The 144,179-nt window shown below is 42.0% G+C and overlaps 2 protein-coding genes across 2 annotated transcripts; both read left to right on the top strand.

The window, feature by feature from the left end:
* Window positions 1–37,949: 37,949 nt before the first annotated feature.
* SLC26A9 (solute carrier family 26 member 9) lies at window positions 37,950–63,469 on the top strand. Its single transcript, XM_044003151.1, is given in 29 exon segments — window positions 37,950–38,074; window positions 42,290–42,443; window positions 42,878–42,914; window positions 42,917–42,985; window positions 43,960–44,016; window positions 44,019–44,134; window positions 45,505–45,553; window positions 45,556–45,667; window positions 46,679–46,833; window positions 47,306–47,313; window positions 47,871–47,910; window positions 47,913–47,952; window positions 48,756–48,814; window positions 48,817–48,902; window positions 50,726–50,804; window positions 50,807–50,838; window positions 51,202–51,285; window positions 51,838–51,930; window positions 52,871–52,977; window positions 53,930–53,999; window positions 54,124–54,216; window positions 54,490–54,539; window positions 54,541–54,601; window positions 55,087–55,368; window positions 56,788–56,818; window positions 56,821–56,841; window positions 57,991–58,136; window positions 61,215–61,286; window positions 63,374–63,469. Coding segments are annotated over 29 exon segments (2,376 nt in total). The 3' UTR covers window positions 63,422–63,469.
* Window positions 63,470–78,645: 15,176 nt separating this feature from the next.
* On the top strand, window positions 78,646–128,018 carry PM20D1 (peptidase M20 domain containing 1). The gene is made up of 13 exons (XM_043963705.1): window positions 78,646–78,928; window positions 95,270–95,356; window positions 103,775–104,007; window positions 104,331–104,417; window positions 104,778–104,911; window positions 106,568–106,687; window positions 107,455–107,530; window positions 108,031–108,092; window positions 108,362–108,440; window positions 111,693–111,764; window positions 119,875–120,043; window positions 123,465–123,564; window positions 125,539–128,018. The coding sequence occupies exons 1-13, from the start codon at window positions 78,703–78,705 to the stop codon at window positions 125,666–125,668; spliced, it is 1,575 nt and encodes a 524-aa protein (XP_043819640.1). The 5' UTR covers window positions 78,646–78,702; the 3' UTR covers window positions 125,669–128,018.
* Window positions 128,019–144,179: the final 16,161 nt, after the last annotated feature.

Here is a 144,179-nt window from a genome sequence, read left to right as displayed (position 1 = left end):
GGAAGCAGGCCAGGTCTTCTTGGAAACTATGTGATGATCAGTTTGACATAGAAGACAGTGGAGCTCATAATGTACCTCCATCCTCTGGTACCCCAAGAAAAATGGACAGCAAACAAAAATTAGAAACGTCAATACTCCACCAGCTAGCAATGCTTCAGCACAGACAATGCTGATTTCTAAAGTAGGTGAAGTAAATTCTATAGGTCCCAAAACATAATCGTAGGTGCATGTTATTACTCATAATCGCCTGGACATAACATGGATTCACAGATTTTTTTAGAATAGCATTTTAGTAGATTTTATGAACACTCATGACCCTCCTATTAGATAAAATGAAAAGCTCTCAAAATACAGAGATCTAGTAGAAGAAATCAAAATCATATGGAAACAGGAAGAAATATTTATTATCCCCATCATCCTGCCTGCTAAAAAAACTTGTTCCAAAGTTACTCTGACTGAGTCTCTAGATGAACCTGAATCCCAATAGTTTTATTCAATTACAAAAAACAAAAAAACAAAAACAAAAACATTTTATTTACCTGATTGATGGTTCTCTGAAATTAAACATAAATAATTACAGCAGGAGAGTGGCTTATCACAGAATCATTTCTATCATAAGTTTCATAAAAAAAAAATGAGAAGAGCAGGGCAGCTGGGTGGTGCAGTGGATAAAGCACTGGCCCTGGATTCAGAAGGACTTGAGTTCAAATCTAGCCTCAGACACTTGACACTTAATAGTTGTGTGACCCTGGGCAAGTCACTTAACCCTCATTGCCCTGCCCCCCCAAAAAGATGAGAATGATAAAATAATAATAGCTACTGACATTCATATGTGGCTTAATGTTAGCAAAGCTCTTTACACTGGCATTCCATATGATGTTTTCAACAATCCTGTAAGGTTGATTTCATTATTATCTCTTTGAACCCAAGTCTTCCTGTAGCCAAATCTAGCCCTCCAAGGTGCTACACCAAGAAGGCAGTCTCCACACAGTAGCCTCTCCTATGCCAATATTAAGTTTCTTCATCCCAAACCGCTTCTGTTCCATTCCTTATGGGATTTATGAGTGATTTTCCTATAGTAATATGTCTGTGCTTTCCTATCACTCAGCCAGCTCTCCACCTTCATGGATGAACATAGAGACAGTGTGGTGCCAGAGAGATCACTAAGATAAACCCCAAAGCGGGACCAGACCTAGCAAATCAATGCAGGACCTTGAACAGGTAAGTTCTCTTCTCCCATCCCTGGAGACCAACAGGGCCACCAACACTCCTGGATAGTCCTTGGCATGCTACCCAAAGCTCTGGGCACAGAACAGGAATGGGTTTCTCCAAAGAGTGATGGAGCATGTGTATAATAGCTTATGGGAAGAATCTACACTACTTACACTCATGAAGTAGAGAGGGAGTAACAGTAGACTAAATTCCTGGATACTGTTTCTCCCTTGTGGTTGATATCCCTGGAAATGTGTAAGGCTGCTAACCCTGACTTGGTAAATTATGGCTTCTCACTGAAGCAATCAGAACAAGGGCTCCTTAAGTTTGAGGAATTAAAAAATTAAGAAGATACTGGATCTATTTCTCCTACTTATTGCAATTCCTTCATTTGGTGGCAAATGGCTCTCCAAATAAAGGATTATGTGGTAATTGATTCCACACTAGAAAAGGGAAAAGGAAGTCCACATACAAGATTTAAGTGTCTTCGAAAGATATGGATAAAAGAATGTTCTGTACAGCTAACCAAGGCCTCAGGAGGGTTGGAGGTGGAAGCAGGCTGCTCCAGTCCTCCAAACTCATGCCCAAAATGGAGTAGTGTTATGGTAGCCCCCAAGTTGACTTCTCAGCTTTCCCTTTTTATAAGAAAGATACTGTCTCTGACATTTGTTAGAGATGCTCCTTCCTTGGGAGGTGGTGTGTGGGAGGTCTCAGGATGGTGATTGGCAGAGCAAGGCATTTACTTCTCCCTCCACTTCCATATCTCTGTGCTTTGGCATCTTCAGGGCAGTAGTTGGTTGAGCGAGTGAAAGTGGAATGTTACCTGATTAATTCAAGATCAGCTAAGAAGTGGGATATGGACAGTGGCATCCATGATGCCTAGAGTTATGGAGCCATCTGGACCCAGAAGGACAGATGAAAAGACTGAAGGGTATGAAGAAAGTATGTGTGTGCATGTGTATGTTTGTGCATGGATGTTTTCTACGAAGTTATTATTAGACAAAGAAGGACCCCCCCCCCATCTGGTTTTTTGAGTTTTGGTTTTTGTTTTTTTTTGCGGGGCAAGGAGGGTTAAGTGACTTGCCCAGGGTCACACAACTAGTATCAAGTGTCTGAGGCCAGATTTGAATTCAGGTCCTTCTGAATCCAGGGCCGGTGCTTTATCCACTGCGCCACCTAGCTGCCCCCCACCAATCTGGTTTTAAAGATGAAAACAAAAGATCAAGAGACAAATAATATGGGACACATGCCCGTTAGTTGGCAAATGCCAGGTGAATGGCCTTAGGTTTTCTCTCAAGTGAGGAATCAAAGGCCTCTGGAGGAATTTTGCTGGATTCTCCATGTGCAAAGCTAACTTAGCTTCCATAAGGGAGGGGGAATAAAATTCCCACATAAAAATGTTCCTTAAAATTGGAAATCTTATCTAAAAAAAGTTGAAAACTAAAAAAATAAAATAAAATTTTTAAAAATGTCCCTTAAAAGGAGATAAAGGCCTTAATTAATATAGCTCTACATACTTATGTGTATACATGTATATGTCCTATAGTAAGCGGTATTAATCTATTTACATTCTTCAGAGTAAGAAAGAGTAGCCCTTGAAGTTACAAAATTCTAAGATGTTGTTGTTCATCCTTCTTTCTCAAATGGGACCATGACATTGGGGTGATGTCATGACTTGCAGTAAGTTGGATTTAAGTGAGGGAAGGCTGTGCAGTCATCAACCTCACTCTTTCCTCCAGAGCCATCTGGGTCCAGTGACAAGATACACATCAGGATGACTGGAGATGGCCCTGGATGTTTCAAGGCAATTGGGGTTAAGTGACTTGCCCAGGGTCACACAACTAGTAAGTGTCTGAGATGAGATTTAAACTCAGATCCTCCCAAATTCAGCACCAGTTCTCTATCCACTGCACCACCTAGCTGTCCCTCTAAGATATAAAACCACATGTGTATACATATAATAATTTTTAAAAGGTACAGAACTACAGAGACTGGACAATACAGAAAGCATTATAGAAGTCAAAAGTTCTGTTGTCCCTGCCAAATTCAGGCATACCTTTAAATTGCCCTTGTGGTTGAGATTACACACACACACACACACGCACACACACACACACACAATCTCTCTGTCTCTCTCTGTCTCTCTCTGTCTGTTTCTTTGTCTCTGTCTCTGTCTCTCTCTCTCTCTCTCTTTCCTCACATCCTCTCTGTATGGTAGAGCCCAGAGCTGGCCTTAGATGCAAGCACAATTGTTGGTTGTAATTTTAGAAACACCAGAAATGTCTCCCAACTCCTAAAAATTGCTCTCTCACTGATGCCTGAATTTCTACGATTAGAGAGTGATTCCTTTGGGATCATCTCTGCTATCAACTTACAAAATATAGATTACTCTGGGAAGGGTAACAAGCTGCATCTCTAGTACTTTAGAACTAATTTATTTATCCAATGTTCTTCTCTGGTGTAAGAAAAGACCAAGACTACAGTGTTCACTGAGCACTTGGGAAGGGAGGTTTATGAAGGGAAAGGGGAAGGTTCAGAAAGGGGAAATTGAGGTAAAGAGAGGGCACTGCGTAGTAGGATATTTTACCCACCACATAACGTCACTTAGGCCATCCCTGATTGTGTGATACTGCCAACCCAACGTCTGCCTCTTCTTCCTTTCCCCATTCCTTGCCATCCTCCTGTGGCTGTAGAGAGAACTTCCAAAGGAAAATGCCCAGAAGAAGTTTCTAAACATGTACTGAATCAACAGAAAAGGAGATCAGATATGTCAGTTGGGCTATTTTAAAGCGTTCTTTTGAAGGAAGCCCATAAATTTTACAGTGTCATAGAAATACAAACTGTTGTTTTCATCATTAGTATTATTTATTTTGGTCAGAAAAAGGTAACCAAAAAAATTGAAAAAAGAAAAAAGAAAAAAAAAGGTAACGATATGTGTAATATATTTATTACAAGGACTTTGAGGTTTTTTTCCCTCTTTCCAATGGGGGAGGTGAGGGAATTGAGATTAGGACAGCAAGTGGTTAATTGTGGGAATTGAGTGAACCACACTCACTCCATCTTGTGACTCAGTTCTGGAGTTAGCTCAGTTCCTTTTCTATTCAATTATGGGTGTAGTCCAATTTCTGTCATGTGAGAAAACTTCATTCAACTGTGGGAATTGGGAGAAAACCTTATTGTATTGACTGGACCTAGGCCTGCATGGCTGGGAAGCAGAATTACCTCTACCTGCTGTTTAGAGACTCTTGGCTAAGGCTAGGTTATGCTGACCAAAAACCCAGTCAGATACAAAGACTGATGCAAGGAGTTTTCTCACAATTATACATCTCAAGCCGCCCGTAAGTCTTATCTGAAAACTGGCCCTGTTCTGATCAATCAGTTCTTGTTTCTCTGTTCCTTTGATTATTTACAGACACTGTGGGGACTGGGACCCCTCCTTTTCTGATTTCAGGGAATTGTACCTGCCAACTTTCCCTCCCAATTTGGAAAGTTCCTAATCTTTCATCCAGTTAGAAATCAGATTTCCTAATGTTGCATTGTTTCCTTTTAATTAATTGGCCTTATTTGGTTAGGTTTTTTTAACGTGTAAAAAACTCTGTCTCCCCCTGTATTCAGGGTTCAGCTTTGACCTGAGGAAGGGTCCCGGTCCCAGTTTGTTAGGCAATTGTCATGCATTGTGTAATAAATTAATGTGCTTGGAAGATCGAACCTTTGTTTCCTCGGTCATTTCATCTTTCACTCACCACAGAGATGAGGGATAAGAGGGTTAGGCAGTTAGGCCCTTGCAATGTTCCTACATCTCATCTTTCTTAGGTCCAGGTCTCCACAGCACTTCCAGGCCATCTCCAGCCTTCACATCTTTTCCTTTCATGCATTGTCCAGGGTTGGCCTTGAATGCAAGTGGAATTGTTGGTTGTGGATGTAAGAGTCATCACACAAGCTCCTTCATGGCAGGGTCTGTCTAACTTGCTTTCATTTATCTCTCCAGAGGTTAGCCAGGGGCCTGGCACATAAGGACTTGATGAATATTTCATCTCTCTCTCTAAAATGTCTGATTCCCAGCTTCTTTGTTGTGATGAGCTGTGAGGGTTGTTGTTGTTGTTCAGTCGTTTTAGTCTTGTCTGACTCTTCATGAGGTTTTCTTGGCAAAGAGACTGGAGGAGTTTGCCATTTCCTCCTCCAGCTCATTTTACAGATGAGGAAACTGAGGCTGAAAGATGAAATTTTCCCAAGTCATAGAGAGAGTAAGTGTCTGAGGATTCAAACCTACGTTTTCCTGCTCTTGGGGCTCTATCCATTACCCCACCTACTTTATTCTTGGTTGCTTATATCGAGAATCAGATGTCTCTCCTGCATTGACTGGGGAGTGGGGATATGAGAAGGGCCAATAAGGAGAAGCTGCCTATGGCTCCCAGGCTGAAACATAAGGAAAAGCCAGGACACCAGCCAGTGAGTGCCCATGACTTGCCAGGGGTAGTTTCTAATCACTGATGGGTCTAATCTCCCGGCTGGCCTTTATCCTCCCTGATGGAGCGACCCACCCAATCTCCGTGCTAGCTGAGGCTTGACCTCAGAAGTCCCACTTTCTCTTTGTATCAATAGCAGTGTTCCTGCAAAAGCCCAGTATGGCTACTAAGTCCTAATTCCAGGAGTTGCTGGAAGCAAGTGATAAGTCTATGTCTTATTATCACCACTTAATAAAGACTTCATAAATATTTGCTTAAAATAAATGAGTCAACACATGTATAACCTACATCGAATTGCTTGCCGTCTCAATGTGTGTGGGGTGGGGTGAAGAAGGAAGGGAGAGAATTGGGAACTCAAAAGTTTTTTAAATGAATGTTAAAAATTGTTTTTACATCTAATTTGGGGGAAATAAATTACTAAAAAAATTTTTTTAAATTAAAAACAAAATAAATGAGTCACAGGCTTCTTCTAGGAGATGGAGCTTACCTTACCATGTAGGCCTTTCCTCCTGCTTCTCTTCCTCACTAGCTACGTGACCTTGGGTAAGTCTTATCATCTCTCAGGACCTCGTTTCCTTTGCCCGTAAAATAAGAGCATTGGACAAGAGGATCTTTAAGGACCCTTTCAGCTGGATGACTGATAAAAATCACTTATTTCAGGGGCTCTTAAGCTGGAATCCATGAAGTTGTTTGTTTAATATTTCGATAACTGTATTTCAACATAATGGATTTCCTTTGAAATCTTATTTTCTTTTATTCACTTAAAATGTTGTTCTGAAAAAGTGTTCACAGGCTTCATCAGAGGAAAAAAAGGTCCATCACATGAAAGGGTAAAGAAATCCCATCCAGTCCAATCCTTTCCTTTTATAGATAAGGAAAGTCAAATTTTAGGGAAATGACTGGCCCAAGGACCTACAAAAGGGGCAGCTAGGTGGCACAGTGATAAAGCACCAGCCCTGAATTTAGGAGGACCTGAGTTCAAATCTGGCCTCAGACATTTGATATTTACTAGCTGTGTGACCCTGGGCAAGTCACTTAACCCTCATTGCCCCGTCCCCCCCCCCAAAAAAAATCCAAGGACCTACAAAAATTGTTTTCCACTTAGATCTTGAGCCAGCAGGAATTTTACAGCTTTCTCATCAAATCATTGAGATTTGGAGTCAGAGGGGTCATGTTCAATTCCTGTCTCTGACCCTTTACTAATCACGTTAGCCTAGGGAAGTCCCTTTGCCTCTCTGCTTCAGTTTCTAACTCTGTGAAATAAAGAAATGGGTCATTTTAAGGATCCTTCCAGTTCTAGATCTATGATCCTCTGACCTGGATTAGATAATCTCTGAACTAAGGACCCTTCCAGGCCTCAATCTATAGTCTATTTCATCTCCATACTGATCCATACTGATTGTATTACAGCTGAATAGCTATTTTATACTTAATTCACCTAAGAAACAAATCCCACAGTTTCCCTTTCAATCAACAATCATTTATTAATGCTTACTATGTACCAGGCACTTTGCTAACTTATATTTCCTTTGGCCACTGGTCAAATATCACTCTTCACTAGGAAGTCCTTGTGTCTAACAGTCAGTCACCAAATCCCAGAGATGGAAAGGACATTAGATGTCATCTAGTCCACCCCATACTTTAAGAAGAGGCTCCTCTAGACATGCCCAACAACTCTCTATCCAACATTCATTTTGAGACCTCCAGTAAGAGGAAATCCCACTGTCTCCCAAGGCAGACTATTCTTCTTTTGTTGTTGTTGTTGTTATCTAGTCATTTCAGTTGTGTTGACTCTTTGTGACCCTGTTTGGGGTTTTCTTGGCAGAGATACTGGAGTGGTTTGCCATTCCCTTCTCCAGCTCATTTAACATATGAGGAAACAGAGGCAAATAAGGTGAAGTGACTTGCCCAGGGTCACACAGCTAGTAAGTGTCTGAGGCTGGATTTGAACTCAGGAAGATGAGTCTTCTGACTACAGGCCTGGCCGGCTATCCACTGTACCACTTAGCTGCCCCAAAACTCTAATCAGCTCTAATTGCTAGGAAGTCATTCCTTATATTAAACTGAAATTCACCTCTATATAATATTCCACTTCTTTATACCAGGTCTGCCCTATAGTATCAAATATAGCCAGTCTAATGAATCCTTCTTCCCTCATGCCATGTTTCTCTTTGTTTATTTTTTTTGTGTGGGGGGCAATGAGGGTTGAGTGACTTGCTCAGGGTCACACAGCTAGTAAGTGTCAAGTGTCTGAGGTCAGATTTGAACTCAGGTCCTCCTGAATCCAAGGCTGGTACTTTATCCACTGTGCCACCTAGCTGCCCCTGTTTCTTTAGAAGATAATATAACATGAGGTCCTTGAGGCCTTCTGTGACTGACCATGTTACCAAATACATTGAGAACACTTGTGCCAGGTGCAGAGCATTGTGTTTGTGTTACTGGTGGGGCTGCAAGATTGGGGGCCTCCAGGTCAAGCAAACCTTTCTTCCCCAACTGGCCATGTTATTCTGAACTCCACCCAGGCTTCTGGTGTGGCTAAAACTAGCCACTATCAACCAAGGTCAATGAATTCAAGTTCAACCCCAGCCTGCATTTGTTGAGAATCTCCCCACCCCCCAACCCCATTTGCTCTTCTCTAGAGAAAATGCATGGATGAAACCAAGGCATCCCCACATATCTTCAAAGACAAGCCCTTCTCCATGGGGAAGTGTGTTGGAACTCAAAGAATATTGGAGTCAAGAAACTTGAATCCCACTGTGGGCTCTGCATTGGTACAAGGAATTTCCTCACTCATTGTTTTCTATGCTAATGAGATCACAAGTTCAATTTTTTTTTTTAATGTGGGAAAGAGAAAATTCAAATCCAGGCCTTCTTAAACCCAGCATTCTTTCTACTATATCCCCCTGACTTCCCATCTCTGGAATTCTCCTTTCTGTGCTCTGAGCTGATTATGTAAGAAGGAAATGTATTTACACATTTAGAAGTAACCTTAGTTGTATTAGGGGTGGGGTATGTTATCTCAAAGCACCCAGCTGGATAACACCTAGCAGGATAAGTAATACAGTAGTCATATTATCACCAAGGCCATAGAAGCTAGATAGGATGTGTATGATACAGAAATACACAATTAGACTATGAACTACGGCACTTCTACTGCCCCCTCCACAGAATGACAGTCCTTATATACCCTTTCTCAATGAATTGGGCATGAAACTAATTAAAAACAGAAACAGAAAAAAAGACAAATTAAAAATCTCCAATTAAATACCAAAATAGAAATGCAGAAAATCAAAGGAGATATTAATAAAATTAAAGGTTGCAGGATATAAAATAAACCCACATAAAACATCAGCATTTCTATATACTACCAATAAACCCAGTAGGAAGAGATAGAAAGGGAAATTCCATTTAAAATAATGATAGACAATATAAAATACTTGAGAGTCTACCTGCCAAGACTAACCCAGGAACTATATGAACATAATTACAAAACACTTTTCACAGAAATAAATACAAATTTAAACAATTCTACCTAAGTTAATTTACTTATTCACTGCAATACCAATCAAATTAACAAAGAATTATTTTGTAGAGCTGGAAAAAAATAGTAACAAGATCCATCTGGAAGAACAAAAGGTCAAGAATATCAAGGAAATAGACTAAAAAATGTAAAGGAAGGCAGCCTAGCAATACCAGATTTCGAAGTACATTGCAAAACAGTAATCATCAAAATAATCTGGTAATGGCTAAGAAATAGAACAGTGGATCAGTGGACTAGATTAGGTATGCAGTATTAATACACACTAGTAAATGACCATGGTAATCTAATGTTTGATAACCCCCCAAATGTAAGCTTTTGGAATAAGAATTCAACATTTGACAAAAATTGTTGAAAAAACTGGAAAGCAGTTTGGAAGAAACTAGGCATAGACCAACATCTCATACCATATACCTAGATAAAGTCAAAATGGGTGCATGATTTTGACATAATAGGTGATATCATAAGCAAATTAGGGGATCATGGGAAAATATACCTGTCAGATCTATGGATGAAGGAAGAGTTTATGACCAAACAAGAGATAGAATCATGGGAAGTAAAATAAATAATTTTGATTACATGAAATTAAAAAGATTTTACACATTTAACTAATACAACCAAAATTAAAAGAAAAACAGGAAACTGGGGCAGGGGGATGTTTACAGCAAGTCTCTCTGATAAAGACTTCATTTCTCAAAGATATAGAGAACTAATGTATAAATTAGTTATATAAATTGGAGAATTTTTTTATAAAAATAAGAGCCATTCCCTGATTGATAAATGGTCAAAAATATGGACAGACAGTTTTCAGAAGAAATCAAAGCTATCAATAGTCACATAAAAAAAAAATGCTCTAAATCATTCTTGAGTAGAGAAATGCAAATTAAAACAACTCTGAAGTACCACCTCACACCTATCACGTTGGCTAAGATGAGAAAAAAGGAAAATGACAAATTTTTGGAAGGGATATGGAAAAATTGGGACAATGATGCACTGTTGGTAGAGTTACAAACTAATCTAACCATTCTGAGAGCAATTTATAACTATGCCCAAAGGGCCATGAAACTGTGCATACCCTTTGGCCCAGCAATACTCTAGGTCTGTATGCCAAAGAAATCAAAGAAAAAGGAAAAGGACCAATATGTACAAAAATATTTATAGCAGCTCTTTTTGTGGTGGCAAAGAATTAGAAAGCAAGGGGATGCCCATCAGCTAGGGGCAAGTTGTGGTACATGATTGTGATGTAATACTGTTGTGCTCCAAGAAATGACAGACGAGATGCCTGCATCAAAATGTGGGAATACTTACATGAACTGATGCAAAGTGAATGGAGCAGAACCAAAGAGAATAATTTCTATAACAAAAACATTGTAAATACAAACAACTTGGAAAATTTTGAGAACTCTCATCAATGCAATAACTGACCACAATTCCAGAAAATTCATGATGCTACTCACCTCTTGACACAGGAGTGATAGATTCGGGGAACAAATTGAGATGTGTTGTTTTTTTACGGCCAATGCAGCAATTTGTTTTGCTCGATTATGTGTCCTTGTTATTTGTGTGTGTGGGGGGGGTTGTTTCTTTATTTTACAGTTGAGGGGAGAGAGGAGGTCTGGAGGAAAGAAGGCATATTTTCATTTGTTTAAAAAATAGCTTTTGAAAAAATAAGCATCAGATTTAGTCAGAGGCCCTGGATTCAAATCCTGACTCTACCACTATTCGACATTAGTTGAGCATGTTACTGAGTCTGTGGTTTCAGTTTTTCTCATCTGTCAAATGAAGGACTGGCCTAGATGATATTTCAGCTTCCTTCAAGTTCTTGCCCTATGATTCAAGAATTGTTAAGGGGTCCAATCATCACACAGCACTGCAAACCCTGGCATCCTGCCCTTCCTCTGGAAATGTTTGCAGCAGGAATCCTACCCAATGCACCAAAAGGGTGAGATTAAATAAAAAATTCAAGCCGCTCTCTGGGGAACAAAGCGCCTTCTGTGTCCAGCGCAGGCTGGAGCTGGGCTTCAAAGATCTAACAGGAACAATCCTCATTGAATTGTCCCTTAAGACTCTAGGGAGCTCCTGAGTATTGTGCTCTGACCCTGGTGCCCCCTTTCTGTGTTGGATGAAAGTGAACCCCAAATACACGCTCCTATCACCAATTACCCAGGTCATTAGGTTTCTAAAATTGTTTTCTGAGCTTTAGACTCAGAGTTGCTCTGTCTGCATCAATACAATACAATACAATCAGCTTTGTGGATAGAGTGTTGGGCCTAGAGTCAGGAAGACCTGATTCAAATCCAGCCTTAACCACTTAATAAACCCTGGGCAAGTCACTTAACTTCAGTCTGCCTCAGTTTCTTCAACTGTAAAATGAGGATCTCTCAGGGTTATTGTGAGGATGAAATTACATAGGATTCTTTTTTGTGGGGGGGGGGGACAATGAGGGTTAAGTGACTTGCCCAGGGTCACACAGCTAGGTGAGGAAGAAATGAACTAATATTTATAAAGCTCTTAGCACAATGCCTGGCACCTAAAAGGAACTTAATAAAAACTCATTCCCCTTCCCTTGTATGCCCCAGCAGGGAGATCCACTGACCAACTTCTAGGAGTTCAGAGAAATGTCTCTGGTGGAGGTGTCCATTGGACTAGACCCCCCCCCCCCAACCTGCTGTCCCACTCTACAACCCTCATGTGTTGCTGTCCTACTAATACCTTTTTATTCAACATTTTCTGCTGTGAGAAGCAACAGGGCAGCATGGGGGAAAACCAACCAACACACCCACCCTGGATTTGGAATCAGAGTCCCTGCTCTGCTTCTTACTAGGTGGGTAACCTTAAGCAAGCTGACCTCTCTGGGCTTCCGTTTTCTCCCTGGAAAAATAAAAGGGTTAGAATAGATCAAAGCTTCTTAAACTGTGGGTGTAGACCTCATATGGGGTCACTTAAGTGAACGTGGAGGTCACAAAAAATAACAACAGCAAAAGGTTATGTAGACCTATTTTATACACCTATGTACCTGGGGTAGTATAAACATTTTTCAGGTGAAAAGGGGTCATGGGTGGAAAAAGGTTAAGAAGCCCTGACCTGGATGGTCTTTAAGGCCCATTCTAATTCCAAATCCCATGGTCCCACCTAGAGAACCCCACAGACTTCTCGCTCCCTCCTTTGAGGCTCTGTCTTCTGAGCCACAAAGTAGGAAATAAAGACCCAGGTGGGCAGAAGGCCAGGGAACTGAGTCAGAGAAGAGGTTAGCAGGCCTTACCACAAGCAGTCCATCTTGCCCGCTGTCCATCCCCACTCTCTTTCTGTAGGCTGTAGCAGGGTCCAAGGAGGGCCAAGGTGTTTGAGGGCTGGGAGTGACAGTGGTCTTAATGCTGTGAGGGCCCTGCAAAGGACACAGAAACAGCAGGTTGGAACCAGGGTTGGGATCTGGGGTTGGGACAGCAACGAGACAGAGGATACAGAAAGGGAAAGTTTTGGATTGGGTGGGGAAAATTAAGAAAAACTGAAACCATAAATTTGTACCTGCCTTGACACTGTATCTTGTAGGGTGGTGATGGTGATGACCACCATCATCATCGTCGTTGTCGTCCCAATAATAAAGGTTGGGCTTTTTATCATCTTAAGAGTTATAAAGCATTTTACACATATTGTCTGATTTGATCCTCACCATAATGTGTGAGGTTAAGTGCTTTTATAAGCTCCATTTTTACAGGTGAGAAAACCTGAAGCTCTTGGAAGGGAAGTGATTTGCCCATGGTCATACAGCTGGTAAAAGTCTAAGGCAAAAAAAATTAAAAACAAACAAACAAAATTTTAAAAGAAATAAAAGAAAAATAAATTTAAAAATATAGAAAAAGAAAAAAGTCTAAGGCAAGATTCAAACTCAGATGTCCCTGACTCCAGTACTCCATGCACTACATCATCTGTTCAGGAGATGGGATAAGGCTGAGGCTGGATTAGAATCATGCAAGGGAGGTGCAATGAGATCCTGGAGCTCTGAGCCATAACCCTAGGAGAAAAACCCCTCTCCTTCCTCTCCTGCCCTGAGCCCAGCTTCTCATCCTGATCCCAGTGTCTCACTCTGAGCAGGACTCTGTCTTATCCCAAGAGGTTGCAGGCTCACAGTTATGATTCTGACCTTGAAGCAGATAGTTTAGTTACTATAGTAAGAGATCCATGAATCTCTGTAGCGGAGGGCACTCATCCCAGATGGTAGAGACAAGCCATGCACAAACCAGATCCATGGGTTGGTACCTCACCGAATCTGTCCCAGTGATTGGGGGCTGAGCCATGGACTGGGAGAGGGGAGAAAGCCTGAAGCATCAACCATCCCCTAGATGTCCCAGGTCTCCCCTACTTTCTTTGTAAGAGGTGGGGGGGAAGCTTCCTCTCTTTTTCCGCCCCAGCCCTGTCCTCTTCCAAAGCACACATACACCGTCCATTCTGATCCTTACAGGGACACATTAGCTGTTCTACTTCTGAACTCCTTCCAGAGTGGACTGGCTCAGAGTCCACACCAAGTAAGAGAATTGCTATGTCCAGAGAGGGCCGTGGCTGGTGGGGGGAGGATCAGGTTTAGATAATGCTAGTGAGTTTTCTCCCTGCTGAGTATGCTTGGGAGAAGAGGCCTTACAAAGCACTTTTCTGGTCCCCTGGGCAGAGCGCCAACACTGAGAGGTGGGGGGTGGAGCAGGAGCAGTCAATAATAGAGATTCAGTTCAGCACGTTTGCAAAGAGCTCCCATGCCCCACACTTAGCAAGCCAAGTGTAAGAAGGATCATAGAAAGACTCTTAAAGGCAATCTAGCCCAACCCCCTCATTTTACAGGTAAGGAAAGTGCGTCCCATAGAAATCAAGTGACTTGCCCAGGGTCACAAAGGAAGCCTCAGATGTAGGATTTAAGGCCAATCTCCAAAGTCAAATCCTCTCTCCATTACAACAAGCTAGTGCTGAAAAATGGTTGGACGTGAAATGGAGGCTCCTCAACCCTCTGTAGGCAGCAAGAAGTCAGAAAAATTCATACGGGGACAAATGAAGAATCAAAGATATATATTTTAAAGCGTCTATTGCTTGGTCAGTGCTATGCTAGGCCCTATGGGCTACACACAGATATGTGCAACATGTCCTTACCTTTGGGGAGCTAATAGTCTATTAGAGGAAGCAGACTGGAGACAAATAAGGGTACCTTTAAGTACTAAGATAGGTATTCAGACTCACATCTTTTGAAAGTCCAAGAAAAGAGGAATAGAAGGTTTAGTAAGGACTAAAATGGCCAAGTAGGATATACAAGTGCATGCATGAGAGCATGAGAGTACATACACACATACACACACACATACACACATCCCTACCTCAAGCCACCAGACCAAGTGCTCAAGGGAGCAAGTAGATATCCTTACCACCTACCCACACCAACCCTGATTTTGTGCACCATGTCCGGCACCTTCCTGGTCATGAAGAAAGTCAGATTCAACCCGTAGGAAAATTTCTCAAGATTCAGAAGATCTGATTCTGTTTCACCTGCCTAATGTTCAACATGACCCCCTGACGACCGGAGTATCTTTAAGTACAATTCTTTTGAACCTGCAAAATTAGCTTGGTTCCTATAGTCAAATGTGATTTAAAAACAACTTCAAAAGTTCTCCTAATCCAATTTTCATAAGGAGATTTTTGGTGAAATGTAACGTGAGTTATGACTATTCAAAGGAAAGACGAGTTTGAAGCTAGCACAAAAGCTTAACTGTATGACAACATGCCAAATTAATCATACGAATTTCTATTTTTGTCAGACCGTCTCATTGCCCCTTCTGAATTTTCATGATTTCTGTTTTGTACACTGGCAAGAACACAACAACTAAAAGTATTCAATTGAAAAACAAATAAATAAATGATTGAGTGGTCAGGAAAACTTTGGAGAAAAGATGGGACTTGACCTTGTCCCTGAAAAAATGGATAGGATTTAGAATGGCAGCATCAAGAGGCAGGGAGAAGAGGGAGCTTGCCAAGCCTTGGATGTTTTTTGAGGAGAATGAAATGTGGGGTAGGGAGATAGGCAGACAGCATCTTGCTTATTCCAGAAAGCTGAGAAAGAAATGTGTATGACTTAAGGTCATACAGTAAGTCAACAGCCGGGACAGAATTAAATGTATACCTTTTACGTACTCCAGACCACGTAAGAGTAGTGTGGACCATGGAAGCTGTACTAGATTATAGCTAAGGATCAGAGAATAAGGCTAAAGAGCACCTAGGGTACTCCTATGGGCCTTTCTCATCGCACCCCCTTAGAAATGGGAGACTCAGATCTCTCCTTTTTCCCATAAAGTCCCTTCTGTACCCTAGTTTATTTTCCAATAAAACTCAGGACACCAAAATCAGGATCTGAGCAAGGAGGAAAACAATCATATTAATAACCTGCAACTAACCGACTCCCCCACCATGTCCCCCATTCTTGACATTTTCTGGTCAAGGTACACTGTTACATGGCACCCACACCCATTCCACCAAATACTGCGTTCTGAGCAGAATCGTATTTCCTTTTTCTAGAGATCGCATGTACCCACATACCTCATGTCTTCTTGGTGCCATGCCCCACCTTTCTGGACCCCCTTCCACCACGTGATCCCAGAACTGGGCAAAGACAAGAAACCGCATGATCCGTGGCACGTCCCTACCTCTAAGAAGCAATGTTTGGCCCAGGGGAAAAAGAATTCAACAATAAACCTTTCTCAAATATCTACTATGTATAAGGCATAGGGCATACAAAGATGAGAATGGCAAAGTTCCTGCCCTAAAGGTGCTTGCAATCTAATAAAGAGGAGATGAGACATACACAATTAGGTAAAACACGAGGTAAGTGTATTGGGTGCAAGGGGAATAGCTAGATAACATGTTATGGGAAAATCTAAGTCATAATATTAAGACTAGGGAATGATGAGTCACTTGCTCTCTCACTTCCAGAGAGGAACTCTTCCAGGTCATTATAGTACTAAAGGGATGTCAATATTGTTCTGATCAGGATAGTTTCCTAGGGACTAAAAATATGCATATGCTCTACATTTTCCTGAGAATTCTGGGCCCCACTCTCCTGGACCCCTTTGCTTTACACATACCCAGAATAGTGAGATAGCCACACAGATTGGAAAAGAATAACTCTAATGTCCAACACCTGAATTCCAGTTTCCGGCTTGGCCATGTCTCTAGGCATTAGAGTTTTTTCAGCTGTAAAATGATGGGATTAGACTAGATGAACTCTAAGCTCTTGACAATTTAGGGGTAGTACAAGACAATCTTTAAGCACTAAACTACAGGATTCAGACTCTCAATTCTTAGGAGTCAGGAAAGTGTGTGTGAGGGTACATGGATAAGGGAGTTTTAATGAAGGCTAAAATGATCAGGAGAGGCCTCCAGAGGGGGGCAGCTAGGTTGTCACAGTGGAATAAAGCACCAGCTCTGGATTCAGGAGGACCCGAGTTCAAATCTGGCTTCAGACACTTGACACTTACTAGCTGTGTGACTCTGGGCAAGTCACTTAACCCTCATTGCCCACCAAAAAAAAAAAAAAAAAAAAGGAGAGTCTCCAGAGAGAAGGTGACTTATTCTTGCCCCTGAAAGGATGGGTTGGATTTTAAAAGGTGAAGTCTTTGCTGGGAAAGTGGGAGAGGGAGACCCTCTGAGTCTTGAAAGCTCCAAGATGTCTGACCATGGGGAAGTCACTTAATTGTTCTATGTCTGTTCATCACCTGTAAGATGGAGATTCACGGTATTGGCCCCATCTCATTTAGAAGATTGCTGGGAGGAAAGTGTTTTTGGAACCTCAGTGTGATTATAGGGGTGTTCATTAGGATGATTTCCCACCTGGTTGCTCTTCTGGACTTTCATGATTCCAGAAACTCATTCTGTAAGATTAAATCACCTCTGAAACTCTCACCTCCTCAAATCATTTCCCTTTCTGGCTGCAGGATTTCATCATGACCCCAGGCTGGGTACCCTCCCACTTTTTAGCTTCTTTTTACCTTTCTTGCTATCCCCAACACTTAGCACAGTGCCTGTCATATAGTAGGTGCTCAATAAATGTTATCCAAATTCTGACTGATTATTAACTGGGTGAAAGAGAGCATTAACTTGGGCAACCAAGTGCATTTCTGGGGAACAGGGTTTTATTCAATTCAACACAAGCATTTCTTAAGTGTTTGCTCCAAATCCACTTCTATGTATGTATATAGTTGTTTGAAGGTTGTCTTCCCTTTAGAATGCAAACTTCTTGAGGGCAAGAACAGGGTCTTTGCCTTTTTATCTTTGGTGCTTAACAGTGTATGGCTCATAGTAAGTGCTTGTTGTCTATTGACTGACTATGTGCCTTAGGGATCCTTAATGACTGTGGCAAGCCCTAAGTTGTTTTAATATTTTATCCTGATGCAAAATATGTTGCAAACATCTCCCTTTGGACAACTATCTTTTTCCAGTGCCCCACTGCATAGCATCACAGTGCCCAGGGTGTAGAAAGACAAGAAAAAAACTGGACCCACAACAGATGTCCTACCTATGCCCTCCAGTAGGGCATAGCTTCCTTGTGCTTTCAAACAAACGTGAGGGCTGAAGGAGCCAACCGCCACAATTGGCCCTGCTTTACCCACTCTGATCTTCCTCTACCCAGGACTGTAGCAGAAAGCCCACAGCTGGGGCCCCAAGTGCCTGAGCCTCAGGGTTGAACGGGGAGTTTGCCTGAGTTAGATACCTCGGTAGGCTCTTCACAACAGGTCATTCAGGACAGGCTGCTATGCCCTCCTGAAACCCACACCCCAGGGCCAGTTGTGTTCTGTTGCCACAGGGCAGAGTGGCAGAGGCCACAATGTCTCAGCCCTGAAGGTTGTTGCCCAAGTCACCAGGCTGCTTAGCCTGAGACCATGAATCTGCCCATGCCCACACCCTTGGCATGGGCCCCAGACAAAGGCACATGCAGGAAGCAAATAGTAATGGTCAAGCCAGAAGGCCCCAGGGGAGACAGGAAAGTGGCAGGTTAATCATCTTCTTGGCTATATGTCCCTTAGTTTTCTCAACGCTCTGATTCAATTTCCCCATGGGTACTCAAGTCTGTGAGCAGAAATGTGTCAGCAGGTTTACTTGGAAATGACATGACTTCATCTCTGTAATCTGCAGAATCCTGAAACACACAGTCAGGGTTTGGGGTGAGAGGGTTTCAGGGGGAGTATTAGAGGTGGAAAAGAGCTTTAGAGATCAACCAGGTAGATCATTTTATATATGAAGAAACTCGGGCCAGGTAAGGACAACTGACATTTACATAGCCTTGCAAAGTTGGCAATCACATTGATACACATTATCTCATTTAATCTTACAGACCACCCTATGAGGTTGAGGCTGCAGGTATTATTAACCCCATTTTACAGATTGAGAAGTTGAGGCTCAGAGAAGATACCTGGACCGATCTATGATTATACAGCTAATTAGAAGAAGAGCTGGAATTTGAACCTCAGTCCTCTGACTCCAGACCAACCTGTAACTCTAAGTATGTTGAATTCCTAAGTCACCCTTTCTCTTCTCTATTTGGTCACTCCCCAAATTTTTGGTGGTTGTCATATTCTCCAGGGATTCATTTTGTGCAATGGAAAAAATGCTGACTTTGGAGCCAGAGGACATACATCCAAATCCCAGCTATGTGTTTTACTTAAGATCTGTGTGATCTTGGACAAGTCACTTACTTGACTCAGTTTCCCTCATCTATAAAAGGAAGAGCTCGGACTCAGCGATCTTCAAAGTCCCTTCCAGCCCTCAAATTATGAGCCTGTGATTTCTAAGGTCCCCTTTGAGTCTATGGCTGACTCTGTTACTCCCCATCCTTTCCCCTTTAAAGGTGCTGTGAGGAATAAGCTTCGTTACTTTTCCAGACCGATATGAACAAACACTTTGACTCTGATGCTCCCTGTGATGAGCAGAGGCTGTCTCTTTGAAGACAGCTATTCTCTGTTGTGGGCATGAGGCTCTCAGTTCAAATCTAAAATGTGGCAGGTAAGTTTTTCATTTTAGGAAGCAGTGAGGCATGGAAAAAAGGCTAGATCTGGGATCTGAGGGCCCATTAACTAACTTCCATTTACTAATTCTGTGACCTTGAGGGAAGTCAACAAATCTAACTGTTAGTTTTTTCATCTATAAAATGAGAGCTTGGATTAGATCAGAGACGTCAAACACTGGGCCAGTAGACTACATAGGGCCTTCATGAGTATCATTGGGAAATATTTAATGACAAATAAAAATACAATAAAATATAGATAATATTAATATGTGGTTTTCTAAGTCAATGTGCAGCCCTCAGGGATCTTATCTACGGTATAGTGGACCCACCCCCTTTTCTATTTGGACTAAATGACACCTAAAATTCCTTCTACCTCTAAATCTTTGATCTTATGGAACCCTGTGGAGAATTGGGAGCCAATGTTCTAAAATCTGCCTCACCTAGCTGGAGATCAGAGGACAGGAGTCTACCACCACTGAGGCCCCTTGGGGTGAAAGAGGTTTGGCTGGATAGGTGACAAAGAATAATGAGAGACAAGAAAAAACCCAGGATGTAAAAAGAAAGCCTAGGAAGAACCTACAGAGGAAAAGCACCTGGAAGTAATTCGGAAGGGTAAAGTAAAAGCATCTGGGGTGTATGGTTTCATGGCTCCTCGGCAAACATGAGCACACACAGTAGCATTCCAGGGCCTTTTCTGGGTTTGGGAGAAGGGGGATTAACCAAACAGGACCTTATCAGGGCATGAGGCAGGAAGAACACTCTCTGTTTCTTGTCTCTGTGTCTCCATCTCTTCCTCTCTGTTCATTACTCTGTCTCTAGCTATCTGTCTATCTGCCTCTCTCTTGCTATCTCTGGACAGAGAAGAAGAAGAAGAAGAAGAAGAAGAAGAAGAAGAAGAAGAAGAAGAAGAAGAAGAAGAAGAAGAAGAAGAAGAAGAAGAAGAAGAAGAAGAAGAAGAAGAAATTAAATAGCACCTTTTTTTAGACCAGACTTGTGATTTCATTGGTAGAAGGAATGCAGCAGCTCCTGTCCTGTAATTTATACTCTTAGAACATTTTCCTGAGCCCCTGAGAATTTAAGTGATCGACCCATGGTTCACACAGTCAGTATGTATCTAATATCAAACCGATCCTACTTCTTTCTCCCTGACTCCTAACCACATCTCTAACCACTACACACTTTAAAGCTTTGCAAAGAGCTTTACATACATTATTGCATTTGATCTCCACAACAACTTGTAAGATTGGAACTATTGGCATCATTATCTCCATTTTCTAGATGATTTAAACCAAGGCTGACATTAAGTTAAATGACTTGCCCATAGTCACCCAGTAAATAATGTCAGATAGGCTTCCTGGTTCAGAACTCTCTGGGCATCCGTTGCCTGGATGGATAGTGAAAATGGCAGATAAAATCAGTTGCTTCATCATACTTACTGAGTGCATGCCATGCAGGAGGAAACATGCTGGTCTGAAGGGGATACAAAGAAAAGTAAGAAAGCCCCTACCCTCAAAAACAGGCACCTAGGTGGCACAGTGGATAGAGTGCAGTCCTGGAGTAGGAAGGCTCATCCCTCCTGAGTTCAAATCTGGCCTCAGACACTTACTAGTTGTGTGACCCTGGGCAAGTTACTTCACCCTATTTGCCTCAGTTTCTTCATCTGTAAAATGAGCTGAAGAAGGAAATAACAAGCCAAGAGAACCCCAAATGGGATCACAAAGAGTCAGACACTACTGAAACGACTGAACAACACCACTACTCAAAGAGTTTAGGGTTCAGTGAAAAGGATAAGATACACATATAGAATTTTTTAAATGACTATGATAAAAATTAAATGGTGGGGGCAGCTAGATGGCACAGTGGATAAAGCACTGGCTTGGAATTCAGAAGGACCTGAGTTTCAAATCCAGCCTCAGACACTTGACGCTTAACTAGCTATGTGACCTTGGGCAAGTCACTTAACCTCTCATTGCCCTGAAAAAAAAAAAAAAGAAAAAAATTAAATGGTGCTCAGCTATCAGAAAGGTGCAAAGTGCTAAAGAAAAAGCGCTAGCTTTGGAGTAAGAGGACTAAGGTTCAAACCCCACCTGTGATGCTTACTGCCTGTACAAGAAATCACTTAACCTCCTCCTCATGTGTAAGACAAGGGATTGGACGAAGTGGCTTCTGAGGTTCCTTCCAGCTCTGGATCTATGATCCTAATATTAGGATTGGGGGATGAAAATCAGGTCAACATGACCAGGGAATTTCACCTCTGGTTTTTACTTCTCTGATTTCTCATTCTCCTCCTCCTTCCACCCTACATGTGGATTATCTCTATCCTTGACCATCTTTTCCTTCTAAATCTGTCCTTTGGTGATCTAATTCATACCCCATGGCCTCAATTATCACCACTAGAAACAGTTGTTGCTGTTCAGTTGTTTCAGTTGTGTTCAACTCTTTGTGATCTTGTTGGGGTTTTCTGGACAAAGATACTGGAGAGGTTTGCCATTTCCTTCTCCACCTCATTTACAGATGAGGAAACTAAGACAAACAGGGTTTAAATGACCTGTCAGGATCACACAGCTAGTAAGGGCCTGAGGCTGGATTTAAAGATTTGAAGATGAATCTTCCTGACTCAGGTCAGGCTCTCTATCCAGTGTACCCCCTAACTGCCCCCTCTTTACAGATCACCCCCAAACTGTTATTTTAAGTTCCAATTTCTCCCTCACACTCCAGTCTCATATATTCAGCTCCTTGCTGGACAGAATTAAATAGCTCTGAATGTCCTGCCAAACTCAATTTATTCTAACAAATTCTTTTCCCTTCAAACAAACAACTTCCTCTCCTAACTTCCCGGTGTGTGTTGACCTTTCTACATACCTAATCAATTCTAATTCATAATTATTTGTCTACATGTTTCTTCCCCCATCTACAGATTGTAAATTTCCTTGAGAGCAGTAAATGTGTTCTTTTTTTATCTTTGTATCCTCAGTGTCTTATTGTTAGTCATTTTCAGTTGAATCCAACTCTTTGTGAACACTTTCGGGTTTTCTTGGCAAGAATACTAGAGTAGCTTACCACTTCCTCCTCTAGCTCATTTTATAAATGAAGAACTGAGGCAAACAGGGTTAAGTGATTTGCCCAGGATCACACAGCTAGTAAGTATGTGAGGCCAGATTTGAACTCAGAAGATGAGTCTTCTGACTCCAGGCCTGAAGCTCAGTCCAGTGGATCATCTAGCTGCTGCCCCGTGTCTAAGACACAAGCTTAATAAATGTATACATATTTTTTGTTTTTTGGTGAGGCAATTGGGGTTAAGTAATTTGCCCAGGGTCACATAGCTAGTAAGTGTTGTGTCTGAGGTTGGATTTGAACTCAGGTCCTCATGAATCCAGGGCAGGTGCTCTATCCACTGTGCCACCTAGCTGTCCCCTTAATAAATGTATATTGAAACCAAATGAATTGAATAGGACCAAGGACAGAGCCCTTCAGACTCCACTAATTACCTCCTTCCAGATCCATGCCTTTTAGGTGCTGTCATTCAATCCATTAACCACCTATCCAGTCTCCATTTTATTTTACAAAGATAGTATTAAGCAACAAGCAAATTTTATTAAGCATTTAATATGGTCCAGACACTTAGCTTGTCTCTGGGAACAAAAACACAAAAGTGAGACAATCTTTCCTAAAGGAGTTTACATTCTACTGGGAGAAGACAACACGTTCACAGAAGTGATTTCTGGGATGAGGTATTAACAGCTGGAATTTTAGACAAGACCTCTTGAAAAAAATGGCACTTAAACTGAGTTTTGAAGGTGTTCTAAGAGGCAGAAGGAGAAGAGAAAGAAACTTTTAGACATGAGATACAACTTGTGCAAAGGAATGAGGTGGGAGATGGAGAGTTATATATCAGAGGCAGCAAGATAATCTGGCTGGGAAGGAGAGTACATGAAAGGGAGTAATGTATTGTGAACTTGGAAAAGGAAGGCTGGAAGTCACATAATCATACATGTGAAGTGTTTTAAAGGCCAAATAAAAGATTTTTACTTGATCCTAAATGCACTAGGGAGCCACTGATGTTTATTGAGCTGGTAGCACCACAATAGGACTGTAAGATAGGAATTTCACTTTGACAGCTGAGTGGAAGATGTGCTAGAGAAGAGATAAGTTGGATCAGAGAAGTGTCAAGTTCTTTGCTGAATAAATATATTCTACATCTTTTGGCATCTTCCTGATGGATCAGTCTTATGTTCCTGTAAAAAAAAAAAAGATGATGCCAAGTTAAGCCTGAGGTGTCTTTACTCCACATCTATTTTAGTAAGCTTCCTCTCCCTCTTCAGTTCTTCACCTCTACCATAACCTGACTTTAGTATCTAAATTCTCCAATGGATGACATTCCTTCCACCATAACTTGGTAGGGATGCTAGGATCTTCCAGGTATCTATTTTCCATCTGCTTCTCCTTAAAACTCCTCCCTATGACCCCTACCCAGTAATCAGGCAGTGGGTGTTTTTTAATCATTAGGCTAAAAACTGTGTTTCTTAAATTAAAATCCATTATTAATAATATTTTCTCACACAGGACATTCATCAAGAGCCTGACCCCTTCCATCAACATCCAGTCTGCTTGTAAGGACAAGCTGGAAAAAAAGCAGTGCCTTGTCCTGTTGACTTGGGGACAGGAGACAAGCCTGGGATCTGAGCCTCAAACTTTGTGCCTCTTACCCAAGAAGCAGGGACAGCATCATCTGTACCCTTCCTCCCCTCCCACCTGTACCCCCAAACATACATGTACCTTCCTCTAGAGTCTTCTAAAGCTCCAAATTAGAGACTTAATATAATATATATTATATAATTAAACTTAATATATGATAACTCACAGCTTGCTGGTTTAATGGATAGAGTGCTCAGTGAGGAATCAGGAAGATTCAAATTCAAATCCTACCTCAATGCCTTACAGGGTCAGTTACTCTGGGCAATCAATTAATTTCTCTAGGCCTCAATTTTTGTATGAGGGGTCAGACTCAAAGGGTCCCTTTTAATGTTAAATCTATGATTCTATATAGCATATTAAGATTACATACACAATGTTTTTCTCACAGCTGTCTAAAGTAAGTAGTAATAGACAAGTCTAGCTACAGCAAGGAAAATATTTCAAGGGAAGAATCCATTCCCCTGACTAAAACCATGACTCAGAGGGGCATTAATTCCTAACCCCCTTGCAGGAACTACTGAGTCCAGAGGCATCAGGTTAGAAAATCAGCCTACCTCAAGAATATCCTACATAGAGTCATTCGTGTTTCTCTAAATCCTTAGGTCCCATGCTTTTTCTCACTATAATTTCATCTTTCATTTGAACTCTTCTAGGAAAATCAAGGGGGCAAGGGTAATAGAAAAATTAAGAACCAGATAGTCTCAGAGACTAGCTTCAGGCCCAAAGCAAAGTGGACCTGGAACCCAGGTCCCCACTCTCTTCAGTCCAGAATTCTCAGCTTAGCTCCAAAGCCTCGCCAGGGCTCTCTTGGGGCCTCTAGAGGTTTTTTTCCCCCTTTCTTCTGGATCCCTGGAAAACAGAGCAAACTCTCTTCCTTTGGCTCCCCCATCTTCAAAGCAGAAGATAGACACGAGAGAACACCCCCCCTTACACACACATACACCCACTGGCCTCAATGTGCCCCATTGTCCAACGAGGCCCTTCTGGCCTGGTGACCCTAGCCCACAGGGCAGGAGGGGGGGGCTCTCCAAGGAGCCTGCCTCAGTCACCCTCCCTCTCTTAGGCCTGCCGCCTTGGGGGAGCCTCCGGGGCGGGCCCCCCAGCTGAATGTGACCTATTGTCTCCAGGGTGGATTAGGAAGTGCCGGGCTCCCATCAAACAGGCCTTCTCCCCAGGTGAAACAACACAGGGTTGTTCACTTGGGACCTTCTCGGCTTATCTGCCTTTCCTATCTCCTCGGGCTGAGCTGTGGTGTTCTGTTCCCACTTCCTAAAAGCCAATCAGGTGCTGAGGTTGGCCCTCCAGGCCGGGGGCGAGGTTATTTATAAATCGCCTCCCTGGAATATTTGAGCAGAGCCCTTTCACACACCTCCTGGAACACCTCTCTGCTGCCTGGAACTCTGCCCCACTCTGCTCCCTCGCAGGTAAGCAGCCCCCATCTCAACCCAGCCCCATTTGATGAGGGGGGGGCATCCTCCAAGGGCCAGTAGAAAAGTCGCTGGGGTTGGGAGGGGGGACAGGATATCAAGCAATGGGGAGGGCAAGGGGACTGAGAAAGGCTGGGCATGGGCTGACAAACTGTGCCAACTTGAGCTCAGGTGGGAAAGATAGCAGTGGTTTGTAGTCATTGTCCCAGAGCCAGCTTCCCTATCTCCTCCCACCATTCTGAGGGGGTACTGTGCCCTTCTCTGGCAGTGCCCTCTATTATAATCAGCACTGGGGTCACTCTGCATAGGGCAGCAATGTACTTCATTGCTCTGGGACAAGGACCCCCTTTCTACACCTCTAGCTGGTGCTGTGCCTCTGTTTATATTGGATTATAGCCATTTGGACAAGGGGAGGGGGGAGGGGGGCTGAGTTTCCTATGAATTAAGACGGTTCCTAGTAGATAGTAGGTGGTTAATAAATGTTTGTTGACTGGCAGATTGGTTGATGGAGAGGCTAATGGAAAGAAAGTCCGAAGAGAAGCCAAGGGTTAACTTTCCCACCAATTTATTGAGTGATGCTGGACAAGGCATTTCCCTTCTGAGGGGAGACATTTCCTTTCCTCAGTTTCCTTCTCTGTAAAAGTATAAGGCGGTAGATATATGGAGCTAGAAAGGGCTTTAGAGGTCATCCAATCCAACTCTTTCATTTTCCAGATAAAGGAACTGAGGACCAGACATGAAGTGACTTGCCCAAGGTCACACAGATAGTAAAGGGCACAGCCTGGAAACAAACCCCCGTCCTATGACTCTCAAGTCCATTGTTCCAAGTTCAATGATCTTTCGACCGTACCAAACTACAGTAGAATGAGTTAGATGTTTTCTAAGATTCCTTTCTAGATCTGACATTCTAAGAGTCTGTGGTTCTAAGTGGAAAAAAGAGGTGATGCTCAGGGTAGAAGAATGCTAGGGGCTTCAATTGCCAGGGAGAAAGGAGAAAGCTACCAACTTCTTCTCTGAAAACTTCTTGGAGAGAAGGGAAAAGGAAAGGCAAAACTATTGGATGGTTCTCAGGGATTTCAGCCTCTGGAGCCTAAACTCCATTTCTTGCCTTTTTCTTGGGATCACTGGACCCAGAATCCGAAAGACTCGAGTTCAAATCCAGCCTCAGATACTTACTAGCTATGTGGGGCCCTGGGCAAGTCACCTAAACTGTCTACTTCAGTTTCTTCATCTGTAAAATGGGGGTGATAATAGCACCTACCTCTCGGGTTATTGTGAGGAATAAAACGAGATAATATCCGTCAAGTGATTTGTGAACCTTAAAGTATTGTTATTATTATTGTTGTTGTTAACCTCTGGCCAGACCAAATGAGCCCAGCACCCTTCCTCTCCAATCTCCTCCCCACCACCAAAACCTTTTCTCATTCAAGCAGATGGACTCAGACTCATGCAGATGATTTCTGAGAAGTCAGGACAGGCAAAGAAGTGTCCGATCCATTCCCCTCATTAGAAGGAGAAACCCAGAGGTCAACACATCAGCCAGTAGTCTACACAGTCAGGAATAGAATCCAAGGGCTCTAAATTCCAGTGGGGACCTCAGCAAGGCAGGATCTTCATAAGGGACAATGGCTTAAGGGTTTTCAAAAGCCAATGAAGGGAGGCTAGGTGGTGCAGTGGATAAATCACCGGCCCTGGATTCAGGAGTTCCTGAGTTCAAATCCAGCCTCAGACACTTGACACTTACTAGCTGTGTGACCCTGGGCAAGTCACTTAACCCCATTGCCCCATAAAAAAAAAGAGCCAATGAAGACTATGTAGTAGAAAGCAGACGTAGTCGAAAGAGCACAGAACTAAGAGAAATGAAGAGTCTTGGGTTCATATCCCAATTCTTCCCGAGACCAACCATATGACCTTGATCAAGTCATTTTCTGTCTCCTGAGCTTTTTCATAAATTGGAGAATAAGATAGTTGGACTGCATACACTGTCTCTTCTAGATATTTGAACAGAGATTGGCAGTGACTATTGTAGTGGGCTGCTCTTGGCTGCACTCACTGACCCATTGATTAGAAGCTAGAGAGGCAAGCCCTTTGAGGTCAGGGGGTTAACAACCAGGAACTAGCGAGCGCCTTGAAGAATGGCATATCCAAATAAGCAAGGCTTCCCTCCCTCCTTGAATCCCAAGGTAATGACAGACACTTCCTTTGCTAAAGTACTGAGCGCTGTTCCCGAAACCTATCCCTGAACTATCCAGATACCCCCATTGGGATGGCCAGGAATAGGACTTCAATGTTCCCTGTCATCAGGACTGCTACTATTTGCTCCCAGCAGACTCCAATTCCTATTCTCCTTTCTGAGAGAAAGAGGTCTCCAGCAACGGGTCCATATCCCAGGGAATGGGCAGTTTTTGTCCTTTGACCCTTTCTGGGGCTGGGAGACTATTTCTGAGGCCATCTATATCCCTGACTCCAGGTGGGACTAGCTTTCAACCAAGACAGTTGAGACCCTTGTTCACAAAATTCTTCAGGAGAAAAAATGCAGAATGAGATTTTTTTGGATTAGCCAATGCAGAAATTTGTTTTCCTTGACTATTCACATTTGTTTCTAGGGTTTTTTGGTTCTTTCTTTCCAGTGTAGGGGGTGGGTACAGCAAAGAGAAAAATAAATAAATTTCTGTTCATGGAAAGAAACAACGAAAGTCTTCAGGAAAGAAGGTTCAACCAGCATCTCCTTTGATCTCAGTTTGGAAAAGTTGGGGTAGAGTGAGGTGGGGGTGAGAGAAAGATGGGAAAGAAGGAATAATCCTTGGAATTCTGTAGGTATAAAGGAGCAACCTCTAGGAATTCAACAAGGGGCAACAGTCAGAAAGCCATGATGAGGAGACAAAAGGAGGCAGGAGAAATCATTAGTAAAATTCCATGGGCAACCTTTACCATCTTCCTCATCCTGAGAACTTTATCTCAAATCAATCCCTCACCCTAAATCTCCCCTGTCCCAGCCTGGTTCTGATTAGCTGGATCTCCTCAGTCCCTCAGACTACAGAGGAGTCCTCCAGCAGCCAGGGCCAAAGGCAAACCTATAAGGGACCTTTCCTCTTCCCAGAACATAGCGATTGTTAGAGGATAAAGGTGATAAGAAGAAAAACCCAGCTGCCTGGAATCTGAGTGGGCAGGGGGTGAGGGCGCAGATTCCATTGTGAGTCTCAGATCTGTCCTCCATAACGGATTCTCTACAGCCCATAAGGGTGCCTGGCTCATCTCCCATTCTGCCTGTGTATCTTCCAAGCAGATCAGATCCTTTCCTCACTGATCCTGGATACTGGGGGAGAGGCTTGGGCGAGGTAGGGGAGGTGGACAGCTCTTTCCAAGTTACACATAAGGTGGAAGGAGGGGAGGGGACAGAGGTTGGATAGCTTGTCCAAGGTCACACCACAAGTCACACGGAGAGAGAGAGAGAGCCAAGAAGAAAACCTGGGCACCCTATCCCACTTCAGGCTACCTTCTACCTCAGTGCAAGCCAGACAAGCCCATAGCCATTCAAAGCTTCTAATGAGGTTCGCAGGTTCCTTAACAAGAACAAAAAGCCCAGTATATTTTCTACTCCACTAAAAACAACTCTTGGGGCAGCTAGGTGGTGCAATGGATAGAGCACCAGCCCTGGAGTCAGGAGGACCTGAGTTCAAATCCGGCCTTAGACACTTAACACTTACTAGCTGTGTGACCCTGGGCAAGTCACTTAACCCCAATTGCCTCACTAAAAAAACAAATTTTTAAAAAATTTTAAAAATAAATTTTTTTTAAAAAAAACAACTCTTTCTTTTTTAGTTCAGATGTGACTTCATGGGTATATGGAACTTCCAGTGTGAAAAGTCCCTCCACCCATACAAATGGCAATCTATCTGTAATTTACAATCTTAGAGAGTTGCCTTGGACATATCTGGCTAAGTGATTTGTCTGTGATCAAACTATTGCCTTGCCTCATTCCTATCAAACTGTGGTTTATAAAGATTAAGTGAGGGGCCAGCTAGGTGGTACAGTGGATAAAGAACTGGCCCTGGATTCAGGAGGACTTGAGTTCAAATCCAGTCTCAGACCCTTGCACGTACTAGCTGTGTGACCCTGGGCAAGTCACTTCACCCCAATTGCCTCACCAAAAAAAAATTTAAATAAAAAATAAAGGTTGAGCAGCTAGGTGGCACAGTGGATAGAGCACTGGCCCTGGATTCAGGAGGACCTGAGTTCAAATCCGGCCTCAGACACTTAAACAATTACTAGATGTGTGACCCTGGGCAAGTCACGTAACCCCAATTGCCTCACCAAAAAATAAATAAATAAAGATAAAGGTTAAGGACCTGACACTGTCACACAGTTTTATTGGTGTTAGGCATTCTAAGCTGGCCTCTTATCCATGGTACTACTAGTCCATAATGACCTTGGTTTCAAACCTCTCTTAGGTCTCAGTTCTCCTTATCTGCAAAAGGAGGGTGTTGGATTAAATGGCTCAAGGCTTTGGTTTGATCATGGGGAAAGTCATAAGTCCAAGGTGAGAAATGTGGACTTAACAGCTAAAGGGGATCTGGGTGAGGAAAAAGGCATCAGTGAAGAGGTGGTTAGTGAGGAAAGGAGCCATTCCACAGGGTCCCCCCACTCAATAAGAGCCATTTTCGCATTTACCCTTTGCCCGCTATCCAGTCTTCCCCCTGGTATCAGAAGGGACCTGGCAGTCTTGTCCAAATCCCAGGCCCCCTTCCCCTATCAAGCCTTGCAAGACCATTCTGATGTCCTCATCCCTGTGAGTGAAGGAGGGGGTGAGGGCATGGAGGACTATGTCCCCAGAGGCCCCCATTCCCTAGCCAGTGCTACAGTCCTTCAATTCTCCCTCCACTTCCCAGCTGAAATTCTCCCCCACATCCTTTGTTCCTTAACACCCACAGCCCTTGGAGAGCCTCAGTTTCATTCCCCAGGGCACGGGTGGGTGAGGGGAATCTCCCTTTGTTCCTGGTAGTGTCACATGGCACCTGCTATTCATTCTGGTGCTGGGGGACCTTATAGGGACGTGAGACTGTTGATCTGAGGCAGGACTCAATGATACACACCAATTGTAATAGAGCACTTGACTTTTTTTTTTCAGAGATCCTGACATCAGCCTTCCAGGCTGCATGTTTGTTTAACTAAGGATTGAGTTGTCACGTTCCCTACAGCTCTCTACCTCCCTTATTTCCTCCCTCCCAAGGTTCCCCACCCAACTGCTTGACTTTTTTAGGGACCCTATCCCAGAGGTCCATGTAGGAACCCTACACCCACCCTGAGAGGACCCTTTGTAAGACCTCATAACCCCCAAGAGACAACACCTTTCCCTCCTATCACAGCCTGAAATATCTCCCACCCCTTTCAAACACTGCTCTAGTATTGGAAGTATGACAGGCCACTTGGTCCTCGGGCAGGTCCAGAGTTGTGGGTTTGGAAGTCATAGATCCAGAGAGCCATGATTGGAGGAATGGGGATGGAATCCATACCTGGGCTCATCCAGGAAGTTGAACTCTTCTGTTGGGACAAAGATATGAACCATAGGAACACCTTCAGTCAGTTGGTCAAAAACATTTATTAAGCGCCTACAGTGTGCCTTCCTATGAAGGCAGCCTAGACCTCTGATTGCCAGCAGGAAGGATCATAGCACAGTAAGTCTGGAGTGGGAAAGGACTTAGTATGCTGTAGAATACAACCCCTTCACTTGCAAATGAGAAAGTAAAAGCCAAGAGGGATCAAGGAAAGAAGGAAGGAAGGAAGGAAGGGAGGGAGGAAGGAAGGAAGGGAGGGAGGGAGGGAGGAGGAAGGAAGGAAGGAAGGAAAGAAGGAAGGAAGGAAGGAAGGAAGGAAAAAAAGGAAATGAGTATCTATTATATACCTACTATGTGCCAGATACTGTGCTGAATAGCTTTAAAATATTATATCACTTGATCATCACAAAAATTCTGAGAAGTAAATGCCCCATTTTACACTTGAGGAACTGAGGCAGAGGTTAAGTGACTTGCCCAGGTCACATGTGTGTCTGAAGCCAGAGTTGAACTCAGGTCTTCCTGACTCCAGGCCCAGCACTCCATACACTATACCACCAGCTGCCCTAGATGTTAAATGTTTTGCTGAAGGTTACATAGCTAAGAAAGACCAAAGTGGGGATTTGAACCCAGGTCTTGTGACTGCAAATCCAGTCTGCCTTCTACCTTACCACTCCATTCCACATCATCTTCCGTCACTTCCTTTTGCAAAACTGGGGAATGTAAAAGGGCTTCAGATCCTTCTCTCCCATACCACCCAATTCAAGAGTTTGAATTTCGGCAAATTATGTGTGGCAGGGTATGGGGCCATGTTTTTCAGTCCTCTTAAAGCTAGGAAAAATCCATCTACTATTACCCTTGAAGCATATACTACCCCTTTGTCAGGCAATCCACCCTCAGGAGGCCTCATAGAAGAATGCAACAATGAATCATTCATTTTTAAAATTATTATTTATTTTAACATTCTTTTTACCATTTTGAGTTCTGAATGAGGAAAGGAGGAGAAAGGGAGGGAGGGAGGAAGGAAAGAAAAGAAAGAAAGAGAAATCATACTTCAATCTGTACTCAGAGTTCATCAGTTCTCTCTCTGGAGGTGGGATAGCATTTTTTCATCCTAAATCCTTGGAATTTTCTTAGATCATTATAATGATCAGAGTAGCTTGATCATTGTACGATACTGCTGTTACTGTGTACCATATTCTGCTGGTTCTACTCATTCACTTTGCATCATTCATGTAATTCTTCCAAGGTTTTCTGAATCCATCCTGCTCCTCATTTCTTATAGCACAGTAGTATTCCCTCACAATCATATATCACAACTTGAGTGAATCATTCTATTGCTGTTCTCTTTTTTTTGTTGTTTTTTTTCAGGGGGGGGGGTGAGGCAATTGGGGTTAAGTGACTTGCCCAGGGTCAAACAGCTAGTAAGTGTCAAGGGTCTGAGTCTGGATTTGAACTCAGGTCCTCCTGAATCCAGGGCCAGTGCTCTATCACCTGTGCCACCTAGCTGCCCCTATTGCTGCTCTCTTGAAGGTTTTTTTCCATCATGACTCTCCCACCCTTAGCTGTCCTCCCTTTCACATCCCTAAAACCCACACAGGAGCCAGAGTGATAATCAAAGAAGGCTGAAGGCCAATTGCAGCAACAGCCAAGGTTGGAACATGATGCTAGAAGCCTAATGGCTGGGAATGGGCAGAGCTTTGTCTGGTTAGGTGAACTGAGCTTAATAACAATAATATCAACTATGAGCTAACATTTATCTAACAGGAAAATTTTCCTCAGGGTCAACCCCAGTGAACAATTATTTTTGTCCCCATTTTATAGATAAGAGGGAGTGAAGTCAGGCTTTTGAGCTAGAAAGAACTTTAGAGACCAACTCAGTTCAGTTCTACCATTTCCATAAGGAAATTGAGGCCCAGAAATGACTTTCCTAAGGACACACAAGTAGTAAGTGGTAGAATCAGACTTTCTGAATCCCAAGCCTAATGCTCATTCCTTTATTACCATCCTTCCTCGGGACTGAAAACTAAGCTGTTTACACATAGGGAAAATAGCCAAAAAAAAAAAAAAAAACCAACTAATTGCTCAATCGACAAGTACATATTAAGTATCTTCTTAGGGAGGCAAGATGGTATTGGGGGGAAAAGCCCTAGATTTAAAATCAGACAACCTAGATTAAAATCCTAGCTCTGCTACTTATTACCTGTGTGACATTAGGGCAGTCCCTTATCATCTCAAGCCTCAGTTTCCCCATCTGTAAATGAAAGATTTGAAGATGGCCCCTAGGTTCCCTTTCAGCTCTAAATACTGTGATTCTATGGTGCAGGCAAGGTAGTGGGCACTGAGGAATCAAACGATTATGGATGTAGAATTGGAAGATGACCACAAAGATCATCTGGTCCAACCCCCTATTTACAGATGAGGAAAATGACTCTCCCAAAGCTACACATTAAGGAAGGAACTTTATTTCAGGTCTTCATGATGACAAGTCTAGTTCTCTATCTACTATATCTTGTTACCTCTCGATATAAAGTTTTAAACAATCTCTACTTTAAGGAACTTAAAGTCTAGTTAGGGAGATAACAATACAACATATGTAAGGAAGAACCAAGGAAATTATATAGGCAGAAAAGACTCTCTATGTCACTCCAAAGGAAAAGGCAATCACGTGGCCTCCGAAGGTCAGAGGAGGCTGAAAAGGTAGGTTGGGACTAGACCATGGAGGATCTTGCCAAACTAAAGAGTCCAGACTTGATCCTGGAGGCAACAAGGAAGCAATGAGGGGGTGATTTTTGAGGGGGTGAGTTATGTGTGCAAGTAGTGTTTTATGATTGATGTGGCAGCAGTGAATTGAACCCAAAGAGAATGGAGGCTGAGAGGCCAGTTAGGAGGTGATTGCCGTAAATCTGGGTGAGAGGTGACGAGGGTGTGGTAGTGGGAATGGAAAGGAAGGGACAGATGCATGAAAAGGTATTACGAAGGAACTATTGACATGTCTTGGTGACTGTTTGGATGTGGGGGTGAGGACAGGTGGAGTCAATGATGACTCCTGAGGTTTCGAGGCTGACTGACAGGGAGGATGATGGTGTTGTCATTGGAATAAATAGGAAGTCTGGAGGAGGAGTTTGAGGAAAAGAATGAGTTTAATTTTAATGATGACTAGAACTTCTAGTTTTTAAATAAAGGCTAGTTTTTTATTGCAAGCAAAGAAAAACCAGTTTTTCTGGTCTATCAATAAAAACTAGGAAGGTTTCTCCCAAGCCACATACTGTATGTCACTAAAGCAAGGTCACCCAGCTTGGCAGGTAACTCCAAACTCATCTTAATGTTTATATAGCACTTTTTTTTTGTTTTGTTTTTGTTTTGTTTGTTTTGGGGTTTTTGGTGAGGCAATTGGGGTTAAGTGACTTGCCCAGGGTCACACAGCTAGTAAGTCTTAAGTGTCTGAGGCCAGATTTGAACTCAGGTCTCCCTGACTCCAGGCCGGTGCTCTATCCCTGCACCACCTAGCTGCCCCTATATAGCACTTTAAAGTTGACAAAGATCCCCTAAATTACAAGAATCAACAGCAATCATGTGAACTAGGGGCATAGGGATGACAGCCCCTGAACCTATTTTAATAGAAAACGGACACGGAAAGGTCAAGGGACTTTACCAGTCACAAAGCTGGTGTCAGAGTCAGGATTTAAGCCAAAATCTTTCTGACTCCAAGTCCAGCCCCAACCTTATGTCACACTACTGAGATATTTTCAGTTCATTCTCATTGAGCCCTTTGGGGTTGTCCAACCATGAGAGGGACTGGTTAAATCTACAGATGTAGGACACATATAGCTTAACCTATCCTCAGTAGCATCGTTGCTGTCGTTTGTTCTTGAAGAGACCATGACATCAGAGGTGATGTCAGACTTTCAAGTGAATTGGATTTAAGTGAGGTTGGGCTGTGCAGTCACCAGCCTCACTCTCTCCTCCAGAGCCATCTGGGTCCAGTGGTAATATATACATCAGGATGACTGGAGATGACCCCGGATGTTTAAGGCATTTGGGGTTAAGTGACTTGCTAGGGTCACACAGGTAGTAAGTGTCTGAGGTGAGATTTGAACTCAGATGCTCCCCAGCTTCAGAGCCAGTGCTCTATCTACTTTGCTACCTAGTGAGTTCAAAGACCAGTTAGTTACTATGGATCTCTGGAAACCAGCCTACTTCTCGTAAACTTACCGTTTCCCTTGGCTCTTTAGGAAGTCAAGTACATTCTGAGATCTGCGAGGACAGGATGAAGGGGCTGGGTGGGGAAACTACCCCCATGTTTTCTCAGGAGAAATTTCAAACCTTCTATTAACAACTTTTCAAGTCACTGGTATCCATCACTCAACCAGCCTCCCCTTAAGGGACTAGGCATAGAAAATCACCCTCCCACCTCCTCATTTCCTCTCAAGTGAATGGATACAAATGACATCCCACTTCTTTTCCCTCTCTAACTTCGATTTCTGCTCCCTAGCCCTATTTACAAGGAAGACTGCAGCCAATGAGAGTAGCCAGGCTCTGTCCCTTACTATGTGGCCTTGAACAAGTAACTTCCCCTCTCTAGGCCCCAGTTTCCTCCTCTGTAAAAGAGAGGGGTTAGACCAGAATGCCCTCCATTTATTACAGTTCTAAATCTATGATTCTGGGTAGGTTAGTTGATAGAGTGCTGGACTTAAGGTCAGAAGACCTGAGCCTTAATCCCACATCATATACTTAGCTGTTTGACCCTGGGCCTGTCACTTAGCCTCTGCCAGCCTTGGTTTCCTCATCTACAAAGTGGGAATAATAACTGAACCTCCTCCAGCGTTTTCATGATGATACAAATTAGATACTATTTACAAGCACTTTGGAACTTACATTGCTCTATGAACGTACGCTGTTGAGTTTGGTCATTTCAGTTGTGTCCAATCTTCATGATTCTTTGTGGGTTTTTCTTGGCAAAATACTGTAGTGTTTGCTATTTCCTTTTTCAATTCTTTTACAGATGAAGAAACTGAGGCAAACAGTGACTTGTCCAGGGTCACACAGCTAGTATCTGAGGTCAGATTTCAAACTCAGGTCTTCCTGACTCCAGAGGAATATAGTACAAAATAAAGACCACAGGTTTCAAACTCTGTGTTTGCTATGTGACCTTAGGCAAGTATTTCCCCTTCTCTAGGATCCATTTCCTCAGCCACAAAATAAGGGGGTTGGAGCAGCCAACCTTTAAGTCCCTTCCAACTTGGCCATTCTGTGAATCCAAAATGTAGATGCGCAGGGATCGAAAGATGAAACATATGGCTTTGGGGGTCTGGGGATTACATGCTTTGCAAGCAGCCGCCATCCTTGGCATGACCTTGAAAACGTACCATGCATCAGGGAAAATTGGAACTGGAAAGCACTTAGAAACCTTTGGTTTCACAACCCAAACCATCCCATGGCCTGGTAAGATCATTAATTCTCACATCATCAACTGGTATTTTCACCTTTGGAAGCTTCAATCAGGAGCTAAGACAAGAAAGGAGGCAGGGGCAAAAAGAGAGGGATGCGTCTACCTTTTTAAGTCTATGGGTTTGTAAAAGTAGAGATGTTGGCAGTAATAAATACAAAGACCAGTTTAAAAAAATATGGCATAGATCAGCAACTAGGAAACATTAATAAAAATTCAACCCCTACATCATAAATACAGGTAAGCTGAGTCCCAGAAAAGTAAATTGCCTTGACTGGGTCATATAGTGAGTTAGCACTACAACTAGGGCTAGAGCCCAGAGTTTGGGGATTTATAGTTCAGTGCTGACCATGCAACTCTAGCCAACTTATTTGTATTTGACAACCATCGCCACCTCCAAACTGAGGACTGGTCATGAACAAAAAAAGGAACAAAACAAAACAAAAACAGAAAACCAGTCTCACCTGGCATTGCTTCAATATTCACCATGGGTAAATGGACAAGTGGCTCTTAGCCAAGGAGGGAGAGGCAACTCCCGCCTTCTATGGAGCTACTCAGTTTCAGACCCAAATCAAATGATTTTCCAAACCAGCCACTCCTACTCCCAACCTCCAAACTCCCCCTCCCCAACACCCAACTTGTCCCCTCTGGCTTCCTCATAGCATTAACCCACACCCTGCCCCACTCCTCCTCCCCACCCCCCCAGTCTTGCTCATCTCCTCCTGTTCAAGTCTCCAACACCCCCACTACCACCCCCGTAGCCATCTGGTCTCTCCCTGGTCAAAGACTTGAGAGGGGAAGCTCCCCCCAAAAGCACCTCCTCTAGCATGTAGACATGGATTGTCAAAAGGCACGATGATAAGAGATGGTACAAGAGGAGGGGAAAGGGTTAGGCTTGGGAAGCTGTAGAGTGAGAACTGGTGGCATGCCCCATTCAGATTTCCCCAAACAAGCTATTGTCCCGGGAAAACCTGTTGGTAGAGTCCTAGACGCCCTAGTCTGACACCTCGCTCTGACACCTCAGGCTGGTAGGGTACCTCCTGAGGTCATGTCGGAAGGCATATTAGAAACCTGCCTCCAGGCAGTTTATTTGCACATTTCTTCTCTTAGTGACTGAGTATGATCCTTCCCTCATAAACGAGAAGGGAAACAAGATTCAGAAAGTGTAAGGACTTGGGAGTTGTGAGGAGGCAGGGTGAGTTGGAAATCAGAGATTGGGGAGGAACTTGAACTCAGCTCTGTCCCGCTCCCACCCTTCTTTCCTCGTCCTTATGATGCTATGATTTCATAAGTGTGGAGTGGCAAGCTACCTACTAGGCCCCGTGTTTCCTTCATCAGTCACTGGGAGGGAAGGTCGAGCCAAAGAAGTGAGTCCTGTGGAAGGGTTTGAAAGAGAAGAGGGAGGCACCTTCCTGAATGGGAGGTAGTCCCAAGTTCAGGGGGTGGGGGAAACCCAGAAGACAAATCAAATCAACGTCTAAAAAGCAAGAGGAAGGAGAAGGTCCCAGCTGGCATTGAGGGGAGATGCTTGTTCACCATCCCCTCCTCTCTCTCCACCAAGACTGGTAAAGGTCCCAGACATGAGCCAGCCCAGGCCCCGATACGTGATAGACCGACCTGCATACTCCCTGACCCTTTTCGATGAGGAATTCGAGAAGAAGGACAGAACTTACCCAGTGGGCAAAAAGCTTCGTGATACTTTCAGGTAAGATGCCAAGCTCTGAACCTTTGTTTCTCTAATTGTCTTGTGCTGGCCATCTTGCCATCAGAAATCCATGGCCCACCGGCCCACATTCTTAGGAATAGGAAAAAGGAGGAGCAAAGACAAATGAGCCTTACCAGGTGAGTTCCTCACCTTTGATTCAGGATCCAGAAACAATAGCTTATGTGGAAGGCCATCTCCTCACTTGCTTTGGGGTCCAAAACCCCAGAGAGATGCCTGGAGGAAGCTCAGGAAGGGTTGGAATTCCAACTCAGGAAGAGCTGGAATTCTGCCACCTTGGGATTCCAGTATCTCCAAACTGACTTCATGGATTCTCATGCCACCTCAGCTCTCCTAGGCTCTTTTCTATCATTCCCTTGGGAAATGCTGTCAGGAATCCCTTGACTGCAGAAGCAGTAATGGGGGCCCCATTTCAATCCTGCAATGTCCTCTAGCCCGGGGAAATTTTTACCCTCTGACCTCCCATACACATGCTCTCCTCCTCTCACTCCCCATACATATGCCTCCCCGACTCCCCCCCCCCAATAGATATGAAGCAATGCCCAGAAGTTGGGCAAATAGGGTGACAGCAGGGACCTCACTGCTCCCCATCCACTTTGTTCTCCTGGCTGCCCCACCTCCATCCTTCCTTTCTCTAACCTGTGACTGTCAATAAGCAGAAGTGGCTCCTAGAGGTGGAGGAAATAACTTCAAATAAGCAGCCCCAGGAGTCTCATCTGGGAAGTATTCTAAAGTGCTAAGGACCCAAGTCCCTGTCCTCTCCGCAAGCAGCCCTCAAGACCCGTCATGGGTTGGCTCTCTCTACTCCTACTGCCCCACCCCCCACCCCAGAACAGCTGATTCAGTTTCTTGGATTGAGGTCACTGGCAATGACTGGGGCTGTGATGCAGGTGGAACTGGTTCAGGCTGGGAGGATCATCCACTTGAATCTCTGCCTAAATCCCTGGCCCAACCCTGCTCTTCAAGGGAGGCTCAGCCGCTGGAGTTCTAGGCTCTGACGCCAGCGCTGTTCTTGGCCCCTAGTTCAGAGTTCCTTCAGTCTGATGAGCACTGCTAGCTAATGTATCCAAAGAATATAGGAGATCCTCTGCCCTGTTCTGTTCTGGACCTGGGCAGAAGGGACAAAGGGAGGGCTATTGTCCTGAAATGTGGGAAGAGGGGTGGGGGAATAAAGTAAAGAGGGCTGATGAAGCCAATCCCATTTCTCCCCCTTTCCCACATGGATGCAGTGCATGGACTTGAGAGAGCACCCCCTCTACCTCCACTCTGACCACTACCCTCTTTCCTCACCCTGTCAATCTCCAATAGCATCCAGCTATTTTCTGTCTTCAATATCAGTTTCTAGCCCTTTTTAGGATTCAGAGAGATTTGCCTGTATTAAAGCAGACTTGTAATTAAGGCTACCCATTTACCACCCCTGAAGTGTAGCTTTAGCCATCAGTATGCTCATTGGAGTGTTAAATTTTCAGCATGAGTATTTACACCTCAGAAATCAGCAAACACTACAAATCGGGGTGTGATTTATTGTTTTGTTAATTATCTAGGCTTAAGGAAGTGATGGCAAAAATGTCAATAATGCAGATTCTACTTAAAATGTGTCTTTTTTTTTTTTTTTTGGAGAGCCAGTTATTAACTATCTACCAGCAAACTGCTGGCTTTAGCTCTTCCCAGAAGTCAAATAAAAACAGTATCTTCTGACATCTGTATAAGCCTATTGACCCCCAAAGTTGGACTGAGTTTCCAGAAAAGCTCCAAGGTTTGTTCTGCTTTAGTTGACTCATTTCTTGCCTTCCACAGTAAGTGAAAGTCAATGGGCCTACTGCTCCAGGAGGGGCAGGAGATCCAGGAAGGACTTTTCTGTTGCCCAATGATACCACTGGTCTTCTACACTTCTCTACTTCTGCAAGGATACCACCATACTTTCTAGTGTCCAAGGCTTACAACTTTGGCATTATCTTTAACTTTTTACTCTTTCAACAAATCAAATCCATTTCCAAATCTCACCATTTCCACCCCTACTTCCTAGCTGCCCCCATAACATACCGTGTATTCATTCAGCCTCTCCTCACTAATTACATATCCGCCATCTTAGTTCAGTCCCTCCTCACCTCTTATCTGGATTGTTGTTCTCCCTGCAACTAGTCTCTCCCTATTCTAATCCATTCTCCACACAGCCACCAAAATGCGTTTCTTTAAGATTGAGCGGGGCGGAAAAAAAAAAAAAAGAATGAGTCGGGGCGGCTAGGTGGCACAGTGGATAAAGCACCGGCCCTGGATTCAGGAGGACCTGAGTGTCAAATCTGGCCTCAGACACTTGACACTTACTAGCTGTGTGACCCTGGGCAAGTCACTCAACCCCCATTGCCCCATAAAAAAAAATGAGTCTGATTATGTCGTTGCCCCTAATCAATAAACTCCTATGACTCCCAATTTAAAATGTAAGCTCATCTATTGGACTTTAAAAGTCCTTCAAAACCTGGCCCCAACTAACTTTCTAGCTTCATTATTTATTAATCTCCTTACCACAATCTATGGTCCAGCCAAACTGTCTGTCTTTCTGTCCCTCATACATAATTCTCCCATTTCCCTGCTTTGCACGACTGTCCTGCAGGCTTAAAATGCATTCTTTTCCTCCCTCTAGCCCAGAGAATCCCTTACTTCCTTCTGGAGAAGTACACTATGATATTAGTTTTTTCCTAATCCCTCTCATTTGCTGTACTGTACCTTCCCTACCTAAACTACCTGTATTTATTCCATATACCACTAAAAAATGAACATACTCTCTCCAGAGCAGGGACTGTTTCATTACGTCCCTTGTGTCCCTAATACCTATCACAGTGCTTGGCACATAGTAACCACTTAATAAAGAATATATTGTTGTGTACTGGATAGCGTCCCAGACTGGAGTCAGGAAAACTTGGATTCTAATCCCACTTTTAATATTGCTTATTAGCTGTGTGAGACACTGGGCAGTCCCTTAAACTCTCTGAGCCTAGGGGGCAGCTAAGTGTCACAGTGGATAAAGCACCAGCTCTGGATTCAGGAAGACCTGAGTCAAATCCAGCCACAGACACTTGACACTTACTAGCTGTGTGACCCTAGCTAGTCACTTAACCCCCATTGCCCTGCAAAAAAGAATTCGCTAAGTCTTGATTTCTTCATGTGTAAAATAAGAAGTGGGATTAGATGATCTCTAAGGCCTAAATGCTAAACTCCTATGCCTGTCAATTGACTAATTGATTACTAGATGGAAGAATCAAGTTATAAAACCAATTTCTCCCAGTTTCTGGGGACTTTAAGAGACTTCCCAGACTTAGCGAGATACAAAGCATTTCTGTGTTGGTTTAGGTTTTGGGTGACATCCAGGGGACCTAATATCGGGGAAACTATTGTTGAGCAACACCAAAGAATCAGAGTTGGTGACGGTAAAGAAAGGAGGACTAATCAAAGGGGTAGATGAGTCATCCAGAATGGGCCTTGATTCCATCCCCAAGTATCTGATTGCATTGAACTGGAACACGGAAAGCAAATTGTTACCCCCCAAATACACACACATCCACCCCCACCCATCAATCCACCTTCTGTCAGTCTCCATTCTCATGTCCTTGTTCCTCAGCCAGGGGAGTTCCTATGAAAAGGCCTCAAGGCCTTGGACAAACAGGGAAGGGATCAACTCTCCCCACCCTGTGTTGACCAATGAAACTTCACACCACACACACCCCCCCATGTCAGTTAGTATATAACTGGGGAAAAGGACCCAGGTGTGTGTGTGTGTCCAAGTTTTACACTTAAAGGTTGTATAAGTCAGCAAGGACACAACACTGGGGAGGCAGTGAGTCTCCTCCAGAATTGATATTTAAGGAATGAGGCAGGTGACTAGCTTTAGGATGATTCAAATACAGTCCTGTCTAGAAACAAGCACAAGGAGAAGAGGGCTATGGATCAGGATGCAAACAAAATTTCAATGTTTTTAAACCCAAATACTGCAGGAATGTTGGTATAGGTTAAGAATTGCCCTTCTGTCCACCATGAATCAATTATTTACATAATTTAGAGTGCATATATATGAGCAGGGACTGTAGAGTGCTGGAACCTCCCAGTCCAGCATGTCCGAGTCCCTTGAAGATGTTCCTAATAGACAAAAGGAATGCGGTCCCTACTGGTCCCTCCTATGACTGCTCTTCTCTTTCCTTCCAGATGTTCCTCTGCCAAGATCAAAACTGTAGCATTTGGGCTTTCCCCCCCTATCCTATCCTGGCTCCCCAAATACAAGATCAAGGACTACATCGTGCCTGATCTGCTTGGGGGACTGAGTGGGGGATCCATTCAGGTCCCACAAGGTGAGAGGATCGTCTCTAGCTACATATGATGTACCACACCTCTGTCTAAAAACAAAACCAAAAAAACCCATGATTCTGAACTTTAAGGTGTGCCTTCCTTAGACTTTAGGGGCCCAAATTGGGAGCATGAGCCAGGATTCCCCCTCAGGGTTCCTATACTGTATGTTCCCTCAGGTGGCCTGCTTTCTAAATATTAGGCTGGAATCAGTATCCCTTTGAAGTAATGAGACTGTCCTTCATTGCAAAAAATCATCACAGTGCAACAGTCTGTCTAGCCTTAGAGCCAGAGCCCCAACTTCAAAGTCCTAGATCTTCCACTGACTCCTGGTGTGACTTGTTTCCCTCTCTGGGTCTCAGCATCCTCAACTGGGGAGTGAAAGGATTGGACCAGACAATTCTTCAGATCCTTTCAGGCTCTAAACTTATGATCTCATAATTCCTTCAGCATGGCTTTTGCGCTGGTGGCCACCTTCCTGCAGTCAATGCCTCTACTCATCCTTCTTTCCTCTCCTGACCTACTTCTTCTTGGGAGGTGTGCATCAGATGGTGCCAGGTAAAATGCTTCCTGACCCTCAATCCCCCTGCCCATCCTCTCCTTGTTGGTGAGTACAAGGATCTAAAAGATGACGGTATGTCCCGAGTCATCCAGAAGAGGGAAATTCACTAGGTTGGTAAGGAGATGGAAATTTTGCCATTTTAAGGACTGGTCCAAAAAGCTAGGAACCGAACCTGGAAAAGATATTGTTATGATTTTGAATCAGCTTAAGAGCTGTCATGGGGGATGAGCTGACCTCTGATGTTCCTTCTGGATCTCTATGCTCCTATGTTCCCATAAAGGGAGTCTCATGCCTTCTTCTTGGCCATAGAAAACAGAACTGGGAACAATGGGTGGAAGTTACAGAGAAGAGGATGTAGAGAAAAATCCCTGGCAGTTAGAGCCATCGGAAAATAAAATGGGTTAACTTTCCTTACTAATGAGGAAGAGCTAATGGGAAATGAGTTCTCCATCAGGATGGAGAGAGGGGAGTCTTCAAGTACAGTCCCATGCGTTGGGTTGAGAGGAGACCAGGTGACCTCTGAAGTCCCTTTCAGCCCTACTAGGTTGGAGTTCCATCTCTCCAACTCATTTTACTGTATGGTCCTCAAGACTTCTCACTTAGCCTTTCTGTCTGAGTTTCATTTTCTGTAAAATGAAGATTATAATGGCTCTGTCAACTTCATGGAGTAGTCCAGGCTAACACTGATATAGTATACATGGGGAAGACCTTGCAAAGCATGAAGGGCTGTACAAATGTGAAGGAAGTGTCTTTATTACTAGAGAGGAAACTGAAGGATGGGGAGGTGGAGGCCAGGAGAATATGGAATCATTGGGAGCTGAAGCTCTATCCAGGACTGCCTTTCCCAGTAGAAATATTCAGCTGTTCCATAGGCCCCCAGAGGGTTGGGGAGCCATCGTGGGCCACTGGTGGTTGTAGCGGGTATTGGTCCCAACCTCTGTCTTTTGCCGGGCTGGGTGGGGCACCGCAGGTACCTTTGCTGTTATCAGCGTCCTGGTGGGTAACATCTGTCTGCAGCTGGCTCCGGAGTCAAATTCCAGGTCTTTAACAATGTCACCAACACAAGCTACGTGGACATAGCAGCCATGGAGGAGGAGAGACTCCACGTGTCGGCAACACTGGCTTGTTTAACAGCCATCATCCAGGTGAGTGGGAAAGGCAGAAGTGGCCCCAGTGAGACCCTGCTCCTCCTGGGGCCAGGGAAGTAAGGGCCCAAGGAGATCGTAGACAACTGCTCCAGGGTCCTCAGCACCTCAAGGGAGGCAGATCAAGTTACCTCTCCAATCCAAGAATCCTCAAGCTTTCTAGAGACCTTATCTCCATCCTCCTTCTGCACCACCAAACCCATTCCTTTAGAAAGGTGTGGGGGGGTGGTCTCTAACCTACAAAAGCAGATTTAGCAATTTGCCTTCTCCTACAGGGCTGAAAGGTACCTTGAGAAATCCTCTCACTCATACCCTCCTAAAAGAGAATGTCTTCTGAGATTAGAGGCTGCGAATTTCAGTTCAAAGAATCTTAGAGGTTACCTAGTCCAACCTGCTGCCTCTATAACATCCCAAACAAGGAGCTGTCCAGAGACCTCTGGAAAAGGTCCCCAAATCTCAACCTGTTCAACTTAATCCAATGTCTGACAACCTTCTCTGCCAAGATATTAAAAATCCTCACTGCTCGCAAATCCTTTCTAATTCTTCATATACTTAGAGGCTGCTAGGAAATGTCTCCCCTCCACTCCCATCTGCCTCTGAGCTCCTTTATCTACGCCATCAGTAATTCATTGAGGGTGTACCTGAGCCAAAAATAACACAGAAAGTCTCAAGAAATCCTTTTTTTTCTAAATTCACATTTTTATTATAGAGAGTTCCACTTCTCATAAGATATAGGTCTATGTGTGATAAGTAGCAATCTAGGATCATGGGATTTTAGAATTAGAACTTTATTTAGAGCTAAAAAACAAACTTTGGACATTACCTCCCACCACCTTTCCATTTATCGATAAGGAAACCAAGGTCCAAGAGGGCAAATGACTTGTTCAAAGGTTATACAGGTGATATCAGAGCCAGCATTCAAACCCAACTTTTGTAAGCCCAAATCAAACATATTTTCAGCTAAACTCTATTGCCTCCAGTAGAAGTATTACAGGGAAGGTCCAAAGCTTCTTGAGACAATGACTCATAGAATTGGGGCAGGGGCTGGGGTGGGGGAAGGTGAAGTTTCAGACTTTACTTAGGATGTACAAAATGCCTCATCCCAGTTCCAGGCCTACTCTGTGCAAGGCCCTCTGCTAGAAACCTTAAGAAATACAAGATAGTCCCCTGCCCTCAAGAAGCTTACAGTCTAGTTGGGGAGATTGGATATGTGCATTATAAGATCACTAACCACTCAAAGATGCATCTGTGACATTCTGGGTGAGCTTCTGTGTCCTTGGCAGTGGGGCTGTGGGCATGGAGCTGCTGGTCTGGACAAGGCCCCAAGCAGCACCTGCATTTCTCTCCCCTTCCCCTTTGCCCCATCCTAGATGGGCCTAGCTTCATGCAGTTTGGTTTTTGTGGCCATCTACCTATCTGAGTCTTCATCAGAGGCTTCATGACTGCTGCCGGACTGCAGATCCTGATTTCTGTGCTGAAGTACATCTTTGGGCTGACCATCCCTCCTACACTGGCCCTGGGGCCATTGTCTTGGTGAGTCTGAACACCCAACCCAGAGGCTGCAGGAGATACATGAGAATCTTTCCTGCTCTTTCAACTTTGCTATTTTTAAATAATACTTTTTTTTTAGTGAGGCAATTGGGGTTAAGTGACTTGCCCAGGGTCACACAGCCAGTGAGTGTTAAGTGTCTGAGGCCGGATTTGAACTCAGGTACTCCTGACTCCAGGGCCGGTGCTCTATCCACTGCGCCATCTAGCTGCCCCCAACTTTGCTATTTTTAAAAAGTGATGAGTGGGGGCAGCTAGGTGGCGCATGGATAAAGCACCAGCCCTGGAGTCAGGAGTACCTGAGTTCAAATCTGGCCTCAGACACTTAACACTCACTGGCTGTGTGACCCTGGGCAAGTCACTTAACCCAATTGCCTCACTAAAAAAAAAAAAAAAAAAAAAGGTGATGAGTTCCCTTCGTGCATTCCTTCAATAAGAATTCATTAAATGCCTGCAATATATAAGGCACTTTGCTAGAACCTAGGACTACAGAATGCAACAGTCCTTTTCCCCTGTTAGTGTCCTGAAGCAAGACTTCTTGATCACCTATAAGGAATTCTTGTACTAAAAGCATCTTGTGCTTAGTGGGAAGTCAGACTGGATGACCAAAAAGGTCCCTTCCATATCTAAAATTCTAATTCTGTTGCCTTCGTTGGTTCCTCACTCCAGTGCTGTCAGAGAAGTTCTCTCTTAAATCTAATTTTTGTTCCCTCTGGCAGTAGCTTAAAATCTGTTTGCTCTTGTTCCACTCAGGGACAGAGAAAGAAAATTGATCATCTATTCCACATAGTCTCTCAAATCTGGGTTGAAGAGGGAGGTGGGTATGAGAGGCTGGATTTTGTTTCACTTGTGCCTCTCTCAAACACTGTTGCCACTTCAGGATCCTGGCATGGGTGCCCAGAAGTGGACATGTAGAAGGAAGAGGGAGGGAGCCTGTGAAGGCAATGACCTCTTCTTCCTGATTGTTCTCCTCTGATGCCTGTGCTCTCCTTCTAGACCTTTCATTGACATCTGCAAAAATCTGCCCCATACAAACGTTGCCTCACTTGTCTTTGCCCTGATCAGTGGGGTCTTTCTAGTGCTGGTGAAAGAGCTCAACGTTCGCTACATGCACAAGATCCGCATCCCCATCCCCACAGAACTGATTTGTGGTGAGGAGCTCCATTGGAAATTGGGTTTGGTGTTAGGAGCCTGACCCGATGGTCATGGGGCCAAAGGCAATGGGGACAGGATCCAGAAAAGGCAGGCCTGTGTGCAAAAGCCTGGCTCTGCTATTGCCTCCCTGTGTGACCAGGGAAAAAATCATTCTACCCTCTCTGGGCCTCAACTTCCTTATCTGTAAAATGAGAGGATCACACTAAATTCTCTCTAAGATGTCTTACAGCATGAAACGGTTGTGATTCCTAAAAGACCCCATGAGGTTAGAGTGTTAGTTTTAGATTTAGGGTGCTTAAATTTAAATCCTGGCTCTGTCACTTATGAAATGAGTTATCCCGGAGGGAGTTTCTTCATTCTTTAGGGTTCAACCATAAAATAAGGAGATTGAAGTAGACCAGAAGTATCAGACACGTGACCCAAAGGCAGCACATGGCCCATCACACTCCTGAGTGTGGTCTGATCTAGATCAAAATGTAACTGGGAAGGGGGCAGGTAGGTGGTGCAATGGATAAAGCACCGACCCTGGATTCAGGAGGAACTGAGTTCAAATCCGGCCTCAGACACTTGACACTTACTAGCTGTGTGACCCTGGGCAAGTCACTTAACCCTCATTGCCCCCCCCCAAATGTAACTGGGAAATATTTCACAAGATAAAAATATAATAAAACAGATAATATTACATTTAAAACTGAATCAATATGTGGTCCACAGGAATTCTCCCATATGGTTAGTGGCTCCTTTTTCTATTTAGATGACCTTTAAGGTTCCTTCTGAATCCAATTCTATGCTCTATCATCTTAAGATCTCCCAGTTATTGGGACAGGGACATTAAAGCTATCTCTACTACAGTAAATGAAACAGGAAAACCAGACAGTGAAAGTCAGTCTTGGTATATGTCTAGCTCTCCCAGGGGAATCTCTGTCAGGTAGTTGAGTGGAAGGGCCTGGATTCCTTTTATGAGAGAAGGAAGCCAGGTAGAGACTCAGTGCCCTGGCCCTGGCTCAGGTCCCATCTTTCCCTTCCTCAATAGGTGGTGGTGGCAACGGCTATCTCTGGGGGTTGTAAGATGCCCAGAAGTATCATATGCAGATTGTGGGAGAGATCCAACAGGGGTGAGTGGAAGCTGGCCGGGAGCTTGGCTCTCCCATCCAAGCCCAATCTGAACCTTGGTTCTGCAGCATGGCACAGTGTTGGATCCATGAGTCAATTCCAATTGGATCCTCTTTAGGACAGTCACACCCACAAGCCTAGTTCAGCTCAGCCCTCAGTCTATGTCTCTAGATAACAATTTTATTGGAACACAGGCCCAATTTATACACAATTTTACTAGACAGAAAATCAGATAAAGCCTAGTCGTTATAAGGAAACAGCTCTGCTTTGCCTCTATCCTGAGATAACACCCTTTTAACCACTTGGAATATAATTGCTCAATCAACATACATACTGGAGTGCCTACTAGAGGCAAGGCATTATATGAAGTTGCAGGGAATTAGAAGTACATCAATTACACTCCCATAGTCCTGGGAGGCAGAGTGTAACAGGAGGACAAAGAAAATGGTCCTGGGTGAAGGAGATGGCCCAAGAATCAAAGGATCCACCTCTGCTACTTAGTAATGGTGTAACCTTGAGCAAGTCACTTAAACTCTTGATCTCCCAGTTTTCTCATCTGTAAATGAGAATAATGATACTGCGCACTACATATACCTCAAATGAGATGATAGATATAAAGGAGTTATCTGCCCCAAAGTTGTGGCCCCAATAATCTCTGAAGTCCCTATACTTTCTTAAATATGATTCTATGATTCTAATTTGATCATACCCTACCCCACCCCTGATTCCCACACTCCTGCTCTCTTCTCCCATACATAAATACATGCTGGGTCCTGATCCTTCTTCCCCTCTGACTCCATGACAGATTTCACCACCCCAGTGTCCCCTGTGGTCTCCAGTGGAAGGATATGATTGGCACAGCCTTCTCCTGGCCATCGTGGGTTATGTCATCAACCTGGCCATTGGCAGGACCCTGGGAACCAAACATGGCTATGATGTGGATCCTAACCAGGTAATGCAAGGAGAGGTGTGGAAATGGATGTGTGGTTGGGAGCAAGGAGGGAAGAAGAGGGCTATGGGCAACATATTGGAGAAACCATACAAAGACAACTGCTGGTGAGGGTCCCCTAGCAAATGGCTATGACTATGTAAATACTGGGGACTATAACTTTGAGATATGGGCTTGTTTATATGACACTGAGGTTTTTTGTTTTGTTTTTTGTGAGGCAATTGGGGTTAAGTGACTTGCCTAAGATCACACAACTGGTATCAAGTGCAGGAAGGGACCTTAGAGGTCAAGTCTAACCCCCATCACTTTACAGATGAGGAAACTGAAGCTCACAGTTAGTAAACGTGTAAGGCAGGGTTGGAGTCTACTGTCTTTCTGACTCCAAGTCCAGCACTCTACCCATTATACCATGCTGCCTCTGAGGGAAACTGACACTCAAATAGTGATATGACTTGCCCAAGATGATGCTGGTAGTATGCATCTGAGGCATTGTTATAAGTAACCCTGAACAGATTGCTTGTTTTCTCTAGACCTCAGTTTCTTCACCTATATAATGAGATCACTGGACTAGATCAGGGGTTCTTTGCCTTTTTTGTGTCACAGACACATTAGGCAGGTCTGGTGAAGTCTATGGACCCCTCTTCACATTAATTTTGCTTTAAATTTACAGTTGAAGGAATTGTTAAATTTCAATTAGGGAAAATAATGATGTAATTTTTCCCATCCAAGTTCTCAGAACACCTAAAATCTATCCACAGATGCCTTGGGGGTCCATAGACCTCCAGTTAAGACCCCATAAACTAAATGATCTCTGAGGTCCCCTCCAGTTTTGAGTTCTCTGTAGTTTTGTTTATTCATAGGGGTACCAAAAGCCCTTGCTCAGCTCATATTCTGGCTCTTTGCATTTGACAAAGCCCACCTTGGAGCCCTGAGATATCTGGTCATGCCCCTAAGACTCAATCACCTCTAGTGATCTTCTCCAAATGACCCTTCTGGAAGCTAGGTGGTATAGCAGATAGAGTGCTGGACTTGGGGTCAGGAAGTCTGAATTCAAATCCAGCTCTAAATCATTTACTGGCTTTGTGACCCTGGCAAGTCACTTAACCTCTTCTGCCTTAGTTTCAAATGGGGGTAATAAATCACACCCTACTCAACACGGTTGTTGTGAAGATAAGATTAGATAACATAAAGAAAGTGTTGTTGTTTGTTTTTTTAGTGAGGCAATTGGGGTTAAGTGACTTGCCCAGGATCATACAGCTAGTAAGTGTTAAGTGTCTGAGGCCGGATTTGAACTCAGGTACTCCTGACTCCAGGGCCAGTGCTCTATCCACTGCACCACCTAGCTGCCCCAAGAAAGTGTTTTGCAAACCTTAAAGCAATATATAAATGTTAGCTATTATTAGGTATGTTATTGGTGTCCCTGGAATTTGATTTGCTATCCTATATTCTCTAGCTTATCCTCCTGGTGCTGGGATAATGAAATCATTGCGCTAGAACTAGAAGGAGCCTCAGGGCCATCTAGTCCAAACTCATAATTTTACAGATGAGGAGACTGAGGCTCAAGGTTAAGTGACTTGCCCAGAGTCACAGAGGTATTGAGTATCTGAGTCAAGATTTGAACCCAAGGTCTTCTGAGTCTAATTATCTATACTCTCTCCAATGTGCTGCCATGAAGTAGCCAAATCTCAAATTAAGCAGTTGAGTCTCTCCTGCCTCAGGTTCTCCCACTGCCTCACCCCACCCATGCTCCAACTCTACCCAGACTGACTCCTGACTGCAGGGGAGAGGGGCTCCCAAGTCCCTAAGCACTACTTCTCTCCCCACAGGAAATGATTGCTCTAGGCTGCAGCAACTTTTTTGGCTCCTTCTTTAAAATTCATGTCATTTGCTGTGCTCTCTCAGTCACCTGGCTGTGGATGGCGCAGGGGGCAAATCCCAGGTGAGCTGGGGGGGGGGGTGGCAGTGCATCTCTCTGAACTCAATTGGGAAGGGCCTCAGGAAAGACCAGGTGCCAAGTTGGACTCCAAGAAGCTGACCACACTACCTCCCACCCAAATCCTGTCTCCGTCCTAGAAGGGTGGAAACAAATTCAGGTCACTGGACACTTTCTCCATTGTCCCCTGTAGGAATTGCACATCAAGCCCCTTCCCCTCCACCACTTCTAGCTGAGGCACTGAGAGGCAGGGACAAATTCATACAGGGGACCCAGTTATTCCCCTAGAGAGAAAACCTTCACCCTCATCGCATATACACTGCCTATCCCCGACCTTCAGTGTTCAGATTGTTTTTTTACTCTTGACAGGTATCAAGTCTGTGTGTATCCCTAGTGGTGATGATCACCATGCTAGTGTTGGGGGTCTACCTGTACCCCTTACCCAAGGGTAGAGTGCAATTGGGCAGGCTGAGATAAAGGAGGGAAGAATCACAGTCATAAAGTATTAGAGACAGAAGTGACCATAGCAATGACCCAGACCAAACCCCCTGTCTGAAACATAAATTGAAGAGATTGATTTCATGAAGAGAAAAGCACACAGAACCAAGACAGGGGTGGGCATGGAACTGTCCAGGGGGGGCCAGTTGCTAGCATAGAATCTGACATGTTTCTAGGCCTATAACCCCTGTGGTGGCCTTTCCCTCAAAGGGACCAGACTTCAGAACACCTGCATCCTCATAGGATCCTCAGTTCCTAGGGGATTGTCTTGCACCTCTCTCTCTCTCTCTCTCTCTCTCCTTCTCTCTCTCCTTCTCCCTCTCCCTCTCTCTCTCTCTCTCTCTCTCTCTCTCTCTCTCTCTCTCTCTCTCTCTCACACACACACACACACACACACACACACACACACACACACACACACACACACATTCTTGACCAGAGGGGTTAGAGGACAGGGAAAGAGACATTGTCCTACTGACCTGAGTCTTTGTTTGTTCTCCTTAACAGTCTGTGCTGGGGGCCCTAATTGCTGTCAACCTCAAGAACTCTCTTAAGCAGCTCACAGACCCCTATTATTTGTGGAAGAAAAGCAAATTGATTGTGTAAGTGGTGTCCTCCTACCAACTCCTTGGCCTTCTCAGCCCTCCAAGGCCCATTTCCTCCTGGTCAACCTGTCCCTAATACCACTTTCTGGCCAAAGTTCAGATCTGCCCTCTCCAGAACTTTTTCACCTTCCAGAGGCCCATGGGAGACCCCATTGTCCAGAGATGGAGTTTTTAGGCCCAGACACAGCAAGACAAAGTGAAGGCAGGAAAATCAGGAGTCCCAACAAAATCCCTACTTCCCCTATATAATAAGAGCATTTTACATTCCCTACCTCATTTTGATCCTGTGAAACAACTCTGAGAGCTAGATTACATGAGTATCATTGTCCCCCATTCCACAAATGAGAAGCTTCATTGAAGTTCAGTAATTTGCCAAAGGGAACACAACCAGGAGTAAATGACAAAGATGGGACCCAAAAGCAGTTTTGTGTCTCTAAACCCTTTCCGCCATGCTGCTTTTTCTCTCATATTTCTGGAATTATTCCCAATCCTTTAAATTTGTCTACTACTTTTTCAAATTCCACAGTCTGATTGATTTGCACAAGACCTCTGTAAGAGAAATAGGGCAGGTAGTAATTAGGTTGAGCTTCAAGAATTCTAAAAACTCTGCAGAGAGGAACCATAGGAATACATATCCCAACATCTCTCCTAGCTGGCCCAGTCCTTTGATTGACAAATACTTGACTAGGCACCATCAAGGACACAGGTAGTCTGGTAGGGCTTAGGATGCATACTTCAAATACTTTGTCCCTAGATCATTTCTAGTCTAATAGGGGAAGAAACTAATTATAGTTGTAACTATAAAATTGCATCAATTCATTGAAGGGAAAAGGGATAGGTTTGGCCCTAGGAAGGCTTCCTGGAAGAAGTGGTCTTCTCCCTGGGCAGGCTTCAGAGCCCTAACCTTAGGGCAACTTCCTTCTCTCTCCTCACAGTGTGTCTGGGTTGTGAGTTTCCTCTCCTCCTTTTTCCTCGGACTGCCCTATGGTGTAGCAGTGGGCGTCTCCTTCTCCATCCTAGTGGTTGTCTTCCAGACCCAGTTGTGAGTATATACTACCAGGCCCAGGCTATCCCTCACACTCACCTACTCTGAAGGTCAGCCTTGGGGTTATTGATGCCAAGCCTCTATGGTGTCCATCACGAAGGCCTATATTGAACACAGCCAATTCCAGAGGTGCCCCCTTCGTCTTACCAAAAGCATGTGTCTCTGTAGCTCAGGACTGTAGGGACTACCTAGGGCATTCACAAGACCTGATCTAGCATGTGTAGCAAAAGGCCCTGACACAGAGTGGTTGCAGGGGGAGCCCTGTCTAAACTCACCTGTCAGGGAAATGTATTACCACTGACCATCCCAAAGGACACAGTTACTAGCCCTTGGGTTCTAAAGAGAGTTGAGGATAAAAGGGTTAGAAGGTAGAGAAAATCTGGCAAGCATCAGAGGTAAGAAGAGGATTCTGGCAAATAGGATAATCTCACATTATATGCCCTGAAGAGGACAAACCATTGATTGGAGTGTCCAGGGGCTTAAGCTTCTTCCCCGCCCCTAGAAAAATTACAAGCACTTGAGTTACTCCCCCCTAACCCCACCCCCCGCAAGAATGTTGTACCAGCTAGCATCAGTCCCAGAGGTTAGGTAGGGAAGGGTAGGTACTAAGCTTCAGGAAAACCTTCCCTTCTCTAACAAATCAGAATCAGGAATTCCTGATGCTGGCATTACATATACATTATGACCTTATGCATGTCCCCATAGCTTCAATCCCATTTTGGGAAATCTTTCTGTAGTAAATGGTTCCCTGGCCCGTTGTCCTAGTTACTTTCTTCTCTTAGACTATAGATCACCTGTAATTCCCCCTAGATAGAACCCCCACATCAAGACCAGGAAGGAGGTATTTTCCTCTCGCCTCTGGTCTTAGCAGCATCCTTTGAATTCTATATTAAGTGATTGTTCTCATTTGTGTTTTTTGGTGTGGTTTTTTTTTGCCTTCCTTATCTAGTCGTAATGGCTCTGCCCTGGCCCAGGTCATGGGCACAGATATCTATGTGAACCCTAAGACCTACAATAGGGTAAGTAGCGATCTCTTCCTCCCATCCTCTAATACTCCCTCTCCCCCACCTCACCTTTTCTAAGGCAAAGTTAAAAAAAAAATACAGACACTTCTGTCCCTAAGCCCAGTTTTCCTTGTGGCAGGTCCAGGAAGTAGAGGGAATTAAAATCCTGACTTACTGCTCTCCACTCTACTTTGCCAACTCAGAAATCTTCAGACAGAAGGTCATTTCCAAGGTAAAGTGCAGTCCCCTTGAACCTGGAGGGAAGAAGTTATCTGGGAATGACTCTGGGATGGGGCAAGGAATGAGAGAGACAAAAAAAGGTAGAGCTCAGTAGCAGCTAGATGGCGCAGTGGTTAAAGCACCGGCCCTGGATTCAGGAGTACCTGAGTTCAAATCCAGCCTCAGACACTTAACACTTACTAGCTGTGGGACCCTGGGCAAGTCACTTAACCCCCATTGCCTGCAAAAAAAAAAAAAGTAGAGCTCAATGGTCTTCTCCCCATAGATAGGTGTGGACCCCCAGAAAGTGTACCTGGCCAAGCAGAAATACCTAAGAATCAGGAAAGGGACGCAGGATGCCCACAAGACAGAGGAAATCCCTGTTCTTGAAAAAAAAGGTGAGCTGAACCCAAGATTACCACCGCATTCACATACGCATACTATATGCCTCATCAACTCTAACTCTCTCTCTCTCTCTCTCTCTCTCTCTCTCTCTCCTCTCTCTCTCTCCTCCCATCACACACACACACACACACACACACACACACCGTCTCTCTGCCTTATTGTATCAATAATGCAACTAATATGAATCAAAAGCAGGAGTTCTTAACCCAAGATCCATAAACTTGGGGGAAGGCCAGTTTATATTATGATGTTTATTTTAATATAATTTGTTTCCTTTGTACTTCTATGCCTTTTATTTTATGCATTTAAACACATGATTCTGAAAAGGAGCCCATAGCCTTCACCAGACTATGGCCAAAATGACACAAAAAAGAAAGAACCACGATCTACAGAAATGGATTTCTCTAGCTGGGTTGTCTAAGGTAAGCCAGACCCTGCAAGGGTCCACTCTGAACCATTGCCCCATCCTTCCCCCCAGACTGTCTCCCTACAAGAACTCCAGCAAGACTTTGAGGTTGTTTCCCCCACGGATACCAACAACAATCAGACAGCTGCCAATGGAACTGGGATTTCCTATATCACCTTCAGCCTAGAGGACCCCACACCCTCCAAAGATGAGCCACCAGCCCCCTTTACAACAACCAGTGAACCTGAGGACTCCCTGGCCAGTGTCCCACCCTTCATCTCTTTCCATACCATCATCCTGGACATGAGTGGGGTCAGCTTCGTTGACCTTATGGGCATCAAAGCATTAGCAAAGGTAAAGTCTAAATGGAAAGAGAAGAGACACCCCCATCCCCATTTTCCTCCTAACACCTTTACTAAGTTCCCTAGTTTGGAAAAGTTGAACCAATGCTCAAGTTTTCCCAAAGGAAAGGAGCAAAGTAGAGGGCAGTCCCTTGCTTCTTTCAATCTGCTCGGGGTGGGCAATCTCCCTAGAATATACTGTACACAGAACACTTCTCCAGAGGCATCACTTCTTGGCAAGGAACTCAGATCTCTGTAGCTTCCTTCCAGAAAAAGGGCAGATGGTTTCCTGTTTCCCCTACTCCCAGCCCTCTGAGACTCCAAAAATCCATCAGAGACAATTTGGCCATACCTGCTGACAGCTGTCCCCATCCCATGCTTAGACTGACAATTGGAGTGGTGGGCAAGTTTCTGGTCACTAAATCGAGAAACTTTAGTGCTGTATAGTCATTCAGCTCCCTGCTCCACATTTCCAAATGGGTAGATCAGAGGAGAATTGCCGGTAAGCTTATCTTCTTTTGATAGCAGTCTAACTACGTCTTGAAGATCAGAGTCAGTGGTAAATCATAGAGGTGACTGGGGGAGGAGAGAGTCTGTGGAGAAGCTTGGCTGGAGGAAGGGGGAGGGAGAGAGAAGGAAAGGAGGCCATGGGACCAAAGGCTTCCTGAATAAATTGGTCCCTTAAGCATTTGTTATAGGGAAAGCTTTCCTGTCTATCCCAGGCCATGGGATCAGAGACTTGAGGACTGGAAGGGCCTTTAGAGATCACTAGATCCACAGGCCCCCTCTACACCCTCTAGTGAGCTTGAAGACCTCCTGGCCAATGCCCCACCTATCAATCTCCCTCACAACATCATCCAGAACATGGAGAGGTCTAGAAAAAGATGCTAAAGGCTTAACTCCTTCATTTTCCAGATGAGGAGACTATCAGTCACATAGGTTGTAACCAGTAGAGTCAGGTCCTCTCACACCAAATCCAGGGCTCTTTTCATTAAACCGTGTTGCCTCATGCCTCATCCTGCTCTATAAGAGAGGGAGAGAATTAAGGAAGCCTCCTGGTAGCTCTCCCTCTGTAGCCTCAGTGACAAAGCCTGCTTTCTCTGAGTCTTCCCTTCGGTGAGAACAGGAAAATTGCCACTTCCATGCTCCCCGAGGGGTCAATGAGAAGGAAGACCCAGGGTGCTATAATTATCCTGAAGAGCCCATCAAATGGGCACAGCCAAGTTTCCGTGCCACTTTCCAAAGCTCTCAGTCAGCACTCCAAGGAGAAGTGGTGGATGCTGGGTGCTATTTTTAGTATGACTGACTTGTTCAGCTCTACTTGAAGTATGTTTTGTGGGTCACCTGGGGGAGCCACTCAGATCATTCTTCTCCTTTTGTCTCTCCTTCTGCTCCCCACCTCCTTGTCCTGACCCAACACTTCTGGTCCCAGCTCTCCTCCACCTATGGGAAGATTGGTGTGAAGTCTTCTTGGTGAATATTCAAGGTAAGAAGAGGGGTGACATTCAGGGGCAGTTACGAGGAGCTAAGTGGGGAGAGCCGAGCTGCCAGGTATTCTTTAGTTTTCTACCTACTGGGAAGTCATCAAGGAAAAATGAGAATGAGAGCAGATTGCAGAAAAATCCCAGGAACAGCAGTGCCAGAGTAAGGAAGGGCTGGCTCTGGAACAAGGCCAAACATGAACACAGAACAGTTCCCGTCAGCATGTGGGGGAGGGGGAGAACATGGAGACGATGGAGGTAGAGCAAGAGAAAGAGTCAGTCAACAAGCATTTATTAATCACTACATGCCAAGTACTCTATGAAACACTAGATATACAAAGGAAAAAGCCAAACAGGAACTGACATTCTAATGTGGAAGATTCCATGTACAAAAATAGGTATACACAAGTAGTTACAAAGTAATTGTGCTTAGAAGGGAAGACTAGCATGCAGGAGGGCCCAGGAAAGATTCCTGTAGACGCTGGTCCTTGAGAAGCATCTAAAAGGAAGCCAGGGCTTCTCAAAGGTAGTAGTAAGAAAGGAGAGCATTTCAGGCATGCCGGACAACCATTAATCGATGAATCAGCATTTATTAAGCACCTACTATGTGCCAGGAACTGTGCCAATTCTCTGATACAAAAAGAGACAAAAGATAAACCCTGCCTTCAAGGAGCTTACAATCTAGCAGATACCCTGAGCACTTCTTTAAAGCAGAGGGCTACCTGGCCCAACAGAGATTTTAACATCTTTAGGCATAACTACCACGAGGTGATGACTCCCTCAGAGTTAAATTGTTTCCTTTCCCTGAGTCTCAAGAATGAGTTTTTCCATATGTTCACAACGCCCTCTGCTGCTCAAACCGGCATTGCAACATTACAAGCCGACTTCTGGGAAGTTTAATTCCCAAGCCTTAAGATGAGAATGGCTCCCATTTACACAGTGCCTTAAAGTTTGCCGAGCCCTCTCTTCACCACAAGCTTCCGAGGTAGGCAATGTGAGGGTTATATCACAGATGAGGCAAGAGAGGCTCTTACAACTTTTCTCTGCTTCCTTTGTCCATCTAATTCTCCCTTACCTCCTTCTCCTTGTCTCTGCCCTCAGCCTTCAGGGGAAATGCCATCTTGACAGATAATGGTTTTTTTCCCCCTTTCTAGCCCAAGTGTACAATGACATTAATCACGGGGGTGTTTTTGAGGACGGGACCTTAGAACGAAATCACATCTTTCCCAGCATCCATGATGCTGTCCTTTTTGCTCAAGCCTGCAGCAGAACAGTGGTGACAGGACAAGACTTAAGAAGGGTATGTATAGTCCCTGACACTAAGGGTACCCCATGTGGGAATAGGGGGTGGGGAGAAGTGGGGTATTAGTGAACAATAATAAAGGTGATGCCTTCTCTGTACTCACCAGTAACTGAAGTGGGATCAAAGTATGTTAGGGCTAGCAAGGAACGTTGGAAGCTACCCAGTCCAACTCATTTTACAGATGAAAAAACTGAGGCCCAGAGAGGAAATGTAACCTTTTCCTCTTCTTTTTTTCTTCTCAGGAGCACACACACGTATACACACACACACACACACACACACCATCTAGAAAAAGGTATTGAGGAAAAGGTCGGAAAGAATAGAACCTAAGAGCAAGGCAACAGTCTTGGAAACTCTTAGGAAAAGAACCCAATCTGTTTTCTCTTTTCTCCTTATTTAATTAATTTTTTTCAGTCAATAAAAATCTACCTTCTCTCTTTCTTCTACCTCCCCCTACCCTGTCTTGATGAGAGAAAGAAAGAAAACAAAACCCCTGTTATAAACATGTAGAGTCAAAGCAAAACAAATTCCCTCATTTGACCATGTCCAAAAACCAAGTTCCATCTCAATCAGCACTGAGTACAGCTCCTCTCTGTTAGGAGGTGGGTAGCACATTTCAACATGAGTCCTTTGGAATCATGCCAGTGAGTCACTTTCCCAAGCTACACCAGACAAGGCTGATATAATAATACCTTATAATTCAGTAGTCAGTCAATAAATACTAAGTGCCTTCTAGTACAAGCACAGTGCCAAGCACTGTGCTTACTGCTAGGGATATAAAGAAAAGCAAAGAACAATCCCTGTTTTCAAGGAGTCACAGTCTAATGGAGGAGACAACATGAAAACAAATATGTACAAGCAAGATATATACAGGAACTAATCAACTGAGGGTGTGCCAGCACTTGAAGTTGTACAAAGTACTTTTTTTTTTTTTTTTTTTTTTTTTTTTTTTTTTTTTTTTTTAGTGAGGCAATTGGGGTTAAGTGACTTGCCTAGGGTCACACAGCCAGTAAGTGTTAAGTGTCTGAGGCCGGATTTGAACTCAGGTACTCCTGAATCCAGGGCCGGCGCTCTATCCACTGCGCCACCTAGCTGCCCTCAAAGTACTTTTCTTACAAGAGCTTGGGAGCAATTAGGATCAAGATTGATTTCTCCATTTCCCAGATGAGGAAACTGAGGTTCAGAGAAGGTTAAGTGGTTTGCCCAGAGTCACACAGCACCAGAGCTTAAATTCAGATCTTCATCAAGACTATAGCTATTTCTACTTGCTGTCACACAGGACCCTTGGGGCAAGTCATCGTTTAATCCCTCTTTTTCAGTCATGTCTGACTCTTCATGACCTCTCTTGGGGGTTTTCTTAGCAAAGAGGCTGGAGTGGTTTGCCATTTCAGCTCATTTTACAAATGAGGAAATGGAGGCAAACAGCATTAAATAACTTGCTTAGGGTCACACAGTTAGTAAGTGTCTGAGGTCCAATTTGAACTCAGGTCTTCCTGACTCCAGGCTCAGTGTTCTTCCCATTGTGCCACCTAGCTGTCCCACTGAATGAAGAAAAACATTCAAATAATTATAGATTAACTTTGTTGGTGCTCTATACAGAAGGAAAACTCCACAAGGGGGATGGAGGGGTAGCAGGATTGGTTGAGATAGGGGAAAAGATTTCTCCTTTGGAATTTTGACCTTAAGCAGTTCAGCGAATGGTATGCATATGAGATGCAAATCAACACCACTCAAAAATCCGGAATGTTGGGGAGATTGTGGGGCAGGGCTAGTCTTTCTCACCATAGGAGTCCACACCCAGGTTCTTTTCAAGCAGTTTTCTGGCCCCCTTCCCCACTCAGCCTCTGGGCCTTACTTTTACTTCAAATATCAATAAACCTGCCCCTGTCTTCTTCAGCTCTAAGAATGAGCTCATCTGGCCTTCGAGCAATTATTTGCTCTTTGCCTTAAGAGATGGGTGAAGGTGAAACCATCTGTAACCACATTGAAAAGCTGCCTAAGAAAATAAATAGGGTTTTTGGCTCCCACCCTAACAATGGCAAGGGGAAAGGGAAAGTGGGGGGGGTGGAGAAACAGGGTGAGCAAGAGCTAGACTGGGTGTCCTAAGGCAGCTCGATATCTTCAACCCTAGGTCAGAGGGTTGAAGAGTTTTCCCCTTAAATTAAAGCATTCTTCCAAGAGATGAAGTGGGGTTGATTGTGTCAGAATGCTGAATTTGGGGTTAGAAGACCTGAGTTTAAATCCCTACCCTGCAACTTACTACAGGTATATCCTAGGGAAAGAGAAAAGGAAATAAGTGTGGATATAGTGCCTACTATGTGCCAGGCACTGTGCTAAGCACTTTATTAATGTTGTCTCACTTGATCCTCATAACCGCTCTGGGAGATAGATGCTACCATTATCCTCATTTTAGAGTTGAAGAAACTGAGGCAAAAGAAAAATGAAATGTCTTATCCCCGATCATCCAACTAGTTAGTGGCTGAGGAGAGAATTGAATTCAGGTCTTTCTGACTCCAAGCCCAGGGCTTTCTCTACTGCACCAGGTGCCCCTTAAGCAAATTACAACAACTCTGGGCCTTAGTTTCCTTGTCTAAAAAATAAGGAGTTGGTACTAGACCCATTCATTCATTCATTTAACAAACATTTATTAAGCACGGATGGTGTGCGTGTAGAATACTGGGCATTTCCTGATAAGTGCATTAGAGAATTGCAAAACAGCGGCATGTGAGGGCTAAGAGGGAAGGTCACTGCTGACAGAAGGGATCAGAGATTTAAGCTCAAAATCCCTTGATCCTCTTGATCATTTCATGCCAGTAACAGAGCTCATAAAGGAAGATGGGCCTGTTGGCATGTGACTGATGACGGAGGAGGAGGGGAAAGGAAGGGTGTTACTGTCTTTTCTGGGGGGAAGTAAGAGGGAGATTTGATTGAGAGAAAGAGCGGCCATGTAGGAGGGGGAATATTATAAAGGGCCAGAGAAGAGACTGGATGCTGGCTTTGGTCAGTGCTCCATTTGGCCTTGGGGCTCAGTTTGAATGGCACCCATCCCACACTAGCTTCCTTCCTTCTTCACAGACTCCAGTGAACAATGAACTTTCCATGTACGATTCAGATGATAGTGGATCAAGCTACCATGATCTGGAACAGGTAAGCTGGGAGGGGGGTTGAGGGAGGGAAGGAGATCAAGCAGATATCTGTCAAAAACAAGATTCCCACTCAGTGGCCTTCCACTTAGTTGGGGGGGGGGGAGGGAAGAGGTCAAAGGAGGGGTTTGGTCATAGAGAAGAATTCTCATTCTGATCTTTTTCTTTAATTTTAATTTCTTTTCTTTTTAATCTATTTTTTTTTTTGCGGGGCAATGAGGGTTAAATGACTTTCCCAGGGTCACACAGATAGAAAGTGTCAAATGTCTGAGGCTGTATTTGAACTCAGGTCCTCCTGAATCTAGGGCCGGTGTTTTATCCACTGTGCCACCTAGCTGACCCCTCTTTCTTTTCTTTTTAATCTTAAAAGTATTTTTTTATTTTTCAGCTACATGTAAAGATAGTTTTCAACATTTGTTTTTATAAGATTTCGAATTCCAAACTTTTATCCTTCCCCTCCTCATTCTGATCTTTTAATGATGGATCTTCATTCTTTCCATATCAAACCATCAATACTTATTAAGCACTAACTATATATCAGGCACTGGGGGGGCAAGGAAAACAACACAGTACCTGCCCTAAGAGAGTTTACATTCTATCCAGAGAGACAATAGTCAATCAGCCAATAGGCATTAAAAAAAAAAAAAAAAGCATTGGGGCGGCTAGGTGGTGCAGTGGATAAAGCACCGGCCCTGGATTCAGGAGTTCCTGAGTTCAAATCCGGCCTCAGACACTTGACACTTACTAGCTGTGTGACCCTGGGCAAGTCACTTAACCCCATTGCCCCGTTTTAAAAAATATATATACACTAAAAAAAAAAAAAGCATACTGTGCTCCAGGCACTGTGCTAAATGCTGGGGATACAAAGAAAGGCAAAAAATAAACGCTCTTCAGGGAGTGCACATGCTAATGATGGAGACAATATGTAAGTAACTAGGTGCATACAGAGTATAAGTAGGTGATCTGCAAGAAGTAGGCATTAGTAGTTTGGCTGCCAGGAAGAACCTGGCAGAAACTGGGACTAGAGCCAAGCCTAGAAGGAAGCTAGTTATACTAAGATGCTGAAGAAAATGGGCACAGCATTTCAGGTATGGTGAATGAGCAGGGCAAAGGCATAGAGATGGAAAATGGAAGGTCATGTGTATAAATTGGTATATTTGTGTGTGTGTGTGTGTATATGTATGTATGTATAGAGGGAGGAAGAGAGAGAAGAAGGAGGAGAAGGAGGAGGAGGAGGAGGAGGAAGAAGAGGAGGAGGAGAGAGAGAGAGAGAGAGAGAGAGAGAGAGAGAGAGAGAGAGAGAGAGAGAGAGAGAATACAGAAAAATCTTGAGAGAAAGGTTCTAGCCACTCAGGGGTCAGGAAAAGTTCCATGTCCACCTTAACAGGATATTTTCAAGTCATTTTCTTGAAAGAAAATGTAAAGGCTCCAAATGGAAAAAAATCATGGAGGTGGGCCTAAGGGAAATCAAATAGTGGGTCTAGAAGAAATCACATTTATTTTTGTTTGTTTTTTGTGGGGCAATGAGGGTTAAGTGACTTGCCCAGGGTCATACAGCTAGTAAGTGTCATGTGTCTGAGGCTGGATTTGAACTCAGGTCCTCCTGAATCCAGGGCCAGTGCTTTATCTACTGTGACACCTAGCTGCCCCCCACATTTCTTCTTACTCCTATTTCCCTCCCCTTTGTGCCTGTTTTCAATGGGATTTTGTGGCTGGATAGGCATTGAGCCTGTCTGCTTATGAGGGCAAATTCTGAACTTAGAAATCAGAGAGGAAAGAAATAAATGTGGCAGAAGAGGTCGTCTAATTTCCAAGAATTCCTTAAAGGTCAGAATTGTGCAGAGATGATTCTCCCCATTTTATAGATGAAGAAAACTGAGATGCAGAGATGTCCTTGTATCAAAGTCAGCAGTCCTAAACTTGTGGAAGACTAGACACTGCACCTGCTGCTGCCTTCTCATTTTGTTTCTACCTGCTGCTTCTCAGCCCTTAGGACTCTGACCCCAACCGTCAGGGTGCACGCTCAGCCTCAGCCCACTCTCCTGACCAACAAACAAACCTAATGGTCTCTCCTTTCTGCCTCCCCAACAGGAGATATTTGGGAGCATGTTCCACTCTGAGACACTGACAGCTCTGTGAATCTCCAGCAGAAACACCTCACCATCTCCAGCATTTCCCCTTCCCCAGGACCTTGCATGAAGAGGCGCCTGATCCTCTGAGCCTAGGATTGTGTCAGAGACTGACCTCCAGAGGCATGGTTGGGTGCAGGAAAGCACATACACCAACCTTCTCCATCCTCTTCCTCTTTCCTCTGCTTGGACCCTCCAGAACCATTGCAGCACAGAGCTTTCAGACTTTGCAGGAACAAAGACTTGGAGAGTCAGCCTTCTCGGCTATCCATCTCAGTGACTGATCTAAAAAAAATCCACTCCCCTAGACAGTTGGAAAGGGCCTTCAACTTCCTAGACTTTATGGTAAGCCAAGAAAGAAGGAAAAATGGAAAATTATGACTTAAAGCCAGAGGCTGGAAACCTTCAAGCTAGCCCTATACCATCATACTTGGATGCCAGTAGGTTCCAGGCTGCCCAAGGGCCTTGGGACTCGGGCCATGGAAGTGGGGGTGAGGGGGTTTCTACACTGAGTTTGACGAATACTGCCCTGACTCTGTCCACTACCAATTTCTGTGCCATCATTCGTTCCTCTGGAGCCCCTTTCACTGTCTTTCTTGGACACGGGCGTCCATTTTTAGGGACTACATTCATTCCCTCCATTGCCTCACATTTGTCAAGGTCACTGCCCCTGAGCAATACATCACTGCCTGCCCAAGGGCTAAAAACAGTTTCCCTTCCACCCTAGACATGCCCCCTTGGGATTTTCCTTTTAGAGACCAGAGTGCCCTTGTTGAGTCCATCCTGGATGCTGGGTGCCAAGAATGTAGGGTGCTCAGCAGCAAGAACTCCAACAACAAATACGCACACAATACAGAGATCTGAATCTGTACATGAGACTGGAGAAGGCTGGTACCAACTTGGCACAACCTAGTATCAGGCCGGATTCCAGCACTGGCACCTGATGGTCCTTCAGATCTCATAGACAAGGTGCTTTCTATGCCTAAGCTAGCTGCAGTCTCCCTGGAACAACAGAGAGGAGATTATCATTTTGATCCTTTTCATGTTTTCCGAAATGATTAACCCTAGAAAAGCCAGAGCCTACTCTCCTCTAGGAAGCAAGCCGCATGGCTTACCTAAAGGCCTGGAGCCAAGGAGGTCACACTCATCCCTCTTTGTTGGAGAGAATGCCCTCCAAGAACAGGGCACGCTGGTTATGTGGCTCTAGACAAGCCACTTACCCCTCAGGGCTTCAGGCAACTCTCCAAGGCTATAAACTGGAGAGTAGGGACTGACCTTTATGGCTCGAAGGAATTTCCCACGTCAATGAAGTGACTCCTTCCCTTAGCACCATCCCCCTACTCACACTGAACTATAACTACCTTAGGACTAGGGATGATAGGCCTGGGTGTAGTGGTGCAAGCTTGTGATCCCTGCTCCAGAGGAGACTGAGGCTGGGGGAATCACTTGACCTTGGGAATTCTGAGCTAAAGAAAGCCAAGCCAATGGATGTCAGCACTAAGTCACGCACCGGTAGGGTGAGTTCCTGAAAGCAGGAACTTAAGGATGGGTGAACTGACCCAAGTTAGAAACACAACACATCAAAACTTCCATGAAGATTAGTAAAAGGATCAATGATCACCCCTGTGTGTGGTCTAGCCTGGGTAGGGTAGGTATATCCAGAGTCTCAAAAAAAAAAATGGAAGAAAAAACTGGAAGAGGGATGGAGACGTACCCATACTAGAATGTCTGGGTCATTGTCTTATTTAGGGACACGCTTTTCCAGCCAAAAGGCCCCTGTCCCTCATTGTGCCCCATTAACACAGCATTCCTGAGCAAAGGATGTTGTTGGCAAGAGGGCCTCTACCACTGCCTCAGAAATGAAGAGGTCACCATTGCTATTATTGTCCACTTTCATAAAGTTTCCATTGATGCCATCCAATCAGCACCACACAGAAGTCCCTCTGACTCTTCCTCTTGCCCCTCATTACCCTACCCCACCCCCCAAATCTCTCTCCATAGCTGTTTTGCTTCAGTGAACCCTGCTTCACAAGGTTGGGCTGGCCCAGCCTGGAAAAACTATCAGCTGGACTTGACTGAAGTCTTCCCCACCACCAACCACATGTGTCTCTATCATCAATTCACTGAACTCAGTCTTTCTGGGTGTTCATCTGTATCTAGAGAGCCAATGAGATAGAAAATCTACTGTTAGAGGAGAGAATGCTAGAGTAGACCCAGCACAATCTTGGGGCAGAGAGACATAGTGGGAATCAGTTATACCATTATACTGTCCAAGAAATTTAAACTCAGAGGGCAAAGGACACTATTGTCTGAGGATTCATCATACCTCACACTCAAAGTGCCAAATTCTCTGAACAAGTACCTACTCATCCCACCTCCCAGAAAGATTGATCAAGGTAAGTTTAAAATGAGCCTCTTCATTCCTAATCCAGAGACGTCTTAGAGACCCATAGAATTTATCTATGAAGGTCCAGAACCATCACAAAGTGGATGGAAACTTCAAGAACCAAAACGGATGATTGATCCAGAATAATCCAGGGATAAACAAGGAAGGAACATACCTTCCAGACTTCTGGAGAGGGATGAGCATCCTTTACCCTCAGATACATCTTACAGTACTCAGCCAAGCCTCTCTAGCCACCTACCACCTTCAGTCAGTGGTGAATGAAGTCAAAGAAAAAACCGTCTGTTCCTCAGAAGAGAGCTATGCAGACAATCGTAAAGATTGCCTGAATTGGAACATTCATGGCAAGAATGTAACCGAGTTTCTACCAATAGCCCTTCTGGGAATGTTTCAGAAAGAGAGAAAAGGGAAAGAAAGAGAAATAATCCAGAATTTCAATACTTTTGAATGTTTCTATTGATACTGACTTGTGCGATGTTGCCCCTTCCCCTCCCCAGGCCAGGGGTCTTGAGATCATAGATGTTTGTATAATTTATTTAATTTAAACACCATTCTTCTGTTGATCTTTTTTGGTAATAAATTTTTTTTTAAATGTGAACAAATGGACGTAAATTAGATTGTTTTCCATGGGAAGGCTGGATGCATGGACCAAGCTCAAATGAGATATATAAAGGACTTTTCAAACCTTAAGTATTGTACAAATGGTAACTAAGAAGAGGGTTTAAAAAAAAAAAAAAGGCAAGGAGGCAGAGCCCTAACTAGGAATTCTTTTACGTAGAGGAAATTCCCTTGAATAGGGGCAGGAGAAAGGCAGAGACCACAGGAAACCCTTAAGGCTATTTATTCCTGGCAAGACCTGCACCTGTCATCATTGCTGCTGAGCTATGGTGTCCTATATGGGATGGGTCTGCCCTAGCTGTGTGTAGTCATATCAGCATACAATAGGGAAGCAAACCCTTGGTGGGTGATGGCTCCCCAGAAGTGGGCAAGGGGAGAAGGAGGGTTACCAATAAGTCCAAAGATTGTAGAAAACTACCATGGGGAAGAAGTATGCAACTCATTTGTCTAAGCCCTTGGAATAAGCACCTATTAGTAATAGCTCAACACAGAAAAGCTGGATTTTCTTCTGATCTTCCCCTAAAGATGGAACACTGAGTCAAATCAAGATGCAGCATCCTGGCTTAACCTTGTGTGACCTTCAGGAAGTCCCACTGTCTCTCTGGGCTTCAAGGAGGATTGTGACTAATGATAATCACTTACATTTCTATAATGTTTAGGAAATAATGAAGTGTTTTACATGCATTATCTCATTTGGTCTTTATAACTCTGAGACAGATAGAACAAGTGTCGTTATTCCCGTTTCACAGATAAAGGAACAAAGACTCAGAGAGGTTAAGAGACAAGTCCACCATCTGTCAAGTTATTGGTAACTCCAAATCTTGTTCTGAGTGAGAACTAAGAGGAATATATTAAGTCAGTCTTCACAACCTTCCACACTTGTTCCTTACCTCATGGGTTGGTGAGAGTAAGTGAGTGAATGAGGAACAAAAAGAGAGGGGTCAGGGTGGGACATCTTGGTCCTGCCATGTAGTCATAGACAAATTATTAATTCCAGACCTGTCCCAAGAGAAATAATACAAGGTAGTATTACTAGATCAGTATTAAATCATCCCTTGCAGCCACATGTGGGGAAGGGGGGGTTAGATGAGTTTTGTTTGACTACAGGAGGCAGAATTAGGAACAAGGGGTAAAATTTGCAAGGAGGGAGATTTCACCTCCTACCAACCCCTTTCTAACAATTTGAATCATCTAAAATTGGAGTGGGCTGGCCTCAGACACTTGACACTTACTAGCTGTGTGACCCTGGGAAAGTCACTTAACCCTCATTGCCCCACAAAAAAAAAATGGAGTGGGTTTTTGCAGAAGTGGGGAGTTTCCCTGGTTTCCCTGTCATTGGAAATGTTCTAGCAGAGGATGGATGGCACCAGACCTTCTCAGGGATATCACAAAAGAGATTTTTTTTTTCAAGGACTCCTTGGACTGGATCAAAGGTGTCAAATACATGGCTGGGGCTAAATGCAGCCTGCAATGCTCCCTAGTGCTGCCAGAAGCAGATTTAAATTTAATTGGGAAATATTTGACATAACAAATAAAAATATGATAAAACGTTGATAACATTACATTTTAAAACCAAGTTAATAGGCATAGCAGGGAACCCTATGTACAGATTAGTGGCACCCTTTTCTACTAGAGTCTGACACTGTTGGTCTAGATGGTCCCATGGACCCTTGCATCTTGTCAAAAATTAAATATGTTTTATTTGCCTGTCTCCTACAAAAATAATAACAGGTCAGAGAAATCAATTCGATAATATCTCCTACAATTTGTTTCCATATCTGTCCTCGTATGAAGAAAACAGATCAAAGAACATAATGTCTCTCCTAGAGGAAAAACCAGATCAGAGACAGACAGAAAAAACATAATACCAATTTATTTTGTCCCAAGAAGAAATATAACATGATCATGCTGGAAACCCTTCCCAAAAGGGCTCAAAGACTCCCTCTTTCTAAGGGTATTTAAGGTGTCTTTGCTCACTGGTTAACTTCATTAGCATGATACAAATCAACCCAAAGCAAGTGCTATAAATGTAAATCAGTTAAACAATACAAATCAGTTTAACAGCTCAATTTAAAGCAGATGCTATGCTTAGATTATGTGGAAACAGGAAGGGCTTTATCAAAGACAAGGAGAACAATAAGATCTGTTTATTTACTTTCTTGGGGAAAGAAGATAATTAATGGGAATTTCGAAGAGGCATTTAAGTTTGTTTATTCTCTTGGGAAAAGTGAATTGGGAGTGTTTGGCTTCAGTTTGAAGTCTTTGAGCAAAAAGCATTTTGCTCCTATTAATCCAGGGTCTCACAAAATCCATTTACATAATAAGGCAGCTCCATCAAATCTAGGTGATCCATACGTTCATATTAACAGCCTCCATGCTACACACACAAAAAAATTAAAATGACATTTAAAAAAAACCTTCCTGACATGGAATGGCCCTGTCCGGGTATTGTTCTGGGACCTTAAATTCAAAGGTATTGATGATGTCTCCTTAATCCAGTACAAAATCCCCTTGACAAAATTTCCTGTTACTACCTGTGTGACCTTAGAGAAGTCATTTCACAGTCTCTGGAGGTGATCGGTTTCCTCATCCATAAAATGAGGGGGTTGAATCAGATGAACTCTAAAGTTTCTTCTAGGTGTAGATGTATGACCCTATGAAGTAATATTCTCCTTCTAGGGAACCTAATCCCTACCTCTTCTGTTCCTCAGCAGCCTTCCAGGCTCTAGTTGCAATGGTCTCTAACCTCTTTTTGAAATCCCATGCTCCGAAGCACAGGATGAACTGCTAGGGATCTTTATCAATTTAGTGTCAATGGATCAGCTAAAGTAAGGAATTTATACCTTATCAACAAATTAATCCTGTCAATGAAATTTCATATTTGGTTAAGGAAGTGTCAGCCCATACTTAAACAAAGGACAGTATGGATGATTACACCTCGAAAGGCAAGAATCAATGGGGCAATAATTCAGTTCCAACAAGCATTAAACAACTAAGACAACACAATTGCCCTCCAGCAATTTATATTCTACTTGTGAGGTTCAAGTTTAAACAAATACATACATACAATATAATTTGAGGAAGACAGAATTAACAACTGGAAAAGATCAGGAAAGGCTTCCTATAGGAGGTATCACCTGAGTTGAATTTTAAATCAAGTTAATGATGCTAAGAAGCAAGAATGAAGAGAGTTTTTATTCTAGGCACGTGCCACAGCCTGTGCCAAGATTCAGAGACAAGAGATGGAATCCAAAGGTTAGAATGCAAAAATTAGGACAGTTCTGCTGGAATGAAAGGTTGTGGGTTTTTTTTTTCAATTAAATTAAATAGATCTGAACAAGTGAGCTAGAGTTAGTCTGTGAAAGTCCTGAGAAGCTGAAGAACCTGTCTTTTTTCTTAGAGGCAATTGAGATATTTAGAGAAGTGGAACAGTTAGACCTTTCCTTTAGTAAGATCATTTTGGCAGACACATGGAGACCATACTCCAGCCCATGTTGGAGAAGTGATAGACTGAAAGCCAGAAGTCAAATTGGGACGCCATTGCAATAGTCCAAGCAAGGAAGTGATAAGGACTATGAAAAAAAAAAATTTCATAACTGTCTTCTATGAAAAACAGGGTGAGAAATGTGCAGAACAGATCAGAGAGCAGTTTTAGAAAACACAACACCAGTTTATTTGCCCCAAGAGCAAGCAGGCATGAACATGTGGAGACTCCTTCAAAAGAAGAAATTTGAAGACTCCTTTTCTACTGAAGGTATATAAATGTTCTCTGCTCCCTGGTCACAGACCTTAGTTTAGGTCTCTTAGTTAGGTGCCCTCAACAGATATAGAAAAGTTTGAAGGAGGGATAGGTTTAAAGGTCTTTAGTTCCATTTTTCCTTGCTTGTTAGTACAGGATGTTACTGGTTCCATTAGCATGATACAAATCAGTTTGATAGTTCAGCTTAAAAGCAGACAATATAACTAGAGTATAAGAAATACAAATCAGTTTGATAATTCAAACTTGAAAACAAAAAAAAAGGAAGAAATGTTTTCAGAATTATGGATAGGGGGATATTTCATGACCAAACAAAGGATAGAGAGGACTACAGAAGATAAAACAGACAATTTTGATTACATAAAATTAAGGAGTTTTGCACAAACAAAATCAATGTAGCAAAAATTAGAAGGAAAACAGGTTTAAAATTCTATAGAAGTTTCTCTGATAATGGCCTCATTTCCAAAATATATAAAGAATTGATTCAAATTTATAAGAATGAGAGCCAATCCCCAACTGATTAAATAACTAAAGGATATGAATAGGCAGTTTTCAAAGGAAAAAAATCCAGGCCATCAGTAGCAATCTTTCTTATGAAAAATAAGCAATAGGGATTAATAGCAATAGTCATATGAAAAAAATCTCCAAATTACTAATAATTAGATTAAAACAACTCTGAGGGGGGCGGCTAGGTGGCACAGTGGATAAAGCATTCAGGAGTTCCTGAGTTCAAATCTGGCCTCGACACTTGACACTTACTAGCTGTGTGACCTTGGGCAAGTCACTTAACCCCCATTGCCCCACAAAAAACAAACAAACAAAACAAACAAACAAAAACAACTCCGAGGTTCCAACTTACATCCAATCAACTGGCAAAACTGACCAAAAAAAGAAAGATGACAAATACTGCAGGAGCTATGAGAAAATAAGTTCGTTTGTTTGTTTAATTCATTTTTTAAAATTGTTTGGTGAGGAAATTGGGGTTAAGTGACTTGTCCAGGGTCACACAGCTAGTAAGTGGTTAGTATCTGAGGTCAAATTTGAACTCAGGTCCTCCTGAATCCAGGGCCAGTGCTCTGTCCACTGCACCACCTAGCTGCCCCTATTTAATTCATTATTTTTATTTATTTTTTTTTTTTAGTGAGGCAATTGGGGTTAAGTGACTTGCCCAGGGTCACACAGCTAGTAAGTGTTAAGTGTCTGAGGCCAGATTTGAACTCAGGTACTCCTGACTCCAGGGCCAGTGCTCTATCCACTTCACCATCTAGCTGTCCCTGTTTAATTCATTATTAATAGTGCTGTGAACTGGTCCAAACATTCTAAAAGGTAATTGGAATTATGCCCCAAAGTTATAAAAGTGCGCACACTCTATGACCCTTGGATACCCTAAAGTGATCAAAGAATAAGGGAAAGGATCCATATGTATGGAAATAACAGTTTCTGTGTGTATATGGTATCCATCAATTGGGGAATGGCTAAACAAATTATGGTACATGAATGCAATCACAGTGCTATTGTGATAAAGGGAATGGTTTAGGAGAAACCCAGAAATACTTGTAAGAACTGAGGCAGAGTAAAGTGAGAAAAAATGAGACCAATTTATACAACAACAACATTGTCAAGACAATTTTGAAAGAATAAAGAACTCTGATCCTGTAATGGCCAACCATGATTCCAGTGTACCAACATTGAAGGTACATGCTCCCCACCTCCTAACAGAGAGCTAATGAATGGACTCAGGATGATACGTACTTTGGACATGGACAATGGGCAAATTTATTTTGCTGGATTATGTATATTTGTTAGAAGGGTTTGTTTGTTTGCAGTGGGAGTGGGAGGAAAAGAAGATAAACACTTTCCGTATACCACCTCTTCATCCTTGCCTCTACTTGCATTCTCTTCTATCTTGACACTTACAAGCTGTGTGACCCTGGGCAAGTCACTTAACCCCAATTGCCTCACCAAAAAAAAAAAAAGTAAAAGAGGATAGAATAAGGGATAGAGTAGAACGATTTTGAGATATAGATGAAGAGAAAAGAGGGACTCTGGATAATTTGCAAGCATACCCATGGGACTAGTCTCTTCCTTGTAGAGAAAGGACAGCACAGGGGGCAGCTAGGTGGCGCAGTGGATAGAGCACTGGCCCTGGATTCAGGAGGGACTGAGTTCAAATCCGGCCTCAGACACTTAACACTTACTAGCTGTGTGACCTGGGCAAGTCACTTCACCCCCATTGCCCCACCAAAAAACAACAAAACAAACACAAAACAAAAAAAAAGAAAGAAAGGACAGCACATACCTGGAAGCAACCATAGAAATGCCACTCTACCTAAGTCCTAGACCTAAATGGTAGGTAGTAGGATAGGATCAGTAAAGAGATATTAGAACAGAACTTACCTTCTAGAATTCATAATGTAGAAGTAAGCTTGGTTGAAGATATCTATTTTAAAACAGGTTTGGGGGGCAGCTAGGTGGTAGGGGCAGCTATGTGGCACAGTGGATAAGGCACCGGCCCTGGATTCAGTAGGACCTGAGTTCAAATCCGACCTCAGACACTTGACATTCACTAGCTGTGTGGTCCTGGGCAAGTCACACGTTGCCCCGCAACCAAACGTGAGCGCACGCACGCGCGCGCGCGCACACACACACACACACACACACACACACACACACACACACACGCCAGGTTTTTTTTTCCCTTCTGCCTTAGTACCCTTACTCTCGGCCTTTCCCCACAAATCATATACTCCTTCACAAAAGAATATATTGTCCAGCTGTGAAAACCAATCTGATTTGTGACCCCTGTAAAGGTGTGCTGGAACCAGCTCATACCGCCAGGAGAGAATTGTTAAATCTTAGGTTCAAACATTTATATCGTACCTTAGAAATTGGCAAATGCTACAAATAAGGGCTTGATTTATTCTTTTGTTGATTGTCTAAATGATGGAGAAAATATCATTAATGCAGATTAACCTTGAAAGTGTGTCATATATTATAATACACATATGACACTTTCAAGGTTAATCTGCATTAGTAATTTTAACTGACTCTCATACACATATACATATATATGCATGTGTATATTAAAATATTTACCACCATGCCCCTGCCCTTAGGTAGTACTTAATTTTATATTTTTCCTCAGTTTGTGTTTTATTATGAAATGTTTACATTCAAACATTATGGAAAAATCTGGAATAGATATCCTAAACTCTTCTTACCTATGATTTCCCCCCCCCTATTCTTAGAAGAGTATAAGGCACTTTAGAACTTTAAGGGTCATTTCTTATAGAAGTGTCCCCACCACTGGCATTACCACACCCCCCAACTTGACCAGCTCTTTTTAATTAAAAAAAAAACACCTGAGTAAATATTACCTAAAGAAAAGTGTTTTTATTCCACAGCAATAGGTTTTCAAAGAATTTAGATTCGGAAGTCACCCAGTCCAACCACCTCACCCTCAGTAAAAGATGAGGAAAACCTCACCTAAATTCCCAGTGTTGGGAAGTGACTTATCCCAGGTATTCTAACTCCAAATCCCTGCCCTTTCCTCTAAGCTCCCACTTAAGTATGGCTCATTGTAATATAATTCAGCTAGGTGGAACACTTGTAAAGAATAGGCAATATCACACAATACCCAAACAGCTAGTGAAGGAATTGAAATGGACCTACCCCAAGTAGGAAAGGCCCAAAATAGTGCTTTTACTGCAGATGGAAAGCACTGCTTTAGTCTCCTAGGCAAAGAGAGCAGCAGAAATCCCGGAGTAGCAACATTCAGCCCAGAATGTAGCTGTTTGTTCAGGGAAAAGGCTTTCAGCATTTGACAAATCAAAGCACATTTCTCAGAACAAGTCCTACAAAAGTAATGGCTGCCACCCAAAGCAAAGAGTAATTCTCATACAGTCAGCCACGGGCTGGTCTGGTCAGCCATAACTAAAAACACAGGAATCATATGTCCCGCCACTTTGTGTTCATTGGAGACTGATGTATTACGTGAATGTGCTGTTGACCTGAGGAGAAGGAGAGAGAGAAATTATGGAAACTTTTTTCCAGACAAGAAAAGAAAAGGGGAGAAGGAACAGATCAACCCAAGGCCTTGGATAAATAAGAAGCAACTTAATTTAACTTTTTCTTAGGGGGGGCTATAAAATGTTAATCTCCTAATTTTTACATTAAAAACAGAAAATGGGAAACAGAATCAATAAGTACATTCTTAAAGATAATTTCGGGAGAATAATACACAAAATTAATACAACGTAAATAGAAAGAATAACATCAAAACAATAAAACCTGGATGCTGTGAAATTATAATGACCAAGCTTAGCCCTAAATAGGAGTTATGAAAAGGCACTTCCCACTTCATTACAGAGGAAGGGTGGGTTAGCTAGGTGGCACCTTGGAAAAAGCCCTAGCCCTGGTATCAGGAGGACCTGAGTTCAAATCTCACATCAGACACTTAGTAGCTGTGTGACCCTGGGTAAGTCACTTAACCCCAATTGTCTTAAACATCCAGGACCATATCCAGTCATTCTGATGTATATCTTGTCACTGGACCCAGATGACTCTGGAGGAGAGAGAGAGGTTTGTGACCTTGCACAGCTCTCCCTCACTTAAATCCAGTTCAGTGCAAGTCATGAGATCACTCTGAGAACAAAGGACAAACAACAACAAAGGAAGGGTACCATTAATGTCATATTTTTTCAATGTGTTAATTTATCACATTTTTTCTTTTTCATTCTTTATTATAAGGGATGACTCCCTTGGAGGGAGAAGGTAAAGGGGCATATAGGTGATATAAAAACAAAAGATATCAATAAAATTGTATTTTAAGTATTTTTTTAATCTAATTTCATAATATAGACACTTATGACTGAAAGAGGATCATGGAAGAGAGGGAGAATAAAAAAGGAAATGGAGAAAAACAGATGCAAAGTGGAAGAGGAAAGAAACAGAAAGATAAGGGAGGGGGAAACAGACCAAGAAGATGGATTAGGAGGGAGATGGGGGATAGCAGAAGGGATAGAAAACCCACAAAGAGAAATAGACACAAGTGAGATACACAGAGGAAGAGAAAGGAAACTCAGTAGAGAGTGGGATTCTGAGGCAATTATTAATCAAGAGAAATTGGTTCTTATCATTCCCTGTTGCTCATTGGAACTGTAATCCTCACAGTAAACTCAATAAATTATCCTCTGATATCACTGCCCTTTGAAATCAAATTAAAATTAATGATTTAAATAATTTACAAATTTTATATAACATATTTGTTTATTACATACTTACAGTTTATATATTTACATAACTTGTGCCCACCTCTTCGTGCCCCTATTTGGGACTTTCTTGGCAAAGATCCTGGAATAATTCGCCATTTCCTTCTCCAGCCCATTTTACAGATGAGGAACTGGGGTAAAAAGGGTTAAGTGACTTACCCAAGGTCACACAGCTAACAAGCATCTGAAGCTGGATTAGAACTCAGAAAGATGTCTTCCTGACTTACTCGAGCCCTATCCACTGAGTCACCCAGCTTTAGCTTCCTAATGAGTATCTCTGTCACATCGACTTCTAACCTGACAAGAGTCCTGGAATCCATATTTTCACTTCAGTGGATCATTGCAAATTTATTTGGGAATTGGCAGGACTTTGATTTGTGACTTCATCTGCTGTGCACCCTGTGGCTAATCTAACTACCATCTCTGGAAGCTGATTAGATTTCCCTTTGGCCACCACTCAGAATGACTCAACTGTGGGCTACGCTGACTTGAATGATCTTTCCAGCTATATCTGAAAACTATGAAGTAAGGATATCATTCCTTATAGAAAAGTAGCAGGGAAGAATATGGAATACTGCCAACTTCAAGAGAAAGAAGATTCATTTTTTTCTTTATTGCAAATGAGAAAATCAACATAATCCAATTGTACAAATTTATTAAGCGGCTCTGTTTCATGAATTGGGGATAATAAAATAAGTCAGCCCTTGACCTCACACAATTCACAATATAACAGGGGAAAGAAAAGAGAATTTATTTTAATAGTATCTTATTTTTCCAATTACATGTAAAGACAACTTTGACATTCATTTTTAAATAAAATTTTGAATTCCAAATTTTCTTCCTTCTCTGCCCCCAACACACTAATATTTTATATAGGTTTTTATATGTGCAATCATGTAGAACATATTTCTACTTTATTCAGGAGTCTACTGACAAAATAAAACTTAGACCCCCTGTTTTCCAAAGCTAAGGCCTAGCCAGCAAGCGGTGCCCTGAGTTTAGCAGAACAACAATCCTTTGTGATCACCCTCTGGGCTAGTCAATTCACCAGGTGTTCTCTGATCAAAGACAAATACTGGACACACTCAGAAAGTCCTGTAATGAATCAACTTGTCACATGCTTGCTGCTCACTGGGCAGCCACTAGTGTAAGTATTGAGATTTCCCCACACTGTCAGGCTCCCCTACTAGGGGTGGGGCCTCAGCACATGTGTTTATAGCTCCTCCTTACTTGCAAGCCTTTTTCCTCCCTCTGAACATAAAACTTTATTTAATTCCTGACTCTCCTGTCGGTGGCCTGCTCTATTCGGCTCTGGCTTTTCACAGGTTAGAAGGCTGGTTCTGATCTGGTTAACACTACAAACCACCTTAGCCAATAGCCAGATAATTACTAAACTTTACAGAGGAGGATTAGTAACACTGACTCACAAAACAAGGAAAAGCAATGCAAAAGAAAATTTGGCATGAAATCCTGTTAAGTGAAATTTTGGGAGTACTTTTAAATAAAATTCAAAGGACAAGTTGATCCAAAATGGGATAAATCTACCAGTGTTTGTATAGTAATCTATTCTCATCATCAATACCAGCAGGTCCTACCGTACCTGTACTTCAATACCTTGGTACTCAAGATTCTGTAGGAATTACAAATGGCACTTAGAAAAGTAAAGTTAGAAAGAATAGCAGAGAAAACTTGTGCTGGAGTTTGACACAATTTTAAGTCACTCAAAGATATATTTTTTGAAGCACCTCAAAGTAAGGAAAATTCCTATAGAATGAAAAATATCATGAATTATTTTATTACCCCCAAAAAGTAACAGATGGCATCAGCAACTACCAACCCATATGCCTGCTTTCTTGTTTCTAAAAAAATCTTTTAAATAATCATTTTTTTCACAACAAGAGTATCCTTTATAAAAATATGAGAAGGGAACAAGTAAATTCTCATCAAAGATTCTCTATAACAGATTTCATTTTCATAGTCACAGAATTGCCCAAGAGGTATAAAGAGAACCATTTTCTGAATGGTATGCTATAAAGAGATATGCTTGGTGAAATTGTTGGGGGTGAGAGATGGAGAGGCAGGGAATGTCATGTTAAATATTCCTATGTTGGGGAATAGAGAAAGCTGTGGGAATTTTTAGTTCCTTCTCCTACTTTGACTGGAGTTACCCAGTTAGGCTAAGGTTAGACATAGACATGGCTGAAGGTCACTGATTTGCGGATTGCTGATTGGCTAAAAGTGAGTCTGAAATTGAAAAATCAACCACTGGTGGTGGGGTGGAGGAGCATTTTGAAAGGGAAGAGACCGTTTTTTTGTCTGACTCAAGAAGAGACTGAACATACTGGTTTTCAGTAGAAGGGCTAGGGGAAAACATAGCCATACTGGCAAGGACCAACTCATACGCCGACCACCCGTACTACGGATTCCCTCTAGATCACAACCCCTCTACAGTGTAATAGATGGACTTTGAAAAGTCCTAAATCTTTTTCTTTTTTAATCATCCTGGGCTATTGGCAAGAAACCTCATCAAACTCAGCAATTGTCCTGGAATGTTGTTGTTTGTTCTTCGTTCTCGAAAACATAGGGATAATGTCATGCATGACTTGCAGTGAATTGGATTTAAGTGAGGTAGGACTGTGTAAAATCATCAACTTCCCTCTCTCCTCCAGAGTCATCAGAATCGAGTGTCAAGACATGGGTGACACAACTAGTAAGTATCTGAAATGATATTTGAACTTGGCTCCACCCAACTTTAGGACTAGTGCTCTATCCACTGCGACACCTAGCAACCACCCTGGAGTGATAGGGCCATACGAGAAGCCTTTCTTGGCTTTGTTGACCTATCTTTCCTGAGCCTAGGGTCGCTTTTACGTCAGGAAAAAGCATGGTAGAAGGACTTAATGGAGGATTTCTTATCTCTGTTTAATGTATCAAGGCGGATAAGAAGCCTAGCAACAGGCTATATGACCTGCAGGGACCCAAGCTTCCAGACACCATGCCTGTCACCTCTGCACTACATCTGTCTTTCTCCAGGAAGGAAAACTACAATTCCCTCAAAGCCTTTCAAACCTGAGGGCGTGGCTGGAAGCATAATTGGCTGCACCGATACTCCTCCCTCTCTGCTATTGGTCAGAGTCAGGAGTAGGGATGGATCCAGGATAATTGGAGGAGGGATAAGGTTTGGTGTCTGAACTCCAGAGTCCAAACTTCAGCAGGCAGCTGAATGCTGGAACTGCAGGAAGATGGCCCATTGTGGTGCGGCTACCTCAGCCCGCCTGTCCACGGGAATCCGGACGCTGGCTATGGGGGTGGTGGGGATGGTGCTAGCGCTAGTGGCTGTTCTGCTGCTCCGGACCGCCACTTTCCCGGGTCCCGACGAGCTGCGAGGCTGGGGGCGCACGGGGGCATCACGGATCCCCGCCCAGTTCAGCGAAGCCGAACGGACAGCGATGAAAAAGTCGTTGAAAGGTGACCACGAACTTCCCCTCCTGTGCCCTGGGGGTACTCACCTCCAGACTCCGGCAGGGAGCCGAGCGGCGGGGGGGCCGGGGGGGGGCGGAGGGAGCGGTTTTATGACCGGAGATTCCCTGGTTTTGCCACCTGTAAACAGAGCCAGGCCCCCTTCTCTGCCCCCAACACCTGCTTCCCTTGGGTCTCTAGCTGTTTCTCATTGATTCCCTGGAAATCTTCTTCCTTAACCCCCACCCCCTGGGCATCCCATTTACCCCTCTTCCCCAAGAGCAGAAGTAGTGTTAGTATCACCAATTAAATTTACCAACATAAACACTTGGTATGTGCAAAGGCTTATTAAACTTTAGGGGTATGAAAATGAAAACTCGATCTCTTCTACACCCTCAAAGATCTCCCAGTCTGCTGTAGAGAAGGGAGGAGAAAGGAGTGGGAGGAGAGGAGGAGATAACCTATATACCAATAATTATTAAACAAAGAATGTAATAGAGGCAAGGGAAAGATCCAAGGACCTTGAAAAGTTAATAATTTTTTGATCTCCACAAAAAAGAACAACTCTTTTATCCTTGTATGTCTCTACCCATTAACGTCTTCTAGCCTAGTGGTCATTTTTTAACTTGTATTTAAATATTTGTGTACCAATCTCAGGCTCTCTACCAATCATAAACTTCTTAAAGGCAGAGACTGTTAATTTTCTTTTTAAAAAATATTTATTTATTTTAATTTTTCTCAATTACATTGTTTTTTGGTTTGTTTTTTTTTGGTTTTTGTGGGGCAATGGGGGTTAAGTGACTTGCCCAGGGTCACACAGCTAGTGTCAAGTGTCTGAGGTCGGATTTGAACTCAGGTCCTTCTGAATCCAGGACCAGTGCTTTATCCACTGCACCACCTCGCCTCCCCTCTCAATTACATTTAAAGATATTTTTTGAGTTCCAAATTTTTCTCCCACCCTTCCTTCCCTCCCCATTACTGAAGCCAGTAAGCAATTTGATATAGGTTATACATTACAATAATGTTAAATGTATTTCCACATTAATCAGAACAAAAGGAAAGAAAAATATGAGAAAAAATAAAGAACAATAACAAAAAAGCAACAACAGAGGCGAAAATAGTATGCTTCGGTTTGCATTCAGATTCCATAGTTCTTTTTCTGAATGTGGAGAGTATTTTCCACCATGAGTCTTTTAGCATTATCTTGGATCATTGCATTGCTGGAAAGAGCCAAGTCCATCACAGTTGATCATCACAAAATGTTGATACTGTGTACAATATTCTCTTGATTCTGCTCATTTCACTCAGCACCAATTCATGGAAGTCTTTCCAGGTTTTTCTGAAATCCATATGCTTATCATTTCTTATAGCACAATAGTATTCCATTACATTCATGTACCACAACTTGTTCAGCCATTCCCCAGTTGAAGGGCATTCCCTCAATTTCCAATTCTTTGCCACCACAAAAAGGCAGCTATATATATATTTTTGTACAGGTGGGTCCTTTTCCCTTTTTCACAGTATCTTTGGGATATAGACCTAGTAGTGGTATTACTGGGTCAAAGGGTATGCACAGTTTTAAAGCCTTTTGGGCATGGTTTCAACTTGTTCTCCAGAATGGTTGGATCAATTCACAGCTCCACCAACAGTGTATTAGTGTTCCAATTTTCCCACATCTTCTCCAATATTTATCATTCTCCTTTTTTGTCATATTAGCCAATTGGATAGGTGTGAGGTGGTACCCCAGAGTAGTTTTAATTTGCATTTCTCTAATCAGCAGTGATTGAGAACATTTTTTCATATAGTTCTAATTTCACCATCTGAAAACTGCCTGTTCGTATCCTTTGATCATTTCCCAATTGGGGAATGACTTGTATTCTTATATATTTGATTCAGTTCTCTATATATTTTGGATATGAGGCCTTTATCTGAAACAATATGTAAAAATTGTTTCCCAGCTTTTTGCTTTCGTCTAATCTTGTTTGCATTGGTTTTGTTTATGCAAAAACTTTTTAATTTAATGCAGTAAAAATGATCCACTCTGCAGAGACTTTTAATTTTCATTGTCACATTGCTAATTCCTGTCATTTGTAACACACATTTGTATATTGTTTGTTTGTTTTTTAAAAGACTCAGAATTGGACCTGAGTTCAAATGTGGACTCAGACACAAGCTGTGTGACCCTGGGCAAGTTAGTTAACCCCGATTGCCTCCCCCACCTCCACCTCCACTACCCCAAAAAGACTAAGAATTATTATTTTATTTTTTCCTACCAACTGTGCAAGGAAGTTGGCTCAAATATCCAGTTATCATTTACCCCTATTTTTCATTTTAAAAGGGAGATAATTTGCCCAAGGCCACATAAAACTAGGACTTAAACCCCTATCTCATCTCAGGACTCTTTTCACAGTCCATCGCTGCTCCCTCAATTCTGTTTTCTTCTGATGCCCAGGCATCTCTTTGCATCAGTGAAATAAGGGACCCCAGCCAAAGAACTTCTGGTCCCTCTTTGTTCAGCACTTCCCTACTGGACTACAACCTCCATATTGCTCTCTTAGCCTTAGCTCCACACCCCTCCCCACTGTCCCTAGCCATTCTGTCTCCTAGCACTGCTAAAATATCATCCTTTGGGGGCAGCTAGGTGGCGCAGTGGATAGAGCACTAGCCCTGGAGTCAGGAGGACCTGAGTTCAAATCTGACCTCAGACACTTGACACTTACTAGCTATGTGACCTTGGGCAAGTCACTTAATCCTCATTGCCTAACCAAAAAACAAACAAAACCAAAACAATCATCCTTTGTTACTAGGGAACTGGCCAGGGATCTGTGATGCCTCTTGGCCACTGCCCTTTCTTTCTGCTCCAAAGACATCAAACTCCCATGGTATGGTATAATATGGCATGACACCCCCGCACAGGTTGGGTTAAGATGCAACCTCAGTGGGGAAGAGGAAGGAGTGGTTGCCCCACACAGCTGCCACATCCTCTTCTCTTGAAGACGGTCCCAGACTGCTATGACCACTAGAAACTAGCTATGAGGAACATATTTGACAGGGAGAAGCATACAATATTTATAAAAATCCCAGTCACCCTGTTCCACGGGGAACTTACTAGAGATACTATCTGGGTCCCTAATCATGCTCTCAAAATCTCGAATCTCACAGTGGGACTGGACCTCAAAGGCCACCTCATTCAATGCATATTTCTTTTTTTTTCTTTTTTTTTAGTGAGGCAATCAGGGTCAGATTTGAACTCAGATCCTCCTGACTTCAGGGCTGGTCCTCTACTGTACCACCTAGCTGCCCCCAATGCATATTTCAAAAGAAAAATCAATTCTACCGCCTGCCCAGCAAGTGGCCATCCAATCATTGGATAAAAATCTTAATCTGGGAGAAATCAACTACCTTCCAGGTAGCCCATTCCACCTTTGGATAGTTCTCATCATTAGGAAATGTTTGTACAAAGCCTAAATTTGTCTATTTGCAGCTTCCATCCATTGCTTCCAGTTTTGTCCTTTGTTTTACCTTCACAGAACTCCTTGGCCCAGAATCATAAGGAGATATGTGGCCCTTGAACTGTTCAACTTAATTCTAAGAAAGGCTTTGAAGTTTCAAAAAATGGATGCCCTTGGTTAGAACTAAATCCATAATGGCAACTAGCACCAAATCTACATCTAAGCAAGATGTACAGAGAGGGAAATTTAAACCTAGGATTGTATCTGCTGTAAAGTTTAGCTAGAATTGCAAGAATTTTGTGTTTTGGTATTCACCAAGGAAAGCAAAGCTCTCCAGGTTCCCTAAAAAAGGTCAATCCAGATAGTGGCAGGAAGATGCGTTTTTAAAAAATCATTCAGCAGGAATATCTGAGCTGAGCACAGTAATAGCATATATTTCCATAACACTTTTAAGGTATACCAAGTAGATTCCTTACAACAATCCTGGGAGGCAAATAGTGTGGATATTATTATTCTTATTTTATAATGAGGAAACTAGGACTCAGAGAACCAAAGTAACTTGGATAGGGTCATGCAGCTAATATCAGAGCTTGAATTTGATTCCAAGTTTCAACTCAGAGACTAGTGTGCGTTCTACTTTAGGACAAGCAGCTTGGTATAGTGGAAAGTAGGACCTGTTCAAGGGGCACAGTGGATAGAGCACTGACCCTGGAGTCATGAGGACCTGAGTTCAAAACCAGCCACTTGACATTTACTAACTGTGGACCCTGGGAAAATCAGTTAATCCCAATTGCCTGCAAAACAAAACAAAAACAAAAGGCCTATTCAAATTCCATCTCTGACACTTACCAGTATGACCTTGGACAAGTTACTTAATCTCCCTGACCTCAGTTTCCTCATCTGTAAAATGAGAAAGTGGGTCTAGCTGGTCTCCAAGAGCCAGCTCTGGATCTGTGATCTACTATGTTGCTGTTGATCAGTCATGTCTAATTAGGGGTTTTCTTTTTTTTTTTTAAATAATAAACATTTTTATTTAAAGTTTTGAGTTCCAAATGTTATCCCTCCTCCTCCTTTTCCCTTTCCCCTCCCCATGGTGGTAATCAATCAGATGTGGGTTATACATGTGCAATTATGTATAACATTACCAGATTAGTCATTTTGTATAAGAAAACTTGAATGAAAGAAAGTGAAAAATAACATTCTTCAGTCTGTGTTCAAGTTCTTTCTTTGGAGGTGGATAGTTATGCTTCATCATTAGCCCTTTGGGATTGTCTTGGATCATTGTATTGCTGAGCATAGTTAAGTCATTCACACAGTTCTTCATCAAACAATGTTGCTGTTCTGTGCACAATGTTCTGGTTCTGCTCACTTCACTATACATCATTTCATACATGTCTTTCTAGACCCTTCTGAAATCCTGCTTTTCATTTCTTTTAGCACAATAATATTCCATCACCATCATATACCACAGCTTGTTTAGCCATTCCCCAATTGATGGGCATTCCTTTGACTTCCTATTCTTAGCCACCACAAAAAAGAGCTGCTAGAAATATTTTTGTACAAATAGGTCTTTTTCTCTTTTTATGGATGTCTTTGGAATATAAACCTAGCTGTGGTATTGCTGGATGCACAATTCTATAGTCCTTTGGGCATAGTTCCAAATTGCTCTCCAGAATGGTTGGATCTTTTCACAACTCCACCAACAGTGGATTAGCATCCCAGTTTTCCCACATCCCCTCCAACATCCAATATTTTCCTTTTTTGTTATATTTGCCACTCTGGTAGGTGTGAGGTGATACCTCAGAGTGGTTTTAATTTTCATTTCTCTGATCAATCGTGATCTAGAGCATTTTTTCATATGATTATAGATAGCTGTGATTTCTTTGTATGAAAACTGCCTGTTCATATCCCTTGACTATTTACCAACTGGGGAACGACTTGTATTTTTATAGATTTGACTTAATTCTCCATATATTTGAGAAATCAGGCCTTTATCAGAGATACTTGTTTCAAAAATTCTTTCCCAGTTTTCTGCTTCCCTTATAATCTTAGTTACATTTCTGCAAAGACTTTAAAATTTTATATAATCGAAATTATCTATATTACATGTTGTTTTGCTCTCTATACCTTCTTTGGTCCTAAATTCTTCCTATGTCCATAAATCTGACATAAATGATTCCATGCTCTCTTAATTTGCTTATGGTATCACACTTTATGTGTAAATCACGTACCCAATTTTACCTTATCTTATAGTGTGTGATGTGGGTCTATATCTAGTTTCTGCCATACTGTTTTCCAGTTTTCCCAGCAGTTTTTGTCAAATCATAAGTTTTTGTTCCAAAAGCTTGGATCTTTGGGTTTATCATATGCTAGATTACTATAATCATTTACTATGGTGTAATTCTACCTATTCTATTCCACTGATCCACCTCTCTATTTCTTAGCCAGTACCAGATTGTTTTGATAATTACCACTTTATAATACAATTTGAGATGTGGTACTGCTAGACGACCTTCTTTCATATTTTTTTGTTGATTCCCTCGATATCCTTGAGCTTTTGTTTTTCCAGATGAATTTGTTATTATTTTTTCTAGATCTATAACATATTTTGGATAGTTTGATTGGTATAGCACTAAATAAATTAATTAACTTAGGTAGGATTGTCATTTTATTATATTGGCTAGGCCTACCCATTAGCAATTAATATTTTTCCAATTATTTAGATCTGACTTTATTTGTGTGAAAAGTGTTTTATAGTTCTGGTCATATAGTTCCTGGCTTTATCTTGGAAGGTAGACTCCCAAGTATTTTATATTATCCAAAGTTATTTTAAATGGAACTTCTCTTTCTATCTGTTGCTGCTGGACTTTGTTGGCAATATATAGAAATGCTGATGATTTATGTGGGTTAATTTTGTATTCTGAAACTTTGCTGGAGTTGTTAATAATTTCATGTAGTTTTTTAGTTGATTCTCTAGGATTTTCTAAGCATAATATCATATCATCTGCAAAGAGCGATAGCTTTGTTTCCTCATTACATATTCTGATTCCTTTCATTTCTTTTTCTTCTCTTATTGCTATAACCAACATTTCTAGTACAATATTAAATAATAGAGGTGATATTTATTGAGAAAAGGATACAAAAAAGAGAAAAGGATACAAAATGCAAAACCCACAATTTTTCAAGTATTTTATTATTTTCCAGTTACATATAAGGATACTTTTCAACATTTGTTTTCATAGGATTTTTTTAAATTATGAAAGCATTTTATTTTTTCCAGTTACATGTAGAGATAGTTATCACCATTTGTTTTTATAAGATTTCTATTTTCAAATTTTTTCCCTCTCTCCCCTCCATCTCCCCCTCCCCAAGACAGCAAGTAATCTGATATATGTTATATATGTACAATAACATTAAACATATTTCTGCATTAGTCATGTTATAAGAGAAGAATCAGAACAAAAAGGAAAAACCTCAAAAAAGAAAAACAACACCAAAAACAAAAGAAATAGTATGGTTCAGTCTGCATCCATATTCCACAGTTCCTTTTTTTTCTGGATTTGGAGAGCCTTTTCCATCATGAGTCCTTTGGAACTATCTTGTACCGGTGTATTGCTGAGAAGAATCAAGTCTGTCACAGTTGATCAACACATAATGTTGATGACACTGTGTACAATGTTCTCCTGAAAACCCACAATTTTGATAACTGAAAGTTGGCAATTGTTTTGCAGTACTTTGTTATATTGAGAGTGTTGTCTTTCTTGGGCTTTTAGTTAGCTACAGAATAAATACATTAGACACATTCAGGTTTTAGCTGGGATTTTACATAGCTTGCATTTTAATTCTTTGGTTCTTTGCTGTTTCTATTAACCCATAACATTATTTTAATAAATACCTAAAACCTAAAAAAAAATAATGTAGGTGATAATGGGCATCCTTGCTTCACTATTTGGGGTTTTCTTGACAAAGATGCTGAAATGGTTTGCCATTTTCTTCTCCAACTCATTTTACAGATGAGGAAACTGAGGCAAACAGGGTTAAGTGACTTTCCCAGGATCACACAGCTAGTAAGTGTAAGTGTCTGAGGCCAGATATGAAATCAGGAAGATGAGTCTTCTTAACTCCAGGCCTGGCACTCTATCCATCTATCTATCATATCTACTTATGTAGTGACCTATATAGTATCTGTATGTATGGTTTTATATGTGTATATACATATATGAGTACATACATACATGCATGCATGCATGCATATACGGGGGTGGGGCGGAGCGAGAGAGTACAGTATACACATTGTTAATATTGATGAAAGACATTTGTCTGGCATGGACAACTGCCACATTTTGGTTTACGAGCAGTCTGGTGGGTCCTGGACTGTCTAATTTGGATGCTAAATTAATAATGGAGTAGGAAAAATAAGGTTAGCTCTTCTTTCTTGGGAGTGGGGGTGGGGTGGAATGTGGGAGTGGGAAGGAGAGAATATGAGAAAAGCACAGGTAGGAAGATCACTCTCATGATAGCTGAATATGTGCTAGAACTGATTTTTGTTAAAATATGCATTGAATGATTTTACATGTATAACCTATATCAGATTGCTTGCTGTTTTAGGGAGGAGCAAAGGGAGGGAGAGAAATTTGGAATTCAAAATCTTATAAAAACGAATGTTGAAGACTACCTTTACATGTAATTGGAAAAAATAAAATACTATTAAGTAAATATGTATATATAATCAATACAATTAAAATGAAATATTATTTGAATGAAGTGGCTGTTGAGGTCCTTTCCAACTTGGAGGTTCAAGATTTTTAAGAGGGACCATTTAATTAAGTACTTGCTCCTGGGCAAAAAGTACCTCCCTGGAAGGTTGAATGCCCTGCACATGGGTAGGCAGGGTCCTTCTGTCAAACAGTCCATCTGCCAGATACACCTCCTAATTCTGTGCAAGCAGACTGTAAGAAATTGGCAGATAGTCTGGGTTGGGGTTGAGAGATGAACTGATAACTAGGGGCGGGTCAGGATCTAAAAATCATGGGCCTGACTTTTGTAGTCTATCCTGACAAAGTTTAATAAAATGAAGTAGCAGGGGCAGCTAGGTGGCACAGTAGATAAAGCACTGGCTGTGAGAATATTATTACCAGGGACCCCCTGCTGACCACATACATTTAGTTTTTCCTGTCACACAGCCCTGGATTCAGGAGGACCTGAGTTCAAATCTGGCCTCAGACACTTGACACTTACTAGCTGTGTGACCCTGGACAAGTTACTTAACCCTCATTGCCCTACAAACAAACAAACAAAAAACGAAGTAGCTTCATAATCAAAGGACGATAATCCAGCCTTCCAGTTTATAAATGACACAGAGAAAGGAGATTAGATAAGGGAAGAGGGCCATACCTGATTGACTTGGACTTTGGATTTTTCTATTGTCCTCAATCTCAAAAACGAACTAACAGGGCAGCTAGTGGCGCAGTGGATAGAGCACCGGCCCTGGAGTCAGGAGTACCTAAGTTCAAATCAGGCCTCAAACACTTAACACTTACTAGCTGTGTGACCCTGGGCAAGTCACTTAACCCCAATTGCCTCACCAAAAAACAAAAACAAAAAAACAAACTAACACAAGATGAGGCAGCTGGGTATTAAAGCAGGTATTTAGGTTTCCTAGGCAAGGTCTGAAAATTGAAGTGGTGGGGACTTGGAAAATTGTACCAGTAACTTGGAATCTACATTAGCATTGAAACACAATGTTCAAGAATGAACAAACAACAACAAAGCAAACACCTATGTGACAGTTGAATTTTATGGAATAAGCAAATGATCATTTGTAAAAAATCATATTACGAAGTATACTAATTTTCATACCCTTTGACTCAGCAAGACCACTACGAGGTCTGTACCCAAAGGAGATAACACAAAAAATGAAAAGGACCCATATGTACAGAAATATTTATAGCAGCTCTTTTGTGGTGTCAAAGAATTGGAAACTGAGGGATGCCCATCAGCTGGAGAATGGTGAACAAGTTGTAACAAACGAATGTGATGTTTTGCATAACTGTATATGAATAATGGGTATCATATTTCTTGCCTTCTTAATTGGTGGGGGAAGGGTTGAGGGAAAGGGAAAATGTGGAAATAAAAATGTAATTTAAAAAAAAAATTTTTTTGTTACATTTTAAGTTCCAAACTATTTCCCTCCCTATTTCCCCACCCCTCACTCCTTCACTAGAGAAGGCCACCATTTGACATAGCTATAGATACAGATACACATATATATGTATGCATATATCTATGTATATAAACATATACATATACATGTGTTTATAAAACTATACTATGCATACCTCTACTTCTCAGTTCTTTTCCATCCTCCTTCACAGGTCCTTTGCAGTTGATGTGAGTATTTATGATACTCAGAATAGCTTAGTCATTCAAAATTGTTCTTTGAACAATATTACTGTTACTATATATAACATTCTCTTGTTTGTGCTCATCTCACTCTTCATTATTTCATGCAAGTCTTTCCATGTTTTTCTAAAATCACCCAGCTCATAATTTCTTTTTTTTTTTGTTGCTTGTTTGGGTGGGGGTTTTTTGTTGTTGTTTTTTTTGTGGGGCAATGAGGGTTAAGTGACTTGCCCAGGGTCACATAGCTAGTATGTGTCAAGTGTCTGAGGGTGGATTTGAACTCAGGTCCTCCTGAATCCAGGGTTGGTGCTTTATCCACTGCACCACCTAGCTGCCCCAGCTCATAATTCCTTACATGGCAGTAGTATTCCATCATAATCATATACCACAACTTGTTTAACATTCCCCAATTGATTATGAAATTTGTATGTATGCAGTTCTCAAAAATAGATAACCAATAAGATGGAGTCATTGTCATGGTATAAGCTTCTACTCCAACATCTCAAAAAAAAAGTATTATCCTCCTGATGTAGTTCTGGCTGAATCCCCCCCCCATACACCCCCACACCTATTAAATTACATGGTAGTCCAATGTTCTTTTCATTACCCTAATTAATCTTTTAGTGTTAGCGCCATGTAAAAGGAATCTCTTCATGTCATAAATTGATGTGATGTCAAATTGGTTTTTCAGGATACCTAGAAAGCCCAACTTGATTGAATTTAATTAATTTCTCCTCCTTCTCTGAGGAGTAGAGGTTGGAGGGGGCTGAAAGTTAACCGAGTTTGACTTGCACAACACCAAATTAAGCTTCGATCTGCTCCCTTCTGTAGGGCTCAGTAGCAGATTAAAGGATACTGCTGACATAAACACATCTGGGGCAGCTTTATGCCCAGCTCCTGGTCTGAGCAGAGAGACATGCATGCCAACTAGCCACTATGATTGGATATGAAACTTGAATGAATTTATTAAGCAATTGCCTAGAGAGGTAGAACAGGATGTCCACTGCAAATCAGGCATGGTTTCTTCTAAATGATGTGCATACAGCACGATGCAATGGAAAGAACACAATTTGGAATGAGAAGTCCTGGGTTTATGTCCCATCTCTGTCATTTGATACTTCCTGTGTGACCTTGGGCAAGCTATTTAACTTCTCAGTGCCTCAGTTACCTCGTCTATAAAATGGGTTTGGGCTAGACCACCTCTGAAGTCCTTTCCAGCTTATAATTTATGATGCTTTGATTCTGAGCAGGAGGAAGTAAAGCACTAGATCACAATCGAGTGCAAGCCTTCTGGATCTTTTTTATGCTCCTGGTATGCCATATGATGGGAGGCAGGTCACAAGGGCCTCAGGTATCTCGTTTCTGAAGTGGATAGGAGATTTGATCAGAATGTAATGCCAGAAAGTCAGGATCGGATAGCAACATGTTTAACTATAAATATTCATTACCTATGAAGTGCCAACTTGGCTAAATTAGTAAGAAAACCTGGCCATTGACCAGCATAAGACTAAACTGTGCTCCTGGGCAGCCCCTGAAAGACAACGCATTTGCAAGAAAGTCAGTTTGAGTCAATTCAGATGAGCATACATTGGGAACAGTTTTGTGGAGTATGACCACTGTGCCTATTCTGGAGGGCAACAGCGGGGGAAAGAAGTGATTTATCTCTCCTCCCCAACTCATGGGCTATGTGGTGGTTAGCAGTAAAAATAGTCACCAACAGGAAATACCCCATCCAGAAGTTCAAGAGTTTATTGGTTCAAGAGGGTCCAAGGCACCTCCTCTCAGACACAAATCCAAAGTGACAGTGACTCAGGGAGGAAGCAGCTCCAAGAAGCATGACCCCTGACAGCAGAGAAAATAGTTGACATGGGAGGTCAAAGGAGAATATCTCTAGCAGATGAGAACAGACTTGTGCAAAGGAACATAGCTGAGTGACCTGCCCGACAAAGACTCAGTACCCAGGAAGAAGAATATGAGAATTCCCATAAGGGGGGGGGGCAGGGCAATCGGGGTTAAGTGACTTGCCCAGGGTCACACAGCTAAAGTGTCAAATGTCCGAGGTGGGATTTGAACTCAGGTCCTCCTGACTCCAGGGCCCCTTCTTTATCCACTGAGCCACTTAGCTGCCCCAACCATATATATTCTTACATGTGTACTGTGATGTTTAAAATCTAAATTGTGGTTGCCTTAAATCAGAAGCTCCAGCACCAGTCTAGACTAGAGTTCCAGCCTGGTTCTTGAAGTCCTCCTCCATGAGCCTGCTTTAATCAGGAACTCTCCAGCAACTGACTGTGGAAGCTTCTTATAGTTCTGGAACAGAGGCAGTCCTTACACACTGCTTCAAGCTGATTGGTTGGCATCATCCAAATCCATTGGTTCTGAAGGTGTTCTCAAGGTGTGATTACAATCCAGTTAACTTGAAGTAGGCTAATCAGCAGCTAATCACTCTCACTTGATTCAATCAGTCTAGATTAATCTCCAGGTGGGTCTTTGAGTATCTGCTAAATCTCATTATTTCATCACAGTACTTCACTACCATTGTTATCAGAGTTTGTGTCTGCTCTTCCTATGGATGTTTTATTCATACACACATATACACATATATGGATGTTTTATATAGATAATATATATATTTATTTGAGGAAGACTACATTTTCTATAACTATATATATAACATATATTTGAGGAAGACTGCATTTCATATATATATGAATACATATATATATTTGAGGAAGACAGAATTTCATATAGTTATATATATAACATATTTGAGGAAGACTGCATTTCATATATATATGAATACATATATAGTTGAGGAAGACTGCATTTCATATACATATGAATACATATATATATATTTGAGGAAGACTACATTTCATAGAGAGGAACATTGTATAGCTACTGTTCTTAGTAAACCATCTTTGTAAATGCCTTTGTTTTGAGGTAATTGTAATCTACTAGCAGATTATTAAAAGGAAGCTCACAGGTGGAGGCTCATGAACCCCATCTTTAATAGGAGCCTATATGCATAGGAGATACTCCTTGGAAGTAGTAGTCACACACACATCCCTCCCTGGAGCCCAAACTTTAAAAGCAAAGGAAAGATCCAAATAGAGTTGTTGTTTTTTTTTTGGCGGGGCAATGGGGGTTAAGTGACTTGCCCAGGGTCACACAGCTAGTAAGTGTTAAGTGTCTGAGACCGGATTTGAACTCAGGTACTCCTGAATCCAGGGCCGGTGGTTTATCCACTGCGCCACCTAGCCGCCCCCTCAAATAGAGTTTTATAAGAAAATATTAAGAAAAAGCTCATTTTCAGCTAGTAAGATCAGGGAACATATGATACAGGAGATGGCATTTAAGCTGGACCTTGATGGAAGGGGAAGCAGGAAAGGAACAAGAATTTATTAAGTGCTTACTGTGTGTCAGGCACTGTAATAAGCACTTTACAAATAACTCATTTGATCTGAAGAAAAAGAAGGATTTCAACAGTTAGAGGGAGGCAGAGAAGGAATGGGTTCTAGGTATGGAAAGCAGCCTTCAGGAATGCACGGGGTGGGGGGAAGGGGCGGAACAGCTAGGTAGTGCAGTGGATATATAAATATATATATATATATATACACACACATAATAACATTAATCCTATTTCTGCATTAGTCATGTTATAAGAGAAAAAAATCAGAACAATGATGGAAAACCTCAAAATAGAAAAAAAAAAACCAACAGCATCAAAAACAAAAGAAATAGTATGGTTCATTTAGCATCTATACTCCGCAGTTCTTTTTTTTTTCCCTGGATTTGGAGATCCTCTTCCATCACGAGTTCCCTGGAACTCTTCTGTGCCATTGCATTGGTGAGAAGAATATAGTCCATCACAGTAGATCAACACTCAATGTTTATGTTACTGTGTACAATGTTCTTCTAGTTCTGCTCATCTCATTCATCATCAGCCCACGCAAGACCCTCCAGGTTTCTCTGAACTCCTCCTGCTCATCGTTTCTTATAGCACAATAGTATTCCATTGTATTCATATACCACAACTTGTCCAGCCATTCCCCAATTGATGGGCACCCCCTCAACTTCCAATTCTTTGCCACCACGTAAAGAGCAGCTATAAATATTTTTGTACACATGGGTCCCTTTCCCCCTTCCACGATCTCTTTGGGAAAAAGACCCAAAAGTGGTATTGCTGGGTCAAAGGGTATGCACAGCTTTATCACCCTTTGGGCATAATTCCAAATTGCTCTCCAGAATGGTTGGATCAGTTCACAGCTCCACCAACAATGGATTAGTGTTCCAATTTTCCCACAGCTGGAGAAAGCAGTTTTGATTGAACAAGGAGACCAAAAGTCAGACTGTAGAGAGTTAAAAAGAGAGTGAGAGAAAATGAAGTGGAGGTACCTGATGCAGACAGCTTTCTCAAGGAGTTTAGCCAGAAGAGAGAAGTTATATGGGATGATAGCTGGTGGAAATAAACAGATCAAGGGAGAGTTTTCTTTTTGAGAAAGGGAGAGGCAAAGGCATGTTTGTAGGCAGTAAGGAAGTAACCAGTAGACAAGGAGAAATCAAATATAAGTGAAAGGGTGGAGATGATGAAGGGGATGATCATGCACACCTGTGCATGTAGAGAATTTGTCTTGGTAAGGAGAGAGTAATGAAGAAGGAAATAGTGGCACAAGGCATCTGAGTGATATGAAATGAGGAACAGGGATGAAGAGTGAGTTTTCTTCCAATGGCCTAATTTTTTTTTTATAGAATCCTTGAGTAGGTTAGTCTAGGAAGGAATGGGATCCTGATTCTTGTTATTCAACTCTTCTGGAATGTTAACACAAAAATTTTTTTTATCTTCCTTCTCTTTCTCCTCCTCTTCCCCTTCCTCTTCTTCCTCCTCCTCCTCCTTTACCTCAAATTTCTTTACCTCAAATTATCTTGGGGTAAACACATGTTAGAGAGTATTGCAGGAAAGAGAGAACTACATCAGTTTAAACAGCTCTCTCTCGCTCTCTCTCTCGCTCTCTCTCTCGCTCTCGCTCTCACTCCAAGCTAGAAATACTTGGATATTAGATTAATGTCAAACTAAACAAAATTGTTTCTGGTCAACCTGTGCTTAAAGCAAAGAGTAGAGCATTAATGCTTGTTTTTTTTCTTCAACAACAGGTTGGGCTATATGTCCTTGGGAGTTCCTTCTAATTCTGTGGTTGAGTGAACTAGTGGGGATTTAGATCTATACTGATATCAAAGCCTGTGCCCAAGGTTCATTAGCTCCCCAGTCTTCTATTTCATAGGATCACAGTCAGAGATCTGAAGCCAGAAGGGACCTTAAGATCCTTAGTCCATAATGATGAAGCTTACCATCCACCCACAGAGAAAGAAGTGATATTGATTGAACACAGACTAAAGCATGTTATTTTTACTTACTTTCTTTTTCTTTTATTTGAGTCTTCTTCTTCTTCTTCTTCTTCTTCTTCTTCTTCTTCTTCTTCTTCTTCTTCTTCTTCTTTTTTGGTGAGGCAGTTGGGGATAAGTGACTTCCCCAGGGTCACACAGTTAGTGTCAAGGGTCTGAGGCTGAATTTGAACTCAGGTCCTCCTGACTCCAGAGCCAGTGCTTTATCCACTGAGCCACCTAGCTGCCCCTATTTGAGTCTTCTTATACAAAATGACTAATAAGGAAATGTTTTACATAATTGAACGTATATACCCTTATAACCATATATAATCTTATTGCTTACTGCTTCATGAAAGGGAGAGGGGAAGGAAGGATGGATAGAATATAGAACTCAAAATTCTAAATAAAACCTTTGTTAAAAAAAGATCATTAGTCCAACCTCCTCATTTAATAGAGGAGAAGAGTGAGGCCCAGTGACTTGAAGTGATTTGCCCAAGGTTTCACAGGATTTGACCCCAGGTCCTCAGACTCCAAATCTAGTCACCTTTGCACTATATCACACTGTACTCCACTCTTAACATCTAATACAGAGGGGCAGCTAGGTGGTGCAGTGGACAGAGCACCGGCCCTGGATTCAGGAGTACCTGAGTTCAAATCCGGCCTCAGACACTTGACACTTACTAGCTGTGTGACCCTGGGCAAGTCACTTAACCCCAATTGCCTCACCAAAAAACCAAAACAAAACAAAACATCTAATACAGAACTCTTTGTATCCCTTGGAGGTTGGAGACAAGAGTGGAATGGGTGATTATAAACCTGGAAATATGTTCACCTATCCTCTACTAGGTGTTTATACCAAAGAAACTGCATGATCTAATGGAAAGTGTGTTCAATTTAAAGTCAGAAGATGCTGGGTTGGAATCTAGCTCCAACACTAGAGAGCTCTTAAATAAGTCACTTCTAATCTCCAGGTCCCAGTGTCCTCATCTTTTAAATGGAGGAATTGAACCCCTCAAAAATCAATGTTTTTCAGCCTGAAAATAAACCTTTCGGCTTGAAACCCTCTTAGTGGACTTTAACCTTTGGCTTTCATTCTTCCAACTCCCAACAGAAGCGATCCAGATTCCCACAGTGGCCTTCACCTCTGAGAACATCAACACCACAGCCCTGGCTGAGTTTGGGGAACACCTTCGGAAAGGTAACAGCCTGGACAGCTCAAGATGTGGGGATGAGGGGAACAGGGCAACTGCTCTTGAGATTGTCCCTTTTCAGAGCTGATTGTCCAAGGAACCTGGTCCAGGGATCATGACCTCTGGTTCTTGACTAGGCCAGAAGAGTTCATTTTCTTTGGATAATTTTTTACCTTTTACCTCCATCTGGAGGCTGATATGGTGAAAGTTATTCCCATTGATGGGGGGGGGGCAGCAAGTGAGAAAAATCTGAAGTTGGTCCTTTTGGCCTTAGAAGGATTATCACATATTTAGAGTGTTTTCCCATTCTTTGTGCCAAATCTATTTGTCAGGTAGCCAGCTAGAACAACCTAAAGGCATAACCCAAAGGCATTTCTTCTGCCTGTGCAAGTTTCTAGAATAGTGAGTTCATTGTGTTCCCTTTTCCTTGGATGCGACTTTATGCTAAGGGTAGATAATCTCTTCTTCCTAAGATTTACAAGATCAATTGATGGACCTAGTCCTCCCCATTTCTACCAGTGGTAAATAGTTCCCTGCTTCTACTTTAGGAGCAAATGTTGCGGTGGAGGAGAGAATGAGGGGAAAAATAGAAGTCCTGTTTTCTTCCTCTTTGAGAGATCAAGACTAGGAGACCAAATGCAGGAATTTCTTTTGTTTGACTATGCATATCTATGGAGGGTTTTTGTTTTTCTTTTTTCCCTTCTTTTTTTGTTTAATAGAGAGAAGAGAGAAAGAAAATAAAAAATAAAAAATAAAATAAGAGTAGGGAATAAAAAAGAAGCAAATAAGAGAAAAAGACTCAGCATCCAGTGGATCCCATGTCTCCTTTGTGGAAGATGATGAACAAGAGTTGCACAGAATGGGTAGGGATTGATGGGTTGTAATAGGTACTAATGGAGGGAGTATTCATGACATTGAAGTCATGAAGCCATTGGAAGTTTCTATATAACCTAGGTTACAAAGAGCACCCTTTAAGATTTCTACACCCTAGAGAACTGCCTTAGGACTCAGAAAAAGATTCTGAAACAGTTCTCTGAACTCTCTGCATTTCTATATATTTCTGTATATTAAAACTGCTTCCCAGGGGCAGCTAGGTGGCGCAGTGGACAGAGCACTGGCCCTGGATTCAGGAGGACCTGAGTTCAAATCAGGCCTCAGACACTTGACACTTACTAGCTGTGTGACCCTGGGCAAGTCACTTAACCCCCATAGCACTGCCAAAAAAAACAAAAACAAACCCAAACTGCTTCCTAAGGTTCTGGATACTGTAGTTTGTACTCTTATTTATTTGCAACCTATAAGTCAGCCAACAAGGATTTATTAAGCTCCTACTATGTGCCAGGCACTATGCCTATAGCACTCAACCAATTGCCTGTGAGACATGAAGTAATGTGGTATGGTAGAAAGAATATGGAATCTAGTGTCAGAGGGCCTAAGTTTGAATCCTAAACTACTCCTTGGTGAACCAAAGTTTCCTCATCTGTAAATAGAGGGTATTAGACAAGGCAATGTTCAAGGTCTTTTCCAAATCGTCATTTTTTTGAAGAGTTGTTCCCTTCAAGTGTAGAGACTTAATAGAAGCATTCTGACAGTCACTCTTTATCAGAAACATTGCTACATAATTAAAAAGAAGATGTGGAGTTACAGGGTGTCCTGGCAGGTTAGAAAATGGACTGGATATGATATATGTAACCCCTCAGAATATATCATCACCAGGGGTCTTGGAGTCCAATTGGATAGAGTCTGGGTGTGGATCTAGTGTGTTTGATCTCAAAAGAAGAATAGAAAATAGGGGAGAAGGAGGAAAGGAAAGAAAAAATGAGAAAAATTAGCTCACATAAACAGAACTTGAAAGGGAGATTTATTTAATGGAAGCAGCAATGGTGGGAGAGGGAGTGAGCGGCGTTTGAATCTCACTCTCATCTGAACTGGTTCAAAGAGGGAGAATATACATACATAGAATTCAGGACAGAAATTCATCTTATAGGCACAAAATAGGAGAAGGGTATGTTTAATAAAATAGGATAGACAGAAATATACAGTTAGCAAACTCATCCACAAAATGGAAGATGATATCAGAGTGGATTAGAAACTAGAATCCAATGAAATATTGTTTACAAGAAACACACTTGAAACAGAAAGATACACATAGAGTTAAAATAATGAGCTGGATCAGAATCTATTATGCTTCAGCTGAAGTGAAGGGTGAAAATCATGATCTCAGACAAAGCAAAAACAAAAATAGACCTAATTAGAGGAGATAAACAGGCCAATAATATTTTATTAAAAGGTACCATAGATAATGAATGAATATCAGTGCTGAACACATATGTACCAAATAACATAATATTTAAATTCTTAAAGGAAAAGTTAAATGAGTTACAGGAGGAAATAGTAAAATGATAATAGTGGAGGACCCTCGATTTACCCTTCTCAGACCTAGATAAATCTAACCATAAAATAAACAAGAAAGAAGTTAAGGAGAGGAAGGGAATTTTAGAAAAGCTAGATATGCTAGACCTCTGGAAAATACTGAATGGGAATGGAAAGGAGTATACCTATTCATCAGCTATCCTTGTCACCTTCAAAAAAATGACCATATGCATAAAAATCTCACAAACAGGGGCATCTAGCTGGCCCAGTGGATAAAGCACCAGTCCTGAATTCAGGAGGACCTGAATTCAAATCTGGTCTCAGACACTTGACACTTCCTAGCTGTGTGATGCTGGGCAAGTCACTTAACCCTCATTGCCCCTCCACAAAAAAAAAAAAAGGAAAAGAAAAAGAAAAAGAAATCTTACAAACAAATGCAGAAAGGTCAAAATATTAAATGTCTTTTCTGACCATAATGCAATAAAAATCACATTCAGTAAAGAGCCTTTGCAGCACAGATTTAAAACTAATTGGACGGGGGGCAGCTAGGTAGTGCAGTGGATAGAGCACCAGTCCTGGAGTCAGGAGGACCTGATTTCAAATCTGGCTTCAGACACTTGACAGTTACTAGCTGTGTGACCCTGGGCAAGTCACTTAACCCCAATTGCCTCACCAAAAAAACAAACAAAACTAATTGGACGCCAAAAAAAAAAAAAACCCAAAAACTAATTGGAAATGAAATAACTTCATTCTAAAGAATGGATGGGTCAAAGAATAAATCACAGAAATAACCAATAATATCATCAAAGATAATGACAACAATAAGACAACATAACAAAATTTTGGGGATACAGCCAAAGCTGTACTTAGTGGGAAATGTGTGTGTGTATGTGAGTGAGTGAGTGAGTGAGAGAGATCAATAAATTTGAGCATGCAACTAATGAATTAAAACACCAAAATAGAAATTCTGACAATCAAAGGAGAGATTAACAAAATTGAAAGTAAAAAAATAAAAACATCAAACTAATAAAACATTCTGGGTGGCTTTTTTTAAGAAAAAAATAATAACATGGGTAAACCATTGGCTAATTTGATTTTTTAAAAGGAAGAAGAAAACCAAATTGCTAATATAAAAAATTAAAAACAGTGAATTTACAATCAACAAATATGAAATAAAAGTCATTATTAGGGCTATTTTGCCCAACTATATACCAATGAAACTGACAATATTAATTAAATAGATGAATTTTACAAAAAACAGGACTAACTGGATTTACAATTGAATTCTATCATAGTTAAAGCATAATTAATTCCAATGCTGCACAAACTATTTGAAAAGATAGGTAAAAAGGGAATCCTACTAAATTCTTCTTATGACACAAATATGCTCTTTTTTTTTTGTTTTTGTTTGTTTTTGTTTTTGTTTTTGCAGGGCAATGGGGGTTAAGTGACTTGCCCAGGGTCACACAGCTAGTAAGTGTCAAGTGTCTGAGGCTGGATTTGAACTCAGGTACTCCTGAATCCAGGGCCGGTGCTTTATCCACTGCACCACCTAGCTGCCCACAAATATGCTCTTGATACCTTAACCAGGAAAAGTCAAAACAAAAGAAAGAAAACTATAGATCAATTTCCTTAATGAATAATGATGCAAAAAATTAAATAAAATACTAGCAAGGAGATTAGAGTAATAAATCACAAAGATCCTATACCATGATCAGACTGAATTTAACATCAGGAATGCAGGACTGGTTTAGTATTAGGAAACCTATAAACATAATTGACTACATTAGCAACCAAAAAATCATATGATTATTTCAGTGATTGCAGACAAAATTTTGACAAAATACAACACCATTCTTGTAAAAAGAAAAAATCAGAAAGCACAGGAATAAATAGAGCTTCCTTTAGCTACCTTAGGTAGGTAGTATCTATCTAGAACCAAGAATAAGCATTATCTGTAATGGGGATAAGCTAGAAGCCTTTCTAATAAGATGGGGAGTGGAGCAAAATGTCTATTATCACCATTATTATTCAATATTATAGTAGAAATTCTAGCTATAGCAATAAGAGAAGAAAAGACATTCAAAGAATAACCATAGGCATTTTTCTTTTTTCTTTTTAAAAAAATAATAAACATTTTTATTTAAAATTTTGAGTTCCAAATTTTATCTCTCTTTTTCCCACCCTCCCCTTCCCCTTTCCCAGGGTGGTAATCAATCAGATGTGGGTTATACATGTGCAATTATGTAAAACATTACCATATTAGTCATTTTGTATAAGAAAACTTGAATGAAAGAAAGTGAAAAATAACATTCTTCAGTCTGTGTTCAAGTTCTTTCTTTGGAGGTGGATAGTTATGCTTCATCATTAGCCCTTTGGGATTGTCTTGGATCATTGTATTGCTGAGCATAGTTAAGTCATTCACACAGTTCTTCATCAAACAATGTTGCTTTTCTGTGCACAGTGTTCTGGTTCTGCTCACTTCACTATACATCATTTCATACATGTCTTTCTAGACCTTTCTGAAATCCTGCTTTTCATTTCTTTTAGCACAGTAATATTCCACCACCATCATATACCACAGCTTGTTTAGCCATTCCCCAATTGATGGGCATTCCTTTGACTTCCTATTCTTAGCCACCACAAAAAAGAGCTGCTAGAAATATTTTTGTACAAATAGGTCTTTTTCTCTTTTTATGGATGTCTTTGGGATATAAACCTAGCTGTGGTATTGCTGGATCAAAGGGTATGCACAGTTCTATAGTCCTTTGGGCATAGTTCCAAATTGCTCTCCAGAATGGTTTCACAGCTCCACCAACAGTGGATTAGCATCCCAGTTTTCCCACATCCCCTCCAACATCCAATATTTTCCTTTTTTGTTATATTTGCCACTCTGGTAGGTGTGAGGTGATACCTCAGAGTGGTTTTAATTTTCATTTCTCTGATCAATCGTGATCTAGAGCATTTTTTCATATGATTATAGATAGCTGTGATTTCTTTGTATGAAAACTGCCTGTTCATATCCCTTGACTATTTACCAACTGGGGAACAACTTGTATTTTTATAGATTTGACTTAATTCTCCATATATTTGAGAAATCAGGCCTTTATCAAAGATATTTGTTTCAAAAATTCTTTCCCAGTTTTCTGCTTCCCTTATAATCTTGATTACACTAGTTTTGTTTGTGCAAAAACTCTGTAATTTTATATAACCAAAATTATCCATTTTACATTTTGTATTGCTCGCTATACCTTCTTTGGTCCTAAATTCTTCCTCTGTCCATAAATCTGACAGATAAACCATTTTATGCTCTCTTAATTTGCTTATGGTATCACCCTTTATGTGTAAATCAAAGCATAGACATTGAAGAAATGAAATTATTACTCCTTACAGATGGTATGATGGCTAGTAAACCATCATAGAGAATCCTAGAGTCAAACAAAAAAACTAATCAAAACCATTTACAACTTCAGCAAAGTTTCATAAGTCACCATAAAACATCAGCATTTCCACATATTACCAACAAAACCCAGCAGTAAAAAATAGAAAAAGAAGTTCAATTTAAAATAATTATACACATAGGGCAGCTAGGTGGCGCAGTGGCTAGAGCACCGGCCCTGGAGTCAGAAGTACCTGAGTTCAAATCCGGCCTCAGACACTTAACACTTACTAGCTGTGTGACCCTGGGCAAATCACTTAACCCCAATTGCCTCAATAAAAAAATAAAAATAAATTTTAAATTTTAAATTACACACAGTATAAATACTTAAGGGGATTTACCTGCCACATAAGAGACAGGTGGCTCACTGCATAGAGCACTGGTCCTGGAGTCCGACCTCAGACACTCACTAGCTGTGTGACCCTTGACAAGTTACATAATCTCTTTTTCCCTTAATCCACTGGAGAAAGAAATGGAAAACCACTCCAGTATCTTTGCTAAGAAAATCCCATGGATAGTATGGTCCCTGAGGTCACGAAAAGTCAGACCCAACTAAATGACTGAACAACAACCTGTCACATACAGGAACTCTATGAACACGATTACAAAACACTCAACACAAAGACATCTAAATAATCAGAGAAATAGCATTGCACATGGGTAGGCCAAGCCAATAATAATAAAAGTTTCAATACTACCTGAATCAATTTACTTATTCAGTACCATTCCAATCAAATTACCAAATAATTACTTCATAGAGCTAGAAAAAGAATTGTAACAAAATTCATCTGGAGAAACATCATGGGGGAAAACAAAGGAATTGATTTTTTAAAAAAGAAGGAAGGGAGACTGGCAGTACCAGATCTTGAACTATACTACAAAGCTGTAATCATCAGGACAATTTGGTATTGTATATGAAATAGAGAGATTGATCAGTGGAGTAGATTAGATACACAAAATATAGAAGCAAATAAGCACAGTAATCTAGTGTTTGGAAAAAAACAAAGATCCCAACTATTGGAGCAAGAACTCACTATTTGACCAAAATTATTTGGAAATTTTTTTTGTAGTCTAGCAGAAACTAGGCATAAACCAAAATCTCACACTATTTACCAAGGTGAGCTCAAAATGGGTACATGATTTAGACATAAGGGTGATACCATAAGCAAATTAGTGGAGCATTGGAGAAATTGCCTATCAGATCTATCAGTAAGGGAAGAGTCCATGATCAAACAAGAGTTATATAGGTTCACAGGAGATCAAAATAGTTAATTTTGATTACATAAAATAACAAGGGCTTATACAAACAAAAGCAATGCAGCTGAAATGAGAAGAAAAACAGGAAACTGGGAGGATCTTTGCAGCAAGTTTCTCTGATAAAGGTCTAATTTCTAAAATGTATAGGGAATTGAGCTAAATTCACAAGAATAAAAGCTATTCTCCAATTCACAAATGGTCAAAGGACATAAATAGGTAATTTTCAGAGGAAGAAATCAAAACTATCGACAGCTATATGAAAAATACTCTAAATCATTAATAATTAGAGAAATGCACCTTTAAAACAAATCTGAGATACTACCTCACATCCATCAGATTGGCTAAGATGACAAAAGAAAAAGACAAATGCTGGAAGGGATATGGGAAAATAGGTCCTTCATTGTTAGTAGAAGTGTAAACTTGTCCAACCATTCTGGAAAGCAATTTGGAAATATGCCCAAAAAGCTATTAAACTGCATGCCCTTTGACTCTGCAATACCACTGATAAGTCCATATCCCATAAAGATCAAAGAAAGAGAGAAAGGACCTATGCATATAAAAATATTTATAGCATCTCTTTCGGTGGTAGCAAAGAATTGGAAACAGGATTCCAATCAATTGGGGAATGACTGAATAAGTTATGGTAAATGATTGTGATGGAATACTATTGTGCTATAAAATATAAGGAAGGGAATAGTTTCAGAGAAACCAGGAAAGACTTATATAAACTGATACAAAGTGAAGTGATAAGAACCAGGTGAACAATTTATACAATAATAACAATATTGTAAAGATAATCAACTTTGTAAAACTTAGTAACTCTGATCAACGCAATGACTAACCCTAATTCCAAAGGAGTCATAATGAAACATGCTCTCTACCTTCAGATAGAGAACTAGAAAGTACGGATTGAAGTATATTCTCTTCTATTTCTTGCTTTTTTGGAAACATGGCTAATATGGGGGGAAATTTTGTATTTATGTACATATTTTAATAGGTTTTATCTTTCTTGCCTACTTAGTAGGTGGGGGAGGTGGGAAGCAAACAGAGAGAATTTGGAACTGAAAATAAAATTGAATTAAAAAAAAAAGAGAAAGTGGACTTGATTAGTTTAGGAAGCCTTCTTGGAGGCAATTGCCCTAAATTATAGTTTAAAAGGAGGGTACAGTATGGAGTATGGTGGCCAAAAAGCAAGAAGCTATATTTTCTCTCTCTCTCTCTCTCTCTCTCTCTCTCTCTCTCTCTCTCTCTCTCTCTCTCTCTCTCTCTCTCTCCCCCTCTCTCTCTCTCTCTTTCTGTTTGTCATTCTCTCTCCCCTGCATCCCCTCCATCTCTCCCTCTCTCTCCTTTCCCCCAGTCTTCCCTTCTATGTTCTCCACTAGCTTCATCCATCATGAGGTTGTGGAAGAATACAGCCACCTGTTCACCATTCGTGGGTCAGATCCCAAGTTGGAACCCTACATGCTACTTGCTCACATTGATGTTGTACCTGCTTCTGAAGATGGCTGGGAGGTGCCACCTTTCTCCGGGCTGGAGCGTGATGGCTTCATCTATGGCCGGGGCACACTGGACAACAAAAACTCTGTTATGGTTTGCTTCACAACACCCAGAACGAACATGGAGGGGAGGGGACATATTGCCCAATGTTAAGAATCCTCTACTTTCCCAGAGAATGGGGAAAAGCCGCTGTGTTTGCTCTCCTCTTCTAACAGCTTTATTCTCTAGAAACTGCCCCAAATGCTCTGACATGATATGAATTTGCCCATCCTGTGGAGAAGTTTTCTGATCTCCAAATCCTAATTCTGGGGAAATCTGAGCTAGGATTCTGGATGGCACTGCCCTCCAGGTTTCACTTTTCCCAGTAGCCCCTGCTCACAGCCTCCCTGTCCTTCCTCTGTGCTTATGTCCTTCAGGCAATCTTGCAGGCCATGGAACTGTTGCTGAGAAGAAACTATGTCCCTCAGAGGTCTTTCTACATCTCCCTAGGACATGATGAGGAGGTAACCCAATAACACAGCCCCCAAGCAGTTAGGATGGCTCCTCAGGATGTTGAGTTCCCTAGAGCCTTAGATCTTAAGCCAATTCTATTTGTCCTTCAGCTATACGAACATCATGCTTCTTTTCCACAGTCAGACTTCCCAGGGGATGGGTATGAAGTAGAATCTTCCAAAACCTAGCTCCCATCCTCTATAAGATAAAGAAGGTGGCTGAAGGATTTGAATTTTCCAAGCTAGGATCATCCCTCTTCTTACACACACACACACACACACACACACACATACACACACACACACACACACACACGGTCTCTGGAGACCAGATTGGGAAGGGACATGGCTCAGGGTCTGTGATATGGGCAGGTATCTGGGAAAAATGGAGCACAGAAGATTGCAGCCCTACTGGAGTCACGAGGTGTCCGGCTGTCCTTCATCATAGACGAGGGAGGCTATATCATGGATGGTTTTATCCCTGGCGTTGAGAAACCCATTGCAGTGTGAGTAAAGTTATCTCAGCTTCATGCTCCTTCCACTGGGCTGGGCCTCACAGAACCCTGTCTTGGAGGAGTTCTATCTATCTCCTTCTGCCCCTGGAGCCCAGTGGAGTTAGGCCATGCTGACATATCTTCTTTTAGCCCCTTCTGCCTTCCCCTCCTTAAGTCCAACAGCTCAAGACTTTCCATTCCATCTCACTATTCAACCTATGTTCTGAGCAGCACATGACTGACACCCAATTAGAACCTTAGAAGGAGCCCAGACAGCTTCCAGTCATGTCTTTTCTCCATCCAAAACCTTCAAGGATACTCTATTGTTTCCTTAGCCAGGTATTTGAAGCCCTCTTCCATCCTATCTTCTCAACCTTATCTTATACCACTCCTTATGCACATGGTGTTTTAGCCAAACTAGACAACTCTCTGTACCCTGCACCCACCCTCTATGCATTCCCACCTCCAGAACTTTTCTGATGCTGCTTCTGGTGTCTATACTGCTCTCTACAATTAGCCCACCCTACTGCCTCTATTGCCTGCTGACTTCCCACTCACTCTTTATTGGGAGGAGCCTTCAATTGGTTTTAATTTATATCAATACCTTTGTTTTTACAACCTATCAAGACATCCATTGTGAGAAAAAATTAAAAAGGAGTTAAAAAGAAGCAAACAACTAACCCATCAACGAAGTCAGATACTGTATGCTCTTTTCAACACCCGTTGTCCCCCACCAGCAAAGAAAAGAGAGCCATGAATTTTCTCAGTCAGCTCTTCTCCTGGCCCAAGTTTGGCCAATATACACAGTTTCAGTTTGGTTCTGATTTTTTTCATTCTATCAATCTACATTATTCCTGCCTGTTCCTTAAAGCCCAACTCAAAAAGCAAGGATGAATAAAGTACTTTACTAAGTACTTACTATGTGCAAAGCACTGTGATAAGCCTTGGCTTGAGTACAAATAGAAAGGTAAGACAGTTCCTGTTTTCAAGGAACCTTCTAATGAGGGAGACATACATGAAAGGCTTCAGATACAAGTCAGGTGGAAAAGTCCCATGGTCCTTTGGGTGTTGTAGCAAAGCAGGTGAATGGCTACTATTTAATATTTCCACTGCTAAAATCATCACTTTCTGATGTGCCATTTGACAGTGCCAAGGACTTTGGTGGGAAGAACGTTCTTTTCTAGGTCTTCAGGAGCTGTGGTTGTAGCACCTGCAGGAGCAGTTGTCAGGCTGCATGTCCAAATAATTTGATTCTGAAGATTATAGCCAAGGGCACAGGGCTGGAAGCATTTCTATTCCCACGGTTCCTGTGTTCAGGGTCCTGGGCTGTCTTCATTAGGATCTGAAGAGGGATGCTGGTCAAGATGATGCTGGTGGTTTGATTTGCCAGTTCCTTGAGGAAGCCAACCCTGATCTTCCTCCCTGGTTAATAACGACCTTCCGTATGCTCCACCCAGACTTCCCCATAGCGCTTTGCTTGAATCTCTCTCATGTACTTATGTGCTATTTTGTAGTTATAGTTATTTGTGCAGATGTCACATCCCCCTTCTTGACTGCAAACTCCTCAATGTCAGGGTTTGTATCTGTTCTCAACCAGGGCCTAGCACAGTGCCCTACACACAGTTGGCATTTAATAAGGGTTTATTGAATTGGATTCTGTCCTGCCAGAATTTCAGTGTCGGAGAAAGGTGGCATGAACCTCATGCTACAGGTAGACTCTGCTCCAGGCCATTCATCGATGCCCCCAAAGGAGACAAGCATTGGCATCCTTGCGGCAGCTGTCAGCCGGTGAGTAGTCCTTCCCTGCCTTGTACCCCCAGCAAGGGCTTACTCTGGAAGCCCAGGCTTACCCCATTTCAGGCCTGGGAAGACTGGACCATAGGTCATACCGGGTGATAGAGAAGAACTAGAAATCAAGAATGGAATGATCAATCCATTTGGGATCATGCATGAATTCAATCAGGCCAAGTCAGGTATATGGGGCTAGGTGGATCAGGTTATCCAAAGCAGATGATCAGAAACCAGAAGAAAGAGGGAGGGGAGAAATAACAAAAGTAAATGAAGAGGAGCAGCTAGGTGGTGCAGTGGATAAAGCATTGGCCCTGGATTCAGGAGTACCTGAGTTCAAATCTGGCCTCAGACACTTGACACTTACTAGCTGTGTGACCCTGGGCAAGTCACTTAACCCTCATTGCCCAGCAAAAAAAAAAAAAAAAAGTAAATGAAGAGTCAAGTTTAACACCAGAACCAAGCGATCTTTGGTAGTGGAAGCCATTTGCTATGCCTGACTCTTTTCTCTTTATTATTCTGCCATATTCAAGTATTTGAGTACATTATTTCATTCAATCCTCTAATCACTCCTGTGAGGTAGATACTATTATTGTCTCCATTCTACAGATGAGAAAACTGAAGCTGAGAACAGTAAGTGACTTCCCCATGGTCACATAGTGTCTGAGGCAAAAGTGGGAAAGTGTTCCTGACTTCCAGTCTAACACCCTCTCTGTGCCCCAACACTGACACTCTAAGCACATCTGAGAGAACCATGTCTTTTTCAGGCTGGAGCAAACACAGATGCCTAACATGTTTGGAAGCGGGACTGAAAAGAGCATGTTGGAGCAACTTGCAGGACAGGTGTGGGCCCAGGAAGGCCCTAGGAAACAGGGGAGGTGGAAGGTCTCTCTGCTGAGGAAAGAATGGTCATATCATCTGGGGCTCCAGAATCCTCTGTCCTCCCTTCATCTTTGCCTAGGAATAATCCACGGTTGAAGAGACCCACTAGCCACCCCACCTCCACCTCCTACACCAGTACTATAATGATGGGGTTGACCCAGAACCCTCAGGTGGAAGTTATTCCTTCTCCACACTCAACAATCCAAGCTTACTGTGTGCCCCTTGGGAGGTTGGTCTGACTGTGTCCTTTAGTCAGACAGACAAACCTAGTTGGGCAATCACAGCCTCTGTTATTATTTCCCAGTGTTCGCAGAGCCAACAAAGCCTAGCCAAGTCCTGATCACAAGAGCCCCAATTTGCATTGTTGGTATAGACCTAGATTACTGGGAGATCCTGACCTCAGACACGCTGACCCTCACATGCTCTGGAAATTCTGCTAACTTGGCTCTTTCTCCTCTTAGTTTGGTTTCCCATTGAATGTCATCATGACCAACCTATGGATATTTGGACCCCTTATGAGCAGGTAAAGAGTTCTTTTCTCCTTACCCCATCCTCCCACCCTCATTTAAGCAGGTCCTGTCCAAACAACCCCAAATTGATCAGCTTCCTCCTTCCAAAAGGGCATTGCCTGTAGCCCATATGTATAGTAGCCTCTTGGTCTTCAAGATTTCCCTGGTTCAAAGAGGAGTTATTCCCTGTATTCTTCTTGCTCATCCATTTCAATACCTCTTATACTTATTCCCTGTTGGTCAGTTCTTCCTTAATGTCTGACCTTGATCCCTCCTCTTTCAGAATACTTGAGAAAAGTCCCATCACCAATGCACTGGTCCGAACCACTGTGGTACTCACCATGTTCAATGCAGGAATCAAGGTAACATCCTGGGGAAGTTCTAAATCCTTGACCTCAATCCCCATCTGGCAGACTGAAGAAATTCTCTCCTGGGCCCCTTTCCCTTGTCTGGCGCATGCAGATAAATATAGAACAGGGTCAATACCATTCCCATATCCTCTTGGGTAAATCCATCGGTGTCCCTCCAGTGTCTCTTGAAATGTTAACATCCCCCCTCCTCATGTTCCTGGAATGTGATTCAGCATGACTCTTAATTACTCACTTTGTCCATGTGCCTTAGATGTGAATTACTGACTCAAGGCAGAGTCAACCTATGTGCCTGGGAAGGGAGTGAAGTCTTCTGCATCCTCTTTGGCTAAGAGCATTGTCCACCCCCAGCTGTTTACCAAGCAGGATAATCTGCCTGTGATGTTTCCCCAGAATAAAAACGCCTTTGATTTTAGACCTTCCAAACATCCCCACATCCACCTCTAAGGTTCCTTCCTTTTCTGATCCAATGATCCTACCTATGAACCTTTCTCTCATCCTACAGCAACTTGGTAAGAAAGGTGAAAAGAAAGCAAGCATTTGTTATATGGAAGTAACAATGGGCAAGCATTTAACAGAGAAAGAGTTGAAGTTTAGGCTGATTTCAATGACTTGCCCAGAGTAATTCAGCTAGTTCAGTGGCAGGTGCAGGTTTAGAATCCATCCTTCTGGGAGCAGCTAGGTGGCGAAGTGGATAAAGCACCAGCCCTGGATTCAGGAGGACCTGAGTTCAAATCCAGCATCAAATACTTGACACTCACTAGCCGTGTGACTCTGGGCAAGTCACTTAACCTTCATTGCCCCACCTTCTAATCCAGCCTTCTAATGTCCATCCCAGGGCTTTTCCCACTATATAGGCACAGAGGGTTTGGGGGCCATTCCCAGACATCCTGCCTAGGGAATACCATGGCATTGTGGAATGAGCATCAGCATGTTGGGTGTTAGGAAATCTAGATTTGAGTCTTACCTCTGCCACAAACTTGCTATATGACCTTGGGAAAGTCACTTCAAATTCTGTGAAAAGCACTTTCTTTCCCGGGTCCTAGCCTCACGGCCATTCTGAACTGAACTTTCCAGCTCATGATTGATATACATCATATCCTATCCCTCTCCTTCTCACTCCCAAGCTTGGCTTTCCAATCATGGAAGGGAATGGGCAGGTTTTAAACCTGGAAATGATAGCTTCTTCCTTACAATGGAAATAGCTCCATGCAGAGATCCCAGGAACCCAGTGATGTCCAACTAGAGAAGGGACTTCTGCCCTGATCTGCTAGATAAGCTCGAAGGCCCGACAGAGGTGCTAATTGCTGCCTTTGGAGAGAGTTGCAAATACAGAGACAGCAGGAATTCAGCAAAGCAAGGGTGCTACTCAGTGGCCAGAATAAAAACAGCACCTGAATTTCAAAAAAAAAAGGTCGTTTGAATGTCCTTGACCTGTTGCAGGAAAAGCAGTCTCTTCAGAACCGGATTAAGCAATTTTCACAAAAGGCCGTCAGCATCTTCACTCTGATGCAAGCGTCACTGGGGGAGGAGCATAGAATGGGAAGGCACCTTAAAGGTCATCTTGTCCATCCCCCTGAGAATTAGAAACACTAAATTTGAGAACAGGAAGGGCCATTAGAGATGATCTAGTCCAATCTCCTTATTTTACAGATAAGGAACCTGTGATCAAATTGGTTAAATAGCTTTTCCCAAATTTCTCACAGGTAAGTGGCAGACCTGGGATTTGAAATCCGGCTCTTTGACCTTTTCTATACTTGGGCCACCAGGTGGCGCAGTGAATAGAGCCCTGGGCCCGTATTCAGGAAGATCTGAGTTCCAATATGACCTTGTGGCTCTTTTTTTTTCTTTTGGCAGGGCAATGAGGGTCAAGTGCCTTGCCCAGGGTCACACAGCTAGTAAGTGTCAAGTTCTGAGGCCGGATTTGAACTCAGTTCTTCCTGAATCCAGGGCCAGTGCTTTATCCATTGTACTACCTAGCTGCCCCCTGTTCTTCGTTTCCAGACCTTTCCTTCCTTTCTTTCCCCATCCACAGTTACATATCCCATGTCCAGTTCCCCCAAATAACATTGGCTGATAAACTAAATCATGTTGATGTGTCAACATGCCAGTGGGTTACTGTATTACCACCTTCTGGGAAATATGCTGGCATTTTATCTGGGGGTTTTCTTGAAAGGAAATGCTTCCGAAATAGCCAGAATCTCCTGAAGGTGAAGTGGAAAGAGCCCAAGACACAGGGACCCGAGACTTGAATACAGTGCTTCACTCCGTCACCGACTACTTGGGCAACCTTGAACAAGTCACTACTCTCTGGGCCTCAGCTTCTGCCTGTAAAATAAGATTGGTCTAGATGATCTCTGAGGTTTATTCCAACTTCATCCAGTAATGATTTTATCAGAGCCATCTACTAGGGATCAAGAGATATGTGTTCAGGGCAGCTAGGTGGCACAGTGGATAGAGCACCGGCCCTGGAGTCAGGAGGACCTGAGTTCAAATTCGGCCTCAGACCCTTGACACTTACTAGCTGTGTGACCTTGGGCAAGTCACTTAACCCCAATTGCCTCACCAAGAGAGAGAGAAATATGTTCTATCTCTCTCACTAACTTACTCTGTGACCCTGGATAAGTCACTTCTCATCGCTGGGTCTGTTTCTTTTTTTATGTAAAATGAGATTGGCCTAATTGACCTTTAAAGATCTTTCAGTCTATAATGAACCTAGATGGAAGAAACTCTATGGCTAGAGAAACACTTTCTCAGTAATTTCATTGGAGACCCAGAAAAGATTTGGAAATAGAACTAGGAGGCAGAAATTAGAATCACAAGGCTGGAAAGGAACCTTGGAAGACATCTGTCTGACCTTCCCATTAGATAGATGTAGAAACTGAGGCCCACAGAAAGAAAGGGATTGATACCTCTTCCATAGACTTCACACTGAGTTCTGTCTCCAGTCCCAAAAATGAGCATGTCTCCTTGCTCAGCACCTATACAACCCAAGGCCCAAGAGAGGAAGGAAAACAGACCCAAAGCATACAAGTTAACATCTTCCTTTGCCTTTTCTATAACTTGATTTCCCCTGTAAGTTGACTAAGGGAGAAGATTACCATTATCTGGACTCTCTCTGGCTTCTCAACAGTCATTATTTGTTAAGGTGGGTGAAGGGAGCCTGCCTGTGTCAGTAGTAGGGATCTGGAGTGGGTTCAAACTGTGGTATGCTGATTGTACACGTGTCATTTTTTTTCTCCTCAGGTGAATGTCATCCCCCCAAAAGCCCAAGCAACAATCAATCTTCGCATCCATCCTTCCCAGACTGTCCCAGAGGTATGATCCAGAAGTTTGTTGGGGAATGGCAAAGGTTGCATGACCCTCACAGCCTGCAGTTTGACACTCATCTCGGGGCTGGTTTAATCAGAAGGTGGTTACAACAGGCCCTTCAAATGAACCTTCCTCAAGAGCTATGGGATGACCCAGTATCTGGTGTTTCCCTTATGCCCTTAACAAGCAAGACTTGATTATCATGAGGATAAGTAAGCCAGGGTAGTATGGTAGAAAGAACATGGAACAGTTAGTAGAATGCTTGCATCACTGCTCATTTCTAGGTCTCATTTTCTTCATCAATTAAAAATAGAGGGCAGCTAGATGGCACAGTGGATAGAGCACCGGCCCTGGATTCAGGAGTACCTGAGTTCAAATCCGGCCTCAGACACTTAACACTTACTAGCTGTGTGACCCTGGGCAAGTCACTTAACCCCAATTGCCTTATAAAAAAAAATAGAGGGGGCAGCTAGGTGGCACAGTGGATAAAGCACCGGCCCTGGATTCAGGAGGACCTGAGTTCAAATCCAAACTCAGACAGTTGACACTTACTAGCTGTGTGACCCTGGGCAAGTCACTTAATCCTCATTGCCCCGCCAATAAATAAATAAATAAATAAAAAATAGAGGGTTGTACAAACCGATGACCTCTGAGGTCCTTTCCAGCTGGGACTTTATTCTTCTAAGCTACAGGGATTTTTTATCTATAAAATGGGGATAATAATACTCTCATTTATTACTTCACAAGGTTTTTGTGAGGAAAGAGCTTTGCAAGCCTTAAAACATTATAGAAATGTGAGTTGTTTTGTGATTTGGCTCGGATGCCTTTGGGACGCTGGGCTAGCATTGTCTCTTTTCCCTTTTTGGGTTTAAGTAGTAACAGTCACTTCTTTCTGAACTTTCACTTTTTTATCTGTAAAAGGATGAGGTTCCCCTAGATGGCTTCCAATGCCCCTGATTCTTGAGTCAGCCTTGATTAGCAAGAGCAAATATTAAGTCAGCTTCCCCACTGAAGATTCCATGACTCTCCTTGGGCGGCCCCGCCCTGGAGTAGGGCTGCTTGGGCTCACACAATACAGCCTTCATTCCTCATTCAACAATAAGGTCTTGTTTTAATATTAGCCTGAGAAAGACCATGCTCAGAAGGAAATTCTGCTGCTAAAAAAAAGACCACATAACAACAAACATAATGTTATAACACATTCTAATGCTACATATAATCTGAGGTAGGAGATTTTCTGTGCCTATGGAAGAAGAGTCATCTGCATAGACTACTATTCAGCACAGTGGGGTAGCTAGGTGGTGCAGTGGATAGAGCAATGGTTCTGGAGTCAGGAGGACCTAGTTCAAATCCAGCCTCAGACACTCACTAGGGATGGGACCTGGGCAATTCACTTAACCCTGTTTGTCTCAGTTTTTTCAACTGTAAAAGGAGCCAGAGGAAGAAATGGCAAATCACTCCAGTATCTTTGCCAAGAAAACCCTGAATGGGGTCACAAGGAATCAGGCATGACTGAAATGACTAAACAAAATTAAACACAATATTAGAAAAGGTTTTAAAATTAGATATACACACAAAAATGTTTGTTTTTAACCAAAGCAAAACAGAACTCCTCAGGTATTTAAGCCCATGTACTAACCTGGATAGAGAAGCAGCACAGCACAGTAGATAGGGAGTCAGGAAGACCTGGATTCAAGTCTTGCTTCTGTCATATAAGTAGCTGTGTAACCCTGGCCAGGGCACTTAATCTCTCAGTGCCCCAAAACCATGGCAGTTAACAAGCATTTATTAAGTGCCTACAATGAAAGACAAAAATAACCCCTGCCCTCAAGAAGCATACAGTCTAGAGGGAGAGACAACCTGTAAATAAATATATTTGTATATGTGTGTACGTGTGTGTGTGTATGTATGTATGCATACACACAAAGAACTGGACATGAGCAACTGAACAACAACAAATATATACACATACATGTGTGTCTACATACATATGTGTGTATGTGTATAATGTTAATCTGTATAATCCTTTTCTAATGTATGTATGTCATATATATGTGCATGTTTACATGTTAGTTGTATACACAATATATTTAACTACTATTAGATATAACTGCTATGTAACAATAGAATTAATAGTAATAATAACAACCATTATGTATAAGTGTACACATATCACTACATAGGTTGTATATATCCTATATATAATAACTGCTATTATATAATAACTATCATAATAATAGAAATAATAGTGTGGTGCAGTGTATACAGCACTGGGCCTGAAGTCAGGAAGACCTGAGTTCAAATCTGGCCTCAGTCATTCACTAGCTGTGTGACCATGGGCAAGGCACTTAATCCTATTTGCCTCAGTTTCCCCATCTGTAAAATGAGCCAGAGAAGTAAATGACATAGCACCTCAGTATCTCTGCCAAGAAAACCCCAAGTGGGGTCATGAAGAGTCGAACATAACTAATATGACTGAAGAGCAACACACACCTGTATAGTGTTGTATATCCACATGTGTTACCTTACATGCATGCACATGTGCATTGTGATATATACATGCATGTGTTGCGCTGTTCTGTGTGTATCACATACACATATACATAGATGGAAGGTTTAATCTGGACATTTCGGAGCGGCCGCCATTCTCCACTGGGAGAGGGAGTCTTCTCATCAGCATCTCCCTCTGCCAGTAAAATCAGGGAACGAGCCAAACAACACAAAATCAAACAAAATGACCCACCTTGGACCACAGAGGATCAGGGGAGACGTCACCTCCCAATGTAAAGTGTCCTGAGTTTGGAATCAGAGGACCTGTCTTCAAATCTTGTTTCAGCTACTTCCTACTCATACTACCTTAGGCAAGTCACATGTCTGTGGGATTTCATTTTCCTCATCTGTAAAATTATGTCAGAGGTCTCTTTCAGATCTAAAACTATGATCCTTGAGTCAGCCTGGTATACAAGGAGTACGTGAGATCAAAAATCCAGAATCTGAGTCCTGACTTTGCCATTTACTAGCTATAAATTTGGGAAATTCACTTAATCTCACCTGTAAAATGGAGACAATGTTATGGTGAGTTGTAGTAAGAATCAAATGAGGGAGCAGCTAGGTGGTGCAGTGGATAAGGCATTGGTCCTGTATTCAGGAGGACCTGAGTTCAAATCCAGCCTCAGATAACCCTCATTGCCCTGGGGAAAAAAAAGAGAATCAAATGAGAGGAGAACATGAAGTGTTCTGTAACCCACAATTCACTATGTACAACTGTGAGTTGTTTTTAACTCCAAGTGACCATCTCCAGCAACCTTCTTCCTAAATCTGGACACCCACAAAAAATTTATACACACAACACACACACACACATATATATATATATATATATATATATATATATAGACATAGATATCGATATCGATGATATAGATATCACCTACCTACCATGTGGGAGGCTCTGTGTTAAGTGTGGATGATACAAAGAAAGGAAAAAAACCACAAGAGCTGCCTTGAAAGGACTCATATACTAACAGCTTATAGCATCTTCTTATCTGGTTTTTGTTTGTTTTATTTGTTTTGGCCTCACCACAAAGTGGAGCTAATTCTCCCCATTGTACAAATGGGGAAACAGGTTCAGCCTTTGGCCCAGAGTCACACACCAGAGAGCAGTCTAGCTGGAGCTAGGACCCCAGTCTCCTGACTTCTCCCTAAGGGGTAGCCATTATCTCAGGAAATCCCAGCATTCCCACCCCAGCATCATTCTAGCCCTTTCCAAGGGCATATTTTCCACCCAGCTGGAGACTTTCCCTCATGACCATGGAAATATCTCCCTGGGTTTGGCTCTTCTCCATGCCTAGGTGACAGTGGCCTTCCTTCCTAAGCTCATGTGTATGAAACTCTCTGGAATCGTCACGTGAGGCTCTGCCTCACCACCATGCCCCCCCCAGCACACACATGCACATGCACGCGTGCACGCACACACACACACATATACACGGAAGCATCTGTGGAACACCCTCATTGTCTAAAAAACCCTCAGACAATTCTGAAGCCCATTGATTAGTCACATCATTACATGTACCAGCACCACCACTAAAACACTATAGAATGGGTCACTCCTAAATAGCTGTATGGGAATTGACAGTACAAAACTGGGCAGATAGGTGACACAGTGGAGAGGGCATTGGACCTGGCATCAGAAACACCTGAGTTCAAATCCCACCCCAGACATTTACTAAATATTTTATCCTCTCTCAGCCTCAGTTTTCTAATCTGTAAAAGAGGAGTAAAAATAACACCTGCCTCAAAAATGTTATGAGGATTAAATGTGATAAGAGAACTGCAGCACTTCACAAATCTTGAGCACTATATATAAATTTTTGTGAAGATTCCTCCTGGCAGAATGGGCAACTGAGAACAGTTTGTTCCAATGGCCATGAAGGCAGCTGAAGCAGGCTCTGTGGAGAGCTGAGAGCTTGGGCGGACATCAGAGATGCATCCTGGGCCATTGCCAGTCATCTTGACTTTTGTCCTGCCACTGGACTTTGATGATACCGGGAAAGAAAGTAAGGCTGAAAACTTTGTGTAATTCTGCTTCACTTAAATCTGATTAACACACAAATCAAGACATCATTTGTGATGTCACTGGTCCTCTTCAAAGATGAAGGACAAACAACAACATAAATGTAGCAACAAAGGAAATCCACAATAGCTAGAATCAACTTATACATTTGTAGCATGATTGCCCAAGAATCTACAGTAGCTCCCTATTACTATTCATCATACTGAATCCCTGCATTTCAGCCTTATCTTAGATTGTTCATAGCGTCTATAAGCAGGAAGGAATTTTGGAGATCTTAAGCCCCTTCATTTTCTAGACAAGGAAACTATGGCTAAGAGAAGCATCTTGTACAAGATCATTCAGCAAGCATTTTGTGTTCATCTCCTGTTATGTGTTATGGATCCTGTGAGGTGTGTAAAAAAAGGTACAAGTAGGGATTACAAGGAAACAGACTTTCGCTCAAAATATGGAAGAGTTTTCTATTAGAGCTAGTCCAAAATGGAATGTACCACCTTTTGAGACAGTGGCAAAGACCAGATGACCTGTCGATGATATTATAGAACAGTAGTGTCAAACTCAAATAGAGTCTGCATCCATGCTGGCCTCATATTGACTGAGAAAACTACAATTAACATTACCTATGTTGAATTTTTTGGAGGCAGTTGGGGTTAAGTGCTCAGTTACACAGCTAGTAAGTACCTGAGGCTTCATTTGAACACTAATTCCTCCTAATTCCAGGACCGGTGCTCTATCCACTGCACCACCTAGCTGCCCCTATCTATGTTGTATCCTACTTTGATTCATTTTGTTTAAAAATCTCCCACTTACATTTTAATCATGTTCAGGAATTTACCAGCTTGAATTTGACACAGCTGTTTGTAGAGGAAATTCTTACATGGGGTGAGAAATGGGATAGAGGACCTATAAGGTCTCTCCCAACTCTGAAGATTCTATAAGATGTTATCCCTGCTTTCAAGGGACTTATAGGATGGAATCTCAGATTCAGATCTGGAAAGGACCTAAGGAACCATCTTCTCTAAACCCTCCCTTTTACAGATTTCCAAGGCCCATAAATGAAACATGACTTGCCTATCCATCATAGGCTCATAGATTTGCAAATCAAAGGGAGCTCCAAAACCATCTCTTCCAACTTCCTTGTTTTACTGATGAGGGGGCTGTTAGGTGGTGCATTCATAGAGCACTGGCCCTGAAGTTGGGAGGACTTGAGTTCAAATCTCACCTGAGACACTTACTAGCTGTGTGATCCTGGACAAGTCACTTAACCCCAATTGCCTTAAACATCCAGGGCCATCTCCAGTCATCCTAACATATATCTTGTCACTGAACCCAGATAGCTTTGGAGGAGAGAGTGAGGTGGGTGACTTGGCACAGCCCTGCGTCACTTAAATCCAATGCAGTTCAAGTCATCACATCACCCTGATGTCATGGTCATCTTTGAGAACAAAGGACAAACATCAACAACTGATGAGGAAACTAAGGCTTGGATAGATAATCTGTCTTACCCAAGGCCACACAACTAGTCAATAGCAGAGTCCATATTCATATTCAGGTTCCCAGACTTAAAACCCGGGACTTTTTCCACAGCATCATCCTGATTCTCACAACGCCTGTTAGTGGGAGGAGGGAATAATGGTGTCTGGAATGCAAGTCTCCTGAGTCCCAGTTCATTACTGTTCTCCTTGTCCTCTGGTCAGGAAAAGGAGATTATTCATGTATACAGTGGATTTAGAGACCACTGCAAAGTTACATGGCTCCTGTGTTGCCATCTAGGAGAGCTACAGCAGTTCTGCCTTCTACAGGAAGAGGTTGATGGGGTAATGTTCTTAGATTCTTTCCCATTAGAGAGAATCCACGCCATCCTAGTGACCCCCAGATGTACGGCAAGTCCTCCCTTCTCAGAGACAGGCTTATGTCAGGAACACAGTCATACCCAGTGTGCCCTTCCCAGCACAGTCCCTGAAAGGATGAGTATCATATTAATCACCCCAAACCATTTCCCTGGTCCATCCCAAGATAGTTCCAGTGGAATCCCCAATATTTCTCAGGGATTCCCTGAAACTAGTTCTCGTTTGTTTTCTCTCATCACACTCACCTTAGAGTATGGCTGACTTGGGCTACAAGTTCTGATAACCCCAGACCAAGTTCTGCTGGTTACAGGGAGAGGAAGCAAAGAAAGTCTGCTTAGTGTAAGCCCCCTCCCCGCCCCCCCCAGCCCCTGCCTTGGCTGCTGAGATCATTTTCCTGGTTCTATATGTAGCTGGTTACAAACAGGAAGCAGGGGTCCCCAAGGAGGGGAAATAGGACTGTGTGACCCTTTAATCACTAGTGTGAGACACCTATGAACTGGACAGGTCCTTCAGAGTTCGTCATGTCCACCCCCCTTCCTCAAGGTGAGACACCACCACTGCCACCACCATCCCTCCAGTTCAGAGAAGCAGGGGTCTCTAAGATCCTTCGGTTCCCATTCCCTTGTTTTCCTGTGGCAATGAAAGCACGGGAGTGGAACATGATCCACTCATCTGCCTTGGTCTTACTCCTAGTGGTAGCTATATGAGGGAGTTATTTCTTCTTTTTTTTTTTTTTTTTTTGGCAGGGCAATGAGGGTTAAGTGACTTGCCCAGGGTCACACAGCTAGTAAATGTCAAGTGTCTGAGGCTGGATTTGAACTCAGGTCCTCCTGAATCCAGGGCCAGTGCTTTACCACTGCGCCATCTAGCTGCCCCTGAGGGAGTTATTTCTTACATCTCACTTAAATCCATCAAGTTCTAGCCCTTCTTGCTGAAGTTGTGACCCATAAGAACCTAATCATTTTTCCATCCCCTGAACCTACTCAGCTGGTGCTATTTTGAGTATTTTCACTGGCTGCCCTCCCATACCTGGGATTCTCTCCCTCCTTACCTCAGCCTCCTGGTTTTCCTCGTGTCCTTCAAGTGCCAATTCAAATCCTACCTTCTACAAGAAGCCTTTCCACTTCAGTCCTCCTTAATGCTGGTGCCTTCCTTCTGAGCCTGCCTCCAAGTGATCCTGTCTATATCTTGTTTGCACATAGCTGTCTGCATGTTGTCTCCTCCATTATTAAACTGGGAGTACCTTAAGGGAAGGAGCTGTCTTTTGCCTCTCTGTATCCCCATCCCTTAGCACAGTGCCTACCACCTAGCAGACCTGCTGAGTTATGCACAGAAATGGAATCCCTGTTGATCTTTGGTACCTACCTCTCAGGACCAGGGCTTAGGAAAGTGCCTGGTACAGAGTTGGCACTTCATCATTTTTTAAAATAAATGGTTGGGGGCAGCTAGGTGGCGCAGTGGATAAAGCACCAGCCTTGGATTCAGGAGGATCTGAGTTCAAACCCAGTCTCAGACACTCACTAGCTGTGTGACCCCGGGCAAGTCACTTAACCCCCATTGCCCTGAAAAAACAAAAAAAAATGAATGTTAAAATAAATGGTTATTGATTGAATAAGAAGCTAAAAGACCAGTACTGTTTAGCTTCCAGGGTGCTTGGGAGGGAGTCCTAATTTTATTATGTTTCCTTCAAAAGGTGCTACAGATTATCCGGAATATTGTGGCTGATGACCGAGTCCAGTATCAAGTGCTCACTGCCTTTAACCCTCTCCCCATCAGCCCCTATGATGATGAAGCCTTTGGCTACCAGCTTCTCAGACATACCATCAAAGACGTCTTCCCAGAGGTCACTGTCGTCATCCCAGGTAATGACTTCATGAGGGCTGACCACTTGAAAAGGTGGCCAGGAATGGTTTCCTATCTAACTTCCCTTTCCCCTCCCCCTCACTCCAGCTGTTCGTGCCTGGAAACAGCTGGCTGCCTTCCTCCCTTCCTCCCCTGGCCCAGCTGGATCTTTCAACTATAAATGTTTCCTCCTATCAGAGTGGAAGGAAGAAAGCAAACAGGAAAGAGATAGAAACAATAAATCCCACCAGCCATTCTGGGTGGGAGAGAAGGGGAAGAACTGGTTTTGCTCTCATAAAGGAGCAGTCCTTTCCCAGCCCGAGCCTCAGTGCCCCCAAGGGTAACAGCTCGGTTTGAAATTCTCTAGCCAGGCAGAAGGCTCCCTAACCTATCTCATTTACATTGACCAAACCCCCAAACCTAGACCATTCCCATCTAGGTTTCCATCTTCCTCCTCCTTTGACTCTTAGCAAAGACACTTGAATCACAAAGTGATTGAAATTGAATGTATACAGAGCTCTGTGCTTGGTGATAGGAAAAGGACAAACTTTAGCTGAGATCTGCTCTCTGTCACCATGGAAGCTTGAAGACTAGTAGAGGAAGACACAAATGCAGAGAATTCTTTTTTTTTTGTGGGGCAATGGCAGGTTAAGTGACTTGCCCGGGGTCACACAGCTAGTAAGTGTCAAGTGTCTGAGGCCGGATTTGAACTCAGGTCCTCCTGAGTACAGGGCCAGTGCTTTATCCTCCTGAATCCAGGGCCGGTGCTTTATCCACTGCACCACCTAGCTGCCCCTACAGAGAATTCTAATAGAAAATATATGCACATATATGGATATGGATATTTGTATGTGTATATATAGTAGAGGGTATTTGGAAATCTCACATCTGACACTACTTATGTAACCATGGGCAACTTACTTCAAACTCTCTGGGCCTTGGTTTCCTTATCTGAAAAATGAGGATAAGAATATTTATAGTATTCATCTTACTGGATTATTATGATACGACAAACTCTTGGAAAACTTCAAAGCGTTTTAACTACATGCAGTGTAGTGGATTGAGAGCAGGCTTCAGAGTCAGGAAAACCTAGGGTGAGTCTCACCACTGCCACATTTGGTTCACTTCACTAGCCTGGCAAGTTACTTACCCTCTCCTTACCCCAAGCAACTCTCCGAGACCTTTTATGAAGATGTGAAAATCTGCCTTGACAAAGAGAGTGTCCTCACTGAGAGTTCTCTATGCTAATGAAATCCCAGGCCCAGCACAAAAACTTATTAAAATACGACATTGTATAATACAGAATGTAGTGCATGTGATGTGACCAATGGGAATGAGGGAAGGTTTCAAGGAGGAAGTCACATTTGAGCTGGGCTTCCTCTCCAAGGGGATGCTAAGAATAAGACCACCAGGAATGTGACCACTGTACTCTTTCTGGGTCAGTTTTGCAACTCTGCAATAGTGGTCTTCAAAAAGAGTTGTCGGATGAGAGATTGTTGAGGAGAAGTCTGCACATACTACTGCAGCTGAGGTGGCACGTGGATCTGTCCTAAATCTGAGATATTCCAGTGGTTGTCAACCCTCCTTTCTTCCCCTCCCCTGCCCCAACATTTAGGGAGAATGATGCCTATTTAGCTTTTCCCCAACAGCTGTGACTAGGAATGAGAATGTAGAGTTGGGATTGAGGAATAGGACACTATGCTCATTACTTTGTAAAAATGTTTACATAACTTTAAAGGGTTTTTTTTAAGTTTATATATAAAACTTTAAGGTTTGCAAAGTGCTTTACAAGTTTGATCTTCACAACAACCCTGGGAGGAGGTGCTATTATTATCCACATTTTACAGATAAGGAAACTGAGGTAGACAGAGGTTAAGTGACTTCCCCAGGGTCATACAGTTAATAAGTATCTGAGGCTGAATTTGAACTCAGATCTTCCCAACTCCAGGTCCAGTACTCTATTCACTTTGCCAGCTAGCATCTTACTTTAATGATCTTAAGGAAAATCTGCAGTTCTCTTTGGCAAAACATTTCTTAAATAGCTACAACATACAGAGAACCATGCCTAGCCCAGAAAGAGAAACAAAGTTTACATAAGACAAAGTCCCTTCCCTCATGGAGCTTATAGTCTAGTAGTTGGAAAGAACCATAATTTTTAAATGTTGCATAATAAGTGCATAAGAGAGATGTGATTGTATAACCTGTATCTAATTACTTACCATGAAAGGGAGGGGAAAGGGAGGGAAGGGAGAGAATTTAGAACTTACTTTTTTTAAAGGAATGTTAAAAATTGTTTTTACGCACAACTGGGGGAAAATACAATATTATTGACTGGGGATGGGGGGAGAGATGTAAACAAGGTGAGTTGTGAGAAAAAAAGGTCATTACCTCCTAGGGGATAAGAATAGACTTTCTTATGAAGGTGCTATCTGAGTTAGTTCTAAAGGATGTGAAAGAATTCAGTAACTGAGGAATTACTAAGGGCACAGTCAACATGGGGAAGAGCAAAGGTTCAAGGTTGAAATGTAGGATAAAGGGGGAAGAGGGAAGGGGGAGGAAGGGGAAAAGTGGTACAAAGGACAGCAAGTTGTTCACTTTGGCTCAAGTCGGAGTCTTTAACCTTTTCTTGGTGTAATGGATCCTTTTGACAAGCTGGTGACACCTAGGGACCCTTTCTCAAAATAATATTTCTTTTTTGTTTTGTTTTGTTTGGGGGTTTTTTCCCCATTTATTTAGAATTTTATTTTTTCCCAAATTACAAGTAAAAACAAATTTTAACATTGATTTTAAAAACTTTGTGTTCCAAATTCTCTTCCTCCCTCCCTCCCAAACCCATCTTAAGAACTCAAGCAATTCACTGTAAGTTATACATGTGTAGTCATGCAAAATATTTCCACATTAGTCAAGTTACGAAAGACAACAGACAAAAAAAACTTTAGAAAAGGAAACTAAAAAAATTGTGCTTCAATCTGTATTCAGATACCATCAGTTCTTTCTCTGGAGATGGATTGCATTTTTTATAAGTCCCTCAGAGTTGTCTTGGATGACTGCATTGCTGAAAATAACTAAGTACAAAATAATATTTCTAAATGACTAACATAAAATACAGAGGATTACAAAGGAAACCAATTATGTTGAAATCTTTCTCATAAATACATATTTCTATAAATATGTATGTGTATATCTACATATATTCACATATGCATGTATGCTACTTATATGTATATATATACATAGACACATATACATACACACACATATATATATAAACAAATTCATGGTCCCCTATTTGGAGAGAAATTGCAAGAGAGAAATGTGGAGAGGGGGATGGGAGAGTAGCTAAGGAATCTGGCCCTGACAAAGGTTCCTAACAATTTCCAGGCATAGCCCTATGGTGGGTCCCTGCCCTGACTGCAGTTCCTTTTGTCTCTCTCCCTCTAGGAATTTGTGTCGGCAATACTGACGTCCGACACTATGCTAACATCTCCACCGGCCTCTATCGATTTAACCCTATCTCTCTCGATCCTCAGGACTTCAAGAGGTGAGTAGAGCAAGATAAGGCAAGGGGATGATGACCTCCCAAGCCCAATTATGAAATAGAAGTGCCTAAGTTTATATCAAGGAAAACTGGAAACCTGGATAAACCCAGCTAACTGCCCTCCGTGCAAGGGTCTCCCCCTGTTCCTGCATTTTCTAGCATTGACACCTAAATTATCTTGGAAAGGAAATCATTTAGTGATGAATTCATTTAGCAAACACTTATTGAGTACCATGGGAAAGTAAAAAATGTTCTGGATTTTTTTGGAGGAAGAAGACCTGGATTTAAATCACAGATTAGTCACTTTAGGTAAGTCACTCCTTCCAGATCTAAACCTATGATCCCCTAAGGTCAGCAATACTCAGAAAGGCAAATCGTTTTACAAAGAATTCATGATCTTTCTATGTGTTAATCACTATAGGGAATTTTAAAATGAATAAAAACAGGTCCTTGTATTCATAAGGCATCTCACTTATTGTAAGAGTATAGGGGGCAGCTAGGTGGTGCAATGGATAAAGCACCAGCCCTGGATCCAAGAGGGCCTGAGTTCAAATCCAGACTCTGGCACTTAACCTTACTAGCTGTGTGACCCTAGGCAAGTCACTTAACCCTCATTGCCCCACCAAAAAAAAAAAAAAAAAGAGTATAGTTGAGTAGAAAGGGCCCGACAAGCAAAACCCTTGAAATCTAATATTAATCTTGGTTTTAATCCACTAAGAGCTAGATTATATAAACTCTCTGCATCTCAGTCTCTATATCACCAAAATGGGGAGTATCTCTGTTCTTTCCCACTTCACTGGGACTTGAACGTGAGATCAAAGAGAGAGAAATGCTTTGAGCTCTTAGGAGAAAATATACTATGAATTGTTGACAAGAGGCCCTTCTTCTCTGTCCCAAGAATCAGGATGAGTGTCAACTCTCAGTGAATTACCTATAGGTTCCTCAGAAAATTAATCCCAGGATGACAGATTCCCCCTGTCCCCCATTCCCTGCACACCTCTGGCATGTCTCCTCCCATCAGTCAATGTATACTCAGATCATGCAAATTCATTTGAATATTTGTCTAAAACAGATCTCCCCGGGGCTTTCTGTAAAACTATTTTCCTCAAGGCTTGAGATCTCTGGAAGGAGGAGAGAGGTTTTGAGGGTGGATATATCTAGTTCCTAAGAAATGCAGAGTCTTCTCCAAGTAGAGCAAACTGCAGAGAGGGGAGACAGGGCAGCAAGGGTTACCTTGGTGTTCTGTAGTAGGATTACTTCTGAAATCTAGGACAGGATGAATGTTAAAAACTATTTCTCTTCTGGCTTCTTACACTTACCCACCTTTGGGGGTTCATTACTAAAGTGGCTCATCTTAGTATGGATGACTTTATACTGTTCATGCTTGAAAATTTGATAACCCAGTGATAGTGATTTGACTATTTGCGAAGGATTGGACACTAGGATTGTTTATGTGATTGTTCTATAATTGGTTAAATAGTACAAATTGTAAATAGTTTTCAATAAATATTGATAAGTGGGGCAGCTAGGTGGCACAATGGATAAAGCACCGGCCCTGGATTCAGGAGGACCTGAGTTCAAATTCGGCCTCAGGCACTTGACACTAGCTGTGTGACCCTGGGCAAGTCACTTAACCCTCATTGCCCTGCAAAAAACAAACAAACAAACAAATAAATATTGATAAGTAACTATGAAATGTTTCCCTTGATGGAAAGCTTTAATAGTACAAATGAACATGTCTTATATTAACTTAAGATTTAAAAGAAAGATCTAGGCATGGAATCATTGAGAAGGGGTCATGATCTCATGTATACTGAGCTGAACTCTTTAAGAGAGAGTTCTTTCCTGGTCTGTCTCTTGCTCCTGCAGGGACCAGAACCTGTAGCCTCAAAGGGGCTTTTTTTTTTTTTTTATTGATGCTTAGGTGAGAGCAGATGCTATAGTAATATGACCCCTCTCCCGCTGTTTCTTTCCCAGTTTCCATGGTTTAAATGAGAGGATCTCCATCCAAGCCTATGAGACCCAGGTGATGTTCATGTTTGAATTAATCCAGAATGCAGATATTGAGAAGGTTCCCAAACCTCATTCTGCTGGACATGAGCTGTGAGGGGATGGTGACTCCCTCCAACTGTCTGCCCTGGGAGATGCTAAGCCCTCCTCCAAAGTGGTCAGCGTCTGGGTGAGAGTGGAGAGTGGCAAATGCTCATAATTTTCCAGGAAAATTTTGAACTAATTCATGCAGGCCTTCCTGCCTCAACTCCAGATTTGTTCATAAGCAGGGGTTCAGTGATGGGGAAGGGGCTGAATATAGGCAGCTTGAGCCTGATCCCCAAGATCTCCTAACCTCAAAGCAAGAAGCTCCCTTGCTCATCCCCCACCACCATGGAGTATGCCTCTCCCAGGTCCTATTGCTGTCTTTCAGGCCCAGGGGCCCCCTGCTCAGACATTTTTTTTCCCTAGTGAAGATTTTCAACGGCAGACATTATTGCTTATCCCTTATCCTTGCCTCTGTGGTTCTGACTCTAGGATTCCCAGTTTCTGGCCCTCTCCTGGACTTTCCTCCCTCTCTTGTTTCCCTCTCTCTCCCTCCCTTTCCCTCTCCCTCTCCCCCTTGTGCTGGGAGGAACCCAAATATGAAACGAGCCAAACTAACAGAGATGAAATAAAGTGATCAGTACCCAGCAGCTCAGTTCCTGCTGATGAGGGCTCTGCCTCTGGTCACTTATTGGGGAAACAAAGGCCTGGCTCTGGGGACCCCCAAAATGGGGAGGGTTGCTAGGAGGCGAGAGCAGCCCTGGGAGGGAGCAAGGACAATGAGAGCAGAACCTGAGTGAGGCCTGATTCTTGGGACAGGGAGGGAGAAGGGCCTCTTGTCCTTGGGCTGCCCCCAGCTCCCCTGGGTTGTTCCCCTCCCTCCCACTTGGCCTGTAGTTTTGCTCCCTCCTGCAGGCCTGTTCCTTCCACTGCTGCCCCTGCTCTCGGCACCCCTGCCAGCCCTAATCTGCGGAAACATTCCCCTGGCACAGCTTCACCTCCCCCCCTTGCTTTGTACTCCCAAAGGGGAGGGTCCAAGTGCCCTCATGGCCCCAGCCTCTCTGCTGAGCCGCTAGCCAGCAGGGCTCCAGCCCTGGCCCAGCCCCATGGCCTGATTGAGTCTGATCAAAGGCAGGGGGAGGGGTGCTCTGGGGTCTAGAGAGAAGAAGAAATGGGGTTTGGGCTATTCTAATTGAGATGATGAGACGGAGATGGAATCGAGGTGTTGGCCTCTGTTAGGGGAAGGGAGGAAGTTCCTAAGGTTACCCTTCTGAGCACATGAGAATCCGTTTCCATGACAACCAGGTGGGGGGCCTGCAAGCCCTGGTGCTGTTTGTCCTGATTTGGGAGCTGCTCTTTGTGGATCACTGGGTCGTTAGGGTAATAGAAGGACATTTAGAGGGGGATGGGCTAAGGAAAGCCTTCTTCATTTGAACCGATCCCTGGCTTTCCCTGGGGTCAGCAGATAGGATTGCCAAGAACTCCTCAGAATTCCCATAGAGCAAGAGATGACATTGACATATCAAGACTCTACTCTTGTCTCTCCCCTGTACCCCTCCCCCACACCCTTTTCGTACATGTGGACCCTTTCTTTGGAGCTGACCCTAAAGGGAATCACACTAGAGTAGAAAAGACAACTCAGTCCGGAATCAGGTAAAATCTGGGTTCCATCACTTACTCCCTGGGAAGTATTAGTCAAGTCATTGAATCCTCTGCTTCTCAATTTCTTCATCTGTGAAATGGGTAAGTTGGACTAGATCCTAAGCATATTTTTGTCAAAGAATCTTTTGGAAGGCTGGTGAAGCCCATGGACCCTTCCTCAGAGTAATATTTTTAAATAATTGAAGTGAATGTTCAGTTTCAGTTAGAGATTAATGAAAATAAAGATGTGATTTTTTTTTCCCATCCAAGTTCTCAGACCCCTGGAAATCTATGGGATACATGGAACCCAGGCTAACAATCCCTGGAAAAGATAATATCCAAGATCCAGTTTCCAGGGTAGGCAGCAAAGGTGAAGAAAATATTGGTTGACTCCAGTGTTTTTTAAAAATTATCTGGATTTCCGTCATCTAGGAACACATCACACAGGGGTTTCAGTTGCAGCCGTGGCTGTTAGATAGTTGAAAGAGTCCTGGACAGCCAGTATTGGGGGCGAGATGGGATCCATGAGACCTGGTGTCTAGTGGTTGTTCCCCAGGAAATGCTCAAGAACAGGATTGAAAAAGGCTACTGTGCTCTGGGACTTGATTCACATCTCTGTAGCAATGATGTTGTCCCTTCCCTTCTTTCCTATGGCTTGCCTTTGTCCCAGCATCCCCCAGAGGGTCTCCACACACCACTCTCCCCTTTACTACCATCTCCTCTTGTGTTGTGCCTCTAGGAAGTAGGTATAGGGCTTTCTTCTGTAGCTTAGCATGGGTCTAACCAGGTCTTGGATCCAATCCCTGGGCGGGAAGAGGACTGGATGGGGATTGGAGCCCTGACAGTATATAAGGAGGGCTGCTAGGGAGACACCTCTTGCTCTCAGCTTCCTTTGAGAAAGGACGCTCTGTGGCCTCAGAAGAATGTTTTCTGAGCTCCCACCCAAGGAGCGAGAGACTTAAGAAGGGGGTGTGTGGAAGGAAAGGAGGAACTGCAAATTCTGGCTCAGAGAACACACACATTCCAATCCCACAGGCTCCCTGAGGGCTTTTGCATAGAAATACTCCAGCCGGAGTCCTGGCCCCAAATGGCACAAGCCAATGAGGACCTGATTAAGACTGGGGAATTGTATCAGTTAACCCCCCCTCTCCCCCCCCCCATTCTACTGCCCAAAATGAAGAATACATGTGTCATGGAGGGTACCACCTTCTGTTTGCTTTTTAAACACACAAAAGAGGTTTTAGCCTCTTATCCAAGCCTGAGGGGAGGGAGACTAAGAAGGAGAGGCAGCACCTGGGCACAAGGAGAGTCCTGGAAGACTGGAGCTCCTGGTTGATGAAGGAGCAGGAGAGTTTGATCCCACTCAAGAGATCAATCTACTCAGTCTCAATTTGTTCCCATGTTGATGTTGGCAAAGGCAACCAAGTCAGTCTGTCAATACCATTCATGTGCCTACTCTGTACACAGAGTCCTATCTCTTGTCCTAGGGAGATGGAAAGAAGAGGAATACACAGTCCTTACCTCAAGGGAACTTAAATCCAACTCAAGAGACTGCTCACGTGCTGCCGATCAAACTGGGGTGACGTAGAAAGGAGGGAAATTATGGCTGAAAAGGAGATCATGGCACTTTATGACTGGATGGAGGACTAGGGATGGGAGAGGAACTAAATCTGTTGATTACATTGGTACAGGGAAATCTCAGGGAAAGGAAACTGCATCTACCCCCAGCAAGGGTTTAAGTCAGGCTTGGGAACCCCAGGAATTTCTGAAAGGCAATCCTAGATCCTGCTTTTTCTAAAGCTTCTTTTTAAAAGTCACCCAGTTAATTAACATTTATTAAGCACCTACTATATACCAGGCATTGTGCTAAGAACTGAGGATACAAAAAAGGCAAAAAACAGCCCCTGCTTTCAAGGAACTCACAGTTTAAAAGGGGAGACCACACAAAACAATTGTGTACAAACCAGATACATACAGGATAAACTCAAGACAGTCTCAGAGGGAAGGCACTAAGGTTAAGAAAGATCAGGAGGGGCAGCTAGGTGGTGCAGTGGATAAAGCACGGCCCTGGATTCAGGAGTACCTGAGTTCAAATCCGGCCTCAGACACTTGACACTTACTAGCTGTGTGACCCTGGGCAAGTCACTTAACCCCCATTGCCCCGCAAAAAAAAAAAAAAAAAAAAAGACCAGGAAAGGGGGCAGCTAGATGACGCAGTGGATAGAGCACTGGCCCTGGAGTCAGAAGTACCTGAGTTCAAATCCGGCCTCATACACTTAACACTTACTAGCTATGTGACCCTGGGCAAGTCACTTAACCCCAATTGCCTCACTAAAAAAAAAGAAAGACCAGGAAAAGATTCTTGCCAATGGTGAGACTTAAGGTGAGGCTTAACAAAGCCAGGGAACCTAGGCAACAGAGATGAGAAGGGAGAGAAGTCCAGATATAAAGGACAGCCAATGAAAACATTCAGAGTTGGGAAGTGGAGGGTGTAATGTGAGAAAGAAGGCTGGTGTCACTGGATCGGAAATTCCTTGGAGCAAAGTAAAGAGTCAGAAGACCAGAAACGTTTTTGAAAGCCAAACAGAGGATTTTATATTTGATCCTAAAGGTAATTAGGAGCCACTAGAATTTACTGAATGACATGGGATGATACGGTCAAATGTGCACTTCAGCAAGGTGTAAAGATATTTGTGATACAGATACCATTTGTAAAGTGAGACTGAGATTTCAAAGGACAGAATAAAAGCTATTTACAAACATATGTAAGAGAAATGGAGGGGATGATAAAGAAGAGGACAGATTAAGGGAGTCAGTAGTTAAAAGAAAAATAGATTTTTGAGGAGGGACAGGAAAGAGAGAGAGGGGGGGGGGAGAGGGAGAGAAAGAGACAAGATAATGGAATGAAGGGAAATACACAGCAATCATAACTGTGAATGTGAATGGGATGAGCTCACCCATAAAATGGAAGCAGAAAGCAGAATGAATTAGAAACCAGAATCCAACAATATGTTGTTTATGAGACACACGAAACAGAAAGACACACACAGAGTTAAAATAAAGGACTGGAGCAGAATCTAATATGCTTCAGCTAAAGTTAAAAAAGACAAGGGTAAGGGGCAGTTAGGTGGCACAGTGGATAGAGCAGTGGCCCTGGATTCAGGAGGACCTGAGTTCAAATCTAGCCTCAGACACTTGACACTTACTAGCTGTGTGACCCTGGACAAGTCACTTAACCCCAATTGCCTCACCAAAAAAAAAAAAAAAAAAAGACAAGGGTAGCAATCATGATATCAGACAAAACAAAAGCAAAAAATAGACCTAAATAGAAGCGATAATCAAGGAAACTACATTTTGCTAAAAGGTACCATAGATAATTAAATGATATCAAAACATTTTATATGATTTCTCTGCCTCATTTCTCAAAAACATACTGAATACAAAACTGTATTAGATTTATAAAAATAAGAGCCATTTTCCAATTGATAGTCAAGTTATATGAATAGGCAGTTTTCAGAAGAAAAAAAATCAAAGCTATCTATAATCATATGAAAAATGCTCTAAATTGCTATTGATTAGAGAAATATAAATTAAAATTACTCTGAGGCACCACCCTACATCTATCAGAAATGACAAATGCTAGAGGGGATGAGGGAAAATAGGTACATTAATGAACTGCTGGCAGAGTTGTGAAATGGTCCAACCATTCTGGAAAACAATTTGAAACTATGCTCAAAGGGCTATTAAACTGTACATACTCTTTGATCTAGCAACACTTCTACTAGGTCTGTATCCCAAAGAGATCAAAGAAAAAGGAAAAGAACCTATATGTACAAAAATTCTTAGAGTAGCTCTTTTGTGGTAGCAAAGAACTGGACATCCAGGATCATCAATTGGGGAATTACTGAACAAGTTGTGGCATATGAGGTTGACAAAGAACTATTATGCTGTTTAAAAATAAAAAATAAAAAATGACAAGGGGGATGGTTTCAAAAAAACATGACAAGACCTTATGAACTGATGCAAAGTAAAGTGAGAAGAACTGGGAGATCATTATGCACAGTAATAGCAATGTTGCAATGATAACCAACTGTGAAAGACTTGGCTACTCCGATCAGTTCAATGACCCAAGACAATTCCTAAGGACTCATGATGAAAAAAAAAATGCTATTCACCTCCTAAGAGAAAATTAAAGAACTCTGAGTAAAAAATTGAAGTATAATTTTCTCACTTTATTTTTCTTGCTTTTGTGGGGGTGGAAATATGACTAATATGGAAATATGGTTTTTGCATGATTTCACATGTGTAATTGATATCATATTGTTAGCTTTTCTCAGTGGCTGGGGCATGGGGTAGGAAAGAGGAAGAGAATTTGGAATTCAAAATTTAAAAAGAAAACAATGTTAAAAGTAAATAAATAATAAACTAAAAAGAATATTTGAGAGAAAGAGCAGATCAATGAATTGGGCATTCAACACCACCAACAACAAAAAGTAGAAAAAGAACAAATTTAAGATTCCCAATTAAACATCAAAATGGAACTCCTTAAAATCAGAGATTAATAAAAATTAAAAGTAATAAACAAAATACACTAAACTAATAAGTGAAACTAGGTTCTGGTTTTATGGGGAGAAACAATAAAATATATAAGCTGTTGGTTAATTTTATTTTTTAAAAAAGAAAACCAAATTACCAGTATCAAACATTAAAAGGGCAAATGTACCGTTGATGAAGATGGAATTAAACCAATTATTAAGCGTTATTTTACCCAATTACATTCCAGTAAAATTGATAATCTAGGTGAAATGAGTATTTACAAGAATATCAGCTGCCCAGATTAACAAAGGAAATATAATTCTTAACCCTATCTTAGAAAAAAGATTGAAGAAACCATCAATGAGCTGTCTAAGAAAAAATTTCCAGGACCAGATGGATTTACGAATGAATTCTACCAAACATTTTAGGAACAATCCTAATACTATATGAACTATTTGAAAAAAACGGGGAAAGAAGGAATCCTACCAAATGTCTTTTATGGCAAAAATATGGTTTTGATACCTAAAACAGAAAGAGCAAACTCATAGAAATAAAAGTATGGACTTACTAAATAGCAATGCAAAAAATTTTAAATAAAATTCTAGCAATTACAGCAATGTATCACAAAGATCATAAACTATGACAAGATTTATACCAGGAATGCACGGTTAGTTATATATTAGGAAAACTATATGTAGGGGCAGCTATTTGGTGCAGTGGATAGAGTACCAGCCCTGGGTTCAGGAGGACCTGAGTTCAAATCTAGCTTCAGACACTTGACACTTACTAGCTGTGTGACCCTGGACAAGTCACTTAACCCCAATTGCCTCACCAAAAAAAAAAAATAGAAAGCCATATATAATTAATGTATAATTACATCATTATATAATTATATATAATAATATGATTAACCATATCAGTAACAAAAACAAGAAAAAGCATATATGATAATATCAATATATACAGAAAAGGGCATTTGACAAAACTTGACCCATTATTATTAAAAACAATAGAAAGCAGGGGAAACAATGGAACATTTCTTTAAAATGATAAGTACTGATTATCTAAAACCAAGAGCAAACACTATCTTTAACAGGGATAAATTTGAAGTCATCCCAGTAAGATCTGGAATGAAGCAGGGATGTTGATGATCACCATTATTATTTAATAATATACTAGAAATGCTAGCTATAGCCATAAGACAAGAAAAATAAATTGAAGGAATAAAAATAAGCAATGAGAAAAAAAATCTACCACTCTTGGCAGATGACATGATAGTATATTTAGAAAACCCTAGAGAATCAAGTGAAAAATTAGATGAAACAATGACTTCAGAAAAGTTACACGATATAAAATAAGCCCGCATAATCATCAACATTTCTATATACTATCAATAAAACCCAAGCAACAAGACATAGAAAGAGAAATTCCTTTTTAAAGTAATGACAATCTGGAATTTAACTGCCAAAATAAATCCAAGGATTATATGAACACAATTACAAAACACTTTTCACAAGAATAAAGATAGAGCTAAACAATTGGAAAAATATGAATTGCTCATATGTAGGCCTAGCCAATATAACAAAAATGACAATTCTACCTAAGTGAAATTACTGATTTAGTGCTATACCAATTAAAATACCAAAAAATTATTTTATGAAGCTAGAAAAAATAGTAACAAAATTCATCTGGAAGAACAAAATGTCAATATCTAGGGAATCAACGGAGAAAAAATTGTGAAGAAAAGCTACCTAGTAGTTCCAGATTCCAAACTATGTTACAAAGCAGCAATCATCAAAACAATCTGGTTTTTGTTGTTTAGTCATTGTAGTTGTGTCCAACTCTTTGTGACCACATTTGGGGTTTTCTTGGCAAAGATACTGGAGTGGCTTGCCATTTCCTTATCCAGCTCATTTTATTCTTTTTTTTTTTCTTTTGGTATGTGAGGCAATTGGGGTTAAGTGACTTGCCCAGGATCACACAGCTAGTAAGTGTCAAGTGTCTGAGGCCAAATTTGAACTCAGGTCCTCCTGATTCCAGAGCCAATGCTCTATCCACTGTGTAACCTAGCTGCCCCATCCAGCTCATTTTTAAAATGAGGAAACTGAGGCAAACAGGATTAAGTGATTGACCAAGGGTAATTTACTACCGTGTATTGTGTGACTAATCTATCCCACTGATCCATTAGCCAAACAATCTTTGCATGTAGTAAATGACCACAGTAAAACCAAAGATGCAAGCTTTCAGGGCAAGAACTCAACATTTGACCAAAATTGCTGGGAAAACTGGAAAGCAGTTTGACATAAACTAAGCATAGACTAATATGTCACACCATATACCAAAATAAAGTCAAAATTGATAAATTATTTAGACATAAAAGGTGATATCATAAGCAAATTAAGAGAGCATGGAAAAATATACCTGTCAGATCTTTAGATAAGGGAAGAGTTTATAACCAATTAAGACATAGAGAGCAACTGAAAATATAATGGATAATTTTGATTGCATAAAATTTAAAAGCTTTTGCACAAATAAAACTAATGCAGCCAAAATTAGAAGAAAAACAGAAAACCGGAGGAACATTTTTACAGCAAATTTCTCTGATAAAGGCCTCATTTCTCGAATATATAGGGAACTGAGGCAAATTTATAAAAATAAAAACAAATCCCCAGCTGAAAAATGATCAAAGGATATGAACAGGCAGTTTGCAGAAGAAGAAATCAAAGCTATCAAAAGAAAACAAAGGGGGGTAGCTAGGTGGCGCAGTGGATAAAGCACTGGCCCTGGTTTCAGGAGGACCTGAGTTCAAATCCGGCCTCAGACACTTGACACTTACTAGCTGTGTGACCCGGGCAAGTCACTTAACCCTCATTGCCTCACCAAAAAAAAAAAAAAAGAAAGAAAGAAAGAAAGAAAACAAAGACACATTTTAAAATGCTCTAATCTAATTTAGTGATTAGAGAAATGCAAATTTAAACAAAATTTGAGTCTCACCTATCAGATTGGCTAATATGATAGGAAAAAATTTAAAATGTAGGAAGGAATGTGTAAAAATTGGGACACTAATGCACTGTCCAATGCACTAGTCCAACCATTCTAGAGAATAATTTGAAACTCCACCAAAAGGACTATAAAACGGCATACCCTTTGACCCAACAATACCACCACTAGGTCTGTACCCCAAAGAGGTAAAAGAAAAAGGAAAAGAACCTATTTGTACAAAAATGTTTCTAGCAGCTCTTTTTGTGGTGGCAATTAATTGGAAATTAAGGGGATGCCCATCAACTGGGGAATGGTTGAAGAAGTTTTGGTATATATTGTGACGGAATGTGCTATAAGAAATGACAAGCAGGACAGTTTCAGAAAAACCTGGGAAGACTTCTATGAACTGATTTAAAGCAAAGTGAGCAGAACCAGGTGAAAACAAATTCTCATAGGTTACACAGTAGCAATATTGTCAGGATGATCAACTGTGAAAGACTTAGCTGTTCTGATCAAGACAATGACGAGAAAATTCCAAAGGACCCATCATGAAAAATTACATCCCACCTCCAGAGAGTGAACTTCACTCTGAATGCAGATTGAAGCATACTTTTTTTTACTCTCTTTGTTTTATCCTAGTATTTTGTTTGTGTTTACTTTTGCAACATGGCTAATATGGAAATATGTTTTGTGTGACTTCACGTTTGTAATTGATATCAAATTGCTTGCCTTCTTAAGGAAGGGAGAGGGGCAAAAGGTAGGGAGAAAATTTGGAATTCAAAATTTTAAAAATGATTGTTGAATGTAATTGAGGAAAATTATATATACACATATAAAAGAGACAAGGAAGGAAACTAAAAATGATTATTAAAATGTTTACATGTAAATGGGAAAATATTTAACAAAATAAATTTTTTTAAAAGAATAGGTATGGTCAGGATATGCACCTTACCCAGCCAGTCATCTCTGAAGATCTGGTAAGGCAATCAAGAAGCAGTCTAGGGGCAGTTAGATGGCGCAGTGGATCGAGTACCAGCCCTGAAGTCAGGAGTACCTGAGTTCAAATCCGGCCTCAGACACTTAACACTTACTGGCTGTGTGACCCTGGGCAAGTCACTTAACCCCAATTTCCTCACCAAAAAAAAGAAGAAGAAGAAGAAGAAGAAGAAGCAGTCTAGTAGATAGCTGGATACAGATGTCTATCTGCAAGAAAAATGGGTCTGGGTTATTTTATTTTATTTTATTTTGCATTTAGTGAACTACCTGATCACAGCATGCTACCTTTCTCAATCAGTGAATTACTCCATTTAAGACGGAGTAGGAGCTCATAAGGACCAAATATCAAATCCTTTTACTTGTTATTTAAAGCTCTATACAATATGACCCCTACCTACCTTTCCAGCCTTATTGCATATTACTCCTCCCCACTACCCCACCACCATGTATTCTGTGGTCCAATCAAATTTGCCATCATGCTGTTCCTTACGCACCCATCCCATCTCTTTAATGTTTCACACGGGCTATCCACCACTTCTGTAATGCATTCCCTTCTCATCTCTGCTTCTTGGGATCTCTGGCTTCCTTCAGACTTGAAATGGACATTTGAAATGAATGCCCTCTAGGCATCTCAAACTCCATGGGTGCAAAACAGAACTTGTTATTTTCCCCAAAAAACTCTCCCCTCTTCTGAACTTCTTTATTACTGCTGAGAGTACCACCATCTTCCCAGGGACCCAGGCTCACAACCTTGATGTCACCCTTTATTCCTCTCACCCTCAATATCCAATCTATTACCAAATATTGTTATTTCTAATAAATTTCCTTATTTATTCTTAATATTATTTGAAGAAGGTAAATATAAAGTGCCATAAGAATGTCCTCTGTCTCTTCAAGTGTTGGATCATTTTCCTTCATTTTGCAATATTTTTTCACAGATGCCTGAAGTCATTACTAGATCTGGAGGCCATATTTCCTTTTGTTGTCACTGTTTTTGCTGTTGATTTATTTGTTTATGTTCAAGGTCTTTGGGCTTTCTTCTTCCTGAAATCTTTGGTAATTTCAGTCGCATACAACCATCTCCTAATTTTTTCCTATCATTCACTTTCTGGCTCCCTCCCCTTTCATTATGGTTTCCTTGGGGGCTGGATCTCAAAGGGTCTCTGACACCTTCCATACTAGGAAATTAATGGTTCACCAGTTAAGGTCTTTGCCTTAACTGACTTTTAGGTTGTCAGAACTGGCCCCAATTGGATGCTGCGCTCTTTCTCTCAGGCTTGGCTGAGTGGTACACATCCCCTAAACACACACACACACACACACACACACACACACACACACACACACACACACACACACAGTTTCCTGTACTGGTATCTTGTCTGACTCTGTTTCTTAGATTTTTGGCCTAGAATCAACAATTCAGAGCTTTGTAGCAATGGTGCTGCAGAATTGTGGACTTTTGCTCCTGAGGGGCTATGCTTGTCTGTTTGTTGCAGCCAGGGCAAATTTCCAGTCTGGAATAGAGGTCACCCTGGAATTAGAAAAAGGGAAGGGGGAAGTGATATACTTTCTATGACCTTAAGTTTCTCTCTGAAAGGAAATCCTATTTTAAAATCATCAGCGTTCTTCCAGTAATATTACAGAACTGTGAGTCATGGAATATCACAGTCTCTAAAGAATAAAAATTGTTGGTCACCCAAAGGGCAATGCAAAAAATACATGGTGAGGGGCAGGAAGGTGGCATAGTAAATAGAGATCCAACCCTGACTTCAGGAGGATCCAAGTTCAAATCCCGTCTCAGACTTTTACTAACTGTGGGCAAGTCACTTGACCTCAATTGCCTCAAAAAAAAAAAAAAGAAATTATGAACTAAAAATACAGATTAAAACATGCTTTTCCCACTTTCTTCATGTTTCTTATTTTTATTACTTTTTTTCCAAAATGGCTAATATGGGGCATCTAGGTGGTGCAGTACATAGAGCACCGGCCTTGGATTCAGGAGGACCTGAGTTCAAATCTGGCCTCAGACACTTAATACTTAACTAGCTGTGTGACCCTGGGCAAGTCACTTAACCCCAGTTGCCTCACTAAAAAAAAAAATACTTGGAAAAAATACATGGCATGAGGAAATAGACATATTTTGGAGATTGTAAGTACATGCAAGAAGTTGCATAAAAGATATAACAAAGGAAAGGAAAAAAGTCAGTTATGTATTAAAAATGTTGGATACAGAAGCAAAGTAGCAGCTCATTTTTTTGAGGAATGTACTAAATGAATATAATGGAATATTGCATGCTATATGAAATGAGAAATATGATGAATATCAAGAAAATGGAAGATTTTTACACAATTTGATTCAGAGTGAAGTAAGCAGAGCCAAAAACAAAACAAACTAATATTTACAATGACTACAAAATATAAATGGAAAGAACTACAAAACAATTAAAAAGTGAATGTTGTAAAATTAGCAAAGGCAGGAATGGCTACACAGAAGAGATAAGAGAAGCTATCCCCAGCCATGGGTGTGCTAGAGCCAGCTCAAAGAAGTTTAGGAGCTTTTATTTTCATTGTGAACATTTACACCTTGAAAGTCAACAAAGGCTATATAAATCGGTACTTGATTGATTGTTTTGATAATTATCTAGACCTAAGAAAATGATGAAGAAAATGTTAACAATACAGATTAAACCTAAAAGTGTGTTGTGTATATATATTTTTGAGAGCTGTTGTTAAATATTTATCAATATTGGGGCAGCTAGGTGGCGCAGTGGATAGAGCATCAGCCCTGGATTCAGGAGGACCTGAGTTCAAATCCGGCCTCAGACACTTAACACTTACTAGCTGTGTGACCCTGGGCAAGTCACTTAACCCCAATTGCCTCACTAAAAACAACAACAACAACAACAACAACAACAAATATTTATCAATACTACCCCAACCCCCCACTCCTTTACAGAGGAGCAAGGTCCGCTAGTGAGGTACATTTTTTTAATTTGATGTATTAATTGACCTTACTGATATTTTTCTTCTTTTTTTTCTTTTTTTCTTTTTCCTTAAAAATATTATTCATTGCCTTATTTGTCATCAGGGTAGCACAAGGGAAGGATACTGAGAGCAATTCTAGTTTTAAAAAAAGATATCAATAAAAATAAGAAATAAAAATGAATTTTTAAAAAAGAAATAGAGGGGGCAGCTAGGTGATGCAGTGGATAGAGCACTGGCCCTGAATTCAGGAGGACCTGAGTTCAAATCCGGCCTCAGACACTTGACACTTACTAGCTGTGTGACCCTGGGCAAGTCACTTAACTCTCATAGCCCTAAAAGAAAGAAATAGAAAATGACAGATAATAAATGAACAACTTTCCCATTAGACTGACACTCACGTAATGTCGACACTTTTTGGAAGGCCACTCAGATACTGGAGGGAGCCCCATCCGGGGGATGTATGGAAGGACATGAATAAGTCACATTTATAAGTGAGTTGGGTTGTGGGTATGGATGGGTTGCTATCTGCACCAGTGAATGGAACACGTATCAGTGTGATCACAGATATATTAAAATATGGTAGGGTGGGACCTTATTGTAGAGTGAAAGAAACAGAGGAGTTTAGGTTTCATTCTTTAAGTGACAGGAAGACATTGTAGGTTGCTGAGTCAAGGATTTATAAAACAAAAATGTTTTTTAAGGGATAGGTGTCTGACTTACCTCCTTTTACTATGAAGTAGGAGATTGTGGATACAAAATGAAGCATTCATTGTCAGACGTAGCCATTGTATTGTTTTATTTTTCTTATTTCTACTTCTTTGTTAAAAAGGAAAGTTTCTATTGGGTCTCTATTGGTGATATTGATTTTTCTTAATCTCTAAAACATCAATAAAGCATTAAAACTTTTTTAAAGGAGTGTGTGTGTGTGTGTGTGTGTGTGTGTGTGTGTGTGTGTGTGTGTGTGTGAGCCAAAAAGAAAAAGTCAAATCGGAGGGAAGAGAAAGTAAAATCAGTTCTCTGGAGATTCTCTCTGAGGATACAAAAGGAGACGAGAAATTAAGTAATGAGAAACTAGATTAAGGTAGCGATAGGGACCAAGTTTTATCTAAGCTTTGTATGTCCTCCAAAGCCTGACACAATGAATGAACTCTTCTCACAACAGACACTTAATAAATGTTGATTGGTTGACAATGCATATAAGAGACACTTCAAAGTTAAACTAGATTGGATTCAAAGATGAAAGAGAGGGATAAGTGAATGATGACTCCACAGTTTCAAGCCTGAGTAACTATGATGGTATCTCCCTTTCTCTGTTGGAGGAAGAAACAGGGAAGCTAGGAGTAGGGGGACCTGTTTGGGAAAGATGTTGAGCTCAACTTGGGATGTGCTGAATTTGGCATTAGAATACTGCTCTGAATTTCATATTCAACCTGACTTCCTTCCAAGCTAGACCTACCAGTTAGCCTCAGCCCCCGAGAGATTTAGGTTTTTAAAACCTAACTGCCCCTGGCTAAAGGAACCAGTACCAAGCTGATTATCTTTCTTTACCATGACAAAAGGAACTAGTTCCTTTGAAGATCCCGGTTGTTGCCAATGTTGACTTTGTAAGTGGAGGAGGAAGGAAATCGCCTCAGATGCAGAATCAAGGAATCTAAGTTCAAATCCCAACTGTGCTACTTTCTACCATATTGACCTCTCTGAGACTCGGTTTCCCTTCTGTAAAATGAAACTAGATAATTTCTAAGGTCTGTTCCAGCTCTAAATCTCATGATGCTATGAAGGAAGTATAGCTATAATGAGTCATGTGAAGTGGTCGCATTATTCAAATTAGCACTCTGTGTTTCCATTGGGTTGGAACCAACGACCATATTTTGTTGTTATTGTTCAGTCATTTTTTTTTTACATATAAGGTATTTTATTTTTTCCGTTACATGTAAAGATAGTTCTCAACTTTTGTTTATACAAGCTTTACAATTTCAGATTTTTCTCCCTCCCTCCCCTCCCTCCCCCCTCCCCTAGACAGGAGGTAATCTGATATAGGTTATATCTATATATCTATATACATAGACATATAGATATAGATATATCTATACACACATATATATACACATAATAACATTAATCCTATTTCTGCATTAATCCTGTTATAAGAGAAAAAATCAGAGCAGTAATGCAAAACCTCAAAATAGAAAAAAAAACAAACAACGGCACCCAAAACAAAAGAAATAGTATGGTTCAATCAGCATCTATACTCCACAGTTCTTTTTTTTTTTTCTTAGATTTGGAGATCCTCTTCTATCATGAGTTCCCTGGAACTCTTCTGTACCATTGCATTGATGAGAAGAATATAGTCCATCACAGTAGGTCAACACTCAATGTTGATGATACTGTGTACAATGTTCTTCTGGTTCTGCTCATCTCACTCATCATCAGCTCAGGGAAGACCCTCCAGGTTTCTTGTTCAGTCATTTTTTCAGTCATATCTGACACTCTTTGTGACCCCATTTGGCATTTTCTTTGCAAAGATACTGGAGCGGTTTGCCATTCCTTCTCTAGCTCATTTTACAGATGAGGAAAAGAGGGTTAAGGGACTTGCCCAGGGAGTATCTGGGGCTAGATTCAAACTCAGGAAGATAATTCTTCCTGATTCCAGGCCCAGAATTCTATCTATTGTGCCATCTAACTGCTCCTGACCGTATTTTACATATATTTATGACTTGAAATAATGAGACCACTTCACAGGAGTCCTTGTTCAAACCAATAAGGACCCATCTGTAATCAGGGGACAAAATGTACCTGCATCCTTGATATTTAAAGCCTTCTACAATATGATTACTACCTACCTTGCCAGTCTTATTTAATATTACTCCTCTTGACACACCCTTCTTTCCATCCCCTTTGGCCCACTAAGCTGATCCGGAGACAGGAATTCTAGCTCCTGCCTCCAAACCTTTGCCCAGATAGTCTTCCATGTCTAGAACCCTCTCTTAATCCATTGTTAGAATCCTCAGCTTTCTTCAAAGCTCAATCTAGGTGGGAGTTCACACAAGATCTTTCCTAGTCCCCCAGTCTTTAATCCTTTTGAAATTACTTTGTAGAAATTCGCATATACTTTGTCTTCCCTTGGGGTTTCCTCAACTGTAGAATAAGGTTATTGCCCTGGATTACTTCTGGATTACACTGGATTGCACACCGAATTACTACTTAGGGCCCTTTTGGCCCTAAATCCATGATCCTATCATGTTTACACATGTTATAACCACCAGTAAAATATGAACTCTTTGGGAGCTAGGTCTTTTTTTTTTGTCTTTTGATTTTGTGTCTACATTACCTTGTGTCATGTATGTTTTATGTAGTAGAGGACTAGAAAATGTTGAATTAAACTGAATCCTTGGAGAGACAAATCTTTGACTTGAGGCTTAAACTCATCTTTGCAGAATGGGGCCCTATTTCTGACTCTGACCCTTAGACAAGATTGACCCAAAGCCTTTGTTCCCAAAGTACCTTCCCATTTCTGATTTTTGCTCTCAGCTGTCTGTAGTAATACCAAACATCGAGAATCTGAAGTGCCCACAGCCTGAAAAGCAGGAAATGACCCTTTGGAAACTGCTATCCCCAAGGGTCCTAGGATAGATGGTCCAGGTGTTGAGGGAGAAGGTAGCCTCTGGCCTGGTGTTCCTGTGGTAGAGGAGGAGAGAGCTAGCATTATATACACTTTCCTCCCCATCAATCATGACCATCCACAGCAGGGAGAGGATGTCCCCTCAGCTTTGACCAGCAGGAAGGAAATTAAGATCTGGGAGGGTAACATTTTGGAAGGGTTCACTGTGAGGGGAAAAATAAGAGGGGGCATCATTCCTCATCATAAACAAAAGGTAGGATATTTCCCCCTGGTGTCAGGCCAGTCCCATGGCCATGACATGCTGGTCAAGGAGTGAGGGGCTCATCTTCAAAGCATTTGGATTGTGGTTTTTTTTTAATATTCACTTCCAAGGTGCATGAATGGGCATTGCTGAGCAGCAACTGAGCATATAAGAAGGCAGTGAGGACCACAAAGAGGTGGAATTGGGAAAGGGTGGGGCAACCTACCCTGGCCAGGTCAAACTAATCCTTTTGGCAGAATACTGACAGAAAAGATACTCTAGAGGCTCTGGTCCTTGTATCTCCCTTCCCCCCTGGAGAAGTACAGATAGGATGGGTGTGTCCACTCTGAGTTTTCTGAGGATTTTGGCTAGAGCCACTCACTCCTCAGTAAGAACCAAAAGACCCTATGCCTCCCAGCTCAAGTCTTAGATTCACATTCTAAAGCCTATTCTGAGCTCTGAGGTTAAACAGGAAGAATGAGAAGGTGCAGAGAAGAAACACTGTGATGGAGGAAAGTTCTGAAGAATCATACAGCCCACATAAAAAATACAAAGATGAGAATTATTCAGCCCAGAGGAACAAAGGCTAGAGTGACAAGTCTTTCCACGTCAAAAAAGATTATGACATTATTCTCCATCTTTACTAGCAGCAAAACAAGAGGAAAGCAGTCATGAAGGATTTAGGTTAACTATAAAGTACTTTCCCACACAAAGATGGGTGTATGGTGCCTGGCACATAGTAGGTACTCAAGTATTTTTTGGATGAATGAAAGAATAAGATACCAGAACAACTCTCTCTCTCTCTCTCTCTCTCTCTCTCTCTCTCTCTCTCTCTCTCTCTCTCTCTCTCTCTCTCACACACACACACACACACACACACACACACACACACACTGTCTCACTCCCTCTCTTCTCTTCTCCCCACCTTCTCCCTCTTTCTTTAAGGATGAGGCAGAAAGATAGAAGGAAACATGTCTAAATATAGGAGAAATTATTTTCTGGTTAAGATTCTTTAAGTATGTATTCAGAATCGAGGTTATGTCAGTCAAGAGCTTACCACACGTCAGCCACTTGTTATGAACTGAAGATAGAAAGGCAAAAAAACAGTCCCTGCTTTCAAGGAGTTCACAATCTAATGGGGGATAGACAGAGTAGCTGAAAGGTAATCTGCAGAAGAACACACAAACACATACACACACTCACACACACACTGTCTAGGCTGCAAACCTGTTTCAGAAGCATTCCTCTTATAAACAGCTGTTGGTTTGCTCTTTTAACACTGGTAACCTCCTGCTCCCCATCAACCTTCCCTCCCCCTCACCCCACACATCCTTGCTACTACTATGCTCTGGAGTGGAGTTGTTTCTGCAAAGTAGGGAGGGTGGGAGGATGGCAGGGGAAAACTTCCCCTTTCTGAGGTCCTAACTGAATGGGCTAACAGGAAACTGGGTCCCATCCACTCTTCTTTGCACCTACTCCAGATGAGTCTCTGTGGACCAAAGGTTTAATGTGTCCACTCCTCTTCCAATTTAGCTTTTTTTTTTCTTTCAGGGCAATGAGTGTTAAGTGACTTGCCCA

Source organism: Dromiciops gliroides, chromosome 4 (assembly GCF_019393635.1).
Source record: "Dromiciops gliroides isolate mDroGli1 chromosome 4, mDroGli1.pri, whole genome shotgun sequence".
In the NCBI taxonomy this organism is placed as follows: domain Eukaryota; kingdom Metazoa; phylum Chordata; class Mammalia; order Microbiotheria; family Microbiotheriidae; genus Dromiciops; species Dromiciops gliroides.
This window is presented reverse-complemented; position numbering and strand designations above follow the sequence as displayed.

Coding starts and splice junctions, on each gene's coding strand:
- PM20D1 (XM_043963705.1), top strand. CDS start 78,703: ATGGCCCATTGTGGTGCGGCTACCTCAGCCCGCCTGTCCACGGGAATC. Junction 104,418..104,777: donor CCCTAGGACATGATGAGGAG/GTAACCCAATAA, acceptor TGATATGGGCAG/GTATCTGGGAAAAATGGAGC. Junction 108,093..108,361: donor TTTGGACCCCTTATGAGCAG/GTAAAGAGTTCT, acceptor CTCCTCTTTCAG/AATACTTGAGAAAAGTCCCA.